At 41.1% G+C, this 121,896-nt stretch overlaps 2 protein-coding genes across 12 annotated transcripts; one reads left to right on the top strand and one right to left on the bottom strand.

Annotated features, from left to right (window-relative positions):
• Nucleotides 1-266: 266 nt before the first annotated feature.
• Nucleotides 267-58,380, top strand: exoc7 (exocyst complex component 7). Of its 11 annotated transcripts, XM_028818379.2 has the most exons (22): nt 267-467; nt 3,240-3,305; nt 3,427-3,611; nt 10,932-11,037; nt 11,986-12,208; nt 14,112-14,279; nt 16,038-16,049; nt 23,545-23,637; nt 24,572-24,640; nt 26,350-26,495; nt 29,236-29,388; nt 31,222-31,320; nt 37,937-37,999; nt 38,105-38,171; nt 39,239-39,277; nt 42,567-42,632; nt 43,318-43,438; nt 47,176-47,271; nt 50,633-50,696; nt 52,069-52,110; nt 52,888-53,021; nt 58,036-58,380. In XM_028818379.2, exons 1-22 carry the CDS (start codon nt 408-410, stop codon nt 58,136-58,138), a joined length of 2,175 nt encoding a protein of 724 aa, XP_028674212.1. In that variant the 5' UTR covers nt 267-407; the 3' UTR covers nt 58,139-58,380. The 11 variants fall into 11 exon arrangements, with proteins under 11 accessions (XP_028674212.1, XP_051774923.1, XP_028674215.1 ...); XM_051918963.1 differs by lacking the exon at nt 16,038-16,049 and having other exon boundaries at nt 268-467; XM_028818382.2 differs by lacking the exon at nt 24,572-24,640 and having other exon boundaries at nt 268-467.
• A 4,671-nt stretch (nt 58,381-63,051) lies between these two features.
• Nucleotides 63,052-89,253, bottom strand: LOC114664424 (zinc-activated ligand-gated ion channel-like). Its single transcript, XM_028818507.2, has 9 exons — nt 89,146-89,253; nt 88,779-88,939; nt 87,561-87,605; nt 83,825-83,928; nt 79,930-80,099; nt 77,670-77,782; nt 71,087-71,300; nt 67,455-67,637; nt 63,052-63,373 (listed from the first exon to the last, which is right to left on the bottom strand). Exons 1-9 carry the CDS (start codon nt 89,201-89,203, stop codon nt 63,135-63,137), a joined length of 1,287 nt encoding a protein of 428 aa, XP_028674340.2. The 5' UTR covers nt 89,204-89,253; the 3' UTR covers nt 63,052-63,134.
• Nucleotides 89,254-121,896: the final 32,643 nt, after the last annotated feature.

Below are 121,896 nucleotides of genomic sequence, written 5' to 3'. Positions count from 1 at the left end.
TAGTAGTGAGAGCACAGAGTGGTCAAATCTCACTTCGAATGATATTCACATCTAAACATAGACTGACTTCTAAAGGAAGGAATCACTCATTCTGCCATCCAATACTGAACGCCTCGTCGCCCTATGGAAAACACACAGGTAGCGGTTTTCAATCTCTTAGAATCGAGTAATATTTAAACAAAGCACACGCGCACACCACAGACCCGTGCGCTTACTCGCCTGTGACCTTCCCAACATGGCGCCTCAGTTCGCCAATTTAAACTTTGAACCGGACGGGAAAGCGAACAGAGTCGGGAAGCTGTTGTGCCAGTCAGAAATCAGGAGATGTGCGAAATGTAGTCCAGGGTCAATAAATATACGGATATACACAACATAATCGTTTAACACTGCTTGGGATTTATAGCAATATGATTCTTAATCAGGATGCGGCCGCCAGGAAGAGTGAAATTGAGGAGAAGCTCAAGCAGGTGGGCGTCAATATCAGGACTGGAAGTTCTGTAATAATAAAACATTGTCAGAACTGGATTGTCCAAGCCGGATCTGTAATGCATGAAGTTAATTAAGCTTTTTAGTTTCGGATATAGCTGTTTTGCGTTTTACGTGTGTTTATTTTTTGCTGCTTTTTGACTTCAAAAAATGCTAAGAGAAAATGTTTTGTAGCAGGAAAGGTTGTTCAGCTATATTCCGAGTCAGGGTGTACACAGCGTTTAAAAGTCGGAATCTCTGGCAATTCGGAAAGTAGTTTGATTTTCTATGTTTCTATTATATAGTGCCTTTCATATCTATCTATCTATCTATCTATCTATCTATCTATCTATCTATCTATCTATCTATCTATCTGTCAGTGCCTTTCATATTTCCCGATCTATCTAGCTAGCCCACTTATCCAGTACAGGGTCATGACGTGTATGTAACAGTAAAATAAGGATAAAGATAACACAAATGTGGAACAAAAGAGTTTTAGTTTACTGGATCACGATCTGTATTACTTACAGTATTCTTTTATTCCAGTTGTCGGGCGTATTCATTCCGTAGCAAATCTAATTTAATAATCGGTTGCTTCTGTTTTCCATACGCGTTACTTTATAAAACGTGTCATTTATCATTTGTCAGACTATGAAGTTGTGAGGATTTGGAATGCAGGAAATGTGTACAGTATCTGCATTCTTGGTCAAATTTAAATTTTATTTATCGTTTGTGTCAAGTACATTTGAGTTCTTATATCAGTCCTTACACATTAAAAAAAAGGCTGAATTAGCATAAGCCGCCCTAATTCGGGATGTTCATAAGAGATGTAATGATTAACATTATGATACAGAAGTGCCTAATAAACAAGAATGGTTGTGTCCAATATTTAAAAAAATAATAATCAAAAATTGAAACAATATGTGTTTTTAATGTTTAAAGTTCAAGTATTCTCAATTGTGACAGAAATTTGTCATTTTTCATCTCATGGCAGAGGTCTATAGAGGGCTTCATCTGTAGTAAAGGATCAAAAATAACATATTTGTAATATGACTGACCTTGAAATAGACTAAATTTGTTTGAAATTTCTCATTTGTAACCTTCTTGGAGTGGCTTTTAGAAGGCTAGGACCACCAGTCAAGAAACAGGTATCAAAAATTAGACATAGGTAAATGAAAGACCTGTGTGTGTATGGAGCTGTCCACTCTGGTCACACTCAGCCACAGCCACTAGATGGCACATGCATGCACTTTTACATTTTTTCAATGCTTGCATGCACCTCACTTCTCACTACGAAAGATGGTTGTGTATGGAGCAGTCCGCTCTGCTCACGCTCAGCCACAGCCTCCGGAGTTGGTGTGAATTCTTTAGAAGATATGGAAGCTAATGCAGGTAGAGGTGAACTGAGGGGAAGCAAGACAAATGTACAATTGAGAGAAAGGATCGGAGTGAAGATGAGCTGGCACGTGAGGAAGAGAGAGAGAGAAGCTGATGTGGCTTGGGAAGGTGGTAAGAAGGGCACAGAATGAGGAGGCGAAGACTACCAATGTTAGGGAGGTGAAGGGTTGGAACTATGAAGACCAAAATAAAACATGAATAGACCGAATGGCGGCTGATCACATTTAAAGGATGTATCTTATCCCCAAAGGGTAACAGCATAGTGTGTAGGAGAGTAATTTAGCCAATATTTGGGCAGTTTGGGTTAACCAAGATCATGTCCTCTTAAGTGGTCTGTTGTTGGTTTTAACCTCTTCAGTTTTATATGTCTATTAAGTTAAATTGTTGAAAAAGTAGTCTACCCAAGTATAGCACTGAGCTGCAAAGCCTAAGTTGTCCTGTTCAGTCTTTAGTGCTAACACGCTGGGCAACCCTCAGTATATCCCTTCAACTGCTATTGTTGTCTAAAGCAGGGGTCGCCAACTCTGGTACCGTGGCTGCAGGTTTTCATTCAAACCCTTTTCTTAATGAGGAACCTGTTTTTGCTGCTAATTAACTTCTTTTGAACTAATTTTAATTGACTTGCTCTTGAAGACTCAGATCCCTTAATTGTTTCTTTTTCCTTAATTAACCAAACAATAATGAGATACAAAATGAGCCAAAACAACTGGTATCCATCATACAATATCTGAAAATAAAGAAAGATGAAGGTTTCAGAAATGTCGATCTGCTCAGGTCCCCAAAATATTTGAACAGAGCTCTTAGAAAAGAGAAAATCTACAATTTTGGAAATGTCTGCTAATGCACCACAAGAGCAGCAACAACCCATGGAATTAAAGAACGAGTTTAATTAATGACGAGAATCGGGTCCTAATTAAGCAGCTGGTTGGAGTGAAATTGGTTGGCGTTTGAAGCCCTGACTTAGTTGGTCTGCTGTTGGCTTCCTCACTTCACATTTAATTTCTGTTTGGATGCCATTTAAGGAAAGAAATGAAGCAATTAGGAGAAACAATGAAGAAATTCAGGGGAATAAATCTGAAAAAAGCATTTCCATTAAAATGAATTCACAAGAAGTTAATTAGCAGCACAAACAGGGCACACATTATAAAAAAGGGTTAGAATAAAAACGTGCAGCCATGGTGGTCCTCCAGGACCTGACTTGGTGACCCCTGGTCTAAAGGACACAAGTATTTATGTAAATGTAGACATTCTGGAATCAGAATATTAACTATGGTTTATGAAATAAAATTTCTGTTTCTTTTTCACATCTATTATCAAAGTTATTCAGTTAAATGTAGACTAATATGAGACTTCTGTTCTTTTTGTTCCCTTTTCAGGAGCAAGAAACTCTTTCCTTTATAAGGGAAAATTTGGAGAAAAGTGACCAGCTGACAAAGGGCATGGTAAAGTGTTAAATATCATTGTAATGTAATGTAATGTTGATGCTAATTTCTTTTTTCTTTCCCCCAAACTCTTTGTTGTTCATGTCCTCTCTGAGTTGATCCTTCTTTGTTTCCGTTAAAGGTTTCCATCCTATCCTCCTTTGAGAGTCGTTTGATGCAACTGGAGAATTCCATCATTCCAGTACACAAGCAAACAGAAAATCTGCAGCGACTCCAGGACAATGTCGAAAAGACCTTGTACTCTCTTGACCATGTTATCAGCTATTACCATGTGGCGAAAGAGACAGACAAAATAATTCGAGAAGGGTAACTATTACATTTAATAGGAATAAGTTGTGCCACTTTAAATGTTAAGGCTATAGTCTCCAAAGTTATGCAAATAGGAAGAAATCAACTTTTCAGATCATGTCAAGTTTTAAAGTGAAGCAATTCAAAAGTTCATTTACCTTCCCATACTCTACATGCGCCATTTTGGATTGAGAGATGTACTTTCAGTTTTGCTATTTTTTTTTTTGACTAACTAGGTACTCATTTAGATATGTGAATGCTTTAAAAGGGAAGGTGTGGATAAAAGAAGCACTGTAAAACCTTTCAAATGTGAAGTATTTGTATTTTGATATAAAATGCAAGTACCTGTATGTTAAAAATACAGTGGAACCTCGGGTCACAACCATAATTCGTTCCAAAACTCTGGTCGCAACCTGATTTGGTCGTGACCCGAAGCAGTTTCCCCCTATAGGACTGTATGTAAATACAATTAATCCGTTCCGGACCGTACAAGCTTTTTAAAGATTTTTAAGCACAAAAATACACTGCCTGGCCAAAAAAAAAGTCGCCACCAAAAAAAAAAAAGGTCACACACTCTAATATTTCGTTGGATCGCCTTTAGCTTTGTTTACGGCACGCATTCGCTGTGGCATTGTTTCGATAAGCTTCTGCAATGTCACAAGATTTAGTTCCATCCAGTGTTGCATTAATTTTTCACCAAGATCTTGCATTGATGATGGTAGAGTCTAACCGGTGCGCAAAGCCTTCTCCAGCACATCCCAAAGATTCTCAATGGGGTTAAGGTCTGGACTCTGTGGTGGCCAATCCATGTGTGAAAATTATGTCTCATGCTCCCTGAACCACTCTTTCACAATTTGAGCCCGATGAATCCTGGCATTGTCATCTTGGAATATGCCCGTGCCTTACGGCTACACAGCTGTTCAGTCCCAATCCCTTGAGTTCCCTTCGCATTGTGCGTGTGGAAATGCTCTTACTTTCACTATTAAACATAGACCTGAGTTCTACTGTTGTTTTTCTTCGATTTGATTTCACCAAACGTTTAAGTGATCACCGATCACAATCATTCAGGATTTTTTTCCGGCTATATTTCTTCCTCGAAGACAATGGGTCCCCACTATCCTTCCAGTTTTTAATAATGCGTTGGACAGTTCTTAACCCAATTTTAGTAGTTTCTGCAATCTCCTTAGATGTTTTCTCTGCTTGATGCATGCCAATGATTTGACCCTTCTCAAACAGACTAACATCTTTTCCACGACCACGAGATGTGTCTTTCAACATGGTTGTTTAAGAAAAGCGAAGCAACTCATTGCACCAGTTGGGGTTAAATAACTTGCTGCTAGCTGAAAGATAATCGCCCATGCAGTAATTATCCAATAGGAGGCTCGTACCTATTTGCTTAGTTAAATCCAGGTGACGACTTTTTTTTTGGCCAGGCAGTGTAGTTAATTATACCATAGAATGCACAGTGTAATAGTAAAGTAAATGTAAAAACATTGAATAACACTGAGAAAACCTTGAACAGAGAAAACTAACATTGCAAGAGTTCACGCTAATAGCCTTAAGAACCGATCGCTGTAAACACTTTTTTTTTTTTAATGAGTTTTAAGCACAGGGAAAAAAAAGGAACATTTGAACAAATCCGAACTTTATTTAAAAACCAACCATAAACAACTAAGAAAGTAACATTGCTGGAGTTCACACTAATAGATAGCCGTAAGAACCGATCGCTGTAAACGCTTTTTTTAATGAGTTTTAAGAACAGGGGAAAAAAAAGGAACATTTGAAAAATCCGTAATTTATACAAAAATTAACCTTGCATGAGTCGAGTTCTGGCATGAAGGAAGTGAGGAGGAACTGGGTGGAGAGGAGATTAGTTTTGAGGTAAAGTCCCTCTGCGAGATGCACGTCTGACCGAGAACAATGTACTGTACAGGGAGAGACTGAACACGTGCGGAAATCATCGGCGCGTATGAACCGGAAGGGAAACTGGCTTGTTCGTCACCAGAGTGTGTGGTTGTGAACAGATGCAAACGTTTGGCAAACTTTTCGGTCGTAACCCGATTTGTACGTGGCCCGAGACGTTCGTGACCCGAGGTTCCACTGTATAAGAGAAAGACTGCTGAATATTTTAGACAAAAGGACGTAAAAGAGCATTAAGAGGCAGAGATGACACCCACAAGTATCTACTTTGAGATTTTATTTTTACATTAAAATATGCGGAGGATTGTTACATATTTTTTTTTAAATGATGTTTATTAAAGAGAATGTGTATACAGTAATCCCTCACTTATCGCGGGAGTTCCAAGGCCGACCGCGATAACTGAATTTCCACGAAGTAGGGACACCATATTTATTTAATTATTTAACGTGTATTTGGACGTTTTTAAACCCTTCCTGTATTGTTTACAACCCACCCTTTACTCTATTAATAACAGGGACAACTGCTAAGCAATATGAAATCGGTAGATAAGTTTACACTTACTGTATAGCGAAGTACACGTAGCTATATATGACGTGATGATGGTGATGAATATGCTGCGCAGTAAAAATGATGACGATGAAGGTGATAATCCCCTGAATGCAGTAGCAAGAGCACGTTAATGCTGAATGAGTGAGATGAGACTTCCTGGTTAATGCAGCACTCCGTTGCTGAGCCAATCAGCAGCACACAGGAACTTAACTGCGTGCTCTGATTGGGTAGCTTCTCAGCCATCCGCCAATAGCATCTCTTGTATGAAATCAACTGGGCAAACCAACTGAGGAAGCAAATACCAGAAGTAAAAAGACCCATTGTCCGCAGAAACCCGCGAAGCAGCGAAAAATCCGCGTTATATATTTAGATATGCTTACATATAAAATCCGCAAAGTCGTGAATCCGCGAAAAGTGAACCGCGAAGTAGCGAGGGATTACTGTATATGTAAAATGAGTTTATTAAAATACTTAACATTGTACGAAGGGGAGTCAAGCTAAAGTTAGAAAATGGAACAAACGTTCACAAAACTGATCGTGTCATTTCTCAGTATACTGAATAATTCCAAGGTTCTATGAATATTAGCATAACCACAGGAGGCGAGTTTTCAGTTCAAGTGCTCATTCACAGCTGAACGCTTTCCCTTTTCATTCATAAGAACTCTTTCGGGAGGTTGTTTATGTGTGGATTATGTAACACTTGTAACGTGAGATTTTTTTCATTGACTTTTTGATATTACTTGCTGTTGTCCAGAGTTTGATCAGCCCCATGCTATCAGAAACATTACTTGCATTCTGCATTAAAACTTGAGAATATTTTTCTCTGGCATCACAACATACTACATGGAGTAAATAACATTTTTAAAAAGTATATAATTATTGGGTGCAGTATTCCTTTAACCATGTTTTTATCTCTGTAACCAAATGATGTATAGTTTGCTATGTTCATCAAATAAAATACGAGGGGGAATCAAGCTAGAATTAGAAAATGGTAACGAATGCTAACAAAACTGATAATGGAGTCTCCACCTTTCTCAATGCACTGGAAGTGCCCAGATTCCAGCAGAATAAAAGGTTTTGTCTTGTCCTCGCCACCACTTGTGTACCCGCATTATTGTCGAACACTACATACCAAGGTGTACTGCAGTCACTAGAGCTGGAGACCAATGTGAAGCCTGCTGTTTGATCTGAGTGGCGGGGACTGCTGTTTCGAGTTCTTTTGCTGCAAGACATTGACACAGTGTTAAGAACACCAAGGCTTGTCTGGAGAAACTGAAGTTTCAGGTAATACCACTTCCTCATTATTCGACAGATTTGGCACCATGTAATTTCCACCTTTTTGGCCGCTACAAAAACATCTGGGTGGTCATCAATTCAAGACAGAGGACGAAGTGAAGAGACCGGGGCACAAATGGTGGCGAGGACAAGACAAAACCTTTTATTCTGCTGGAATCCAGGCAGGTGGCGCAAGTGCATTGAGAAATGACATGATCAGTTTTGTGAAGGTTTGTTACATTTTCTAATAAATCCAATTTTCCAACTTTAGCTTGAATCCCCCTCGTACTTTGTTAAAAATATTCAAATTGCGAATAGTTTATTACAACCTGTAAGGAATCCCAGTGCTGTTGCTTGTACAGTTGTGATCTGGAGATTTATGACAAGTGTTTTAGCTGTGAAAATATTTTTTGAACAATTGTTAGAAACTCTACATTATGCACTCTTAATTCGCATAGTCTAGGTCTGAATAAACCATGTGGTACAAAGAACCGGTGTGCGCAGGGCTGAAAATTTTAATTTGTTAAGTGATCACATTGAGATGCTGTAAAGTAGCATCAAGCTGACATACAGTATTAACTGCACAGCATCTGAATTACTCCAAATATAGGCTGTTTAAAATGGCGACCATATTTTCATTCTTGGCAACAGAAAGTTAATACCAAAAAGTTAATGTTGTTAGTTTTAATTAACTTGACTCGGGCCCCTTAGTTGTCCCTTTTTCCTTAATCAGCAGCCAAACAATAATGAGACACAAAACGAGCCGCCACATGACCAGCTCACCTGTGCCCACCACACAATATCTGAAAATAAAGAAAGGTGATGGTCTTAATGGCCACCTGCTGTGGCCAAATGAGAGCAGCAACAAGCCATGGAATTAAATAACGGAATGAATTAACAGCAAGAGTCAGCTTCTCATTAAAAGGTCATCATCATCATCTGTTGGCTCGTTTCACATCTCATTTCTGTTTGGCTGTAATTTAATGAAGAAAAGAATCAATTCATAGGACGGAATCCTGTAAAACGGGTATTAAAATGAATGTAAAAGGAGTTAACTAGCAGTGAAAACTGGTCACTGATTAGGAAAAGGGTCAGAATGAAAACCTGCAGCCACTGTGGCCCTCCAGGCCCAGAGTTCGACACCCCTGGTTTAGATGATGAAGGTGCTTGGTATTCACTAAGTGGTGATTTTTTCAGTTTTGTTGGATCAGTCTGAGGGTTTGTGGTTGGATTTGCATCTCATAATGTCCCCCAGCTTTTTCTGGTAGACTGTGCTGTCTTATCTCCTCCTATAGAATATGTTTTGGGTTGTACCATCATATCAAATAGGCCATTGAGTACAGTGGAACCTCGGTTCACGAACGCCTCTGAACACATACAAATCGGATTACGACCAAAAAGTTCACCAAACTTTTGCACCTGTTCACAACCACACACTCGGTATACGAACAAGCCAGTTTCCCTTTCGGTTTGTGCGCGCTGATGATTTCCGCACTTGTTCAGTCTCTCCCTGTGCATTCCCTGTGCAGCGAGGGAGGGCGAGAGAGAGAGACACACACACGCACGCACGCACGAGAGAGTGAGTGAGCGAGCGATAAAGAGAGCTGGCCGCGTAAGGCTGAGAAGGCAGTTAAAGAATGCACCGGGCTCGTTTTTAAAGAGACTGATTCAAGCATTGTTTTAACCTCGTTGTATTTAATGAAGACTTTTTTCTATTGGATTTTAACCTCCACTTCACTTCTGTTTACAGCGATCGGTTCGTAGCGTGCATTGTTGCAATGTTACTTTTCTTTGTTGTTTATTAAATTATGGATTTTTCAAATGTTCATGTTTTTCCCTGTGCTTAAAACTCATTTAAAAAAAAAAAAAAAAAGTGTTTTTAGCGAGCGGTTCGTAGCGCTATAGCGCAAACTCTTGCAATGTTACTTTTCTCTGTTGCTCAAGGTTTTCTCAGTGTTTGTTCAATGTTTTTACATTTAGTTTACTATTACAATGTGCATTCTATGGTATGATTAACTATATTTGTGCTTAAAAATCTTTAAAAAAATATATATTTACATACAGTTCGTACGGTCTGGAATGGATTAATTGTATTTGCATACAATCCTGTGGGGGAAGTTACTTCGGGTTACGACCAGAGTTTTGGAATGAATTATGGTCATGACCCGAGGTTCCACTGTATTTGCATTTTTGGTTTATCGTGGGTGTGAATGTATTTTTTTTTTTATTACAGTAATCCCTCGCTATATAGCGCTTTACCTTTCGCGGCTTCACTCCATCGCGGATTTTATATGTAAGCATATTTAAATATATATCGCGGATTTTTTGCTGGTTCGCGGATTTCTGCGGACAATAGGTCTTTTAATTTCTGGTACATGCTTCCTCAGTTGGTTTGCCCAGTTGATTTCATACAAGGGACGCTATTGGCAGATGGCTGAGAAGCTACCCAACTTACTTTTCTCTCTCTCTCTTGCGCTGACTTTTTCTGATCCTGACGTAGGGGGATTGAGCAGGGGGGCTGTTCGCACACCTAGACGATACGGACGCTCGTCTAAAAATGTTGAAAGATTATCTTCACGTTGCTATCTTTTGTGCAGCTGCTTCCTGAAACGACATGCTTAAAAGCTCGAAGGGCACGTATTGATTTTTGCTTGAAAAACAAACTCCGTCTCTCTCTCTCTCTCTGCTCCTGACGGAGGGGGTGTGAGCTGCCGCCTTCAACAGCTTTGTACCACGGTGCTTCGCATACTTAAGCCAAACAGCCCTATTGATTTGTTTGCTTTTCTCTATCTCTGTGACTTTATATGCTCCTGATGGGCACTCCTTTGAAGAGGAAGATATGTTTGCATTCTTTTAATTGTGAGACGGAACTGTCATCTCTGTCTTGTCATGGAGCACAGTTTAAACTTTTGAAAAAGAGACAAATGTTTGTTTGCAGTGTTTGAATAACGTTCCTGTCTCTCTACAACCTCCTGTATTTCTGCGCAAATCTGTGACCCAAGCATGACAATATAAAAATAACCATATAATGGAGGAGGGATTACTGTAGTTTTTTTCTTGCATTTTTTTTATGTTATTGGCAGTTTAAATAGTAATTTTGTTTCTGTAATATCATGTTATTTTCTAACCTGTGGAGGAGGGCGGGGCTAGAGCCTATCCCAGCTAGCATAGGGCACAAGGCAGGAACAAGCCCTAGACAGGGCGCCAGTCTATCACAGGCGAACACAGCTAAAAATACCAAACACACACTAGGGCCAATTTAGCGTAACCAATTCACCTAACCTGCATGTCTGTGGACAGTGGGAAGAAACCCATCAGACAGAAGGAGAACACGTAAACTCCACTCGGGAAGACCAGGAACACGAACTCTGGTCGCCTTGCTAAGAGGGAGCAATGGCTACCACTGTGCCACCATGCCGCCCTCCTCTTTCTGAAATGTCCTTCTTGATTTAATTAACGTTTACAAAGTGGAATGAAGCAGCATTAAAATTTCTGTCTCTTTCAACCCTATGCTGTGGAGTTGAATTAATCTTTCTTACATATGTCATGCTTGTTTTTGGTAGTTAATTTCTTTTGTCTTTATTTTTGGACAGCCCAACAGGAAGGCTGGAGGAGTACCTGTTTTGCATTGCTAGAATTCAAAAAGCAGTGGACTTTTTTCAAGATAACAACCCTGACAGTCCAGATCTCAACACAGTGGTGAGACTACTTATCGAGTGTTTTTTTGTTCCATTTTGCATTTTAAGTTTATTAGCCTTTACTCCTTCAGTATTTGTAAGGAAGATAACATTAGATCTTTACATTTTGTTTAGCATTGTGTTGTATCTTGTTTCTTCCTCTTATAAAGATGGGACGTTGTGATGGTGATGGCTGTTACATTGCTGTAGATTACAGAATTAAATATAATGTTCCTTTTTAAATGTACATGTCAAATTCTTTTACACCTTATCTAGTTAGTTTACGCTGACCTCCTCAGGATGACAAGTATAATTCTATTATAGCACAAGGTAACAAATTCTGCTCCAACTTATTGTTTTCAGGCTAGACATCCAAATGGTAATCCAGCATATTGGAAATTTCTTTTTGTGTATTAACCCCTTGTCGCCTAAATTTATTTCCAATTATATAAAAAAAAAAATTATTTGCATTTTTGCTGTCAAGCAGATGCTAAATTAAATGGAGACTGTTAATTTGGATATAGCACACAAGCAAACAGTAAGCTGGTACATATTTTTATCTTAGCACAATTTACCTCAAAAATAGACAATTTCTCGAAATTAGCAGCCAAAATCCACATGCACCACCACGCCAACACATCCCTTCCATCAGGCTGATGCAGTTTCCACGACGACTGGTAGATGGCATGACCAGTGCTTCCAATATGTTCCTTGGTACGTATTGCGGCTGCATTAGGTTTGAGTCGATTATGTGACAATCGTCTACAAGGGGTTAAGAAGTCAAAACTTGAATAAGTTAGTTTAAAAGTCTATAAACGCACATCATTATACAGGCAATATAAGGGATTTAAGGATACGTGTTTGTGTCTGTTGGTTTAGCTGTCACATCCTATCATTTTCCTATTTTCCTACAGCTATTTTCATGTTCTGTTTTCATACTTCTGACCTACTGTGAACTATTACTTTGTAGAAAGCACGCTTTGAGAAAGGGAAGGAATTGTTGGAGGCAGAGTTTCGCAGTTTGCTTGCTCGATATAGCAAGCCTGTTCCTCCTATCCTAATTTTGGACCTGATTGGAGGAGATGACGACCTAGAGACTCAAGAGGAAGTCACTTTGGAACACTTGCCTGAAGCTGTCCTGCAGGACATCATCTGCATCTCAGGATGGCTCGTAGAATATGGGAGAAACCAGGGTAAACCCGTCGTAGAATTTAAGGCCTATGTGCCTAAATTTAAATTTCTTTTTTTAATTTAACTGGATGCCTTTTCACCACTAATTCTGATGTAAAAGTAATCTTTTAATTTAATCACTATGAACAGGGTTTTCCCATACATATTTAATAGTGGCAGTTCACTTGTAAAAAATCGGGAGTGGTCTCCCCTAGACTTTCTAATATACTCAGATATGGGGATGGATATTTGAGGAGTAAACCACAAGACAATGATTATATTTTTATATTATGTACATTAAAGAACCATCCATAACACATCAAATCAAATTAATAATATATTGAACAATTATTATAAAAGTAAAGTTGAATAAAACGTGGTCTCCCCTAGACTTTCTCATATACTCAGATATGGGGATGGATATTTGAGGAGTAAACCACAAGACAATGATTATATTTTTATATTATGTACATTAAAGAACCATCCATAACAGATCAAATCAAATTAATAATATATTGAACAATTACTATAAAAGTAAAGTTGAATAAAACGGACTGTGCAGCTGCATGAATAGTTAGCTGAAATAGCCCAAAAGTTGATAGAATCTACGTTTTGTACCTAATACTTGTATGCAAAATTTGGTTGACCTAAATGAAAGAGTACTCAAGTTATCATGTTGTCACAAGAACGACAAAGAGTCATTGGAAAGGTTTGGGGCAGCCACCCATATAATATTTCCCGGCTGCAAAATCGATCAAAAAGGACAGACATGTTCACACGACTGAGTCCAAACCAGAACTGACTGCGGCCTTTAAATGCAACTAGAGGAAGTGATGTCATCAGGGCCGGAACCAGAAGTGATGTTGTCAGCTGCACCGGAACTGGAAGTGACGTCATTGGTTGCCCCAGAACCAGGTGGGACTTCCCGAGAATGGTCTGCAAGGAATTGAGTGAGAGAATCAGTGCACTTCGCCACCCCCAGGTCAGACGTGGAATTACGTTTATTCAAGCCCTTTAGTTGTCCCCTAATCACGTGTGTGTGACAGTGTTTATACACACACAGACAGACAGACAGACATAATTCCAAAAATGGTATTTTCAGACTTGGGGAGCTCTAAAACATCGAGATTCATCAAAATCTTGAAATGGAATTTTTTTTTTTTTTGGATTTCAATACTTTCCTATACTTGGTATACGAGAAAGTCAGAGAGGTCTAAAACGTTGAGATACATCAAAATCTGTTCATCGAATTTTTTGGACGATTATAATACGTTCCCTTTGTATACGAGAAACTAAAAAAGTAATACAGCTAATAGTCATGTTTAATAACAGACACATACTTAATTGATACAAATTTTTCAACTGAGACCACCCTGCACTGCCCTTCCCCAGTCTTTTGTAATTGTTTGTATGATGGCCAACAGCCCTTCCTCTTTTTCCATATATGAATTGGGAACCGGGAACCCTAAAGTGACTTTCAAAGCCAAATGGAAAAGCAAAATTCTAACAGAGATGGATTACGCTTCTGCTAAAGGCCAAGTACCTGCTAGTATAAAAAAAAAAAAAAGATTACAAGGTTATGTTTTTAATTTAAGAAATATGAAATAAGTGGTGATGTATGACTTGTTAGTGGTTCACATATGTATGAGAATAACTTTGTTTTACTGGTTTGACTTTTTGTGCAAGTAAATTAAAAAAAAAAAATGTACTGGTTATTGATGCTTCACATACTTGAAGTGTAATCCTTATAGACTAGAAATAAAATCCAAAAATTAGTTCCCTGTAGTATATCCCAATAAAATATGTATTTGCTAACCCAGGGGTTATTTGTTTGTGATATTATTGTGTTCTTTTGAAATTTTTATTTGGTGAGCACAATCGGTCATGTTGCTTAGTAAGCTCCTTACAGACTCTTTTTCCCTGCAGATTTCATGAATGTATACTTCCAGATCCGCTCCAACCAGCTTGATCGCTCGATAAAAGGTCTCAAAGAACATTTTCGGAAGAGCAGCTCATCATCCGGAGCAGTATACTCTCCTGCAGTTCAGAATAAACGTAAAGAGACGCCTACTAAGAAACCACCAAAGAGACCAGGTCAGTTACTGAGTGCGGCACGGTTCAACACATAACCTTCCTTACTTTAGCCATTGGCGCTACAGCTCTTTTAGGGTCTTGGTATTTTACACCACCGAGAATAGGCCTGTGTCTGTTTCTGCTGCCCATTTACACCAATCTCTGCAGGTCAACTTTCATATCATTTACTCATCATTTTATTTTATTTTATTTATTTATTTAGCTTCAGTCTGCCCACCTTCCTCTGTTTGTCCAGCATGCTATGGCATGATGATTGGCCATTTGTTATAGGTGACGTAATCATATCGGCCTTCTCATCTTTCTATGATGAGTTCTGGCTGCTGGAAAACATTATCCAACTCTTAGTTTTTTCGTTATGCTGCTGTTTTATAAGTTTAGAATTTTGACCTCTCTGAAAATGATTGATAACTTCAGCAATTTTTGGAAGGTGACGTACCATCTGTTTGTGGTGGTAATTCTGACCTTAAACTTGGCATGGAAATAATTTGCTCAGTCATGAAAGATTGTATTTATTTAAATCCGATGACATTCTCAAACTCGTTTTTGGCGATTCTTGGAATTTAACTTTGCTAACGGTGACTACAATCTTTGGTAATTCATAAGAAACCGATTGGTGAGACGTCTTGTTGAATAGCTAATAAGGTTCACATCATCCATATAGGCCAGGCACTGCACTGATCTATTGAAACTTGTCCTTTCTCTAATGACTGCGTATTCCTGATGACTTGTTCTAGAGTCATGTTGAATAGGTTTGTGAGTAGTACACTGCATTTTGGATTTCTCCACACATATGTTGCTTCTAATACAGGGCTATTCAAAATGAAAGAACAGATTCAAAAATATGTTTCAAACAAACTGTATAAAACAGAAAGGCATTCCGCATATCATTGGATAGAGGAAAGTTCAAAGTTTAAAAGCCCACCTAAAAGTACCAGTGAATGACACCGAGCGCTGTTTCTTATTTATAGTAAAATGGCGACAACACCACAAGAGAAATCCTATTGCGTGCTGCAGTTTGCAAAGTGTGAGTCCATTGGATGGGAAGAGGTGGACAATAAGATCTTGTTCATCGTCTATGGCCTCCCAGGTCTCCAGACACTATGTCCTGCGATTTCTATCTATGGGGGTACATTAAAGAAAAAGTGTTTGTTCTACCTATGCCCGCTAATCTTCAAGATCTGTGACATCGAATTGAGGAAGCTGTGAATTCTTGACTCGTGTGTGGCAAGAAATGGTCTACCGTTTTTATGTTTGTCACGCTACACATGGTGCTCATGTTGAGTGCATGCAACCACAAGGACCATAGGGCCAAACTTTGTACTTTCCTCTATCCAGTGATGTGCAGAATGTGTTTCTGTCTTATACAGTTTGTTTGAAATAATTTTTTGAAATCTGCTCTTTCATTTTGAATAGCCCTCTATTTCCTTGATCCACCTCACCACTTCATCACATAGTGTGTGTTTAGAAAAAAAATGACTTACGGTCATTTTTAGTTAGAATCTTTCAAAACATTTTGAAGAAATGGATGTTTTTGCTGATTCTAAGTGGATCACAAATTTGGCTTGGCCGAACATAATTCTACTATTAGTTTATATCTAAGTAAATGATAAAGGGTATGCAGTTGTTATATAAGAATAGAATTGTCCCTGATTTATTTATTTTTTCCCAGATTTCGGACTTTAACTAATTACATTTTTTTTTTTCATTTTTCTTTCCTTTCTTTTTTATGTTAATAAATGGGCTGTTTGTCAATGACAGTCTACATTCCAGGTAAAAACACAGTTTCATTTGGCCCCGTGGCTAGCTTTCTTAACTACAAACTGACCCTTGCATTTTCCAACTGCTGTTCGCGTAACAGGGAAAATATTATTATATTAGAAATGCAGCTGTTCATAACTTTAGTTGCAATGCATACTGCGTTGGTGCAAATTTTAAGCAAATATGCTCTGTTTTTTTCCTGAAAGAGAGAATACTTGTGAATGCATGTTAAACTTTAGCCCTCAAGGGGAGTGGTGTCTTCTGGTTTTCTGTTAAAAAAATAAGTTAAAATGTTTTTTTATTTTAATTGTTTTGAAGCATACACATGTCATAGTAATTTTCACTATAATCTGAAGGAACTCTGTGGTCTGTCAATTACATGTGAATAGTTTCTCATGAAGTATCTTCTCACAATACTGTTGAATTGAAATCTTGTTCACAAAAATGTGACCACACCAAGCTGTAAGGAAGTATAGTTGAATACTCTACCCGCAAATGATATGTACTCCCCATTTAGTTATGTACTGATGAGCGAGAAAAAAATTTAATATCATGTTTTTATGCAAAGATAACAGTTTCTGATATAAATGGCATCTATGGTGACCCATGCAAACAATTTCAAAGTCCATGAAAAAAAATCTGACATGACTCATATGCTCTTAATGTCTCAAACACATGTATTTTTACATGTATATCTCTCCATTATATGAAAAAATCTTGGGACGAGACCAGACTTTTTAACCTGGGGCAAGACGTGACTTTTTCAGAGAGATACTTTCATGTCCCGCGAGGTGAGACTTTGTGCCAAGAGATTTAACCACGCCCGGGACCGGAAATAAAAGACAAAGAGTAGATGACAAAGTAGAATGCCGTAAAGAATTCAAAAACGTTGGCACGATACACATGCAGAGCAGGTTACAAATAATAAAAGTACGAAAATTCGAAAGTCTCAAAAAAATGATAGTAAAGATTGCATTAGAGCAAACAAACAGAAATTATTACTCAGTGAAATAACGGAACGGCGAAAACAGATCAAATATATTGTTCAGATTTAAACTTTAAGTCGGAGACTTGTAGATCGTCTAATTTGTGTTGCCATCAGGGAAAAGTAGTGTTTCTTCCCAATGAAGAGGCGTATCCACGAGAATTAGATTTGTTGTTTGGTGAAAGTGAAATCCACATACGTGAGCGGCATAGACGCGAAGTGGCTGGCATGTAACGCAGGCTGGGGGGGTTGGGGAGTGAAGTGAGCAGCGGGCAAAGCCCCCTAGTTGGTAAATTGAACACTTCTCCTCTCCTGTGAGCAAAAATTGAATGTGCTCAGATGCGCCAAGCATTGTAATTGAAGACTTACCTTACCCTTCATTTATTGTCCAGGAGCCCAGCTCAGAACAGCTTATGCAGAGACTAAAATTGTGCTTCATGTAAAATCATCAAAGAAAGCGTACACTGAGAGACACGGTAAACTAAAGATTACAAGTTAAAGAAAAGCGCATGAAAACATTATCCGGAAGAGAATGTCCCTTGTACTACTGTGCATCTGAGATGCTTCAACAGACAGAAAGTCAATTCACGCGTGCAGTTTAACAGACTGCAACTAAATAATCCCAAGGTACTATGAATATTAGCGTAACCACAAGAGGCGAGTTTTCAGTTCAGATGCTCATTCACCGCTGAACGCTTTCCCTTTTCATTCATAAGAACTCTTTCGGGAGGTTGTTTATGTGTGAATTATGTTAACACGAGTAACGCTGAGATTTTTTCATTGACTTTTTTGTGATTATTTGCTGTTGTCCAGAGTTTGATCAGCCCCATGCTATTAGAAACATTATTTACATTCTGCATTAAAACTTGAGATTTATTTTTCTCTGGCATCACTACACAATACATGGAGTAAGTAACATTTTTAAAAAGTATATAATTATTGGGTGCAGTATTCCTTTAAGCACTTCTTTATCTCTGTAACCAAACGATGTATAGTTTGCTGTGTTCATCAAATAAAATATGAGGGTGAGTCAAGCTAAAGTTAGAAAATGGGATTATTACAACATGGAACAAACCTTAACAAAACTGATAATGACTACATTTCTCAATGGTGTCTCCACCCTTCACAATGCACTGGAAGTGCCTGGATTCCAGCAGAATAAAAGGTTTTATCGTGTCTTGCCACCACTCGTGCACCTAAGTTATTATCGAACACTCCATGCCGAGGGGTACTGCAGCCACTAGGTTTTATCGTGTCTTGCCACCACTCGTGCACCTAAGTTATTATCGAACACTCCATGCCGAGGGGTACTGCAGCCACTAGAGCAAGTTACTGTGACTTGCAGGAGACCAATGTGAAGCCTGCTCTTCGATCCAAGCGGCGGGGACTGCTGCCTCAAGGAGTTCTTTTGCTTCAAGACAATAACACACTGCTAAGAACACCAAGGCCTGTCTGGAGAAACTGAAGTTTGAGGTATTGCCACATCCTCCTTATTCGTCAGATTTGGCATTCGTGTGATTTCCACCTTTTTGGACCGCTAAAAAAAAACATCTAGATGGTTGTCAATTCAAGACAGTGGACGACGTGAAGAGAGCGGTGCACGAGTGGTGGTGAGGACAAGACGGAACCTTTCATTCTGCTGGAATCCAGACACTTCCAGTCAATTGAGAAGGGTGGAGACTCCATTGAGAAATGACATGGATCAGTTTTGTCAACGTTCATTCCATTTTCTAATAAATCCCATTTTCTAACTTTAGCTTGACTCCTCCTTGTAAATTAAAAAGCTAATAAAATGAGGTGCAACCAAAATTGGGTGTTGCTTCTAGGATTTTAAATATGTTAATGGAGACTGGGAGAGAGGCCAGAAGACACACCAACCACTGAGGAATTGAGTTTGGCGCCATGCACTCAAGATAACCGAGAGTGATGTGTACATTTATGCTGCTGGAGAAATCATGCAGATTAGCTTCATTACCATTGCTTGCTGCTGCAAAATAAATGGATACACACATTTTTGTATTCAAGTCAGCCAACCTGGATAAACCCCTATAATTGGTATATCTGTAGGTGTTGGCTGTTATGTAATCGCTCGTCTATTGTGCTTTTATTCATTTTTCTCTTCTTTTTAAAACCGCATCCACTAATAATTAAACAATCATTTTTATCGTTGGTAACAAAATTGTTTTCCCCACCATATACCTATAAACCTTTTGATATTAGCCAGTTCAATTTATTTTTTCTCTGGAGAATTATGATTTGAATTTAAAATTTTAAGTAATACTAAAGAAATTGCTTCCAATGTCCTCATGTTCATAAATCTATGCACTTTTTATATAATCCACACACAAATCAATACAAAGTCCAAAGAGTGTAAAGGTCAGTTGGTCTGACTTTATGCGTTTGTTTAATCCATCATGTTATGATAAACTTCCCATAGATGATGTTTCCTTTTTAGCTTTATCTTTTTGTCACCGCTATCTCTCTGTGACAGGCATAGTGGTACTTAGGTTAACACAGCTGCTTCCTGAATCGTAGGTCTCAATCCCACAGACGGTTGCTGTCTCCATAGAACTTGTGTTTTCTCACTATGTCTGTGTAGAAGAAGACAAAGAATTTCCATAGTGCTTTTTGTAGTGAGAAGTTAAGCAAAATGACACCTTTTATTGGCTAACTACAAAGATTACAATATGCAGGCTTTTGAGGCAACTCGGGTCCCTTCTTCAGGCAAGATGTAATACAGAAACTGGAGTTCCCTGTGCTTATATAGACACCAGGACGGATACAGCATTGGAAAACCTTTAGGTGAGACATCTTAGATGTAAATAAATGAATAGACCTCTCCAGGGTAAGAGAGGAGAACAATGTATTGCCTGAAGGGTGTCATTTTGGTTAACTTCTCACTACATCCATAATGGCTAACACAGTACAACAACCTAGGATTACAGACATAGTGCTTATTAAGACCCTAAGAGTGCTTTTACACAGGCTTGGGCAATTCAACCAACACCAATGTGCAGCCTCCACCTAGATGATGCAACGGAAGACATTTTGTACCAGTTTGCTCACCACACATTAGTTAGTAGGTGGCAGTCAATAAGGGACTGGGGATAATTAGGGGGCCAGAATGACCAGGCCGTGATGGACAAGTCAACCACGACATCAGGAAACACCCAGGGATCTTTTATCACTAAGGGGAGTCGGGACCTCAGCGGCTTCTCCAAGGCTCGTTTTTGTCTTACTGCTAGTGCTGCTGCTTTAGGCCCTAGTCTTCTGTGGCCCTGATTGTGAGTTTAAGAATTGTATGGTATGGATTTTCTGTGAAATCCCACCTGTATTATGGTTATTGTTCTACTGTGCATAGAAACATTAATATTTATTAATCGGACTGATTATATTTATTTTTTCCAGCTAATCCCCTTGTTACAATTTTCATTATCATTTTTATCAATAAACCAATTCATATCGGTAGTAGTGATGTAACATCTCCATGCTGCTGCAGAGCTTTAACTTGCTTTCTGTCTACTTTGATTTGTTTGCCGCTACTTCATGTTGCTGCAGCATACCTCACTCATGCCTGTAGTTTTATTGTTCTTCTATAGCAGGGGTGACCGACTCCGGTCCTGGTGGGCCGCAGCGGTTGCAGGTTTTCATTCTAACCCTTTTCCTAATCAGTGACCAGTTTTCACTGCTAATTAACTCCTTTTCCCTTCATTTTAATAGCCCTGTTTGTAAGGATTCAGTGCTCTGAATTGATTTGTTTCTTCATTAAATGGCAGCCAAACAGAAGTGAGATGTGAGACGAGCCAATGGATGACCAGCTAAATTGGAACGCTAAACTCCAGCCAGTTTCTCTGCAACCAGTTTCTTAATGAGAAGCCAATTCTTGCTGTTAATTAATGCCGTTATTGAATATCAGGACTTGCTGCTGCTCTCATTCTGCCACAGCAGACTGTTGATTTTCTGTTTTTTCTAAGACCACCATCAAGATGTTTGGGTGACCTGAGCAGACCAACCTGACCGAGACCTTCACCTTTCTTTATTTTTGAGTGATCTGCTTGTTTTGTGTCTCATTATTGTTTGGCTGCTTATTAAGGAAAAAGAAACAACTAAGGGGTCTGAGTCACGTCAGTTAACACTAGAATTACCAGAGCCTACAAAAAAACTCGTAAATCCGTCCCACCTTAAATCGCGTCTTAAATCCGTTTGCACCTCTCCGCCAGAGTCCTTTGTCATCTAAATGTACTGATAAACACAAGCTACTAGCAGCCAGCTATTCCATCCCCCCACCGACTTAGAACGAATTTCTCCTAGCTCATGCCTTGCCTTGATTTGATTATCTGGGATTGAAGTGGAGTTTTAGAGTGGAAATAATATAGCGTTATTTGGAATACACGCATTTCATGTGTGTTCCGTTTCTATAGTAGTCTGTGCAAACACATTTTTAAAACAGAAACGTTTTTCATATTCTAATAGTAAATGACAAAATGTAGGCATAAACTATATAACGTATGAAGCCTGAAGTCCATATATCAAAGAAACACTTTCACAAAAGGTACAAATAAGAGAACACGTGCACTTTTATTCAAAAATATAATTGCACAAAAAAAAAAAAAGCCGCGTTAGCATGCCACATTGACACTCTTACTACAACCGCCGCGGTGGCGTAATGGTATCAGCTCCTGACTGGGAATCAGAGGGTGGCGAGTTCGATCCCGCACGGCTCCACTTCGAGAAGTGAACTACTCTTATTCTTACAATTTTAGAATAACAACATAAATTTGATTTCAGTCTGTAACAGCCGGTGTAACTTATGATACTGGTAAAGGTTAGCTTTTTTTTTTTTTTTAATTCACTTTTCATTCTTGCAGTCGCATTCAGAATCAATCCATACAACCCCATCTGACATAAAGACGCGCTATAGGTCTGCAGTGTACCACGATGCATACTACCCCCCCCCCCCCCCAAAAGGGTTCTGACACACAAACGCTGGCGAAGCTGCCTTCTTCGTATCTCACCGTCACTTGATATCAGCAGTTCTTAGCATTGCACCACGCAAGCTGTCATATCAACCACCAACTGTAACTTGCTTTCTTTATTCTTCGGTTATACTCTTGAATAAAAATGCACTTTTATTTATGTGAAAACAGCTGTGTCAGATGGGGTTGTATGGATTGATTCTGAATGCGACTGCGAGAATGAAAAGTGAATAAAAAAAAAAAAAAAAAAGCTAACCTTTACCAGTATCATAAGTTACACCGGCTGTTACAGACTGAAATCAAATTTATGTTGTTATTCTAAAATTGTAAGAATAAGAGCAGTTCACTTCTCGAAGTGGAGCCGTGCGGGATCGAACTCGCCACCCTCTGATTCCCAGTCAGGAGCTGATACCATTACGCCACTGCGGCGGTTGTAGTAAGAGTGTCAATGTGGCATGCTAACGCGGCTTTTTTTTTTTTTGTGCAGTTATATTTTTGAATAAAAGCGCACGTGTTCTCTTATTTGTACCTTTTGTGAAAGTGTTTCTTTGATATATGGACTTCAGGCTTCATATGTTATATAGTTTATGCCTACATTTTGTCATTTACTATTAGAATATGAAAAACGTTTCTGTTTTAAAAATGTGTTTGCACAGACTACTATAGAAACGGAACACACATGAAATGCGTGTATTCCAAATAATGCTATATTATTTCCACTCTAAAACTCCACTTCAATCCCAGATAATCAAATCAAGGCAAGGCATGAGCTAGGAGAAATTCGTTCTAAGTCGGTGGGGGGATGGAATAGCTAGCTGCTAGTAGCTTGTGTTTATCAGCACATTTAGATGACAAAGGACTCTGGCGGAGAGGTGCAAACGGATTTAAGACGCGATTTAAGGTGGGACGGATTTACGAGTTTTTTCGTAGGCTCTGGTAATTCTAGTGTTAAAATGAAGGCAAAACAGCAACTTAAATGGCTCACTAAATAAGATGATGGTTAGAATGAAAACCTGCAGCCACTGCGGCCCACCAGGACCGGGGTTGGACACTCCTGTTCTATAGCAACATTGGCATTTCAGCTTTGTTAGGGAAATATTTTTGGAAATGGTCATTTATTCACTCGTTTATATTATTGATCAGCAGATTATTGAAAACGATACCAGTTATAGCCAAAGCTCTTTGTGCATTAGGTTGATTTTTTTTTGCTTCTTTTTTTAAAGCTATTATTAGGAATCCATGTTGTAAAAATAGACTGTTTTATTTTATTTGCAATTGTTTACTTTGTATTAACTTGTTTTTATTTCTGTTTCTAATAGAGTAAAGTGAGCACATTCTATAATCTCCTAGCATTGTGTTCTTTACTGAATGATATTGTTTGTTGGTGCTTCTGGCCTTGTTTCAATGTGGGTGATGGTGGTAGGGTTTGGGTGGTTTTTGCATCATTGACTTCGAAGCTCTCTTCTTTTTTTTCCTGGTGCTCCATCTGTCCACCTTGTGTCTTTTCTCCCTCTCTCTTTCTCTCTCCTTATCTCTTTGGGAGCAGGCACAATCCGTAAGGCTCAGAATCTGCTGAAACAGTACTCACAGCATGGTCTGGATGGGAAAAGGGGGGTGTCTAACTTCACTCCTATAGAAGGTAATGTGTTCTCATTTGGGATAATAATGAAATTATTTTAAAAGCCATCCCTCCAAATCTCTTATGGGTGATTGGTGCCATCAACTAAAAATGGTTTTACAGGAGCAATGCAAAAAGTTTAATGGTTGACGCTTTTAATATGTAATGTACATACATGCTAGGGCAGTCTTACGGTTCCCATCCCTTCCCTTATACACAGAGTCATCATTAATGCCATCACCAGTACCAGCCAACGGTATTGTTGCTTTTAGAAAAACATTCACTGAAATAAAATAATTGTTTGAAATGAAGTCTCCCTTTTTGGAACCACTTGATATCCTGTGGAGCAGTTCACACTGTTCTGGCTAATAACTGAACTGAGTTACGTAAAGTTACAGCTGTCTTTAGTAGTTCACCTTAAGTAGAAGAGCTGTAATTTCAAATGACACTCTCAAGATGATAACATTTGCAAATTATGAATTAAGGGAGAATTAAGTATATTTACTCATACAATACATTTACCACATATTAATTTAAGAGAATAATTAAATATATTGCATTTAAGATGAATGAGCCATTACAATACCATGTGATCTGGAATTAAATATAGCATATGATAGAACGGATGGATAAAAAGCTCCTGATTTTCAACTATTTTGAAGTTGCCCTGTGATGCCTTTATTCATAAGAGATGTTTTAGCTCTCATCCCTTATTTGCACACACTCTTCCTTATAAGTGTTGGCACATAAGATATACACATCCCCTGAACACCAGTGTGCAAATGCTGTCGCTCAAACCTTTTTCCACGCTGAGGTCTTCCTCCACTTGCTTGCTGGGTTTTCTGGGTTAGTGTCTGTCTGTAGAAAGTCTCAGACCAGCCAGTTGGCTTCAGCAGTACTCTTTAGAGATGCCCCTTCCCCTCCACCTAAGTGCACTGCTTTGGCACCCAACTAGGTTACGATTACGACCCAAGAGTCAAACATCTTGCTGATGGCCAGAGCGAGAAACACGGAGCTTTTGCAGGTAAGTAATGTAAGAAATGCGTGTTTTTGCAGACCAAAGAGAGAGTAATTTGTATGCATGGTGGGTGCCATCAATTAAAAAGTTTTCACACTTCTGATTGAAAAGGAACTGTGATTTACTAATAGTGATAGTAAAGTGCTAGACGGTCTTAGTCTCCCCTTGAATCCTGGGTCTTCAAGAAAAGAAAAAGTGGCTTTATTTCCTTTTACTGTACATTTGTTCACATATTTATGCAGCAGATGGTTATCCAAAGTGATTTAATGTACATTTGTTTTCATATTTCTCCAATTGGATCACTAACGGAACTTGTTCACAGTCACATAGTAAGTTAATGATGAAAATTTAACCTGCAGCCTCATTCTTACAGTTTAGTAACCTTTTAGTCCCTAAGATAAAATACCTGTACTTCTGTTTATGTTGATTTAACTGTTTCTGGGATTCTTGGCACACAATAGCAAATGACATGAAGTGAAGACATTTCCAGAAACTTTAATTACCACCCAGCCTCCTCTACTCGCCATTTCTGACAGTTTTAAATATCAGAGTAAGAAAACTCATTTTAGCCTACACATATGAATCTGGTGTTTCTCAAGTAATACTTTTAGAGGGTATGGCATGGCTCATTAACTGGTAAGGCCCAATCAGTAGGTTTAGTAATCGAATTTGGTTGTTGTGTTGCACTGAAAGGCCAAATAGATACTTTTTTGTTTTTTTTTTTTTCCTGTTTTGAAGTTCTGTTTTGGGCAGCATGGTGGCGCAGTGGGTAGCTCTGCTGCCTCGCAGTTAGGAGACTCGGGTTAGCTTCCCGGGTCCTCCCTGCATGGAGTTTGCATGTTCTCCACGTGTCTGCGTGGCTTTCCTCCGGGTACTCCGGTTTCCTCCCACAGTCCAAAGACATGCAGGTTAGGTGGATTGGCGATCCTAAATTGTCCCTAGTGTATGGGTGTGTGTGCCCTGCGGTGGGCTGGCACCCTGCCCGGGGTTTGTTTCCTGCCTTGCGCCCCGTGTTGTCTGGTATTGGCTCCAGCAGACCCCCGTGACCCTGTAGTTAGGATATAGCGGGTTGGATAATGGATGGATGAACTTCTGTTTTTTCGTAGTGTCCCCATACCCCATTGGAATTCACTAATAGCTAAATTAAAACCATTTGGAATACAACAACTAGATCATCATATTCATAATTTAATGTTTTTAAGAAATTTTTGGACCATTTGTTAGAAGACTGTTAATGTGCTTTTATACAGTAACTGTTTTCCTTCGGCATTTATGCTTTGATAAAAGGGCTGCTCTAAAAGAAAAGATAACCAAAAAGTACAGTTGTATCTTTATATTACAGTTGTTTTTTTCTAGTTCTGTGTTCTACATAGCACTCAGGAAATGTTCCAAGAACAAAAGTTGTTTAAAAATTGTAAGACATCATAATGTTGCTGTGTGTTATTCCTGAAAGTCCAGTCATTGTGTTTGCTGCATTAGAGTGATGAGAGTACTGTGTTGCAGTGTTAAATTAACCATTAAAAATGTCCAAACTGTCCTTTGAGAAAAGAGTACTACTACTTGGCAGTAATGGCAATCAATAATATAACACTTGTACTTGAAACTAAGGTGTGAATGAGGTCAAGATACAGTTCAGTTACCTAATGTACCAGAGGCATCGCTGTAGTGTCAAGGAACCTCACTTTGGTGTTTTTTATTGTTTTTCTTACTCACAGGAAAAGATGATGTTTTGGACATTGAGATTGACTCCTACATTCACTGCATTAGTGCTTTTGTGAAGCTGGCACAAAGCGAGTACCAACTGCTGACTGAAATTATTCCTGAGCATCATCAGAAGAAGACATTTGATTCCCTCATTCAGGTGACTAGCAGCCATGAAAGCAACTAAAGACAGTTGCAATGCAGGCAGTGTGGCGTAGTGGTTAACACTACTAGAATTACCAAATCCTACGAAAAAAACTTCACTTTTGTGAAAGTGTTTATTTGATCTTTGGACTTCAGGCTTTACACAGTATATAGTTTATGTCTACATTTTGTCATTTATTACTAATATATTAAAAAACATTTGTTTTAATGATGTGTTTACAGATTATTGTAGAAAACGGAACAAACATGAGATGCATGTGTTCCAAATACAGTGATCCCTCACTATATCGCGCTTCGTCTTTCACAGCTTCACTCCATCGCGGATTTTAAATGTAAGCATATCTAAATATATATCACGGATTTTTTTGCTGGTTCGCGGATTTCTGCGGACAATAGGTCTTTTAATTTATGGTACATGCTTCCTCAGTTGGTTTGCCCAGTTGATTTCATACAAGGGGCGCTATTGGCAGATGGCTGAGAAGCTGCCCAACCAGAGCATGTATTACGTATTAAATAAAACTCCTCAATGATATACGATATGCTTCCCACGCGGTGCTTCGCATACTTGAAAGGCCGAACAGCACGTATTGATTTTTGATTGTTTGCTTTTCTCTGTTTCTCTCACTCTCTCTGAAATTCTCTGCTCCTGACGGAGGGGGTGTGAGCAGAGGGGCTGTTGTCACACAGGCCTAGAGGATACGGACGCTCCTCTAAAAAATGCCGAAAGACTACCTTCACATTACTCCCTTCCTTGCAGCTGCTTTGTCCAGCTGTGCTTCGCATACTTAAAAGCCCGAACAGCGCGTATTGATTTTTGATTGTTTACTTTTTTCTCTCTCTCTCTCTGACATTCTCTGCTCCTGATGCGCACTTCTTTGAAGAGGAAGATATGTTTGCGTTCTTTTAATTGTGAGACGGAACTGTCATCTCTGTCTTGGCATGGAGTACAGTTTAAACTTTTGACTAAAGGGTTTTATTTCATGTCTAGAGGGCTCTAATAATGTTAAAAAATGTATTTAGAAGGCAGTAAACTGCTAACTGCGAAAATATTCGATTTATAAATAAAGAATCCTACTTTGCAGAAATTAATTCATCGCGGTAGAGGCTGGAACGGATTAACCGTGATAAACGAGGGTTTACTGTAACGATGTATTATTTCCATTCTAAAACTCCAGCACTTCACTCCCAGATAATCAAGGCTGGAGCTGGGAGAACTTTGTGCCCGTTCTGCAACGGTGGGGAAATGGAATAGTAGGCTGCTTGCAGCTTGTCTTGATCTTCATATTTACAAGATAAAAGATGCTGAATGAGAGATGCAGAGGGATTTAAGGTGGGCCGGATTTACGAGTTTTTTCGTAGGATTTGGTAATTCTAGTGTTAAAGCTTTGCACTTCAAACCTTGAGGTTGTGGGTTCAAATCCCACCTCCGACATGACAGTGAGCAAGTTACTTTACCTGCCTGTGCTCAAAGTGAAAAACCAAAAGAAATGTAACCAATTGTATCATAAATGTTGTAAGTCGCCTTAGATGAAGAAGAGAGGTTGGGAGTGTGAACTGATTACAGCCCATTGCCTCACCCACCACATGGTGAACCACCTGGATTGAGATCCAAGTGCAGCCATGCAATGGGAAACTCCTCTGTTTTTTTTTTTTTTTTTGTTTTTTTTTACGGTGGCTCGAGTGCCAATCCTGCCATCAACCCCTGAGTTTTCATGCAAGTTGGAGGAGCTGTTTGCAGAACCAGAAACAGATTAACGTCATACCTAGGACGGAGCAATTGCCGGTTTAAGGGCTTTGCTCGGGGGTCCAAAAGAGTATGGTGTTTATGGGATTCGAACCGGCAACCTTTTTGATTGTCGGTACAGATCCTACCCTCAGAGCCACCATCTCTGCCACTTGGATAAAGGCATCAGCCAAATTAAATGTAATTCTACTGTACGACTTCACTGAAATTGTCTGATTTCTGCATTAGGACCAGTCATTTCACACTCTCATAAAAAAAAAAAAAAAAAAAAAATCTTGGAAGGAGACGATACGTGATTTTTCTCGGAGACACTTTAACGTCCCGCGAGACAAGGCAGTGAAACAAAAGGATAGCTGCTGTACAGGCTTTTAAATGATCGACACGCAGCGCGACAAGCAGAACACGCAGCTAGGCAGCAGCAAGGTAGCAGCTGATCCAACCGCATCTCCTTAGTGTGCGTTCAGCTCCCTTCCCCTTTCATGACACAAGTGGCAGAGACGCAAAGTGCCTGGGGGGGGGGGGTGGGGGAGGGATGGGCAAGTGAGGCATACAGGGGCACAGCCCCTTAATTTAAAAAAAAAAAAGGGATATGGGCATGGATCTCAATCTATCTTTTTAAAAATTTTAATGTAAATTATATTCGGCCTTTGCCAGGTCATTCAAAAAATATTCTACTTCAAACCTAGCAATCACTCTTTTTTTATTTTTATTTTTATTTAATAGAAAAGTATAGTCACAAGGTTGACATTTTAGAAGTTTCACACTTTATTTAAGTCTACTATCTGAAAAAACCAAACCTGATTGACTAGTCGATTTGAATTTTGCACATGATTCTGTTTTCGGTTGTTGCCATTGCGTGACCCGTGGTCAGGCTCTTAGTAAAAACCACAGTGTGTGAAGGAGGTTTTGGGGAAGAATGTCTGGTGGTGAGGCAGAAAATGTTGAGTTTGTATGTCATTAAGTCATTTCTGTTTATATTCTTCAAATTTAGGAAGCCCTGGACAGTCTCATGCTGGAAGGAGAAAATATTGTTTCTGCTGCTCGTCGGGCCATTGCTCGTCATGACTACTCAGCTGTTCTTGCTATCTTTCCTATTCTTAAGCATTTAAAGCAGACCAAACCTGAGTTTGACCAGGTCTTACAGGTAAGTGCCAGTGCAGTCTTCAACGCGCAGTAATAGTACAGTATGAGGCAACATGATTTTCTGTGTTGAGTTTTTATTTTTGTGTTTTGTTGTCTGGAGATATTTATAGTACTTCGATGAATAGGTGTTTGCTGGTGTGGCTTATATTTCATTAAACTAAATCATAATTTTGTTGTAGGAGGAGGGTGCAGTGCTGCCTTATTGATACAGCATCTTGGGCTTGAATTCTGAACTGTCTGTGTGTGATTAGCACATTTTCCTTGTACCTCCCTGGGTTTCCTCCCCCATCCTAAATGTGTAATTGTTAGGGAAACCCTGAATTACCTTGTAAGTATGTATGTGAGTGTGACCCATGATGACTAGTGTTTTTTCCTGCCTTACGCCCGCCATCTTTGGTAGGTTGAGCTGTAGCTTCCGGTCACCCAGAACTGGGTAAGTGGGTTAGAGAATGTATTGTATATAATTCCCTTTGCCTGTTCTAACCTGTAAAGTACTGAGACACCCATTTTAAATGGATTGTCTTTGGTGGAGACACGCGTGCCAACTTGGCATTGAGACTGAAAAGCCAATTGAATGCTGAGCTGATTATAAAGTTGTTGTGTTTACCGTATTTTTCGCACCATAAGCAACACTTTTTTTTCCCCAAAAGAAGGGTGGAAATGTCTGTGCGTCTTATGGAGCAAAATATTGCATCACAGACCATGATGTGTATTACCTGACAAAAGTCGACATCCAGGGGTAGAGGGCGACAAAACTCACTGTTACGTTACAGGCATTCCTTCTGTGCTTGGAGGAATGTTAGACTCATTGACTCGGCATCTAATCCTTGCCTGTGCGTGCGTTGCGAAATGTAAACAAAGGCAAGATGGCATCGACATCTCACGAGGGAGCGAAACGAGTGCAGAAAACAAATGTTTTGTGCATTATCACTGAGTCGGACTTTTGTTGAGAGTGATCAGGAGATCGAACAAGAGAGTGAGCAACTGGCATCAGCTGATCGGGACACCAGCCGATGCCGCCCCAGCTGAGCGCATTCGTGCACCTATGGCAAGGTTCGTGTGGCAGGAATACCTAGACATTGATCCGTGGGAGCCAAACTGGCTACTGGACTTCACAAGACAGTATGGCTTGCTGTTGGACTCGACAGATTACCAGCCGCTGGACTACTTCAGGCTGTTCTTTCCTGAAGCTGCCTTTCAGCTACTGTCAGACGAGACAAACAGGTATGCAGAGCAATTTTTTGAACCGAGGGCTGTGCTTGCACCGCATTCTCGTTTTTCAAACTGGAAACCCACAACAAAACACAAGATGAAGGGCTTTGTGGCATTACAAATATAGATGGGACTAGACTGGCAATATAACTTCAGGGAGCATTGGTCCAAACGTGCATGATGATAGGTACGTGCTCCTGCAAAATGATTGTGAGCAACTGAGCTTCATAAATTCTGACACTAGCGATGAGGAGTTCTTGGGGTTTCCATAAAACTAGAAGAGTGCTTGAACCTTAAAGTCTCTCCTTATTTGTTAATGACAGTGATGATGTTTCTTAATACCGCTGTTGAATTTACTTGGTTGAAATATTATTCTGCTATATTTTATTAAACATATTAGTACACCATTTGGTTCAGAATATTTTTTTTCTTGTTTTCCTCCTCTAAACCTAGGTGCGTCTAATGGTCAAGTGCGTCTTATGGAGCAAAAAATACGGTATATTTTAAAACTCCAAAATTATACAGAACTTTGAGGAAAGAAGCTTCAGGCAGCAGTAACACCTTCATTTTAGACCACACAGCTAATAAGATTCACTAACATTTTTATTGTATGTGTGCACAGGGAACAGCTGCCAGTACAAAGAACAAACTGCCTACTCTTATAACTTCAATGGAAACCACGGGAGCCAAGGCGCTGGAGGAGTTTGCAGACAGTATCAAGGTGAGCGTGATCTGAGAAAAGAAACTAACAGATACTTTTTTTCTTTTCTGAATTCTCAATACTCCTGTCTCCTAGGCCTAGATATATTTGTTAGCATATTGCAGAAGGATTCACATTCCATTCCACAGAGTTTTCTTTTTGCTCACCTTTTATACTTAATAAATTTGTTTCGGATTTGTACAACTCTGAGTGGTGACTTTGAGGCTAAGGATCTGCTCCGGTATCTGGGAGGGTTGTCGCTTCAAATCCTCATTACTGCCAAAAGAGATCCTGCTCTGCTGGGCCCTTGAGCAAAGCCCTTAACCTACAATTGCTCCATTGGAGCTGTACAATCTCTGACCCCAAGGGGTACGCAAAAACTTAACAAATTCCTAATATAAGAAATTGTATAAGGTGAAACAAAGAACAAAAAAAAATCCTTGGTACAGCTTCCTTCAGTGTGATTTGAAGGTTCATTAATCATTCATTAGAGTCGAGGTGGAATCAAATTGTTCTATTATGGTGTGGATAGGAGGAGAAATGGAGTAGGGGTTATTCTGAAGGAGCTGTATGTCAAGAGTGTTCTGGAGGTGAAAAGAGTGTCAGACAGAGTAATGATTATGAAGTTGGAAATTGGAGGTGTGATGATAAATGTTGTTATATGCCCCACAAGTTGAGTGTGCAATGGATGAGAAAGAAGATTTTTGGAGTGAGTTGGATGAAGTGATGAACAGTGTACCCAAGGGACAGAGAGTGGTGATTGGAGCGGATTTCAATGGACATATTGGTGAAGGGAACAGAGGAAACGAGGAGGTGATGAGTAGGTATGGTGTCAAGGAGAGGAATGAAGAAGGTCAGAGGATAGTGGATTTTGCCAAAAGGATGGACATGGCTGTGGTGAATATGTATTTTAAGAAGAGGGAGGAACATAGGGTGACGTACAAGAGTGGAGGAAGATGCACACAGGTAGATTACATCCTATGCAGAAGAGTCAATCTGAAGGAGATTGAAGACTGCAAAGTGGTGGCAGGGGAAAGCGTAGTTAAGCAGTGTAGGATGATGTTGGAGATCAAGAAGAGACAGAGGCAAGATCAAGAGACAGAGGCAAGATTGCGTTGGTTTGGACATGTGCAGAGGAGAGATGCTGGGTATATTGGGAGAAGGATATTAAGGATAGAGCTGACAGGCAAGAGGAAAAGAGGAAGGCCTAAGAAGAGGTTTATGGATGTGGTGAGAGAGGACATGCAGGAGATGGGTGTAACAGAACAAGATGCAGAGGACAGAAAGATATGGAAGAAGATGATCCGCTGTGGCAACAACCAAGGTAGCAACCAAAAGAAGTAGTAGTAGTAGTAGCTGGAAAGGTGACCTGAATTAAATATCGACAACTTGCTTCCAGAATTGAGATTTTTAAAAGACAAAGCTATCAAAATACAAAAATATAAACTGGATACAAAATGCATACCTCACAGTGCTCAAGGCACTTTGTGTAGTATGTGACCAGTTGGCTGATTGTTTCTTTTTAATTATATTGTAGTCATATCTTCGGAAAAACATTCTGATGTGTGTACTTTATACAAACAAAATGACTTGTCCATCTTTTACTTTGATCTTTCTTTCATTAGCTGCATAAATTAAATAATGTACAACTTGAAATGGGTAAAATGTTGCTGGCTTTGTGCTAGATAATAACAATTAAAAAATGTGTATTCTGTTATAACAGAATCGCCCAAGTAAAAATTCAACTATTATATGTTCTTAAATAAATTTTACCTGACTTTCCAGTGCAGATATTTGTATTAACCATGTCCTCATCAAGTAACGAATGTGCCAAAACACAATAATTGTAGTTGTATGGTACCTATAGCTGTGGATGATTGATAGTGCAATTGTTTTTAATTTAAGCTCCTGTATTGATTAGATACAAATCCAGAGTTGGATATTATTAATTTATTAGTTAGCAACTTTCAGTTTTTTCTCTTCCAATAAAATTTGTATATAGCCACTTACCGGGATATAGCCATCAGTTTTCAAAACAGACTGACTTACTGGCAGTGTGTTTCTAAAGACACATCTTATAAGCATTATTTATTCAGAAGGGGCAGTTTGAGTTCTCCTCAAATTATTTTATATCAAAAAAGCATCACCAGTGCATGACTTTATCTTAATTAAAAGATAGTTACTACTTAGAGCTCAGTGAGAAGGCTACAGATTATGCAAGCTAACACAGGTAGGCAGTTTTTTTGTCAATGTAGTATTTAGAATTAAAAGCAGTCAACAGTTTTTTAATAAACATTAGTTATTCTGATGTTGTCGTTCTTTTTAGGTTTGCTTATATATTGTTCTGAAGCAGCTATTGTCATTTCTGTCCATTTGTCCTCATAAAGCAATATGACCCCCCCCCCCCCCCCCCCCCCCCCCCCCCATTCCCAGTGGGCTGACTTTGTTTAAATTTGTTGTGAAAATTCAGTCTCCCATGAGATGTCTTGAATAGAGCACACTGTACATATTTTTGTGGAAAAAAACTGATTTTCAACAAGCATTGGAAAATTTTCAAAATCATCTCTCTTAAAACTAAAAAAGCATGTGTGACCTCAATTAAAAAGTAATCTACTCCTTCAAGTTTATCTTATCTGTGGATATTTTCCTCTTTTTTGTGACCAACAGCTGCATCTTACAGCAAGAAAACAACAAGGTACTGAAATGGCAATAGAATTATGTTGGTAAACTTCGATGCAGGCTTTAATTTTCCAGTGAGAAGTACTTTAAAAATATTACGTTTATAAAATAATGAACTGCAGTTAGCCATCGACTCTCCCACCGAACAACATATGATATTATATCAACAAGTGCAATTTTGATATTACTTGAGTTGGAATCTCATGTCTTTGAAAGCTATTTCTGCCACCGTAGGCCAAACTGGTTTAGGATTTAAACTGTTTGTTGGTGTCAAAAAAAAAATATATATATATATAAAGCCAAATACCACTGACTCACTCATCACAAAATCTCCGAACCATGAGGACTTGGGACTTGAAATTTGGAGTGTAGGTTACCCTTGGCCCATAGGTGCTCGCTAAGAAACAGTTTTAAAAATTTCATGGTCCAACCGTGAAATTTCTTAGTATTTTAGACCCATTTGTATGTCTATCTGCTTTTCACGAGAGAACTACTGAACGGATTTAGATTGGGTTTTTTTTCTATAATTTGCTTGAACATTCTGTTGATTTTGTGACTTTCTCATTGCACTAAGTATCACAGTTCTCTTGTGGTGCCGATTTATTAGCGCAAATCAGAGAGAGACTCATCTGGCTTTGGGGAGGGAGGGCAGGTCACTCCTCACTCATGCCTCTGCCTCAGGGCGTAACCTTAACTGTCCTTAGTTAGCGAACGAGAGAACTACTTAACAGATTTAGATCTTTTTTATATATATATATAATATATATATATATATATATATATATAATTTGCTTGAACATTCCGGTTGACTTTGTGACTTCTATCATTGCGCTAATAATCGTAGTTCGCTTGCAGGAGCGATATATTCACGCTAATCCGAGACAGAGGCTGCGGGCCGAGCAGAGGGAGAAGAGTGATGTCGGGAGTAGAGAGCTGGGCGGGGTCCTCCTCACTGTCCTGTTTCACTAATACGCCAGCAAAGCCACGGGGGACGTCTAGTCTTAATACATAATTCGCCTGGCTCCTCTCTTACTCACTCACCTCCGTCCGAAGCCGAATGCGCAGTCGCCTTCTGCGCAGCTGCCCGAAAAACCTTATGAGACCGACATCCAACCCCAACATTGCGGCAGGCGGCGGATTTACGGCAGCTAAAATTCAAAGAGAAAGGCGACTTCGATTAAAGCTCTAGAGGCCTGAAAGGCGATTTCGACTACAGCTCGAGGCCTAATTACGCATACTGATTCAATTACGCATTCATTCAATACACCTATATCAGGTTTGTGGTGCTTATACTTATTACTATTCCGTATTGTACTGGAACATTCGTCATTCAATATTATACTATAGGCCTGGAAAATTCATCAACTAACAGTACAAGCCTGTACAGTAATGAGTGAAGCGGACTACAATCATTACAAAACAACTTCTTCGTTACTTATCATTTACAGTAATGAGTGAAGCGGACTACAATCATTACAAAACAACTTCAGTAATGAGTGAAGCGGACTACAATCCTTACAAAACAACTTCTTCGTTACTTATCATTTGTTCTTCATATACTGCTGACACAAACTCGTGCCCATTTCATCTTACGTTGTCGAAACGGGCTCTTTGTCTAGTATTGATATAAAACATGAATTTATGTACTCTGCTAATATATGTAATTGTATTCTATTTTGATTATTTTATATATATCATTTTTAAAAGGATATTTAATAAACAAATACGTGATATGTCTGTCCTTTGAAGTAAATAAACCATAAAAAATGCTCCAACGTTTTCAAAACAGTTAAGTACCTGAACACACCTGAATTTTACACTTTCTTCTTCTCCCTCTTCACCTTTTCCCACATTTATGTCCTTGCCAGTCAGACCCTTTTCTCAGATCTTCTTTTACTTTATCCATTCACCATCTCTTCAGCCTCCTCACTTTCTCTTCCCCTGTACTTCCATTCCCATCACTCTTTTGCCCAAACATTCCTTGTCTCTTCTCATCTCATCCTTACCACTTCACCCTACTCTCCTGTCCTTTCTTAGATATCTCACCCACTTTTGCTGTACCTGTGATTGTTTTATTTCTTCTTCTGTCCTTTTTTGTAGCTCCACACATCCATCTCAACATTCTCAATTCTGTCACATCCAACTTCTTCTCCTGCTGTGCTCCCTTCTCTGTCCGTGTCTCAGCTCCACACATCATTGCTGGTCTTACCACTGTGATAAAAACCTCACCTTCAACCTTCATCTTAATTCTTTGATCACACAACACTCCTGATACCTTTTTTCAATTGTTCCATCTACATTGCACTCTATGGTTCATCATTTCACCCTTCTGGTCTTCCATCTTGGGCTACCACAGTGTCCTTGATATTTAAACTCTTTTCAGTAGCTGCCCCTGCAGACTAATGTCTGAATCCTGATCATCATGAAAGCCTCACCTCCTATATTCTGTCCTCTTCTTCCTATTTATCTTTAATCCTCCATCTTTCAAAGCCCTTCTCCATTCTTACAACTTCCTCTCCACTTCATCTTTTCTGATGCTACACAACACAATGTCCTCATACCTGCATTTTCTAACTTGATTATAACTTTTCATGTCTTTCTCAATAAATAAAATGCCTTGTCTATCTCTGCTGATCTTAGTTTTTGCCTGCCATTGCCAGAGAATTTATTTCAAGTGAATGTGGTTTTGCAGACATCCCAGAACAATGGCTGGAGCTGTCAGCATGTTCTACATGAATTGAATGAGTAGTTTTGCATCAACACGTTCTCCTCCTACACAACCATTTACAAACCCTTAGATGAACCAAGATGCTCTTTGTTATGGCTGGCAGTGTGATAGAGTAGTTGAGTCACATCAGCTCAATAAAGGAACATTTTTATAGATCAGAGGAAAAATGATAATGTCCTTTAATGCTCAGTTTGTTTTTATGATTTATAAAGCATAAAAGGCGTGCATCTTTCTGAAATATGTTGTCCATGCCGAATTGGGTGTTTTACTTTTTTTTTTTTTTTTTTTTTTACTTACCCCGGCAGTGACATTCATGTCTCTGGTGACTCTTCCTATGAAGTCAGTAGACGGATTGGGAGAGCATTGGGGGCTCATGAGGTCGCTGGAAAGAGTTGTGTGGTGCTCCTGATGTCTCTGCTAAAGGACGAAGGTCCAAGTCTTTAGAGTCCCGGTGCTTTATGTCTTGCTATATGGTTGCGAGACATGGACGCTATTCAGTGACCTGAGATGAAGACTGGACTCCTTTGGTACTGTGTCTCTCCAGAAACTCCTTGGTTACTGCTGGTTTGACTTTGTGTTGCTCTTGGAGTCCCGAATGAGGCACATTACCTGCATTGTGAGGGAGAGTCAGTTACGGCACTACAGCCATGTGGCACGTTTCCCCGAGGGTGATCCAGCTCGTACACTCCTCATTGTTGGGGACCCGAGTGGCCATACCAGGCCAAGGGGTTGCCTACGTAACACCCGGATGGCGGGACTGGACCGCGTGTCTACCTTGGGGGGGTTGCCAACCGGGATTCCGAGTTGTTTCGTCATGTAGTGGGTGTGGCAACGCATTGTACCAGTACATGCTCCCCAACTTGATTTGACTTAACTTATATTGGGAGTCATTATGCCAGAAGGTGACTTGATGGCCAGGTGAGCTTGCACATCTTTGCCATCTCTGGTCATATTAAAGCCATGGATCTAAATTTAAGTTGCTTCAGGGCCTGTGGAAGGTTTCTGACATGCCAGCACCGAGTTGAGCTTAAATGAAGGTGTGAATATGGTCATCAGTTTTGTGTCTTGTTGGGTGTACCAATCTCTTGTTCTGCTTTGTTGTTCTATAATTCATCTTTCCTGCTTATTTAATTGTATTAATGTTTAGAAAACCCTTGGCATTTTCACTATTTTTAAATTGTGCCTTCAAGCTAGAAATATAACAATGCTGTTTATTTACTGTTTAAACAGAATGATCCTGATAAAGAATATAACATGCCTAAAGATGGGACTGTCCACGAACTCACAAGTAATGTAAGCATTTGCTCATTCTTAGAGATAACTGTTTTTCAAAGTACACTTTTTGGACTTTCACATGTTAGTGCGGCTCTTGACCTTTTGTCCCCTGTTCGATTTCAGGCTATACTGTTTCTCCAGCAGCTTTTAGACTTCCAAGAAACAGCAGGTGCGATGTTGGCATCTCAAGGTACGTGTTGTTGTGTATGCAGACATGATTGTACTGCTTGAATTGTCAATTTTGCCTTTGTAATTGACACAAGAGTGTTTTATGTTTATTTCTCCTGCTCAGCAATCGGCCCTCTGTGCTTGTTTTAATGCTGTTACACATAGCTTTAATTGATGCTTTTAATTGATGTTTTAATTTTGCATTTGCTTCTCAAACACCATTTGTCTTCATTAACAACTTAACCTGAAGACAGAAGCTGCCCGCTTGAATTGGATCATTTGCTGGTATTTCCTATACACCAAACCTTTCAACGGCACATCCTGCTTTACTGCATCCTGTTTCCCTTTTTTAAAATTAAATTTAGATTTGAGTAATATTTTTGATTTTTTTTTAAAAAAAGGACTTTTTGTATATAGCATTCCTTCAGTAAAGTTTTTGAAATATAAGTGATAGAGATCATTTCAATTTGAAGTTCAATAAATCGGTTTGTATGGCAATGAAGAAATCCTGCATTCTCTGTGGTTTATTTAGTGTGGATCATTTTGCTTCATCAACAATTTCCTTCATACTCGGCTTTCACTTTTTTCTTTCTCTCTCTTCCATAAATCTTTGCAACTTCCTGCCTCCCGTCATCCTTCTTGCCTGTGTATTTAACCCTTTGAATAATGGATTTGGGAAGAAGAAACAATGCTCATTTTTAGCAGGTGATACTTATACCAGATTCTGGAGTATCTGTTTAGTAATTACAGAAATTTAAAAAAAAAAAGAGAGAAGTGTAGGACTAAATATTTAACATTGTCCAGTTATGTGAATAAAGTGGGTACAGAAAACTGAGGGTTTGAATAGTTCTCTGCATCTTAACTGAGAAGATTGCTTGTTTTTAAAAGATGTCTTTTTGTTTGTTGGTCTTCCCCAGCATTGTCAAAGGGTTAAAGCTGCTATATGTTGCTCTCTGTCTTACCCCGCCAGGTGACTGTACTGGCTCTGCTTAAAATGAACTAATGTAATTTTCTAACTTTTTGCACTTTGCTTCCTTTTCTTCTTCCCTTTTTTTCTGCTTTTCTCTCCCCTATGCCTATGCCTTAAAGTTCTTGGGGACACTTACAATATTCCCTTAGACCCCCGAGGTAAGCACAGAACCTATGCGCCTTCTGCATCATTGTGTGACCAAATATAAGAGTCTTGTCTTTCTACACAGCACCTTAGCACACACACCTCTTATAAGCCTGACATTGTCAGATAATCCTTGGGTGGTTTGGGGGGGGGGGGGGGTTGAGAATTATTGTGTTTTATACATTACATGCACATAAAAGTTAATGTCAAAATGAAGGCATTTGAATTTTCAGTTTCAAAGCAAGTAGTGTCTGTAGAAACCAAATGTTATAAAAAAAAGCCTGTGTAGTTATTAATAACCAGCTGGCCCCCGCAGCTCTGCCCACACAGTAGAGAAACAGGACAAACTGTAAAAATGAATAAAAAAAAATGTAAATGAAAATCAAATTCTGGCCAAGCAGAAGATAGGTACGCTCCAACATCAAACGTTGCCACTGTGTCTGATCGTGTTCCGCTCTGACATGAGAACGTCCCCCACTTGGGGAGAAAAGCACGTGGCCGTGATATCTCTGGCAATCGGCAGCTACCCTCTAATAAAACACACGTAGCTCTGATCTCTCTCTCAAAAATGTCAAACGTTACTCCTTAATAATCTGGAAATGATAATGTTTGTTGAACAGACAGGTATCGCTAGTTTAGCTGAGGCAAGGTACGGTCCAATGTCTGTCTGTCCATCTGTATGGCCGTCTGTTTTTTACGAGAGAACTATTTAACGGATTTAGAGCAGGGTTTTTTTTTCTATAATTTCTTTGAACATTCTGGTTGATTTTGTGACTTTTCTCATCGCGCCAAGTATCATAGTTCGATTGCGGTACTGATTTTTATTTGCGCAAATCTGCGAGAGACGCAGGGGGACGGGGCCCTCCTCACTCACGCACTCTGGCACATCTTTCATCTGTTAAGTAGTTCTCTTGTTTGCTAGCTAAACGGATTTAGATTGGGCTTTTGTCTATAATTTACTTGAACATTCCGGTTGATTTTGTGACTTCTTTCATCGCGCTAAGAATCATAGTTCGCTTGCAGGAGCGATATATTCGCACTAATCCAAGACAATGGCTGCGGGGCAAGGGGAGGAGGAAGCGTGATGTCAAGAGTGGGGAGCCGGGCAGGGCCCTCCTCACTGTCCTGTTTCACTACTACACGGGCAGAGCTACAGGGGACAGCTAGTATATATAGAGATAGATAGACAGAAAGATAGATATAGATGTGTGGTTTCTACTTACACTTAGAATTTGATGTAAAGTTGTGCTATTCTAGCAAGTGAAGGGAACAAACACAACAGATCAGAACTTAGAAAACTGAAGTGGCAGCAGTGTTTTGCTGATATTTCTTCTTAACACGAGTGTCCTCTTTTGTTAGTCAATTTAAAGTATGCAGCCGTGTCTTACAGCTTGATAATCCTAACTTATAATTAATTATAATTAATACTAGAAAATAATTCTAAACGTGCACAAATAGTGTGAGAAACATTTTGTATGCACATTTTCCTGACACTTGCAAATAAAAGTAGGGAAAAAAAACATTTCAAGTTGCAATGTTGTCTTTGTCCAAATGGAAGTACAGGTTGGGTGATGAAACCTCATCCATTCCTCTGGAAGGAAATAAATCATTTTCTGAGTGATAATATCATCGCTGCTTTTGAATACATACCATTTTAAGGCTTTTGTTAAAATTACACTATGTTTGCAAGTTAGGCAATACTTCTGTATGTATACTAATCAGTTTAATATTCCTTAAATCTCATTTTTATAAATTTATGGTGAGTAAATGTGTTTCTTTCAGGCAAAACAAGAAGGTGCTGTTCAGTTCTCTTTTCATAGGCACGGCAAACAAAATAATAAGAAAAATACATTTACACTATTAAGATGACAACAAACAAAATAAGAAAAATACATTTACACAATTAAGATGACAACAAAATAATAAGAAAAATACATTTACACTATTAAGATGACGACAAACAAGATAATAAGAAAAATACATTTACACTATTTTTTTTGTTCTTAATTTCACCTTATACAATTTCTCATATTAGGAATTTGTTAGTTTTCGCATACCCTTTGGGGTCAGACCGCAGGGTCAGCCATTGTACAGCACCCTGGAGCAATTAATTACAGGTTAATGGTCTTGTTCAAGGGCCCAGCAGAGTAGGCTCTCTTTTGGCAGTGACGGGGATTCGAACCAGCAACCTTCGGGATACCAGCGCAGATCCTTAGCCTCAGAGCCACCACTCCGCCCCAATATTCAACTCATATTGCTCTATAACTTCTTTTAAAACATACACATTTTATTTTATATGGCTAGTCTATTTTTACCTGCGGTGGGTTGGCACCCTGCCCAGGATTGTTTCCTGCCTTGTGCCCTGTGTTGGCTGGGATTGGCTCCAGCAGACCCCCGTGACCCTGTGTTCGGATTCAGCGGGTTGGAAAATGGATGGATGGATCTAGGCTGAGTGACTTGTTTTTCTCGTCATACACATTTCATTGTATGTTGACCCTGTGTTAACCTATATATGACAAATAAACCTAAACCAATGATGACAACGAACAAAATAATAATACGAAAAATGCATTTACACAATTAAGATTATTTAGATAATAACCAAGGGTTAAGATTAGACTAAAAGTGGTATTTAGTTGCACTAGAAACGTTAGTAGTTAAGATTAGCTGTTATACATCTCCATTCATTTTAACATTTACAACTGTAAAATACGGCTCGGTGTTTATTTACCGTGCAAGTTTGTGTAGTTTAAGTCTTTTTTGTTTTCTCTAAGGCAACTCATTTTAAATATAACTATTAATAATGCACACAGGTTGCTGTGAGAGGTGTATTATTTGAATAGCTCAGTTTAAAATGAGGGGTTTTTTTTATTCATTGGAGTGAGATATTCTGTGGTGCTGTATTCAGGCAAATTGTAGGAAACAGAGTTGATGTTCTCTGACCTCTCATGGAAGTTGAGTAGTTTCCAAGAATGCACTGCATTTCACTTGCACCTTTTGTTTTCTGTATTTATTATAGGACAGGCATAGTCTAGTGCCAGTGAATCCCATATCATGAAAACATTTCAGGTGCTACTGCATACATTTTCACATAATTAAAAGTGCTACTGTTCAATGTTTGAAAAATATTTCTGGCTACCAAACTTCTAACAGATGTTTTTGATGATTCCTTGAAACCACTCAGTAGCTCATGTAAAATCTTCTTTGTGCCTGTCTGAAACAAAATGTGCTTCTTCGTGTTTGTCCAGTTAAAAAGAGAATGGCTCCCTTGACTTAATGTTTTTTTTTTTATCTCCCTTTCAGAGACAAGTTCTTCTGCAAACAGCTACAGCTCAGAGTTTAGCCGCAAGCTTCTCAGCACTTACATCTGTGAGTTTTACTTTTGTAAAGTAAAGTCAGTTTTGTTTTGTATTGTTTGGCTAGCATTTGCAGGTAATGAAAATGAATTTCAGGACTCTGTGGACTCTATAAAGTACATGGGAAACAAGTGTCCTGAATTTTGTGTGGTGTGCAGGGGAGAATAATGCTTTTCACTTCCTGTCTTCCAAGTGTAAGCAGGCTTTGTTTTCTTTGCTGTAATATTAATCACTTCGTGTACCATTTTCTTCTTGCAAACATGACGTTTATCTATAATCACTTCCTGTCTCCTGTTGACCTGTATCTGGGAAAATCTGAATTTGTTTTTCAGTATTTAGTGCTGATATGTTCAGTAAATGCTAGCTGTGCGAAGCCCCTCTATTTCTAGAAAGCTAATACACTTTAGTCTGTGGCAACTTTATTTCCTACTTTATTATGTAAAACAAGCAGCAGTGCACCCTTTGATCGTTCACAGAAAGAAGCAAGCTGTCTCAGACTACAAGGAGTTAATTAGGATTACTTTTGGATTGTAGTGAAAATAGTCTCCATTTTAAATTGTGCTCAGGACATTCCCAGATACTTGGAAACATGTTACGTTTTACTTGACTCAATATAAAATGCTATGTTGTGTGGCCCAAGTCTAACTGAGGGTTTCACTATCAATAGCTAATCCATGTCTGTTTTTGTCCTTTTTCAGGTAAAGTACTTGGTAACCTGCAGCTTAACCTGCTCAGCAAATCCAAAGTCTACGAGGACACTGCACTAAGTGCAATCTTCCTGCACAATAACTACAATTATATTCTAAAATCCTTGCAGAAGTAAGTTATGTTAATAGAATTGAATGATGGAAAATCATTTCTTAGATTTGGTAGTGTGTTGTAGAGTAATAAAAGTGAGATATTTTAGTTAGCAAAGTCATCTGTACAAATCTCTCTATTATAAAAGAAAATCTTGAGACGAGACGAGACTTTTTCCAAGAGATTTTTTTTTCAAGTCCCGTGAGACAAGACTATTGCCAAAAGACGTTTTCAAGTCCCACCCTCCTCTCAACCATTTACGGTTCACGGCTCACACCCGCGGTCCTCTCACCACTCATTCATATGAATGCTTTTGTCAGACACAGTTCCTGTGCTCTCAGCTCTTATAAAGATAAAAGAAATAAATAAAAGAATATAATAATATTAACGAATATGGGGAAAAATACGTATAGTATTGTGATTGGGGTCGCCAGCGATTTGCCATCTCAAAAGCAGCAGTGCAAGGACGGTCACATCAGTTCCTGTTCGGGCCGCCCTGACTCCACCTCTTCCAATGTTCCACCATATTTTAAGAGCAGTATATAACCTGTTAGTCAGTTCAGTTGTAAACTCTGCATCTGTAAAGATATGTCTCTCTATTCTATAAAAAAATCCTGCAGTGAGACAAGACTTTTTAAAGAGATTTTTTCCAAGTCCCGTCAGACTTTGGCCATGAGATTTTTTTCAAGTCCCGCCCTCCTCTCAACCATTTTCAACCACGCACACGGTCCTCTCACCTCTCATTCGTGCGAATGTTTTTGTCAGACACATTTTCTGCTCTATCAGCTCTTATAAATTTTAACGTTTTCCTCACTGTAAGTTCCCAATTAAAGAAGACTTATTATGTCCAAATCTTAATATAGAAGTTCATCCCGAAGGGTTATCAACAGAAGAAATGAGTACACAGGCAATCCTAGCACCGAGAAACGATGAAGTCAAACGAATTAACTCGATAACTGTCGATCGGTTACACGGCAAATTGGTTATATGCGTATCAGTAGACTACGCTGAAACAGTTGGTGGTGATGGTGCGGAAGATTAAAACATCAACTTAAATATCCCGAAGAATATCTGCAACCGTTAATACTGTCCGGTTTTCCACCAGCCGAATTACTGTTGAAAGAAGGATGTATCATAATGTTATTACATAATTTATGTATGAGTGATGGGCTATGCAATAGGACAAGATTAGTTGTATTCAAAATTGGCCAAACAATTCTAACATGTAAAATTTTAACAGACGACAAGAAAGGTAATGTAGTACATCTTCCGCGGAAAACAGACACCAAAGGAGATCTTGATATGCCATTTACAGTTTCCCGTTAGAATAGCTTTTCCTATGACAATTAACAAATCACAGGGACAAACATTTGAAAAAGTTGGGTTTATTTATCAGAGAGAAAGAAACAATATTCACTCACGGGCAGTTAGTTATACTTTGCGTTGTCACAATGAAAGTCCAAACACGGAATCAAAATACAATGCAATATTGATGAAAATTTAATTCCATGTATTGTTTTTACTGAAGTTTTACAATAAAAGTGTAAGTTTTAAAAAGTATTTGCGTTTTAATTTCAAAGCCAAACAGAACGAAAACGTAAAACGCAATGAATACCTCTAAAGCAACATGAAACATAATTTTCTTTCAATTTATTACGTTTTACTATTTTTTTACTATGGTTAATTACTCGCTATAATGTAAAATAGTTAGGCCTATTATGCATATGTAACAATTCCCATGAAAATAACAGTCTGTTTAAATTGTACATCTTTCCCATACGCGAAGTGGCTAGCGCGTAGTGCCCGTACAGGGGTTGGAGAGCGAAGCGAGCAGGGTTCAGAGCCCCCTAGTGTTTTAAATACTTTTCTTAACGTTGAGTAAAGACAATAATTTGCAAGGAGATTTATTGGGATAAATCTATTATTGCTATGAGCAATATATGCATTATATGCCTTACCTTAACCTGTCTTGTCTCCATTTGTTTTGTTTAATTTCTTTCTGTCTTGTTATTAAATGCAACTGAGAAGGCAAATTTCATGTTTTCTTGTGTAAACATGACCAAATAAAGCAACCTTGAGCATGTGACTGCAATAAATACAGATTGGAACGAGATATCTAAATATCATTTGAAATCTAATTGCATCTGCAAACATGTAATTGATTTGAATGCTAAGAAATCGGCATTCAAAAACCAGAAGAATTAGAAGAACATAAAATGCCAAGTCCTGAGTTTTTAGCACTGTTTGTCTCCTTAAATAGATTTCTAATTGTCAAGGATGTTTTGTCTAATGTCAGTTTTCTTCCAGAAGTGATAGGGAAAACACGAGAAGGAAAACCCCACACCCCCGTAGACGTATTTGTCATGTCAAGCATGTTGACTTTCTTTAAGTATGGGTTGGGTAAGCCAGTTAACCAAGGCCATAATTGCCATAACTATTGGCTTTCATTTTGCGAGAGGATATCAAATATCAGACTTTACCTTTAAGAGGCCTTAATTTTTAGAAACTACTAATAATAGTGATTTACATTATTGTAGTTTAGGTTTTTAATGTGCAAAACTACGCCAGTTTTTAAATGTTCAAGTATTCAAATACATGGTATTGTTTTTCTTTTTAATAATAAATCGCCGAACATGGGATTTGCAGTCTGTCGTAATCCAGATCAAGGTCATGAAATCGGAAGCAAGTCAGCAGCAGCATCGAGTTCACAGTATCAACCAACCAAGAACAGGGCACCAGTCAAAATCTGTAACATAAAATATTTTATTTTGCATGGAGAGCAGGAGGTCTTTGGGAGGATTTGTCAGTCAGGCGCTTGACTGTATAATCCGGATGTCTCATTGGGAAGCCAATAAAAAATTAAAGAAGCATTCGATAAATATAAATAGATTGAAATTGGGGTCAGTAGCTTAGACGAGGATAAGCATTTTGAGTATAAAGTGTCCTGTTTATTTACTGCTTTTGTGTAAAGCCCTGGAACATATGTCATGTTTGGATTTGGAAGGCCCAGAAACACATTGTGGAATTTCCCATCGTGTTTGGCTGTGTCATTAAACGTATTAAAATAGCAAAAGTGTGCAAAACAGGACAGGCTGGGATTTATGGGCAAATTTTTGTGTCACTGAAGTGCATATAAAGGACGAAGAGTGTCAAGAATTATCTAGCAGAGTGAGAGAGTTTGCATGTTGGAACTGGTATTACATTAAACAGAACAGCTACAAAAAAGACTTGTGTTCATGAGCTGCATTTAATGTTGATCTTTTAGTTGAACAAAACGTGTTATCACCATTACCACTTGAAGTCCAGAGACATGTATAAATAGTGTAAACTGCACATCAAATCGTATAGTTTGTGCTATATTTAAACTTTGTGCTTTTTTGTTATGTAAGTTGATAATTGTTTAATGTTAGTTTTGCTCTTTTCCCACATGGTCTTTTTATCGTCACCAATCTATAGCTTGTAATAATAATTTGAATAAATGCATGTAGCAGGCAGACCTGCATATTATAATATCACTAGCTCTGATAGAGGTTCTTGGGTATAAAAAAAAGAAAAGAAAAGCAAATTTACTCAGGTAGCCGCAGTAATATGTATTGAATAGACCAAATGGAATCAGTGTCAGATTTAATCAGAGTCTTTGTTCGCTTACAGTGAGAAATTCTGTTTGTTTCCCGCTGTTTAATTCTTACAGGGCATAAAGGTACATAATGTTGCTTTTGCTCCCATTTCATGTGTGTTGTCTTCTGTCTGCTTTCCAGATCTGAACTTATTCAGCTTGTGTCTGTGACACAGAAGAAAGCAGAGTCTTCCTACAGGGAGTTAATTGAGCAGCAGATTCAAACTTACCAGCGCAGGTGAGCAGATGTATGCTCTTAAATGAATGTACATGTAAACTCTGAGAAATGTGCCATTTTCTTTTACCTAATTTGAATTTTACCTGTTATGCTACAAATCTGTAAACAGACTTGTGCTAAGTGAACATCGATGATATCTGAAACACAGATTTGTTGACTACAGTACTTGAACATTGAGCAGACCCACTAGAAGGGATTTTCCAAATATGGTCTTCAGAAGTGGAGTTAAGAATTAAGTGCACTCACTGAGCCAGCAGTAGGCTTAGACAAGCATGTTCTGACATCAGTGAGGTGCACAAAGTGGCACAACAGGAGAAATAAAAGAAATGTCTATTTTGAAACAGCAGTGTCCTTTTGGAAAGTAACATCCATCCACTATCCAACCCGCTATATCCTAACTACAGGGTCACGGGGGGTCTGCTGGAGCCAATTCCAGCCAACACAGGGAGTAAGGCAAGAAACAAACCCTGGGCAGGGTGCCAGCCCACCGCAGAGCACATGTACACACACACACCAAGAACACACTAGGGACAATTTAGAATCGCCAATGCACCTAACCTGCATGTCTTCAGAATGTGGGAGGAAACTGGAGCACCCGAAGGAAACACATGCAGACACAGGGAGGACCCAGGAAGCGAACCCAGGTCTCCTAACTGCGAGGCAGCAGCACTACCACTGCACCACCGTGCCTCCCTGGAAAGTAACATTTTAATATAAATTAAAAAAAAAAAATCCAAAGACACACCTGAAAGAAAAAAATACATGTAGGATTGGGGTGCAGTCATCAAATCAAAAACAAGTTTTGAAAATTGTGTGTTTGGTTGATTTAAGGTGCTTCTGACTCAGAGCTGTCAGAGATGGGCCTCTGCCTTATGTCAGTTACCTCTAGCATGAGCTGCGGTTTCACCTCTGACTCAACAGGAAAGGCAGTGAAAGGTCAACTGGGTTTTATGTGGTGATTGTTGTTCAGTCAATTATTAGAATAAAATCAAGCAAATCCATCCAGTCCATTCCTTTAAGATATCTCACCCACTTCCATTTGTTTTACAGATATTTCTTATTGTACCTAGCATTCTTCCAGACATATAGACTATTAAAAGTGATGGATAAGGCATAAAGACAGAAGGATCCCAAACTAAACAGACATCATCTTAATTCTTATACTTGTTGTTTTGCCATTTTTGTTAGAAAACCTTTTTTTTTTTTTTTTTTAGACTATTGGTACTGATGAAACTCTTTTTCTATATTTATTCAAATACAGTCATATGAAAAAGTTTGGGAACCCCTCTCAGCCTGCTTAATAATTGACTCTCCTTTCAACAAAAAAGATAACAGTGGTCTGTCTTTCATTTCCTAGGAACATCTGAGCACTGGGGTGTTTTCCAAACAAAGATTTTTAGTGAAGCAGTATTTAGTTGTATGAAATTAAATCAAATGTGAAAAACTGGCTGTGCACAAATGTGGGTCCCCTTGTAATTTTGCTGATTAGAATGCCTGTCACAGCTCAATGCTGATTACTTGCAACACCAAATTGGTTGGATGAGCTCGTTAAGCCTTGAACTTCATAGACAGGAGTGTCCAGTCATGAGATATAAAGGTATTTAAGGTGGTCAATTACAAGTTGTGCTTCTCTTTGACTCTCCTCTGAAGAGTGACAGCATGGGATCCTCAAAGCAACTCTCATGGTTTAGGGGAAGGCTACAAAAAGCTCTCTCAGAGGTTTAAACTGTCAGTTTCAACTGTAAGGAATGGAATCAGGAAATGGAAGGCCACAGGCACAGTTGCTGTTAAACCCAGCAGGTCTGGCAGGCCAAGAAAAATACAGAAGTGGCATATGGGCAGGATTGTGAGAATGGTTACAGACAAACCCACAGTTCACCTCCAAAGACCTGCAAGAACATCTTGCTGCAGATGGTGTATCTGTACATAGTTCTACAATTCAGTGCAATTTGCACAAAGAACATCTGTATGGCAGGGTGATGAGAAAGAAGCCCTTTCTGCACTCACGCCACAAACAGAGTCGCTTGTTGTATGCAAATGCCCATTTAGACAAGCCAGATTCATTCTGGAACAAAGTGCTTTGGACCTATGAAACAAAAATGGAGTTATTTGGTCAGAACAAAAAGCACTTTACATGGCGGAAGAAGAACACAGCATTCCAAGAAAAATGCCTGCTGCCTACTGTCAAATTTGGTGGAGGTTCCATCATGCTGTGTGGCTAGTTCAGGGACTGGGGCCCTTGTTAAAGTTGAGGGTCGGATAATAATAATAATTCATTACCTTTATATAGCGCTTTTCTCAGTACTCAAAGCGCTATCCACACAGGGAGGAACCGCGAAGCGAACCCACAATCTTCCACAGTCTCCTTACTGCAAAGCAGCAGCACTACCACTGCGCCACCTGGGATGAATTCAACCCAATATCAAATTCTTCAGGATAATGTTCAAGCATCAGTCACAAAGCTGAAGTTACGCAAGGGTTGGATATTCCAACAAGACAATGACCCAAAACACAGTTCGAAATCTACAAAGGCATTCATGCAGAAGGAGAAGTACAATGTTCTGGAATGGCCGTCACAGTCCCCTGACTTGAATATCATCGAAAATCTATGGGATGATTTGAAGCAGGCTGTCCATCAAATTGAACTGAACTGGAGAGATTTTGTATGAAGAATGGTCAAAAAGACCTCCATCCAGAATCCAGACACTCATCAAAGGCTATAGGAGGACAGTGTCTAGAGGCTGTTAGATTTACAAAAGGAGGCTCAACTAAGTATTGATGTCCTATCTCTGTTTGGGTGCCAAAATTTATGTACCTGTCTATGATGCATATTTTACATATTTTCTGTTAATCCAATAAATTTAACGTCACTGCTAAAATACTACTTTTTCCATAAGGCATGTCCTATATTAAAAGGAAGTTGCTACTTTGAAAGCTCAGCCAATGAGAAACAAAAATCCAAAGAATTAAGAGGGGTTCCCAAACTTTTTTTCATATGACTGTATACCTGCAAAGAAGACATTCTACACGCCGTAGAGCAATGCACTTCTGTCAATCCCAAGTTTTTTGAGGAGAATGCATTAAGGGTTTGGGTTGAAAATAGCACCAAAGCAAGATATTTTTTTATGTTTTATTTTTTCAAAGTAAATATTTAGTATACAGAACTTTGGAATTTATATTAAGATTCAACTTTGAGGGCCAAAATTGGTGCACCAAGGAGGAGGGAAACAATTGTATTCTTGTAAATGCAGAATGCGTAGCACCAGTTAATCCGTCTCTACCTTACCATACAAGGAGTTGAAGATGGATACTGCTTTGTAAACTGCTGAATACTATTAAACACCAAACTCCTCTTTTCTAGCTGGTTCAAAGTGATCGAGTATCTTACAGACCGGAATATGCCAGTCTTCCAGCCAGGTGTTAAGGCAAGTCTTTCAATAGTTGTGATTTTTTCTTTGTACTTGTAGTGTTTATGTCAGTTGTTGGTGCAGAGTCTTTAGTGTGCTGTGCATTTCCTAAAGTTTAAAGTGTTTGCTTATCTGTCATAAATAGCAAACCAGTTTTATTCTTAAGCATAATTCATTCATTTGAGTGATGGTTCTGAAGCTAAAAACATGAAAGGTTTTTGGTTTGTACCTATGAAACCCTTTGTTTATTCTACATCATACAGCTGCATATTTAAAATGTATAAAATTTAGTCTTTTGACTAGTGTTAAAGTAAAAACCAAATTGGTCCAGAAAACTACAATTACTGTTTTGTTTCTGGTGCTATTTTGTATAGAAATTTCCAGTACTGTGGACCCTCGGTTTTCAAGCATAATTCGTTCCGGAAACATGCTCGCAGTCCAAAGCACTCGTATATCAAAGTGAATTTCCCCATAAGAAATAATGGAAACTCAGATGATTCGTTCCACAACCCAAAACTATTCATATAAAAACGATTAATACAAAATATAAAGTAAAAATACATAAAACAAATTAACCTGCACTTTACCTTTGAAAAGAATCATGGCTGGTGTGAGTGAGTTTCTAAACTCTTGTGGGATTCCACCCAACGGGACGACACGCTGAAGAGCGTCCCAAAGCAATTGCAGTCTCCCAGCGCTGTAGCAGTTCGCCGTAAAAGCGAATCCGAAAAGATCGCGGACATGCTATAAGCGCCTGCCGTCGATGGGTGATACAAGGAACATTATAAATGCGCAGGGCACAGTACTACTTGGCCACGACCCTGCCTGACTGCTGTGTCTGTGTATAGGAGAGCGGCAGATCCCGCTACAATAAATAACCGCACTGTTGCTGTTTCAAGCTGAATAAAGCTGGTGTTGCTAAAGTACTGAGACTCAGCTTCGTGTTTTGGGGTGCAAGACGGGGACTCGCACGTCACCGCGCACATACGTACGCGTACACACAGAGTCACAATACTGTAGTAAACGGTATACGCTCGTACAGATGTTGACTATATGAGTGAGGCACGCCGACTCAGATGGAGAATAGGAGACGATTGCCCACAATCCCGCAGCAAGAGAGAGAGAGCGCGAAGAACCATCAGCTCAGTTGTGATCACATGACGCTCAGCAGACAAAGCGTATACATACTACTCGTATTGCAAGACCTCGCTCGTTTATCAAGTCAAAATTTATTAAAAATTTTAGCTCGTCTTGCAAAACACTCGTAAACCAAATTACTCGCAAACCGAGGTTCCACTATATTTATAAATGCAGAACACAGCACATGTATACTGTGAGTGTATATACTGTATATCAAGAAATGTCTAATTTATACTTTTCTTCCCTTAAGCTAAAAGATAAAGAGCGGCAGATGATTAAAGACAAATTTAAGGTAATGGCTTTTTCAGTTTATTTTCTAATTTGATTGAATGTCAGGGCGGCACGGTGGTGCAGTGGTAGTGCTGCTTCCTCGTAGTTAAGAGACCTGGGTTTGCTTCCCGGGTCCTCCCTGCGTATAGTGTGCATGTTCTCCCTGTGTCTGCGTGGCTTTCCTCCCACAGTCCAAAGACATGCAGGTTAGATGCATTGGCGATCCTAAATTGTACCTAGTGTGTTCTTGGTGTGTGTGGGTGTGTGTGTGTGTGCCCCGCGGCGCTCTGCCCGGGATTTGTTCCTGTGTTGGCTGGGTTTGGCTCCAGCAGACCCCCGTGATCCTGTATTAGGATATAGTGGGTTGGACAATGACTGACTGACTGAATGTCATCTTTGCAAGAAAGGGCAATGGCGACCACATCAACATTGTGAATAAGCATAGTAGAGGTGTTTCGCTAAGTGTTTTGTTTTTAAGTTGTTCTGTGCAGCATATGATTTGCACATAAATATCTTACATCTTGGTAATGACCGTCCTGGGTAGGACGTTAATCTGCATCCAGTCCTGCATGTAGGCCTTCCAAACTGCAGGGAAAAACTCCAGCCACCATAACAAAACCTCACACTGGTTCCACTCCATCTGAAATAGTGTGGTGCTGAGGTGTCACCCATTGCATGGCTGCACTTGGGTCCTAATTTGGGATCCTGAGGTGGTTTGTCATGTGGTGGGTGCGGCAATGCACTGTATCAGTACGTGCTCCTAATCTCTCTCTCTCTCTCTCTGGGTAATGGTTTTCAGGGTTTCAATGATGGTTTGGAGGAGCTCTGCAAAATTCAGAAGGTGTGGGCCATTCCTGATAAAGAACAGCGGGATGCTATTCGGCAAGCGCAGAAGAAGATTGTTACAGAAGCATACAGAGCATTCTTGCAAAGGTAAACCCTCTGTTGCTCGATACTTTTTTTCTTTTTTTATAATGTTTAGAATTGCACCTAAAATAAAAACACTTGAGAATGTGCACCATTCCTCAGATTGCCATAGAGGTTTTATGTGACAGTTTTAGTGAAACACGTTTTCTTTTTCATCCACAAGATGGAGTAAAGAGCTGTGATTCTTTGAGTGCATGTTTGGAAGCAAACAGCTATTGCACAAGTAAAATTCCTCTCCAATTGAAGCTCTGTTTAAGCTAGACTCTTAACCCCCAATTACACCCCCACAAATCGCCCCACCATCCCGTGTCTTTATGGGAGCTTTACTTTATAATGCTCATAAATCACTAATAAGATTGCAACCCCAGTATTCTGTGGAACTTTGAGGAGACACGATTTCTTTCTTGCTCTCGAGTTGTGGCGCACTAAGTCCAAAAATTTTTTTTTGCGGCGTACCTGAGGGACTGCCCATAAATAAAGTTGTGACGACACAATCTATGGACAATCGCCAATAAAAACAGTTAATTTTACAAGTTTGAAAGACATTTTATTAATAAAGTAATCAAAGGATAAATCTTAAATTTAATTAATGTGAACATTGAGATGGTTTTTCAGCACATATGAGATTGATGCGAGGATCAATTTTCGAAAGGCAGACGCGCATTTCCTTATCGATCATTTGAAGTTCTCGCGTTTCTTAGACTTCATTTCCGTAAGTGTTGAAAAACCTTGCTCACAGAGATAATAGCTTCCAAATGGTAAACTGGAAAAGGTCACTAAGTTTCAAAGTTGACTGTGTTGATCAGCGGTGTCAGAGCGAAAATAAGGTTAATTTTTCCATAGTAATACTCAGACGATTAAATGGTGAGAGCTGCAGCTACAGCGATACTCTCTCATCGGCAAGAGCCGAAATGTAGCGTTCGTATTTTCTCATTCTATATTTGCTCCGCCTTCTTCCATCCGTACAGTGAGCGAGATCTTCTAATAACAAGACTTTTTAAGTCTCACGAGATGTGTTTTTGACACCACTGGTGTTGATATTATGATGAATGGTGAACAGCGAAAATTCTAACTTGCATTCAAAATAAATACATTCGTTTATTCAACAATCTGATTAACCGTTATCTGTTTTTCCAACATAAAATATATTTTTTTAAACATTATCTTTTTAATCAACCAAAAGTTCAAAAACACTAGCAATTTTAAATATTTTACAAAAGTTTTCGCGGCACACCGGTTGCCCGACAGTGTCTTATTGGGTCGATTTTTGAGGTTATGTTTGTTTCAAATTTTAGATCCAGACTGAAGTCCAACTTGGTTTCTCTGGATTTTGTTTTTTCCACTTATAAATTTTCATGATCCCTGGTATTTAATAGAAACCAGGTCAAAATTCCTTGTATGTAAGTATGTTTGGCCAATAAATGTGATTCTGATTAATGAGCACTTCCTGTCACTACTACAGTACAGAATGCAGGCCTAGGCAGTTAAGCTGGAAAGCTCTAATTTTAAATTTATCGATTCATTGTGTTTTGCACTTTTTAAAAACACAATCTAAAATAAAATGTTTTTTTGTTTTCCTTTTGTGATAAGTGGTCTGTGGAGCTGTAGAGATTTTAAATAAATAATCGCACCTCATACAGTGCAGACTCCAATCAGGCATGGGTATGTGTGTGTGCTCACTTCACTCCAGGGATGGTTGGAGTGTCTGGCTGATCACGTATGCACATGTGAATGAGAGTGTCAGGCAGGTGCCTCATTCTTGCCTTGGAGGGAGTGGGTCATCACACTTGCACCCAAGTAGGTAGGCCAGATATAACCAGAGCCTGCACATCAGAGGGGTGGGTTCAGACAGAGAGAAAAGAAAGGAAAGAATGAAGACAGGGGTTTAGAGGGAGAGAAACTGAACACAGCAGGATAGGGAGAAGCCAGTGCAGAGAAGAGGAGGCAGCCAACCAGTAGGGGGGGAAGTGTGAGGCTGATGCCCGGGGCCGCAGAGCATTTCTAGGAGTGTGGAGTAACACAATGCTCGCTCCCACATAAGGCCAAGGAGTGGCAGTGGGAGCTGGAGGAGCAAAGGAAGGCTTGGCGCAACATCCTGCCAGGGAGTGATGGACACCAGGGACCTGAGCTTGTAAAAGAAGGTTAGCTGTGCCTGTTGGTTGGGCACCTCCACTACTCTAAGATCCCATGCAGGATAAATGGAGGAGACGTCGGTTTTAGAAAAGAATGCACCACGTCTTGTGAGTTTTAAAGGACTATATCCTGCTATGGAATTTTAATTATTGATTTGGTTTTAACGTCCACTTGTACAAAGATTATTTTGAATTTTTTGGATTATTCATTTATTGAGTGAAGAACGTTTGCACTGCAGTATTTCTTTATTTCTTTGAACACTGTCTAGTTTTTTCTTTTTGATGGAGTTTAATAAAAGCAGTTAGCACCTGTTTCACCTACCCCTTGCTATAAGTGTGTGTTCTCATTTGCCCAGCTTGTCTCGGTTATAACTATCGACAAGTTCAAGAGGCTCCCAAACAGGGGTGGGAGCATGGAGTTAACCCGTACCACCACACCTTTAGACCTCCAGGGCGCTCCTGATGCAGGTCATTGGAGAATTTCCTGTATTATCGGAGTTTGTGTGTGTATTTTTGTTTTGCCATCATTTTAATTATACCATTCCAGATAGACAGAAAAAGAGCGAGTGTTTGTGTCTGATAACTCTGTTATGATCTTGTTAGCCATGTAAAGTGTCTTCTGATGTTGCCAACTCTTAACACATTGATTAGCTGATAAGGAAGCAGTTGGTTTCAGGGAAAAGTGTGCATTTTATACGCGAGTGCCTGGTTAATTCTGAATAATTTATCAAATATTCATGATCTGACACTAATAGTCAGCCACTATATGAAAACTCCACTCTGTGCACATTTCTGGATTTTAAATTATGCGTCACTATGGGTAGACCAGACCAAGGTGGTAGTTGATCAACAACGGACTAATAAAATTTGCATTGTTAATTGAAAGTGTTCTTTGTACTTTAATCAACGGGCAGCAGCTGTTGCCACAAAGCCCAGCATCCTCTCCACACCATTCTGCCCACCGTGCATTTTGTTTTAGTTGAGTTTTTTTAATTTTGTTTTTTGTGCGGTTATGTGTTGCACCTTATGCATAGCCTTAAACATTGGCATTACCCAGAGGAAAGTTTTTACAATGTGAGTGACAGAGTCACAAAGCAAGTGATTCAAGTTTGATGTCACATTTGAACTTGATTTATTATATTACCTTTTATGTGAGAAAAAAAAAGTAAGGTTTTAACAAAAATACTCTTAATCAGAATGACTTCCAACAATTTTGACTATTATGATGGTATCAAGGAAAGGTAGTCTGCTATTCCCAAGTAGAACTCTCTTTCATTTATTTTTACATAGATAGATAGATACTTTATTAATCCCAAGGGGAAATTCACCTACTCCAGCAGCAGCATACTGATGAAAAACAATATTAAATTGAAGAATGATAACAATGCAGGTATACAGACAGATAATAACTTTGTATAATGTTAACATTTACCCCCCCGGTGGAATTGAAGAGTCACATAGTGTGGTGGAGGAACGATCTCCTCAGTCTGTCAGTGGAGCAGGACGGTGACAGCAGTCTGTCGCTGAAGCTGCTCCTCTGTCTGGAGATGATCCTGTTTAGTGGATGCGGTGGATTCTCCATGATTGACAGGAGTCTGCTCAGCGCCCGTCGCTCTGCCACGGATGTCAAACTGTCCAGCTCCGTGCCTACAATAGAGCCTGCCTTGCTCACCAGTTTCTCCAGGCGTGAGGTGTCCCTCTTCTTTATGCTGCCTCCCCAGCACACCACCGCATAGAAGAGGGCACTCGCCACAACCGTCTGATAGAACATCTGCAGCATCTTATTGCAGATGTTGAAGGATGCCAGCCTTTTAAGGAAGTATAACTGGCTCTGTCTTCTCTTGCACAGAGCATCAGTATTGGCAGTCCAGTCCAGTTTATCATCCAGCTGCACTCCCAGGTATTTATAGGTCTGCACCCTCTGCACACAGTCACCTCTGATGATCACGGGGTCCGTGAGGGGCCTGGTCCTCCTAAAATCCACCACCAGCTCCTTGGTTTTGCTGGTCTTCAGTTGTAGGTGGTTTGAGTTGCACTATTTAACAAAGTCCTTGATGAGGTTCCTATACTCCTCCTCCTGCCCACTCCTGATGCAACCCATGATAGCAGTGTCGTCAGCAAACTTTTGCACGTGGCAGGACTCCAAGTTGTGTTGGAAGTCTGATGTATATAGGCTGAACAGGACCAGAGAAAGTACAGTCCCCTCTGGCGCTCCTGTGCTGCTGAGCACAATGTCAGACCTGCAGTTCCCGAGACACACATACTGAGGTCTGTCTGTAAGATAGTCCACGATCCATGCCACCAGGTATGAATCTACTCCCATCTCTGTCAGTTTGTCCCTGAGGAACAGAGGTTGGATGGTGTTGAAGGTGCTAGAGAAGTCCAGAAACATAATTCTTACAGCACCACTGCCTCTGTCCAAGTGGGAGAGGGATCGGTGTAGCATGTAGATGATGGCATCCTCCGCTTCCACCTTCTCCTGGTATGCGAATTGCAGAGGGTCGAGGGTGTGGCGGACCTGTGGCCTCAGGTGGTGAAGCAGCAGCCGCTCCATGGTCTTCATCACATGTGACGTCAGAGCGACAGGCCGGAAGTCATTCAGCTCACCAGTACGTGATGCCTTTGGGACTGGGGTGATGCAAGATGTTTTCCAAAGCCTCAGGACTCTCTCCTGTTCCAGGCTCAGGTTGAAGATGCACTGTAGAGGACCCCCCATCTCCAATGCGCAGGATTTCAGCAGTCGTGGTGATACTCCATCTGGACCCGCTGCTTTGCTGTCACAAAGTCTCCTCAGCTCTCTGCTTACCAGGGCTGCTGTAATTGTGGGTGGGGGAAAACTCTGTCCTATGCTGGTATCATATATATAATTTTTGTTTTAATTCTTTCAGATTTGCTAACATTTCCTTCACAAAGAATCCTGAGAAGTACCATAAATACAAGCCTGAGCAGGTAGAAGACATGATTGAGAAGCTGTTTGACACCTCTGCCTAAACCAAGATTCATCCCATCACAATCTGTCTGGAAACTGTGTGTTTACATGGTCAGGAAATATATTATCCCATTAAAATAGAGAACTGTATTGTATATAAATGTCACATTGAACTCAACAGACTCTGTTTAAAAAAAATAAATAAATAAATAAATAATGTAACATTTTCAAAGTAACTCCAGAATATTCATGGACTTTTACTACATGTTCTGCTAGCTGATTAAATTTTATCATGACATTGTCAGTGAACCTAGTACTGTTATTTTTGGTTTGTTTTGCTGTAATCAGTGTTATTGTGGGTTGGATCAAAAGTAGTAATTCAGACCCTCAAAACTCCCCTCTTAATAGTGTCTTGTTACAGGATTAAATACAGTAGTAAGCCTAAACTTAGAATATTGCAATCAATGATGACCAGAGCAATGCAACAGGAGAATAATAATAATAATAATAAAATTGTTGTCATAAGAGTAGAAGATGTACTATAGAAAACAAGGAATACATTTGTACTCTTGAGCTTTGCACACATGAAAGGGTTCCGCTCTCTCTTGGCTGGGCTTGGGACCACCTAGGAATTCCCCCAGAAGTACCTTGGAACTGTTTGTATTAATAAGGCAGTCTGACCCATCAGACTCTGGGAGGAATACAACATTCTTCTTTCAGTGTGTGGTTTGAACTCCTAAGTTGCTTATGTCTCGGTAATGGTGCTTAAGGTTCAATGATGGAATGGAGAATCGAAAAATACAGTAATTATCAATACAATGCAGTTTATAAGATGTACTTTGTATTTTTGAACTTTGTAATGATGCTCACCTATGTATGATTTGTGACATAAGCATTGCTTCATATGTTGAATTCTGCCAAAGCTTGAGACAGAGTTTGGTTAACAGATGCTTTGGTCAATTTGCTCTCTTTGCAGTAAATGTATTCATTAATAGTAAATTCAGGTGTAATTATTTAGCTATTAACATTAGCAGATTTATATGCAGGTGGTATTGTACTAAAAATTATCCTTAATTACTCCCTATGGTAGAGCAGAGCTGCAGACCAAAATCTCGAAGTCGATGAATCACGATAAAATGTGGTCAGTAAAATAATAAGAAAATCCTACATGCAGTGTAAGGGCGGCACGGTGGCGCAGTGGTAGCGCTGCTGCCTCGCAGTAAGGAGACCCGGGTTCGCTTCCTGGGTCCTCCCTGCGTGGAGTTTGTATGTTTTCCCCGTGTCTGCGTGGGTTTCCTCCGGGCACTCCGGTTTCCTCCCACAGTCCAGACATGCAGGTTAGGTGGATTGGCGATTCTAAATTGGCCCTAGTGTGTGCTTGATGTGTGGGTGTTTGTGTGTGTGTGTCCTGCGGTGGGTTGGCGCCCTGCCCGGGATTGGTTCCCTGCCTTGCGCCCTGTGTTGGCTTGGATTGGCTCCAGCAGACCCCCGTGACCCTGTGTTCGGATTCACCGGTTCGGACAATGGATGGATGGACATGCAGTGTAATGTCCACTTAAAAGTAAAGCAGAAAGGTCCTGAAAGTAGTTTTCAATTACCAGTTTAAAGCAGATTTTTGAAAGAAATAGTCACGTCTGAAGTGGTCTTTTGATTGTTATAAAAATGTAAACACAATTGAAATTAGGTTTTATTTAAATATTGTATAGAATATTATGACTGAAAGACCACTGCTATTGTTGTAGCTCTACTTCATCAGAGAAGCACAGTTGCTAAAAAAAAAGACTACAGAGAGAATTGTACAGTTTTATATTTTCATACTGATGTTGGTTTAACTGATATGTCATGTATTTTAACTGCAGATAGTTATTTTATTTTTTATACGTTATTCATTTTCTTCAATACAAAGAAGTACACATTTCCAGGTTAATTGTTGTTGTTGTTTGATTTACAGTATCTAATATCACCTAAATTAGATAATTTAGCATAGTTTGCAGGATTAGATAGATAGATAATTTAGTGTAGTTGGCAGGATTAGATAGATGGATGAATGGATAGATAGATGTGAAAGACACTATATAATAGACAGAAATAGATAGATAGATAGATAGATAGATAGATAGATAGATAGATAGATAGATAGATAGATAGATAGATAGATAGATAGATAGATAGATAGATAGATAGATAGATAGATAGATAGAAATGTAAGTACCAGTAGCCCAGAATTATACCAAGTTAGATACAAATATTTAAGAACACACAATTCAAATAGCATTAAGCATACAATAATGCCCTTGCAATGGGAATTGTGAAGATAATACTACTACTAAATTGACAGTTGGCACATAATATTAAAGTGATATATTATTAAAGTAAAATAAAATATAGTGACATGGCTTATCTGGATAGGGTAACATGTTTTAAGTGGCACATTATGAAAAAAGATGATACAGTAGTGACCAGGCAGTGAGATATCAGATGTAGTGCATAGCTAATGCAGCTTATGAACAGAGGAGGAGTATCAGGCTCAGAACTCAATCCACTTTGTGGGAAGACTTAGAGTCTAATGGCTCTGGTGACAAAAGATCTTTTGTATTGCAGTTCTGTGATAGCAGTCTACCATTTGACAAACTCCTCTGCTTAATTAAGGTGGTATAGTGGCTGATGTTTGTTGTCCATAATAGATAGCAGCTTGCAAAGTGTCCTCCTCTCTGCCACTGTCACCAGAGAGTCCATTTCCATGCCAACCACAGATTCTGCTCGCCTGATCAGCTTGTCAATACAATCAGCATTTCTCTTCTTCAAGCTACCCCCCTCCCCCCAAAGCATGCCACAGTATAGAAGACAGTACTGGCAGCGACCAACTGATGGAACATCTGCAGGATTTTCTTACTTATGTTAAAGGAGCCCAACCGGCTTTGCTTCTTCCTGAACAGAGCCTTTGTGTTCTCTGGCCAGTCCAGCCTGTCATGTAACTGTACTCCCAGGTATTTATAGGTCTTGACCCACTCTACATCAACCCCCTCAATGGAAACAGGTCTCAGTGGTGGTCTAGAACCATGGTAGTCCACAACCATCTCCTAGGTTTTGAAAGTGTTCTACAGCAGTGGATTTGACCAAGACCATCCCACCAAGTCATTCACCAGACCCCTGTACTACTCCTCCTGTCCACCCCAATACTCCCCACAATGGCAGCGTCATCTGAGAACTTTTGCATGTGGCATGTCTTAGAGTTACAAAAGTCCGATGTGTACAGGGTGAGGAGAATAAGGGAAAGAACAGGCCCCTGTGGAGCTCCTATACCACTGATTAACAATGGTTTCATAAATCAACAGCAGGCACGTATGTTTTTTTACTTTCTCGTATATGAAGTATAGGGAAAGTATTGGAATCATCTAAAAATTCGATGTCGAGATTTTAATGAATCGCGACGTTTTAGACTTCCCTGACTTTCTCGTATACGAAGTATAGGGAAAGTATTGGAATCCTCCAAAAATTCCATTTCGAAATTCTCATGAATCTAGACGTTTTAGACCTCCCTGAAAATACAATTTTTGGAATTATGTGTGTGTGTGTGTGTGTGTGTGTGTGTGTGTGTGTGTGTGTGTGTGTAAGTAAAAACGTTAACTTGAGTACGCTTTCACTTAGGTTAACCAAATTTTGCATGCAAGTATTAGGTACAAAATGTAGATTGCTCAAAAATTGATGGAAACTTCCACTAATCAGAAGTGGTACTTTTTTTATCTATGCTGCTGTAGAGTCCAATTTATTCAACTTTACTTTTATAATATTTCTTCAATATATTGTTAGTTTGATTTGATTTGTTGTTGAGGATTCTTTAACGTACATGTTGCGGTTTACTTCTCAGATATCCATCCCCATATCTGAGTATACAAGAAAGTCTATGGGAGACCACTCTCAATTTTTTAATTCGGCACATGTAAAGTGTTTTCCATATGTGTCTAATCTCTCATAATGTTTTGGCATTCTCAATGTGTGAACTATATTTTCACACCTCAAAATGGACTTCAGTAAAGTGCAGAAATACAAAAGAGAGCACCTTTAGTCACCCACGCATTACAACATGACGTGCTAATAGGTACGACTGGCACTGGTCTCTTCCTACAGCAATCCATAATGCCTCCTTCACCGCGGAGAGTTCTAATGAACATACTGTTCATTTAATGTACACTGGCTATATTATGCATTTGTATTGTACCTTTTTGGACTATTTGTCCATTTTAGATTCCCCTGATGGATTAAGAATGTACTATTCATCCATCCATTCACACATTCACAGCCATTCGTTTTAGTATCCTGATATAAAAAGCTATCAATAGGTCAGAATGTGAGAGTTAAGCCCATTGATCTCGACAAGAAACAATAATGAGAATAGCATGGAACATGAATGATTAATATTGGTGTCACAATTGTAATTGTTGTATCTGTTATAACTCTTTTACTTCTTCCCCTGAGGTTTGGTTAAGGTGGATGAAGAAGGCGGTTTATTGTGAGTTCTGATAAGTGAGTCTGTAGTGACCAAACCAGCTGCAGAAAAGAGGTCAATGATTGTTACACCGTATTAGGCTTAAATTTACATTTATTTGCTTAGCAGATACTTTTATACAGTAACTTACAGGAGGGGCAACAGTCCATTAAATGAACTACACAGAGATTACATTAGACCGAAAACAAATGAACTTTGAGATCAGATCCAAATGAAAGGTGCTGAGAAGTAAGCGTCTAGGGGATTATGTGAGAGCTAGAAATGGACTTGGCCAGCACAGTTAAGCACGTGAAGTCCAGTCCTGTACCTTTGAGATCTTCTTTTTACTCAGCTTGTGAACCTTTGAAATCAGCAAATAAGGGTATAATAATTGAATGGGATAAAAGAATAGAAACAAAACCTAGCAATTATGAAATGGAACGAGGCACTGACAGGCAGAACTCCTAATAGCTGCGTACCTAACTAAGGCAGTCACACGCAGAATCGTTTGAATTAAAAGTTCAGTCCAACGGTTAAAGGCCAGTGATAATTTTGCAGGGTAATTTCAAGTCTCAAAAGTTCATGTGGTTAACATCACATTCGCTTTTTATGCACATGTAAGTCATAACCGCTAGATACATCAGAAATGCAATAAAATACAGGACGAAACAGACCCTGTCCACTTTCACTGCAAATCGCTTATTTCTTTCTGTCTGCTGGTGCTGTAGCTCCTGGAGTTCAACATAACGGCTCAGTCTCTGGTTGCTCAGTGTAAATGAAGGAACGTTGTAGGGCAAATCTTGACCAACACCTTAAAAAGAGAAGAAAAGGGGAAGTTATGACATGGAAACGGCCAAAGGAAATCCGGGTCTAAATCGTTGGGTTCCTCCTTCTTGATCCTATAGTGCCATCTTTCTGCTGAGCTACTGTTTATTGAAAATAATTATAGTTTAGACAAAGCTTCTAAAGCTCTCATCAAGTCAATTAATTACATGACACCATTAGATATCTCATTCCTTGAAGACCTACAAAGAGAACCAGATGTACCGCCAAACAGTTTTGCCAAGTGTGGTCTTATTCAGAGAACAATGTCCTGATGAGACAATACTGCCTCATTCTATAGGGAGCTGTAGAACTGGTGGCACATTAGATGTCTTCTAATCAGACTTGTTAATCTGGGGATGTCTAATTACACAACTAGAAATTCATGGGTTATGACCATTTGAGTGACTCCATGATGACTTTCTACCGCAGTTTCACATTTCCGAAGTATCAATAAATTGACCCTTTCTCTGACAACTTGCAGAGAAAAGCCAAGCAAAATGACACCTTGACACCTCTGACAACTTGCAAAGTGCTGCCTGACAAGGCTGGTGCTGTCTGGGTACAGCAAGTTCAGGCCCATATTTCTTCTTTTTGTCATTCTGTGGTAGCGTGTAAAAACACGAGACATTAGAAGAGCCTCTCTTCTGTTTAGAAGTTCCTAAACACCCGGCTTCCTTATCGTACATCGGGCTGAGCATTCATTGGCTCTCGATTCTCGTACACAAATGTTTGATTTTTGTCATAGTTGGTCACAGGCTGAGTGGCTGTTTTTTCAGTTCTTCATCTTCTTCATCCTCTTCATCTTTTCGTGGGGTTGCTGTGCTTGATCAACTGTCTCCACACAGCTCAGTCCTGCATCCCCTCACCAGTCAGACTCTTTTCCTTAAGATCTTCTTTGACTTTATCCATTGTGGCGAGCTGCTGCGGGTGGTACTCAGCCGGGACGCCTGGAAGGACCGAAGTAGGGATTCCGCCTCCTCCGGACCATGAGGGGGCGACTGCCCTGGTGGCTATGTGGACCACGGGAAAGGAGCATGGAAGCTCAACCCTATAGGGGCCCGTGGTCACCGCCAGGGGCCACCCAAATGCCAGGAGAGCCCTGGTCCTCAGCACTTCCGCCACACCCGGAAGTGCTGGGGGGACGATGACCAGGGACACCCGGAGTGCTTTCGGGTGCACAGCTGGCACTTCCGCCACACCAGGGAATGCTGGCAGAAGTTTATCGGGAGGCACCTGGAGCACATCCGGGTGAATATACAACGGGCCGCCTCCCTCCATTCGATGGCTGGGTGGAAGAGGACGGAGCTCAGAGGAGAGGAGTGGAGGTGATCAGGAGAAAGAGAGGCATTAGAAAGGCCTGGATTTGAAGGGTGATTTGGTACAGAGTACTGGGTTGTGTGCACTTGTAATATAGTAAATTATGAATAAACATGTGTTGGTGGTTGAACCTTTGGTGTCCGCCTGTTTGTGTCCGGGCCAGCTACCACACCATTCACCTCTGCATTGTCCTCCCTCACTTTCTCTTCTCCTTGTACTTCCATTCCCATCACTTTGTTGACCACCTATTCTTTGTCTGTTCTCCTCACATGTCCAGACCACTTCACCCTACTCTCCTGTACTTTTTTAGATTTTGCACCTCTGATGGTCTCATTTCTTATTCTTGCCTTTTTTTTTTGTAACTCCACACATCCATCTCACCATTCTCAATTCTGCCACATCCAACTTCTTCTCCTGTGCTCCATTTACTGCCAGTGTCTCAGCTCCACACATCATTGGTGGTCTTACCACTGTGTTAAAACCTCACCTTTAACCTTCACCTTAATTCTTAGATCAAATATCTCTCCTGATACCTTCTTCCAATTGTTCCATTCTCAGTGCACTTTGCAGTTTATCTCTGCATCAGCTCCATCTTGGACTACCACTGATCAAGGATATTTAAATGGTCTGATCATCATTAACCCTGATATCTTCTGTCTTCTTCCTATTTATCTTCAACTCTCTATCATCCAAGCCCTTCTCCATTCTCCTAACTTCCTCTCTGTTTCATCTTTTCTGGTGATACAGAACACAGTGTCATCAGCAAAAAGCCTGCATCAGGTCTTTATCTCAGGACTCAACAAATTCATAACCAGATCAAAGGGTTAAAGATATCAAGAAGATCCCTGGTGCAGACTCACTCGAACTGGGGTCTTCTCTGTTATCCCAACACTGCTTTTATTTACCCAAGTTGTCACTCCCTCATACATATCCTGGTCTATCCTCACCTCACACACTTCTCTGGTCCTCCTTTTTATCTCAAAGACCTCCAACTCTCTTCAAAATCATCTCCAAATCATTAAACACCAAATGCAAGCCTTTCCATTTTTTCTCAATGCTTCTCTATGATGTACCTCAATGTAAAGACTGCATCAGTTTTTTCTCTTCCTGGCATAAAACCAGTGTAACGAGGATTAACACGAGACCTCCAAAAAGGTTTGGGGCAGCCCTGGCTACAAATGAGTATTATTTGCTGAGTTGTATTCCAGTTCAAGTCCAAAATAGAACTGATTTAGAGGTGTAAAGATGGTGACTTTAAAGCACGAGACCGGAAGTGATGTCACCAGGGCCGGAATCGAAAGTGACATCATCATTGGCACCGGAATTGGAAGTGACATCATCGTTGGCGCCAGAACTGTGTGTGGGATTTCCCGTGAATGGTCTGCAGAGGATCGAGAGAGAAAGTCAGTTCAGCTCACCATCCCCTGGACTGACATGGAACTACCATTATTCAGGCACTTTAGCTGCCTCCCATGTGCATGTGTGTGACACCAGACTGCTCCTCCGCTCTGGTGGTCTTTTCCCTAAGCCTTTCCCAGATTTTCATTGTGTGTCACTTCAGCATTATCCTTCTATAGTTTCCACAATCCTAAATATCGTCCCTCTCCTTACAAATGGTGTCACACACACGCACATTGGAGGCTGTCTAAGGGCTTAACTAAGGATAAGATGCGGAATCGGGGTTGATGAACTCCACTAATGCTTTTTTCTCCCTCTTCCACAGACCACCAGAAGGGATGCCCAACTAGAACTCTATCCACTTCCATTGCCAAATTACGCCCTTTTACAGACCTCACTTCCGGCTAAGAACCTGCAACTTCCTACCCTGCACCTATAAGACCCGAGCACTCTCATTTTTTGGCTCAGTCCGTTGTGGTTACTCGCTATTGCTTTTCTTGATTTTTTTTGCTACTTTACCCACAATATATGGGGTGGACCCCCCCAAACCTTTCTGCTTTGTTTGTTCTCTTTTACAGTGGGTACAATCACACTGTTCCTCCACTCCTCCGGTATTCACTTCTGTTTGCAGATCTTCTTCATTAGATCCCACGACACATCTACTCCCTCTTCTCCTAAACTCTTCCACCCTTCTGCTGGTATTTGATCCGGTCCTTTTGCCTTTCCAGTTTTCATTCTTTTCAGTGCCTTCTTTACTTCCTTCATTCTTACTCTTGGTACCAGCCTTTCATTTGGGACTTCATTCCCAAATAGTACCCTTGAGACTGGCACCAGGTTGGCTTGGCTTACCCCCCTTTGTGGCTCTACAGAAATAGTCATCAATCAGATGGATGTTTCATTACATGTTTTATACTTCACTTTCCTTCTTACGCTTAAAGCAAAAACATTAAAGTCTCCATTTGTTTCCATGGTATTTATCAAAGGATTTGTTCCAACTCTTTCAGAAACATTTCTACTCTCGGTAAGTCTAATTTGAAGAGTTGTACCAATAACACTTTAGATTGTTTTAGGAACTTCCATGATTTTTATTTTTCTCTACCAACATTAAATTTGATATTAGAATTCTGTGAAAAACTTGTCATTCAAATCGTCCTTCATCTTGATCTACGGATATTGTCATCTGAATAGTATTCTCGGAAGAATCGGACCAGTTAGCTGATTTTGTTGTGCATATTAAAAAATTCACCCCATGTATACCCCATAAATGAATAAAGAAACTGGATATGATGTGTAACAAAGTAGTAGCAGTGGTAGCCCTGTCTAACAGGATGGAAAAATCGGATTCTGCTCACCTGGGCACTCCTCGCCATTGTGAAGCGGTTCCTTTCTTTGATCTTGGAGTTCCACTACAGGGTGTGTGCTGCGAGCCCAGGAGCTGCTGAAGCATGGAAGTCCATTTGTGGCCAGGTAAGTAACCAGCAGAGTCTCAATAGTGCTGACCACGAGGAAGATGAGTGAAATGCTGAAGTGATGTTCTTCAAGAGAGAAGGGTAGGTTGAGAAAAGCAGTAGAGCTTTGTGGGCCTTCTAATGCAATGCACTTACAAGTTATACTTCAATGGTGACCCTTATCATGGTTCTTTGTTATTGTAGAAGACACAGAGGGACTCCTAAACTGTTCTCAGTGAAGAGGAAGCAGGCTTGACGGACGTGCAGACAGTGGAGCACTAAGAGGTATTGTGCTGCTAGTTCCTTTCTAATACATTGGCATGCAAATGTTTAGGCCCCCTTCCATAAAAAATGTCTGTTACTGTGAATAGTTAAGTGAGCAGATGCATTGAGCCAACATCCTTCAGTGGGTTTCCCTCCCTCAGCCCATGTTGTTCAACAATGGTGCAAGCCCACAGCGGAGTGTCCATGTTCATTTGACCGTGGCTTCAACTAACTTCGAAGTACCCATAAGCCATTGCAAACATGTATTGTGTCAGCTTTCTATCCATTGTGGTTACCGTGAAATTTTCAAATTGCCTTTACGTTTTGATTTACCCTCATATTTATAAAGTACTGGGTACTGTTAATGTTAGTTCTTTGAGTTAGATGCCTCATCCACTGTTTATTGAGCTCAGGCCCATTGCTACACTGCTGTGAAAAAGTGTTTGCACCCTTCCAGATATCAATAGATAGACAGATACTTTATTGATCCCGAGGTACTAGGGTGTTGTACCGTGTCAGCCATTATGAATATACTGAGAAGTCAAGCAAAATAAACCCTTTAATTGGCTAACTAAAAAGATTACAATATACAGGCTTTCGAGGCAAGGTAGGCCTCTTCCAAAAGCTTGCATATCTTTTTAGTTAGCCAATTAAAGGCATCATTTTGTTTGACGTCTCACTTGATCCCTAGGGACATTTTTTATATGCTTGTTAAATCTTTAGACAAAAAAGGAACCAGAGTAAATCTGTAATACCATTTCTAAACTGTTACTTAATATTCTTACAGGTCCCTATAAAAAGTATCCACCTCCCTCCGATTGTTTTCTTCTTGTTAATTGCTATCGTAATGACTTATTCTATGATCAGAAAGATCAGCATCAGGGCGGTAAATAATTACTGAAATGTTAGAGAATAGTACCAATTATTTGGTTCCTACAGCCTACTGACGCTCACGTCCGAATTTTTTGGAAGTGCTTTAGATCTTATTGGGATGTACAGTATTCACTTTGGGTCTCTTACGTCACAACATAGTTGATAAAGAAGAAGGGGGCTATAATTCCTCCGCCATGATATTGGAGGCTGATAGCAAATTTCTGTTGCGATTTTTGCTGGTAAAGATGCTGCGGCGAAGTATTTATTCTCGAATAAAGAAAGTCTTGATTTAGAAGTGTTATTGTGTGTTTTACCCAGGTGCCCTTTCTCTTGCCTATTGTCTAAAAGTCTGAGACCATTCATTGTGTAAAATATGCAAAGATGGAAGTATGATTTAAGGGACAGATACTTTTTTCACAACATTGTACGTAAGAGCCCAGTAGACCGTAAGATGGCTGCTGTGGCACCAGTTACTATTTTTGATTTCGTCTCCCTGTTTGTTCTGTTTCTCTGTTTTTTAACTTTATGATATTAGGATTTCAGACTTGCTCTATTAATTAAAGGGATACCCGTTTCATTCCTATTTTGATCCTTCCTTTTTGCTGGATTTTTTAAATTAATCTTTAAAGAATGTGGTTTTATTATTTGGGACAGGATTTTGTTAATGTTCCCCTCTCCTTTTTTGCATTTATTGGAATTTGACAAGCATACCCCTTTCTATTGGGCCTGTTCAGGCCGGACAACCTGCTCCTAGAGTTCGGGGTCAGGCCTGTTTTGATAATGGGTCCAGTTGGAGCTTTGACATCTGCCACGAGAGGCCAACAAGATCCAACAAGAATTGCAGTGCTGTAGATAATCAGTGGACTATTCAGTGCAGACATTCAAAATGATTAAAAAAAGTAAATTATTCAAAGTCCAGAGATTTATAATAAATGAAAATAAATCATACAAATACTTTTTTTAGAATGTGTAAACAGATTTAATAAAGTAATTGGGCAAGGGACAAGTGGCCATTCTGTGCCTGTAAATGCAAAGCCGACATCCACTGCTGCACCCTCCAATATGGCCAACGTCCTCAACATAACACTGATTGACAGCTTTTGTACAGGATGGAGCATAAAGATCTCCCACATTTTAAAGGGGTATAAAAAATTAAAGAAGCTATCTAAAAAAATTATATATATTTCTGAAAAGTACATAAAAAAACTGTTTTGTTTTAGTGGGTTTTAACAATCATATCGGACTAAAATGGCGACCGTCATTGGCAATACATTGCTGAAGACGCTCCCGGAAGTTCTCCATCACTCTCCGGGTCATCTCAGGCGGAATGGCAGTGATTTCCTGTCTAATCCTTTCCTTCAAATCCACAAGAGATCGAGGACGATGTTTGAAAACCTTTTCCTTTAGGTATTCTCAAAGGAAAAAGTCACATGGGCTTAAATCTGGTGACCATGCTGGCCACCCCACATCTCCCCCTTAAAGAGATCAAATGTCCTGGGAGCATTTCCCTCAACACTGTGGCCCCGTCCTGTTGAAACCACACATGTTCTGTATGCACATTGTCCAGTTTGGGGGTCTCCAACATTTCAGTTGGAGGTCACAGTTACTGTTGCGCCACCTTCCTCAAAAATGTATGGGCCGATCACACCAAAGTTGGCAAACTGCATACCAAACAGTTACGCGAGAGGAGAGTGGAGCGGTCGTTCTCAGCCCAGTAGCAAAAATTCTGCCTGTTTACGGCTCCATTGATATGGAAGTGAGCCTCATCGCTACTCAGAAGAACACCAGCAGCGGGAACCTGTTCAAGAATTTCCGCACTTAAGGCTCTGTGGTTGGCATGGTCTCCCTCACTTAATTTTTGAGCCAACATCATTTTGTAAGGATGCAGTTTTAAATCGGCATGCAGAATCCTCCTCTAACTCCGACTTGATATCCCCAGTGCCATGGCATGGTTACGAGCGGAACACCTTGGCGATTGCTGAATGGATGCTCTTACTGCTTCCACATTTTCTGGCGTTTTAACAATCCTAGGTCTGCCAGGTGATTTTCTTTTCAGTGTGGACCCAGATGCCCGAAGGTTAGAAATCCATAGGAAAATCATTTTCCGATCTGGTACAGACGCATTTCGACCGAGAGCTCTTTGCGTCGCTATCCCAAAACGGTTGTTCTCATAATACATGTGAACAACAAAGCCCTGATCTTCACCAGTCCATCTCATAATGGGTACTGAAAACGGTAGAGCCTAACCTACCGAGTGAGACCTACCACACCTCTCTATCCTCACCACAGCCTGCACAGTTCTCCCTCTAAATGTGGGAGCTCTTTATGCCCCATCCTGTATTTATCTGTTCCTTCTGCCGTCTCCTTCTTTTTGACAAAAGCATGCAGTTTGTACTTACTGATGAGGGGAATACAGAAAGGCGCCCCAGGCAGCATATCAGACAGGATGAGCAGGAACATAACGAATCCAAGCAGCAGCGTAACCTTGTATGAGACACGCTCTCCATCGCCGGCTACAGGCAAGGCAAAGCCCATGATGTCTGCCGCTAGAATCATGAAGCTGGGGATGATGAGGGAGAAGACGATATTGTAGGCATCTGTCCAGAGGGAAACCTGGGGAGCATACAAGGTGAGCTGTGATTATCAAAAGGTTTGTACATCCATCCATCTATCCATTTTCCAACCCGCTGAATCCGAACACAGGGTCACGGGGGTCTGCTGGAGCCAATCCCAGCCAACACAGGGAACAAGGCAGGAACCAATCCCGGGCAGGGTGGCAACCCACCACAGGGCACACACAAACACACCAAGCACACACTAGGGCCAATTTAGAATCACCAATCCACCTAACCTGCATGTCTTTGGACTGTGGGAGGAAACCCATGCAGACATGGGGAGAACATGCAAACTCCACGCAGGGAGGACCCGGGAAGCGAACCCGGGTCTCCAAACTGTGAGGCAGCAGTGCTACCACTGTGCCACCATGCCACCCAGTTTATACATCTTATTTTATAAAATGATTAATCCAGTCAGTAAATGGGGCAGCAAACTTTTTAATACATTTCCAGAAAATAGAGCTATGTGTCAGTGTGAAAGACAACGTTAATCTGACCCACTTGGGAGTAGTATGAAACCTTCACTCACGTGGAATCATTTGTTGGTGCCCTCACAACTCATTGAAAAAGTGCCGTAAGCCCCCTGAAAAGTGATGAAATGAAAAGCAGTTGTCCCACGTAAACCACCATGCCTTTGATATGTCAGTCGAGTCGAGCAAAGCAAGTGTGACCAGAGATCAAGTGTCGCTCTTTCTACAAAGGTCTTCTAAAATGGCCTGGACATGTTTGTTGATATCCCTAGACAAGTTCATCAATAACTGGATTAGAGGGACTGTTCAGATGAGCTGTTTTCTTGAATTCGTATCACACACGTCTTCAGTCGTGCAATCAGTCATTCGGTCGATTTAAATAGAGACAAGTCATCACTCTGCTGTTTGGTGTCGTTGTGTGGCCAACACTGGACTTGGAATATTGAAAGCAAAGGAGATAGTTGACTGAGGAGATCCGAATGAAAATGATAGACTTGCATGTTAAAGGCAAAGTCTAGAAGACCATCTCTAAGCAGCTTGATGTTCGTATGACAACTGCAAATATTATTAAGGAGTTGGAGATTCCTGGGATTGTAGCCAGCTTCTCAGGAAAGCTGCCGCAAGAGGAACATCGACCCCAGAATGAGCAAAACGATGGTGAGAATGGTAGATAAAATGCCAAGGACAACTTTCAAAAAGATACAAGTTGAACTCCAAGGTGAAAGTCAATCAATGTCTGATCACACCATCTGTCGCTTTTTAAGTGACAGTGGGTTCAATAGAAGAAGACCCAGGAGGACTCCACATACAAAAGCCAGACTGGAATTTGCTAAAATGCATATTGATGACCCACAATGCTTCTGCGAGAATGTCCTCTGGACAGGTGAGACACAACTGGAGCTTTTAGACAAGTCACATCAGCTTAATGTCCTCAGATGAAAAATAATGAAGCTTTCAAAGTAAAGAACACCAGAGCTACTGTGAAACGTGGAGGAGGCTCTGTTATGTTTTGGGGCTGCTTTGGGGTCCCTTGAGTCTGTGCAGGGAACAATGAAATCTCAAGACCATGAAGACATTCTGGAGAAACACATACTGTCCAGTGTCAGAAAGCACTGTCTTAGTCACAGGTTGTGGTTCATCCAACAGGATAAAGACCCAAAACACACAGCTAAGATGTAAGAACAAAACATTGGATAACTCAGAAATGGCCTTCTGTGAACCCTGGTTTGAAAGCTAATGAACAGCTATGGAAAGAACTGAAACATGCAGTGTGGAGTAGGAAGACTCCCCCCGCCCCCCCTTCAACCCTGGAGGACAAGTGGGCCAAACTACCCGTGGATAGCTGCAGATGTTGCCCAATTTGGGGAACTGACTCCACCCCTTCTGGTCTCAGGACTATAAGACGTGGCCCACGCCTCATTTGGGAAAGAGCAAACCTGCCAGACGGCGCTCCCTCCTAAGATCTGACCGCTCTTCAGAACTACCCAACCATTAATTTTACTGAATCAGCCCACAATCTAGGAGTTATCTTTGACTCCAGCATGTCATTTAAAGCGCCTATTACAAACTTGTCCAAATCATGTTTCTTCCATCTTAAAAATGTTAGGAAATTAAGGCGCTTTCTAAATAAACAGGATTCTGAGAAATTAATTCATGCATTTATTTCTAGTAGCATTGACTACTGCAATGCGGTGTTCACTGGATGTTCAAACTGTTCTCTATACAGCCTCCAGTTAATCCAAAATGCGGCTGCAAGAATTATTACAAGAACAAGAAAATACGAACACATAACTCCAGTTCTTAAATCCTTACACTGGCTCCCGGTTAAGTTTAGGGCAGATTTCAAAATCCTCCTTTTAACATATAAAGCATTAAATGGTCGAGGTCCGGCTTACTTGTCTGAATTTATCATGACTTATAAACAAGAGTGCACATTAAGATCTCAAGATGCCGGTCTGCTTATGATTCCAAGGATTAATAAAATAACAGTGGGAGGTCAAGCTTTTAGTTACAGGGCCCCTAAACTGTGGAATGGTATGCCTGCTACTATAAGAGATGTCCCTTCGGTCTCAGCTTTTAAATCCCGGCTGAAGACTCGCTACTTCAGTTTAGCACACCCTGACTAGAGCTGCTGACTAACTGTACAGACTGCGTCTCTGTTGTTAGTCATTAGCACTAAAACATACGTAAGTAACATGATAGTTATACTTGGATACTAACCCTCACCTATTCTGTTTCTCTTCTCAGTACTCAAATGTGGCACTTGGTGCCACGGCCCACCTGCCAAGTTGTTTTGCCTGCCTAAGGTAAAGTCATCCCTGATAGAGGATCGCAGGAATCGTGGGAAAGGGGGTTCCATTCATCGGATTGGCTGGCACAGCGCTGTTTCAGCCGTGGAATGGCCAAATGGGGGAGGCAGCTTGATGGATGAGGTCTCCAGGACTCTAAAAATATCCAAATCTTATGTGATATCATCTACTGTTAAATTCTGCTCCGTACTTGTAATATTTCCCATTGGGATTAATAAAGTATCTATCTATCTATCTATCTATCTATCTATCTATCTATCTATCTATCTATCTATCTATCTATCTATCTATCTATCTATCTATCTATCTATTTTTATTTTTATACTGTATTGAGGATTTCTTGTGCTCTGTTCTGTGTATTGTATTGTATTGACCCCTTTCTTTTGACACCCACTGCACGCCCAACCTACCTGGAAAGGGCTCTCTTTTTGAACTGCCTTTCCCGAGGTTTCTTTCATTTTTTCCCTACAAGGGTTATTTCTTGTCTTCTTAAGAGAGTCAAGGCTGGGGGGCTATCAAGAGGCAGGGCCTGTTAAAGCCCATTGCGGCACTTCTTGTGTGATTTTGGGCTATACATAAATAAATTGTATTGTATTTATTTGCAGGTCCTACCACCGATCAGCTGTTCTTTTTTTGTTCTTGTTTGCACCATTGTGCATTTGTTTGATTTGCCTTGCTGGCACTGTTATTAAAAGGGGCAAACCAGTTGGTACACCAACAGTTATTTGGGATTTGTGTGTTCCCTCACTTGACCACTATATATAATATACACATATATGTGGTGTTGTGTAAAATATATAATATGTTGCATGCTTTGTATTCTTGTTTGTTTATGTATTTATTTATTTTTTGTTAGTTTTTCTGAGGAAACACGCATTTAACCCTAACCCTAATTTCATTGCAATGAACGCACAAACACATGACATTAAAGCTGACTTGTCTTGACTTTGTGCCATACTCTAATCCTGCTTTTAAGTGAAGTAATTGTTATAGAAAGTCATCCTTTATTTATAAGTAGCATAGCAAACAGCCCATTTATTAAAACTGGTTGAATGGTACAATGGTTAAGTCTGTCTTTTTCGATCGCGTCCTGCATTTGTGATCCTTTGTTCACTGAATATTCCAACCTTTACATCCATCTTTTTTTGTGCTTGCTATTGCCTTTTTTCCTCGGACAATCCAGCCCTGTGAGTGCCCTAACCCACTCTCACTCTCACCTCGGAGTATTGCACCCTCCACCCATCCTTCTGCTGATACCAGCATAGGAGAGACATCCCCACCCATAATTACAACAGCGCAAGTGAGCAGAGAGCTGAGGAGACTTCGTGCCAGCAAAGCAGCGGGTCCAGATGGAGTATCGCCACGACTGCTGAAGGTCTGTGCATCGGAGCTGGGGGGCCCTCTACAGCGCATCTTCAACCTGAGCCTGGAACAGGGGAGAGTCCCGAGGCTTTGGAAAACATCTTGTATCACCCCAATCCCAAAGGTATCACGTCCTAGTGAGCTGAATGACTTTCGGCCTGTTGCTCTGACATCACATGTGATGAAGACCATGGAGAGGCTGCTGCTTCACCACCTTAGGCCACAGGTTCAACACGCCCTTGACCCTCTGCAGTTTGCATATCAGGAGAAGGTGGGAGCAGAGGATGCCATCATCTATATGCTACACCGATCCCTCTCTCACTTGGACAGAGGTAGTGGTGCTGTAAGAATTATGTTTCTAGACTTCTCTAGCGCCTTCAACACCATCCAACCTCTGCTCCTTAGGGACAAGCTGACAGAGATGGGAGTAGATTCATACCTAGTGGCATGGATCGTGGACTATCTTAAAGACAGACCTCAGTATGTGCGTCTTGGGAACTGCAGGTCTGACATTGTGGTCAGCAACACAGGAGCGCCACAAGGGACTGTACTTTCTCTGGTCCTGTTCAGCCTATATACATCAGACTTCCAATACAACTCGGAGTCCTGCCATGTGCAAAAGTTCGCTGATGACACTGCTATCGTGGGCTGCATCAGGAATGGGCAGGAGGAGGAGTATAGGGACCTAATCAATGACTTTGTTAAATGGTCCGACTCAAACCACCTACACCTGAACACCAGCAAAACCAAAGAGCTGGTGGTGGATTTTAGGAGGCCCAGACCCCTCATAGACCCAGTGATCATCAAAGGTGACTACCTATAAATATCTGGGAGTGCAGCTGGATGATAAATTAGACTGGACTGCCAATACTGATGCGCTGTGCAAGAAAGGACAGAGCCGGTTATGCTACCTTAGAAGGCTGGCATCCTTCAACATCTGCAATAAGATGCTGCAGATGTTCTATCAGACAGTTGTGGCGAGCGCCCTCTTCTACGCGGTGGTATGCTGGGGAGGCAGCATTAAGAGGAAAGACGCCTCACGCCTGGACAAACTGGTGAGGAAGGCAAGCTCTATTGTTGGCATGGAGCTGGACAGTTTTAACATATGTGGCAGAGCGAAGGGCGCTCAGCAGGCTCCTATCAATTTTGGAGAATCCACTGCATCCACTAAATAGTATCATCTCCAGACAGAAGAGCAGCTTCAGCGACAGACTGCTGTCACCGTCCTGCTCCACTGACAGATTGAGGAGATCGTTTCTCCCCCAAACTATGCGACTCTTTAATTCCACCCGGGGGGGTAAACGTTAACATTCAACATTATACAGTACATAGTTATTGTCTGTTTTTCACCTGCATTATTATCATTCTTTAATTTAATATTATTTATTGTATCAGTATGCTGCTGCTGGAGTATGTGAATTTCCCATTGGGATTAATAAAGTATCTATCTATCTATCTATCTATCTATCTATCTATCTATCTATCTATCTATCTATCTATCTATCTATCTATCTATCTATCTATCTATCTATCTATCTATCTATCTATCTATCTATCTATCTATCTATCTATCTATCTATCTATCTATCTGTTGTGGATGGAGTGATGCCCAGAGGCACAAATGTATGCCTCACGGTTTGCTATCTTACGCCAGCTACTTGCTTTTGTCTATTGGTCATCCCCACCGGTCTTGCGGCACAGACATCCTATCACTTTATATGTTGTCATGGGTGTGTATCAGAGGGTTTCCTTCTTAGCTCCTATAACGATAAGCACTACCACCGTGAGACATCAGGGCACAATTAACTAACAACCTCATCTGCTTTTCTACCCACAGCCCAGAGAAGCCACCTAACCCCAGCCCTTTGAGTCCAAGAGCTATAAAAAGAGGACTCTCTTGCAAGGTTGGCAGCTCACTTGGAAGACATCCCACCACCAGTAAGGAACTCCAGCGACAAGCCTGACAAACCTGATTAAGGTACGCTGTGATAGGTGATGGCTTTCTTGATTTGCTCTTTTTTGTTCTTGTTTCAAGGAAACAAACAGGGTGGTCCAGTTGGCACCCCAACATTTCACCTGAGATCCTGTGGTTACTAGCAGTTGAGGACAATCAATATAGACATCACGACTGCCAGGTTGACTGTGTCAGCTTGTACTTTTGAGAGAACTCTTTTTAGACTTTTCTGCACCCGTCATTTCCGTGGATTGAGCAAACAAACCGATTACCGTCATGATTTTGTGGCCGTCACGTTGACCGATTGTGACTGATTCAGTATTCCAGTCTCCTCTCTCTTTCCCCACCACGTGGACATCCCTTATGTTCAGCATTACCCCGCAGTCTAAAACAAGAACAAGAACACACAGTGAGAGGTGTCACAGTTAGACTCCCAGAATGCAATATTCTTCTTTTTAACCAGATCTTGCTATTTTCAGTCATATATTTAGGCCCAAATAACAGCATCTATTAAACTGTGGTTCCCAACCTTTTCCATGCCCCCAGACCCCTAGAAAATGTTTGATTTAAGTTCACAACCCCCTACTAAAGTAATACCACATTTGAAGATGAAGAAGTCAAATTTCTGGGCGGAGTGGTGGCTCTGAGGCTAGGGATCTGCACTGGCAATCGGAAGGTTGCTGGTTCGAATCCCGTAAAATGCTAATAGGGACTCTGATCTGTTGGGCCCTTGAGCAAGGCCCTTAACCTACAAGTGCTGAGCGCTTTGAGTAGTGAGAAAAGCGCTATATAATTTTGAACTACAAATTGAACTACATAAAGTACTTACTGGTGAACAAATTGAACTCTTTTAAATTGAGCACTTCACCATAATAGATTTCAGTAAACCAGTAAATGTGTCCCCCTGTGAAGCTTAGACACCGGATTGACCATCCAGGCATTAGCGTATCCCAAGAAGCACCAAGCAACACAAGGAAATGACACACGACAACGATCGAGGGTGTGAGGGACGGCCGGCGGTTCAGTCCGGCCGGGATGTCCCTGAAAGAAAAGAATGGAGGAAGGCAGCCTTTTCAGGGCGCTGCGTCCCCCGGGACGCTAGGTGGCAGCTTCCCTGGATGGCAACGGTTCTCCAGATTCCCTCTTAGCATCCTGGGACATGGAGTTTGTTTCCTCAGCCCTGTTGGGTGCCGTGGGTGCCGCCAGGGGGCGCTCACAAAGAACCTGGGAAGTCCTTCTGTTATGACAACCCGGAAGTACTTCGGAGTCACGAGGACGGAAGCCCGCAGTACTTCCGGGCTACTTGAGGAAGGATGATGTGGCGTTTAACCCGGGAGGAACACTTCCGGGTCATGGACTATTTAAAGGACTGGTGAAGACCCAGCAAAAAGAGCCGGAGTTGTGTGGTAGAGTGACGGAGCTGCTGGGAGGAGTGGAGGATTGTGATTATTGATTATTATTATTGTTACTAGAGAATTGTGGTGAGTGTGGTGCTTTGTGCACTTTATTGAAGAAAAATATTAAAATTCTTCTTTGCTTTTTGTAAGTGTGTCCTGGGACGTCTGTCTGGTGGGTTTCACGGGCAGATGCTTTTGCTGTATCTTAGGAAACTGCGTTCCTTTAATGTGGGAAATGACATCCTTCACATCTTCTCTAACTCTGTGATGGCCTGTGTGGTGTGCTGGGCTGGTAGCATCACTTCAAGAGTGGCCCACCACGGTAATTAACATAGCAGGCTCAGTTTTGGGCCATCCTCTGGACCTCTAGTAACCACAAGCAGTTTGAGGGAACTGGAGACCTCCGTGAAGCAACAGGTGCCAGTGAGTTGCAAAGCAATGAAACACTGCCGTCACGCTTTGTCCCCCACTGAAACCTACACTGCAGTTCAAAAACAGATGCGCCTCACAATTAAAATTGCTGCAATACCCCCAGCGACGGCGAGCAGGAGAGATGGGCTGAGTGTCAGTAGCAGGTGTTACATTCAATTCAGTCCCCCTTGTCCAACCTTGGAAAAATGTCGATCAGACCTCGAAATCTGTGATGTTTCACGATCAGGGCTTGCACACTAGGCCTCGCCTTTGATTGCGGACCATCACAAGGTCCAAATACCATTCTCTTAAAAAGCAAATTTACTGAACTTTACAAACGCTCTATCCACAGCACGAAACCAGCAAGAAGGTGTAGATGTGTGGCTCAGTATTGAGCGTGCAATGCTTGCTTGTTTTCATATCATATAACAGGAGCACAAACTGCTAAAAGTGACCTACAAATGACAGCACACTGCAAGACACCGACTGGACCGTGATAAAGTCGGACAACACATCTCACTCTCACTCTACCCCTAAAATGCCCTCTCACGCCCCCTGGGGGTGCTCTTGGAGTACTGACTGTTTGAATCGGATGTCAAGTGTCACCATATTTTTCTATATGTGTGATGTTCTGCTGGTGTCTCGATATTAGCATTTGAATAAATTCGTACGGCAGACGCAAAAAATCGACCAAAACAAAACGCCGTTAAATTGTGTTACTTACCCTCTTCGTTCCATCCGCTTATGGCAATGAGGCAGGAGTCTCTAGCAAAAGGGTATTTGTAGAGGTTTATGTCGCAGCCCACCGTGATCCACATCACGTAATTATACAGCACTGTGCCGTTACGGAAAACCAGCACGTGAGAAGACTCCGATTGTTTCTCCAGCTTGAGGCTAACAGGGTGGGAAATGGGAAAGATGAGGCATTGTCAGGTGTGAAATAAAATGTTTTTTTGTATTGTTGAAAAATAATTTATCGATACATTCATTTTGCTTTCATGTTTTTAATCAAATTTTAAAAAATAAATATGCAAATAGAAATGAGAACATATCGAACTTGACCATGAAAACATCAAACACGCAACCTACAGCGGCAAATAGCTGATGTGAATCGCCAAGAACAGAATCACAAGGGGAAAAAGAAAAAAGTTACCATGTAGACATTAAGTCCGATAAACCCATCCAAGCGAGTACCAGCAACAAGTACACGGGACTGACACTCCTAAATCCACATCCTGACAAGGTCATCGCAATGGCGGGCCACTTCATTTGTTTTTGCTTTGCATTTAAGACAATTGAGTTTGAGAACAAAAGTTCAGAATTGAAGTTTTTGTTTCCTGGTACTGACATCTAGATCAGGTGAACAATATTGAAGATGGCACCTTTTAAGGTGAGCAAAAGTGTAGAAACAGTGTGTACAATACAATAGTCGCAGTATGTGAGGCCTGAGGACCATGTCTCCAATGTGGATGTGAGCAACACTGGAGCACCTCAAGTCACAGGCCCCTCTCGTTTACTCTTCACTTTGTTCACCTCTGACTATAAATATGACAGCAGGTCATGTCACCTGCTGAAATTCTGAGTCGATTCTGCACTTATGGGGGTCTATCGATAGGGGGGATGAGACAAGGTATGAGAGTCGGGTGGAGAATTGTCTGCACCTTAACATCAGCAAAACCAACAAACTACTTATTGACTTTCACTGCACCAAAGAGCCTCTGTGTCCGGTCACTATTCAGGGAGTAGGTATGGAGGTGGTGTACCCCCCTGTAAGTACTGGGGGAGGTCCACATCAATAACAGGCTCGAATAGTCTTATAACACAGATGAAGTATAGAAGAAATGCCAGAGCAGACGCCTTTGCTGTATCTTAGGAGTCTGCGTTCCTTTTAATGTGGGAAATGACATCCTTCACATCTTCTCTAACTCTGTGATGACCAGTGTGGTGTGCTGGGCTGGTAGCATCACTTCAAGAGCGGCCCACCAAGGTAATTAACAGGGCAGGCTCAGTTTTGGGCCATCCTCTGGACCCCCTGGAGGTATTAGAAGAGGAGAGAATTAAAACAAAACTGAGTGTCGTTATGAACAACATTGTACATCCTCTCTGTTACACACTAATACATACACACACATAGATAGATTCTATCTATCTATCTATCTATCTATCTATCTATCTATCTATCTATCTATCTATCTATCTATCTATCTATCTATCTATCTATCTATCTATCTATCTATCTATCTATCTATCTATCTATGTTGCATAGTTTACTGACAAATAATGCAAAGAGAACGCGACACGTGTTTCGCCCTCATTTGGGCTCATCAGGTGGACACACTCTACTGCTCCCCTCTTGGGGATCGAACCTCGGACGTCAGCGTTAGAGACGAAGCCCCTTTACGCTGCGTCATGGTGTGTGGTTCATTTATTTAACAGCCTGTAGTTCCGGAGTAATTACATTCATTGCATTCGTAGTCTAAGTCCCGACTCGAATGGCAGACCAACTACAAGCGTTACCTGGTAGGTAACCACCCACACAATTCAGGTTGGGACTCAGACTATGAATTCAATGAATATATATGTGTATATACAGTGTGTGTATGTATGTATGTATATATATATATATATATATATATATGTATATATATATATGTATATATATGTATATATGTATATATATATATGTATATATATATATGTATATATGCAAGGGAAATAACTGAACACTCAGCCATTAATGTCTAAACCGCTGGCAACAAAAGTGAGTACACCCCTAAGTGAAAAATTTTGAGGGGACAGCAAATTTACACCATTATACAAGCTGTACACTGACTACATTGTATCTAAGTGTCATATCTTCAGTGTTGTCCCATGAATAGATATGATAAAATATTTACAAAAATGTGAGGGGTGTACTCACTTTTGCGAGATACTGTATATCCATCCATCCATTATCCAACCCGCTATTTCCTAACTACAGGGTCACAGGGGTTTGCTGAAGCCAATTCCAGCCAACACAGGGCGCAAGGCAGGAAATAAACCCCGGGCAGGCCATCAGCCCACCACAGTACTGTATATATATATATATATATATATATATATATATATATATATATATATAATATAATTTTTTTTTTATATATAAATGTCTCTGCATGGAAGTGTGTGTGTATGTCCAGCCCGGAAGTGAGATGTGGAGTCTCCACCTCCGAGGAAACAGAAAACTCACTTAGCCACTAATAACCCAAGCGAGGCAAGCACGTCAGTAAAACGAAACCTCTGAAGAAAGACAAAGTCACTCAACCGCTAACATCGGCAAAATGGTATCCCTTTTACTTTTCCTCTGACCTCTAATACACAAGCAATGTAATCATATCGGCAAAATTAATCCTCCTAGGACAGAGACACCCGGAGTAGTTCCTTTCAGTTACCGGACATCTCTACATTTCAATTTTTTTTCTGATGATTTCAATAGTTTCTAGGACCCCAGGCTTTTTATAGCACGGGCTTACACAGCTAATATGTATGTATGTGTGTATGTATGTGGGGGATTCCAACGAGATCCTCAAAGCCGCGATCCCCTTCAAGACCAACTGCTACCCACTACCAATACAAACAACAGCGCCGTGAACCCAGTGTTTCAGAGACACTGCACCAAAGGACTAACAAGGAATCTTTATAAATTGAGAGACATATTAACAATGATAGCAAAATAAGGCAAAAATGCTCAGCACCAAATTATTCCCGTCACACAAACTTTAGTCAAAAAAAAAAAAGCCCCAAAAAACAACAGTAACTTACAACTCCAACACAGGCTCAGTGTTCCATTGCTGGGTTTCTCTTTCCTGACAGAATATAAAGCCAGGAGGAGGAGCCAGCAGCAGAGACATCAGGGTGGCCCCGCCTCTTGAGACTCCACCCACAGATTACGGAAAATGGCAGCACATTTAAAGTTACAGAATACAATTACTAAATCATAGACAAATATAGCTGAAATTGCATAAAAAAACATGTAAGATAATAATTTAATAATCTTAACCATAGCGTAACCAGATGTTATCACTGACATATATTATAAGGCAACAATGGAGTGGAGCTCTGGAGTTCTGCAGCTAGAGTCTATTGCAGTGACAGATCACGTCCCACATTGACTCAATGGGCAAGACTTGGTGTAAAAAGACTTTGTGTAAAAAGGCGTGACTAGCGGAGACGGGTTTCAATGTTCAAAGAGACGGAAGAGGAGAAGACTAAGAAATACAAGATCTGATCATAGATTAGAGTAAGGAATGAAAAAAGAGGAGGATGGACTTCAATGATTGAAACATTCTGAGCCCCAAGACGTCAGAAATAACATAAAGGGAATGATGTTACCTCCTATATGGAGACTTGGGGTTATTAAAATCTTCATTTACTTATCCGAACCATTGTTGCAGGCAAACATAGCCAAATTTAGCTGTGCCACCATGATGCCCTGTCACAGGGTGCACAATGACAGCAGTAGCAGGCAATTCAGAGGTGAGAATCACCCGGATAGAATCATGAAGAATTAGGGGATACCAGCATTTAGAGAGCAAGCCCAGCACTTCAAACTCAAGCGTGCCGAGGATTCGAGAACTTACGCATTTCTCACTGTGAGGTTAGGCGTCCAGACGGAATCCACAGGTAACGCCATAGTGTTAAAAGGATAAGATGAATTCCAAGACAGAGACGGATCGACCCACATCTGAAAAATCATCAGAACCAAAAAACAACAGGCAGGTTTACGTAACACAGAATATCACACGTGTGTCGACCTCTTTTTATTCACTTTTATGTCTGAACGGGGGGGTCGTTTAACCAGAGTAAGCCAGTGCTGTCAGGAAATTGTCACCGCTTGTTGGATTTATGAGACTTTGGCTATGTCCACATTAATATGTTTTTGATATAAAAATGTATTCAGAATTCATCCACTCCATTTCAACTCCTGAAAATGGAGACTTCAAACTCGGTGTTGCAATGTGGACGAGTGAAAACAGAGACTTTTGTAAACTCTGACCCTAAGCTGTCTGGTTTGTTCACGCTTATTACGTATCTCTTCCCTGATTGGATCCTGCTCAATACAACAACTCATATTCTGATTGGTCAGCCTTCACAGAAGAAAACTATAATCTGACATACTGCGGAGCAGTTGCTTTCTATGGAGCTGCTTGTGTGGCTTACCTGTATGCTTTTAATGGATAGGTTTGGTATTTTTCAAGTCAAAGTTAATTCTTTACAAACAAACATGGTATATATTGTATATATTTGCCACACGAAATTGTATTGTAAAGTTAGGTGCTTTCTAAATATTAAAAAAAATATATATCTTTCCCGATCTGGTGCTTTACAGTCGACGGCATGGGGCATGGAGGAAAATCTTAAAAACGTAACTAAATACGTCCATTTGTCAAGCCGAGACAGTTGTTGAGTACTGATCTGTGTCTTCCGTGTTTCTGACAACAATAAATTCAGACATGAGCATCAGTAGGTTTTGCGCCTCAGGAAACAAGTTACCCAAACTATTCTCTAACATTTCAGTAATTATTTACCGTTCTGATGCTGATCTTTCTGATCATAAAATAGGTTATTACGATAGCAATTGACGAGAAGAATTCCTAATTAATTAATTAGTGATGGTATTTGAGGGTTCCTCTAGAGCAGGGGTATTCAACTAAAATCTAAAGAGATCCAATTAGAGAAATTGTCTTGAAGCTATGGTCCAGAAGATCATGTCTTCTAACTATTTTTGCTGTCCACTTTCCTTTTTTTTGGAAAGCGCCATTTGTCCCTTATTTTTCTGTCCCTTTCTCCGTCTCACCCATCCTTCCAGCACAGTCGCCTGTATCTCTCACTTTCTTCCACCTAGAATCCACAGACTTGATTGGCTGAGTGGTATCATGTGAAATGGCTTAACGCGCATACAATTGGTCTGCATTTCCTCATCCGTTAAAACATTACCATAAAGACTACAAAAGCTGCGCCGGCTAAAATAGAAACGCCCCGTCAGGGTTTAAATCATAACCTTCTGTTTTGGCTGTAAGTCTGGGTCCGAATGAGACATCTTCTGGGTCCGGACCCAGACCGCAGTCCGCCTGTTAGTGACCTCTGCTTTAGAGGACCTCTTTCTCTCACACGATTTGGCTCAAAAACTAATCAGCACATCGTCATCTCATAACCGGCTTAAATTTCGAGTTTGGAATTTTTCCATCCAGCCGTTTTCGCTCGAGACCATCCTCAAGAACCTGTGACACACACACACAGATTCACACCCATCATGGAGATATCAATGTATTCAGACTCTAAAACGTCAAGATCCTTCAAAAACTGGAAATCGAAAGTTTTGACGAATCTAAAGCTTTCGCTCCTCTCCCATAGACGATAAGTTATGATGGGTTAGGGCGCAAAGCGAAAAAATAATTGTATCTCATATTCTTGGTGCTCTTTTTCTACTCACATTTGTGAGTTCTCACGTAAATGTGGAAGTAAATGAAAACAAAACATGTGGCACGAGAAGTTTACTGTCGGGAGTAAATAACCTCAGAAAGGTTATTATTGTGTGAAGAAGTCTAAGTGCTGCGCTATCGCTCATGGCTGTTCTTCTCTTCAAATGGTGGAATCTCATGATATTTATTGGTGTTTTCTTGTTCAAAAACAACTTGTATGAACTATTTTACAATGTGATGTCGATCAATACTCAACAACTGTGTTGGCCTGAAAAATGAACGTATTCAGTACGCTGAGTCTCCCGTGTCTTATATGGTTCCACCATAAAATGGCAGGACTGCCTTTTTTTTTTTTTTTAATTTATCAAAAATTAGAACATAATTTTGCATAGCAAAGGCATATACAATATACCATGTTTGTGAAGAAATAGGTTCTTGGCTTGAAAAATGGATGTGTTTACTAAGTTTTTAAGCTTTTCCTCCGTGCCCCATAACCTCCCATAACCTCCATAACCTCCAGTGTGGTCAAGATCATTTTTTTATTTATACATAGAAAGCGATTAACTTTAGAACACAACTGTACGAGACAAATGCATAAATACCATGATTGTGAAGAAATAATGTTGACTTGAAAATACCAACCTTATCCTTTAAGTGGTGTTTTGTACACATTGAATGCTGCATACTGTGGCACCCGGCTGGGTTTGTCGCCCAGCTGGGATGCCCAGGAGGAGCGGAGGAGGGCTTGTGCCTCCTCCAGGACACGAGGGGGCGTCCTCCCTGGTTGCCTTGGGAACCACGGGTACAGAGCTTTGAAGCTCTACCCTGTAGGGGCCCGTGGTCACCGCCAAGGTTAGTGCCCCGATGCCTTGTGAGCCCTGGACCTCAGTACTTCCGGCACACACCCGGAAGTGCTGGGGGGAAGAGGATTGGGGACACCCGGAGGACTTCCGGATGTACCGTCAGAGCTTCCGCCACACAGGGGTGTGGCTACGGAGCCCCTCAGGATGCACCTGGAGTCCTTCCGGGGTGAATAAATGGGGCCGCCTCCCTCCAGTCGTGGGTGGAAGTGGACGAAGCTTGGTGGAGAGGAGTGGAGGTGGACCAGAGACTGAGAGAAGGCATTGTGCGTGTGGCCAAGGACTTGAGGGGTGATTGGTGCTGCGGCACTGGGTTTGTGCTCACGATAAGTGTAAATAGTAGTTGTGAATAAACGTGTGTGGTTTAAACATCATGTCTACCTGTCTGTGTCCGGGCTGTTCCCCACAATACATGCAAAATAACTTACTGGACGCCACCATTTTGTGGCAAATCCCATGGCCGACGGCTTTACCATCCCTTTTCTGCCGATGAGCGTATGCCCAGTGTAGGTGAATGTCTACTTCATAATTGTTTTAGTGCGACTAGAGAAACTTTGGTAAATGATGTGACCATGCTAGTGTGGACAGTGATTGTTTTTGTTTAAAGATGAAAATGTAGCACTGTGGAAGTAGCCCTGTCTTGCACTTGTCTGGTGTTTATGCGTACGTCGTACCGCAGCCCTGGGGAGCGTTCTGTTGTGCCACTGTATGCTGCAATATGGTTGAAACGTAAATGACTTGACTTTATCACACCCCCCAGTATTTTAGTTACCCCTCCCTAATTATGGGGTGGATTACGATGGTCAGATGCCGAGTGGCGTTTGTTTTGGATGACCAATTCCCATACACTCCTGTTCCTTCTGATAATACTCTGCTACGTATATGTGTGTTCTCTAACAGCTTTCCTCACATTTTGACATACTGTACATTACGGAATTAAATAACAGTTAACAGTTTTGTGTTCCTTTTTAAAACGTACACATTACAGAATTCAATAACAAGTTAACGGTTTTTTGTTCATTGTTAAAACTTACCAGCTTCATTCTTAGGATAGCATCAAAGAAGAGATCCCGTGTGTCCTAAAAGGTACGAATATTACATTAGAACAATCTAGACGAGAACAGGCCATTCAGCCCAACAAAGCTTGCCAGTGCTATCCACTTATTTAAGTTTATTGCAGTGAGTGAAAGCCAAACTCACAAGCTGGCGCTGCCACCTGGTGGATCAGGAGTGCATGACAAATATCAGTTGACTTCATGCAAACCAGGCCCTGCCATACATACAGGGCATGTTCATAAATATTTGGACAGAGACAACTCTTTTCTAATTTTGGTTCTGTACATTACCACAATAAATTTTAAATGAAACAACTCAGATGCAGTTGAAGTGCAGACTTTCAGCTTTAATTCAGTGGGGTGAACAAAACGATTGCATAAAAATGTGAGGTAACTAAAGCATTTTTTGAACACAATCCCTTCATTTCAGGGGCTCAAAAGAACTGAAAAGAGTCCAACTCAGGGTCCTCTCCTGTATGGAGTCGCAAATGTGGCTAGCGTGGGAAACAAGCCTATATGGCCAGTGGAGGAACTTCCAAACTCCAAACAAGTAACAAGGGGGTCATGAGACTCAAGTGTGGCTTGATGGGCCTGCGAGGCAGCGGCACTAACTGCTGTGCTACCAGGGCTGCTCCCATCCGCCCTAATATTTTCTAAAACTTTTCAATACCTTGTTGGCTTTGCTTTTATGCTTATTTTTCGTGCTTTATGTTAAACGTTAAAATTTTTTGTATTATAAATGTTTTCATTGAAAAGACTTGGAACTCCTTGACGTCAAAAAAACATCGATTCAGAAAAACTCCCAGGCAGCAGTTGCATTCCTCTGTTCCGTTTGTGATATGGAGTATTCCGTTTACTTCTTGTATTTCTGACTTTTTTGCTGTTTTATAAGTTTCTACCTTTTGTTACTTGTTGTGTTGTTGGTTTTGTTTTGAGCTTGTGGTGATGATGCCATGTGCAGACAGTGGGGGCCGACACAGGGAGAGATCAGCTGGCATCACCCAGAAAGCTGACACAACATCTGTGAACGTATGAACCATTCATGCTCAGCCCACTGTAATCCCAGCAAGCCCCTCAATTTCACGCTTCTCAAACAGTAATTCTGTCATGCCTAATCATCTCAACGTCAATCCCAGATTTGAAATCCCTAAGTGAAATAGTTGTCACTGGTTCAACCACAGAGTCACCGAAACTTACCACTTTGAGAGTTTCAAATACCGCCATCATGGTGTGAACCTGCACGGAGCAGCCGCTGTCATCAGCAGATGGAATGAAATACGCGCTGGTGTTGGAAAGCAGGAGGGACGCTAGACAGCGTCGGCTGAAGCACGTGGTGGCGGAGGCCATTGGATGAAGAGCTGTGAGTTATGGAAAGAGAAGGTCTGAAGAATAAACAAGCCACCAATCAAAATACCTCGAAAAGAACTCGAAAGGAGGGCGACACCAGCATACGGGAGGTTTCTTCAACAAGATGTCACTCCTTTCTTTGGCCCCAGGGGTTTTAGAAACCTGCAAGGCAGTGCCCATCCCATTTCAATGAATTATGTTAGATTCCACATCTCACCTGGGAGAACAATTCCAGCAATGAGAGCCATCCACAAAGGTTGCTGTTTTCCAAGCATTGCCGTTCTGAAAAATACTAAAAAAGATTCAAATATTTAGCGCCACACGGCACATTGTACATATAGTATGCTGTTTGATGGTCATGTTCAAAATGTGAAAAGACAGAAACTCTCCTTGTCGTTCATTTTCGAGAGTTTAAAAGATCAGCAGCGGATAATCTGTTTGTGATCATAATTGAGATCGAAGAAGACCCGCCGTGGATTCATTGGGTATGTAAAAAATGGGAAAGGACCAACCCAGTGGTGTCTCTGCACTCTGCAAATAAGAAATATGCATCCCTCAGTAATGTGACTCATTAAAATGTTTATAGTAGCCCCCAGCTTTGTCTTCTTAGTTGAAGTAATTCCTTTAGAAGTATTGCCTTAGCCATGAGAAATTGTGTTCTAAAGTTAAGCGTTTTCTGTCAATTTTTTAAAAATTATAATAAAATTATAATACATGAGGTGCCACTGGAAAATAAAAGCCTACAAACCCACCGACAAAGTTTGAAAGTTTTGATATAAGTAAAGCCGCCTTCCACGTTTTCTGTGGTAACAAAAGTGAATTGGAAATAATCTTTTTTACTGCGTATTCCTAGTGCTATTTTTCTCGTGGTAACTTTAGAGCACAATTTCGCATGACAGATGCATGTTTACCTAAGTTCTGAAGAAATAGATTTGGCTTGAAATGGCAGAACTGGCTGTGTATTTTTAAAAAATGGTCAAAAATGCTTAACTTTAGAACATGATTTTGCTTGGCAAATGCATATATACCGTGTTTGTGAAGAAATAAGACTGAAAAATGAAACATGCCTTCCGCATCTGTGATAATGAAAGGAAATTGGAAATAATCATTTTATCGTGTATTCCTGGTGCTATTTTTCTCGTCGTAAAGATTCATTTTCTATTCGTTTGTATAAGTTCTAACATAAATACGGAAGTAAATCGAAATAAAACTAACCAACTGGCAAAAAAAAAAAGTTTGTGATTTGGAGGAAGCCACACCCACTGGGGGTGAAAGGTTATTGTAGAAGAAGACAGGAACTGAGGAAACCCGCACAGCTGCTCGTCTTTTAAAAATGGTTCAATCTCATATTAATGGTGTTTTTTTGTTCAAAAAATAGTAAGTATATTGTACAATGTGTGTGTAATCGCATGACGCGGAGCAATACTCGAGAACTGTCTTGGCTTGAAATATGGACGTGTACGGTAAGTTTTTAGGCTTTAGTCTCCCATGCCCCGTAAGGCTCCACTCTAAAACGTCAGGACATTCTACCTGTTTACTAAAATCTTTGGAAAACGTTAGGACACAGTTTCGCTTTGGAAATGCATATATGCCATGTTTGTGAAGAAATACCGTTGACTTTGTAACGGTCGACCCCTTACCCAGCTGGCAGCCACACTACCAGGACCTGTGGCCTGGATGAATTACTGGGAAAACCTATCAATACCAAGCCGTACCTCTAACAAATAATAATTTTCCCTCCTCCCCAATCGACGATTAAAGACTAGCAAACGAAAGCAAATATGTAAAATAAGTGTGGGAATACAGTATATTAAATACAATACAATGACATATACAAGAATATAAGTCCGCAACGTAAAATATATCTACATATATATATATATATATATATATATATATATATATATATATATATATATATATATATATATATATATATATATATATATACACAGTGGTGTGAAAAACTATTTGCCCCCTTCCTGATTTCTTATTCTCTTGCATGTTTGTCACACAAAATGTTTCTGATCATCAAACACATTTAACCATTAGTCAAATATAACACAAGTAAACACAAAATGCAGTTTGTAAATGGTGGTTTTTATTATTTAGGGAGAAAAAAAAATCCAAACCTACATGGCCCTGTGTGAAAAAGTAATTGCCCCCTGAACCTAATAACTGGTTGGGCAACCCTTAGCAGCAATAACTGCAATCAAGCGTTTGCGATAACTTGCAATGAGTCTTTTACAGCGCTCTGAAGGAATTTTGGCCCACTCATCTTTGCAAAATTGTTGTAATTCAGCTTTATTTGAGGGTTTTCTAGCATGAACCGCCTTTTTAAGGTCATGCCATAGCATCTCAATTGGATTCAGGTCAGGACTTTGACTAGGCCACTCCAAAGTCTTCATTTTGTTTTTCTTCAGCCATTCAGAGGTGGATTTGCTGGTGTGTTTTGGGTCATTGTCCTGTTGCAGCACCCAAGATCGCTTCAGCTTGAGTTGACGAACAGATGGCCGGACATTCTCCTTCAGGATTTTTTGGTAGACAGTAGAATTCATGGTTCCATCTATCACAGCAAGCCTTCCAGGTCCTGAAGCAGCAAAACAACCCCAGACCATCACACTACCACCACCATATTTTACTGTTGGTATGATGTTCTTTTTCTGAAATGCTGTGTTCCTTTTACGCCAGATGTAACAGGACATTTGCCTTCCAAAAAGTTCAACTTTTGTCTCATCAGTCCACAAGGTATTTTCCCAAAAGTCTTGGCAATCATTGAGATGTTTCTTAGCAAAATTGAGATGAGCCCTAATGTTCTTTTTGCTTAACAGTGGTTTGCGTCTTGGACATCTGCCATGCAGGCCGTTTTTGCCCAGTCTCTTTCTTATGGTGGAGTCGTGAACACTGACCTTAATTGAGGCAAGTGAGGCCTGCAGTTCTTTAGACGTTGTCCTGGGGTCTTTTGTGACCTCTCGGATGAGTCGTCTCTGCGCTCTTGGGGTAATTTTGGTCGGCCGGCCACTCCTGGGAAGGTTCACCACTGTTCCATGTTTTTGCCATTTGTGGATAATGGCTCTCACTGTGGTTCGCTGGAGTCCCAAAGCTTTAGAAATGGCTTTATAACCTTTACCAGACTGATAGATCTCAATTACTTCTGTTCTCATTTGTTCCTGAATTTCTTTGGATCTTGGCATGATGTCTAGCTTTTGAGGTGCTTTTGGTCTACTTCTTTGTGTCAGGCAGCTCCTATTTAAGTGATTTCTTGATTGAAACAGGTGTGGCAGTAATCAGGCCTGGGGGTGGCTACGGAAATTGAACTCATGTGTGATACACCACAGTTAGGTTATTTTTTAACAAGGGGGCAATTACTTTTTCACACAGGGCCATGTAGGTTTGGATTTTTTTTCTCCCTAAATAATAAAAACCATCATTTAAAAACTGCATTTTGTGTTTACTTGTGTTATATTTGACTAATGGTTAAATGTGTTTGATGATCAGAAACATTTTGTGTGACAAACATGCAAAAGAATAAGAAATCAGGAAGGGGGCAAATAGTTTTTCACACCACTGTATATATATATATATATATATATATATATATATATATATATATATCCCTCCACCAAAGCAGCTAAGTGAAAACAACACCTGTACAATAACAAAACCTCTCTCGCCCCTGCACACGTATAACAAACACAAATAATAGCAATGTATGAGTACTGAATGACAATGAACATGAAATTGAGTCCTGGTAAATCACTGTCCAGAATACGGATGACTGATCAAAATGGATGTGTTTGAATCTCCCGAATAAAACAGAACGACCTCACCGTGCTTCCTCCGCGAATGGTGGATTATAATGTCCAACCCCGGGGTTTCCGTCGATGATGGTGTTGTTGTAATTTCGGCGGAATGAGAATCAAACTGGAACCAGGCGCGATGTAAATAATAGCAGAATAATGTTGATCGGTTGTCAGTACTTGAAATCTCCGTCTCTCTCCCTCTCCTTTCTTCTTTCCCTCTTGATGGTTTAAATCAGTGGTTCTCAAACTGTGGGGCGGGCCCCCCTAGGGGGGCGCGAAATAACAAAAAGGGGGGGGGGGGCGCGAAGATGTGAAAAAAAGAAAACAAGAATCGAAAATATGAAAAATACATCTATTGAAACCAAAACAAATTAACTTAAACTACATTCTGATACTACCCTTGGGATTAATAAAGTATCTATCTATGTATCTATCTAGAAAAATTAATATAGTGTTAGATAAATGTCGATAAAAGTTAAGTAGGTATAATAAAATATGCATCTATGATATATCATTAATTTAAAAAGAACAAAGTGGTATTAGTGGGCTCCTTTCAAAAAAACGATACGGGAAGGCGCGATTAAAACTGTTATGAAAACTCGGGTCGCAAATACTTAAAGCTTGACAAACGCTGGTTTAAATAATAATGAGCCGGATGTAACTGTTAAAATCCCGGTCCTGATGTGTCCAGGGGGTCGCTGCCTCCCTGCAACACCCTTCCCCGTTTCTTATTATGGGGACGACATTTAAACAGACACACATTAGTTTAAACGGGGTGCTGAGACGAGATGCGACTGGGTGCAACACAATAAACAACAATACCTGTGTGGCCCCGCTACAACTTGAATCACGACTAGCTATGCATTTTTTTAAATGTATTGAAAACTCTTAACTTTGCACGTCAATTTTGCATGACAAATGCATATATAGCCTGTTTGTCAAGAAATAATTTGGACTTGGAAAAATACCAAACACTTATGTTTCCATTTCTCCATCATATGCTCAATGACGTGGCTTACCTTATGGCATGTGAAATTGTCTTTGAGCTGAGGTGCCAGACCAATTGGCCCTGCAGTGTTCTCTACACCCTTGGGTATGTCTACATGTGCAACTGAACTTTTCTGGCATAGCAATGGGGCTTGAAGACTTTGGCCCATTCTTAATCACACATTTACATTTCTGGTTTGTGCTTTCCCTGGTCAAGGCTGTGCAGCACAAACCAGCAAAGAATATAAAGTCCAGTATGATCTGCTCCCTTAAAAGTAACCACAGTAATTGTCCAGTCATTTTCTAACCCATTTATACTGTATACCTGGGAGTGTAGCTGGATGATAAATTGGACTGGACTGCCAATACTGATACTCTGTGCAAGAGAGGACAGAGCTGACTATATTTCCTTAGAAGGCTGGCGCCCTTCAACATCTGCAATAAGATGCTGCAGATGTTCTATCAGCTGGTTGTGCCGAGGGCCCTCTTCTACATGGTGGTGTGCTGGGGAAGCAGTCTGGACAAACTGGTGAGGAAGGCAGGCTCTATTGTAGGCACAGAGCTGGACAGTTGATGTCCGTGGCAGAGCGACAGGCGCTGAGCAGACTCCTGTCAATCATGGAGAATCCACTGCATCCACTGAACAGGATCATCTCCAGACAGAGGAGCAGCTTCAGCGACAGACTGCTGTCACCGTCCTGCTCCACTGACACACTGAGGAGATCGTTTGTCCCCCACACTATGCAACTCTTCAATTCCACCTGGGGGGGTAAACGTTAAAATTATACAAAGTTATTGTCTGTATACCTGCATTGTTATCACTCTTTAATTTAATATTGTTCTTTATCAGTATGCTGCTGTTGGAGTATGTGAATTTCCCCTTAGATAGATAGATAGATAGATAGATAGATAGATAGATAGATAGATTATCTATCTATCTATCTATCTATCTATCTATCTATCTATCTATCTATCTATCTATCTATCTATCTATCTATCTATCTATCATTTAATCCGGACCACAGTCCAAAAGCCTATCCCAGCTAGCACAGGGTACAAGACCAGAACAAACCCTGGACAGGGCACAGGGCAAACACACACACACACACTCATACACCAGACACACAATAGGGCCAATTGAACCGTGGGAGAAAATGGTAGGAGCCAAAAGAAACCCATGCACAACCCGGGAGAACATGCAAACTCAATGCAGAGAGGACCCAAGATGTGAACCCTGGTCTCTTTATTGCGAGCAACAATGCTACCACTGTGCCACCCACTAGAGCACAAACAGTCATTCTGACCAGAAGGGGGGCAGAGTGGCATCTTGATCTTCACCCACCACTGAGGAGGACTGCTTGATTGTGAAAAAGAACACAAAGAGGTGCAGAGTCCTGGTTCAGAAATAACAGATTTAGAAAACTATTATTTTTTCCATTGTTTGCCAGTCTCACATTTTCCAGCAAACACCAATAGTTAATGTTGCTACCAGACAGCCTCAGAGTCCTGTGTTTGAGTGATGCAATGTGAGGTTTTTCCTTCTTATCGTAGATTGTTCTTCTCCACCATGAATCTAAACTTTCAGTGTTGCTGTTTCATAAACAATTGATAATCCTGGCAGCAGATGTTTGTGATTGCTCTCCATTTACGTAAAATTCAAATCTATATTGCTGCATTTTGTCAAATGATGATAATGTGTGAGATGGTATCACAACGGTCTGATGTCAATCGAGACCAACCAGGCACCAGGAGCTGCTTCTAATAGTCCAGAGACCCCTGAGTAGTATGTCACTCTCAGAGGCAGGTAAACTCTCAAATGTTTCTCTGTGGATACCCCCGATCCATTGTCATAGGCCTTAACATCCACATCCCCACGCCTGTCAGTGCTGGCAATGTCTCTGCTCTTTATGGCCTACAGAACAGTGCAGAGACCTGAGGAGTTTGTGTTTCTCACACTGTCTGCGTCTGCTTGCTTTGCTGTGGCCAGCAGCGCAGGTCAGGCAGGCGGTCCACCTGGCATTGTTAGATCAAATGAATGGCAACTAAATGCCCATTGTCATTGGAGTGTTTGGCTCTAAAGCTGAAAATAAGCAAAGTTCTCTAATGTCCTCCAAAGTACAATGGCACCTATTTTTTCTTTTTTTCTTTTTCATTGATCTGACTGAACTCCTCACCCAGGTAAGCTCCTTTCCTAGACAACCATTCTTCTGGGGGATTTTAACATCTCCATTTACATTGCTACACCCAACAGCATATGTTATTTGTTCAGGGTTTTCTCCTAACATTTTTTTGTGTTTATTCCCTGTTTATTGTTTCTGTCTTTCAGTTATGTCTATCATTTGTTTGTATCCAGTGGTATTTATGTGATTTCTATTGTAGATTTCTGCATATATCTGAAGCGATTTCAGCACAGAAAAGTGAGATATACTGTACATTAAATGTGTTATTATTACTAGCTGAAGTAGGTGTATGTGGCATAAACTCTGAAGTTATGGTTTCAAATCCCACTACTGACACCATGAGCAGGTCACTGCAACTGGAAAAACAAAAAGAAATGGAACCAATTGTATCTCAAATGTTGTAAGTTGCCTTAGATGAAGACATCAGCCGCACCATAAAAATATTTGTATAATGGCTTAACCTCCTTAGCGTTAGTCCCGAGCATCATTCGGGCTGTAAAAAAAAGCACTAAAAGCGTTAGCCGCGAGTGTCACTGAGGCAACGGTATAGACGCATCTCACGTGGGATGCAAAGATTACTCGGGCTGTAAAAGTGCCAACAGTCTTGTGTAAATGTCAGGCCCGAGTGTTACCCGGGCAGCGGTGTACATGCGTCTTCTCCTAACCTCATAATGGTGTCTCATAAGAAACGCCTCTCATCAACAGTAATATAGCAAGGTGAGTCTGTCTTCAGGCAGTGACATTGAAACGGATAGTGAAACCGAAAGGGATTCTGGTAAATCTGAAAGTGACACTCGCGTCACTCGCACATGTGCAGTGTGCTGCTCAGCTCATATTATTATTATTATTATTATTATTACTAGGGGGTTCCCCCCAACTCGCTTTGTGTCTCTGCTGCTCGCATTGTGAAGAGGGGGGCTGATCGCACCCTAAGGACATGCAGTCGCTCCTCCTGAACCCCCTCTTAAACGGTGACACAATGGGAAACAAATAGTTTTTTTTTACCTCCTGTTTGCTCGATCAGCTGCTGGTTTGTGTGATCTCCATGTCGCGTGGCACTTTGAACATTTAAAAATCTGTACAGCAGCTGTCCTACTCTTTGTCTTTTATTTCCGGTTGTTGAATCTCTTGGCACAAAGCCTCGTCTCGCGGGACATGAGTTCTTGATATTTTTTAGTTAAACGGAATACGAATCTGAAAATATAATAACATCACATTAAAGTTCTCTAAACTCTGAAAAGAATGATACCAAACATATATATGTAGGTTTTAAAATAAGCCAGATTTAAAGCATGACATTAAACACGTCACCGTTGCACTTTTAGGGTTAGGATTTTATGAATATAGAGTAGATTATTATTATTATTACTATTCCTCGCTTCGCTCGCCCACCCCCATAACTCCCCCCCCCCCCCAGGGTGCGCTACATGCATCTCTGCCGCTCGCGTTGTGAAAGGGGCTGAACGCACGCTAAGGAGATGCGGTCTGATCAGCTGCTGGCTTGCTGCTCCTGCTGCCGAGCTGCGTGTTTTGCTTGTCGCGCTGCGTGTCGATCATTTAAAAGCTTGTGCAGCAGCTGTCCTTCTGTCTCAATGCCTTGTCTTGCGGGACGTTAAAGTGTCCCTGAGAAAATCACGTCTCGTCTCCTTCCAAGCCTTCCAAGATTTTCTTTTTATAATAGAAGGATTATTAATCATTATTATTATTTGTATCATTATTATACAGTAAAACTTTGGAATGTGAGTAACTTGGTCTGCAAGTATTTTGCAAGACAAGCAAAAATGTTTTATAAATTTTAAATTGATAAACGAGTGAGGTTTTACAATACGAGTAGTAGGTATATGCTTTGTCTACCGAGCGTCACGTGATCACAGCTGAGCTGGCGGTTCTTCTCTCTCTCCTGCTGCGGGATTGTGGGTAATCGTCTCCCGTGCTCGGTCTCAGTCGATGTGCCTCACTCGTATAGTCAACATCCGCACGAGCGTCTGTGTGTGTGTGTGCGTAAAGCATTTTTTTATTTGGTGTCCAAGTGCTGTGACTGTTCTGTTTAGTAACTGTACTGCAACAAAAAAAAATTTTGTAGAAAAGCACCTGCCGAATAAGGCTGATAATGACATAACAACGGACTTGCCCACACCTGCCCATGAAATAGCCAAAGAGTCAATTGTCCAATTACTTTTGAGCCTCTGAAATGTAGGGATTGTGTTCAAAAAATGCTTTAGTTGCCTCACATTTTTATGTAATCGTTTTGTTCACCCCACTGAATTAAAGCTGAAAGTCTGCACTTCAACTGCATCGGAGTTGTTTCATTTAAAATTCATTGTGGTAATGTACAGAACCAAAATGAGAAAAAAGTTGTCTCTGTCCAAATATGTATGGACCTAACTGTATGTGTTTTTAAAGGTCAATGCTGGCTGTAATGCAACGCCAGATCCGTCATCCTACAGCCTGTCTGGTAGCTAAGCTATCTGAGAGCCCGTTCTTTTGTGTCTGATTGGATTTCTTAATTGCTGGGTTAGAGCCGTGATCTTTACTTCTGTGTATTTCCTCATGTACTGTTTAAATCTCAACTGGATGGCTGGTTGAACGACCCTGGAAAGCGTCTGCAGTAGGGGCGGCTGGGGGGGGATTGAGGTTCAGACGCATCACCGGAGGTCTCTGTCATATTACAAGAGGCAGCACCAGTGGCGGTTTTCGATAACGTTAGAAAGACGATTTACAGTTATTCGTTCCATGATGATATACAATCACAATGCAGTATTGTCACCAAAGTCTAAAATTATGAGGGCTTCGTGATAAAATGGACTTGAATTAACGTCTACCATCAAGAAACAGCAAAGGTTTTTAACGTTACTATGATGTATGTTTGTCTGTCTAGAGTGTCTGTGTCCAGTCTTATATGTCAATATATATATATATATATATATATATATATATATATATATATATATATATATATATATATATATATACTGTATATATATGCAGCTATCATACTTCTAGAATCCTTGTGTTCATCAATACATTGTATTAATTTGTTTCTTAAAAGGAGAGGACTTCAGTTACCTTGATATAAGCCTTAATAGCCGGAGACCCCCCTCCTACAACAGAGGAAGGTAAGGTAAATAAAGTAGGAGCCTTACCGAATGATTGGATTAATTAAGCAAGTGAAACTTTTCTTTATCAGAATTTATATTTATTATGACACCCTCCTGGGTGGGCAGCTTACTGATTATGAATCATCAAAATCTCTATTTTGGCATCCCTGGGTGGGCATCTTATTGATTATGAATCATCAAATTCCAAAATTATTTTGGCGTCCCTGGGTGGGCTACTAAGTGATTATGAATTATCAAAATCTTTATCTGGAAGTGCCTGGGTGGGCATCTTATTAATTATGAATCATCAAAATCTTACATTATTTTGGCATCCCTTGATGGGCATCTTATTGTTTATGAATCATCAAAATCTTTATTTTGGCATCCCTGGGTGGTCATCTTATTAATTAAGAATAATCAGATTCCGACATTATTTTGACATCCCTGGGTGGGCTACTAAGTGATTATGAATCATCAAAATCTTTATCTAGAAGTGCCTGGGTGGGCATCTTATTAATTATGAATCATCAAAATCTTACATTATTTTGGCATCCCTTGATGGGCATCTTATTGTTTATGAATCATCAAAATCTTTATTTTGGCATCCCTGGGTGGTCATCTTATTAATTAAGAATAATCAAATTCCGACATTATTTTGACATCCCTGGGTGGGCTACTAAGTGATTATGAATCATCAAAATCTTTATTTTGTTGTCCCTGGGAGGGCATCTTGTTAATTAAGAATAATCAAAATCCTACATTATTTTGGCATCCTGGGTGGGCATCTTATTAATTAAAAATTATCAAATTCAAAAATTATTTTGGCGTCCCTGGGTGAGCTACTAAGTGATTATGAATTATCAAAATTTTTATCTGGAAGTGCCTGGGTGGGCATGTTATTGTTTATGAATCATCAAAATTTTTATTTTGGCGTCCCTGGATGGGCATCTTATTAATTAAGAATAATCAAATTCCGACATTATTTTGGCATCCTGGGTGGGTATCTTATTAATTAAAAATGACCAAATTCCAAAATTATTTTGGCGTCCCTGGGTGAACATCTTTATTGGTTATCAATAGTTAAAATCTTACATTATTTTGGTATCCCTGCGTGGGCTACTAAGTGATTATGAATGATCAAAATCTTTATCTACATGTGCCTGGGTAGGCATCTTATTAATTATGAATTATCACATTCTTACTCTATTTTGGCATCCCTCTGTGGGCATTTTATTGATTATGAATCATCTAAATCTTTATTTTGGCATCCCTGGGTGGGCATCTTATTAATTATTCCTGAAAAACCTACAAGGGTGTAGGGGACACTGCAGGGCCAATTGTTCCAGCCTCTCAGCCACAAACAGGTTGGCAGCACCCAATTTTACAGACTCCATGTTGAGGGTTGCTACAAACAATTTACTAATAAGTTCAGTTGCTGAGGGATGTCCATTACTTATTTTACATAACATCTCCTGGTGCTGCGCTTGTAATGCACAATTGATATCTGCGCACACTCATTTAGGGTTTCAAGTTCTTGTAAAATTAATTGAAACAGTTAATCAAAAAAATGGTGAATAAGCAAACCATTGGAGTTGGGTCATTTCTAGCCTCAGCGGAGTGAGTGTGGATATGTGCAGTCTGAGCGCCCCCTGCTGTGGACTGGCACCCTGCCTCGTCCGCATTGCTCCTTTAGACCCCAAACTGGGTAGGCCTATTAGGAAAAGAACGGAGGGATGGATTGAGCTTTTATTGTGTGCATTCCCTCAAAGCACTTTAACAAAGGGAAAAGCAGTGCATTCAGATTTAAATGAAATCAAACAATACGCTGAAATCCTGCGTTCAGGTGGAGGAATTTCAAAAGAGCAGGATATGGCATAACAATGGGCAGAACCTAAAGGTAGATCTTGTGTACAATGAAGATGCACTTTTGAAAGCTTCCATTGGGCTTTGAATCATCCAGCAGGCCAAACAGTTTATAGGTGACACTATACACTTAATGGGGTGACACCCCATACACTTAATTTACAGGGAAGTTAAACTGCTTACTCAGGGTCACACAGTAAGCTGAAGGCCAAAAACATGAACCAGCATGCAGAAAGTCCAATGTCCAACATCTCAGCTGCCACACTAAACAAGTGACTTCATCAAAAGTAGGTGAACAATCACAGTAGTGAAACAATCCCACACAAAAATAACAATGTCGACATAAATATTATATAGTAAGGCGTCACACAATCCCACTTCCACCTCCTCCGTTCTGTAAAGAGCCATCAACTCTCACAGCACTCAATTCACGGCCACTCGACAGCTGCTCACACTGGCACATGCATGAGCAGACCTGATGCCATGTCTAAAATGCCACACAGAGAATGTGCCATTGTCTGCTCTTTGTCATACTTGTGTCACTTGTCTGTAGGAGACAAGCAAGTAAGAGCAGACATGATGATAAGCTTGAACCTGAAAATATGCACATCTGTCCACTATGAAAGAAGCTTAATGTACATGTGGATCAGAATGACCTGCAGAGGCCCAAAACAGAGTTAGGGGTCACCCTGTTTGATTGTAAATAACAGAAAGTATTGAAGATCAAGGAAATAAACTGACATACCAAAACATAAAGTACCGCCTGTTACGAAAAGAAGGGATCTAACTTGGAGCTTCGTTCTGCAGGGAGTCCAAGTCACAAATGAGACACCAACTTCCAGGGACGACTGGATTTATATGCTCCTGACTGGAAGGGGTGCTGCTTATGGAGACGATGGGGCGTGGTCACTCAGTTTCTTCAGGCTTCTTCTTGGATCTTCAGAGGAAGGAGATAAGACGGTTAGTGACAGCACCCCCTCTCGTCCCAGGGTGGTACTGCATACTTGTACGGACCCTGAACTGCATGACAAATGTAAGGTTACAGGAAACACTATATGATAGATAGATAGATAGATAGATAGATAGATAGATAGATAGATAGATAGATAGATAGATAGATAGATAGATATTCATTTTAATGTAGTAGGCATGATAAGATAAATAGACAGGAATTTAGCATAGTTGGCAGGATTACTTAGGTAGATAAGAATTTAGTGTAGTTGGCAGGATTACATAAATAGATAAGAATGTACCGTAGTTGGTAAGATTACATAGATAATAAGAATTTACAGTGCATCCAGAAAGTATTCACAGCACATCACTTTTTCCACATTTTGTTATGTTACAGCCTTATTCCAAAATGGATTAAATTCATTTTTTTCCTCAGAATTCTACACACAACACCCCATAATGACAACGTGAAGAAAGTTTACTTGAGGTTTTTGCAAATTTATTAAAAATAAAAAAATTGAGAAATCCCATGTCCATAAGTATTCACAGCCTTTGCCATGAAGCTCAAAATTGAGCGCAGGTGCATCCTGTTTCCCCTGATCATCCCTGAGATGTTTCTGCAGCTTCATTGGAGTCCACCTGTAGTAAATTCAGTTGACTGGACATGATTTGGAAAGGCACACACCTGTCTCTATAAGGTCCCACAGTTGACAGTTCATGTCAGAGCACAAACCAAGCATGAAGTCAAAGGAATTGTCTGTAGACCTCCAGGACAGGATTGTCCCGAGGCACAAATCTGGGGAAGGTTACAGAAAAATTTCTGCTGCTTTGAAGGTCCCAATGAGCACAGTGGCCTCCATCATCCGTAAGTGGAAGAAGTTTGAAACCACCAGGACTCTTCCTAGAGCTGGCCGACCATCTAAACTGAGCGATCAGGGGAGAAGGGCCTTAGTCAGGGAGGTGACCAAGAACCCGATGGTCACTCTGTCAGAGCTCCAGAGGTCCTCTGTGGAGAGAGGAGAACCTTCCAGAAGGACAACCATCTCTGCAGCAATCCACCAATCAGGCCTGTATGGTAGAGTGGCCAGATGGAAGCCACTCCTTAGTAAAAGGCACATGGCAGCCCGCCTGGAGTTTGCCAAAAGGCACCTGAAGGACTCTCAGATCATGAGAAAGAAAATTCTCTGGTCTGATGAGACAAAGATTGAACTCTTTGGTGTGAATGCCAGGCGTCACGTTTGGAGGAAACCAGGCACCGCTCATCACCAGGCCAATACCATCCCTACAGTGAAGCATGGTGGTGGCAGCATCATGCTGTGGTGATGTTTTTCAGCGGCAGGGACTGGGAGACTAGTCAGGATTAAGGGAAAGATGACTGCAGCAATGTACAGAGACATCCTGGATGAAAACCTGCTCCAGAGCACTCCTGACCTCAGACTGGGGCGACGGTTCATCTTTCAGCAGGACAACGACCCTAAGCACACAGCCAAGATATCCAAGGAGTGGCTTCAGGACAACTCTGTGAATGTCCTTGAGTGGCCCAGCCAGAGCCCAGACTTGAATCTGATTGCACATCTCTGGAGAGATCTTAAAATGGCTGTGCACCGACGCTTCCCATCCAACCTGATGGAGCTTGAGAGGTGCTGCAAAGAGGAATGGGCGAAACTGGCCAAGGATAGGTGTGCCAAGCTTGTGGCATCATATTCAACAAGACTTGAGGCTGGAATTGCTGCCAAAGGTGCAAAGGCTGTGAATACTTATGTACATGGGATTTCTCAGTTTTTTTATTTTTAATAAATTTGCAAAAACCTCAAGTAAACTTTTTTCCCGTTGTCATTATGGGGTGTCGTGTGTAGAATTCTGAGGAAAAAAATGAATTGAATCCATTTTGGAAAAAGGCTGTAACATAAGAAAATGTGGAAAAAGTGATGCGCTGTCAATACTTTCCGGATGCACTGTAGTGTAGTTGGCAGGACTACATAGATAGTAAGAATTTAGCGTAGTTGGCAGGATTACCTTTACTTTTACTGATAGATAATTAAGAAAGACACTATAAAATAAAGATAGATAGACTGTATTTTCTTTGTCCCCAAGAGGATTTTAGCTTTTTACAGGACCTCACAAAACCTTTTAACAAACAACCTGAGCAGTAAGTCTGCTCTACCTTTCCTTCTTTTTGTCACTAGGCCAGTGCAGCCCATCACTGAAGTGGTCCCACCTCCTCACCATCCCTATATAGTGACCAGATGTACTGTAGATGCACTTTGGCGTGACAACATTTAATTACCAGTTCATAACAGAACATCATATTTTCCACAATTGCTTCATCAATGGAGGGTCATAGACGCCGGGCACACAATTTACTGTCACTGTGTAAATTTTCCTAAACTGGAGTTCCCTGAACGAAGCTCCTTCCACACACAGCATGCAAAGTCTTTGATGTGGCACAAGATTTGAACCCAGGATGCAGCAGCATTGACCCCTGAACACCCATTACATACCCGGCAGAGTTCAGAACTCAAACAGACACAAATGACATTGTAAAATGAGGACTATAGCAGGTACATGCAAGTGCAGTCCAGAGCCCCCCAAGACACATCATCACCGCCCCCACAGGTTGCCGAAGCTTGACCACCCTCACTGGATTTATGCTGCACTTACTTACCCCAGGTGTTGGTCCTCTGACTGGCACACTGTGACAGGGCTGGGCAGCACTGGGCTTTAAATGGGCAGCCTGTAATATCCAAGACAATGGCTGGAATGAGGTGGTGTCCACTTACACAGGAAAAACCCGTCCTATTGGATTATAAAAGTACAAATAAGCACAAACACAGCGGGTGCCAGGTGCGTTCTGAAGTGGGTGATTTGGAGGCCCCCCTTTTTATTCAGGAGGATGGCACTGCTTCATTTACAACACACAACGTTTTAAATCGGAAGAAACAGGACCTCCCTGGAGCATTCTGATTCTAGGAAGTCTTCATCATTAGAGAAATTTAAAACAGTACTTATCTTCAATTCACTTTTTTTTTTTAAAGTGTCTAATTAATAAATGCATAAAGAAGTAAAACAAAGTTTTTGTATTTTTGGGGTAAGCACAATTGGTCTTTTGACATATCCTTGAAATGCTGGGCTGCTGTGGTGGTCTGTAAGAGGTGCCCCCTGCACCTCTCCATGGACTTGTATTTTAATTAAGAGGATCTCATTAGCTACTGTGGACAGGAAGAAGCTGGTGCCAGTGGTCAGGATTAAGTGTCAAGGACAGAGAGCGAGCGAGAGTGATGGCCTCTGTGGTGCTCTTGGACTGACCTCCCCATGTTTGCACACAGTGATGACCAAACTGGTAAATGGACAAGCAAGGTCAGAAAAACAGGTCCACTAGTCACCTCGTGTCAGACATTACTACAATGTTAACAGCAGTTCATAATGCCAGGCATCTGTTAATATCGAGGTGTTGTGTCCGCTGCGTGTCTCACTTGTTTGTGTGTAACTGAGGTGTCATTTCCTAATTTTACTGCCACAGTTTGATCCTACAGTTCTAAACACGGATTAGCCCTCTGAGCCTCGAATCGAGTTTGTGTGGCTGCCTGCCTCGCTGCTTCAAGACACTGCTGTCAAGTTACGGCCCACTTCCTGTCTGTGTGACGCCGCCATGTTCTCCCAGCGTCCCTGTGACTTTTTTCTCCAGGTCTTCTATTTTTTTTACCACATCCCGTGGAAAGGCAGGTGAGTTAAACTGACTGTCATGTTTCTCATGGCACCACAGAGTGTGGACGTGCTGCATGGGGGTAGACGTTTCATTGTACTCTGTACATGTGAAGATTGCGGAACCCCACACCTTAAGGCACGGCGCTGCCTCTCCTCACTTCATTCACTGGTCCTGTTCGGCTGTGGAATGATTTCTACACTACTTTTGGGTTCACTGTAACCAGCTACTTGACATTACTAAATCAACCGCTACTACCACCACTGTTACTACTGTTATTACTGTGATTACAACCACTGCTATCACTACTTCTACTACTACTACTAGTACTACAACTATTACTACTACCACCACCACTGCTATCACTACTGCAGCTACTACTACTATTACTACTACTACTATTCTTAATACCACTACTACCACCACTACTACAACCACTGCTATCACTACTGCTGCTACTACTACTACTACTACTACTAGTACTACAACTATTACTACTACCACCACTACTGCTGCTACTACTACTACTACTAGTACTACAACTATTACTACTACTACCACCACCACTGCTGTCACTACTTCTACTACAACTACTACTAGTACTACAACTATTACTACTACCACCACCACTGCTGTCACTACTTCTACTACAACTACTACTAGTACTACAACTATTACTACTACCACCACCACTGCTGTCACTACTTCTACTACAACTACTACTAGTACTACAACTATTACTACTACCACCACCACTGCTATCACTACTTCTACTATAACTACTACTAGTACTACAACTATTACTACTACCACCACCACTGCTATCACTACTGCTGCTACTACTACTACTACTATTCTTAATACCACTACTACCACCACTACTACAACCACTGCTATCACTACTGCTGCTACTACTACTACTACTAGTACTACAACTATTACTACTACCACCACTACTGCTGCTACTACTACTACTACTAGTACTACAACTATTACTACTACTACCACCACCAATGCTGTCACTACTTCTACTACAACTACTACTAGTACTACAACTATTACTACTACCACCACCACTGCTATCACTACTTCTACTATAACTACTACTAGTACTACAACTATTACTACTACCACCACCACTGCTATCACTACTGCTGCTACTACTACTACTACTATTCTTAATACCACTACTACCACCACTACTACAACCACGGCTATCACTACTTCTACTACTACCACCACTGCTACTTTAACTACTTCTGTTACTTCTGTTACTACTACTCCTACCACTACTACTATTACTGACACTATTAACTACTACTCTTAATACCACTACTCCTACTACTATCACCACTATTACTAATGGATAGATAGATAGATACTTTATTAATCCCAAGGGATAATTCCCATACTCCAGCAGCAGCATACTGATAAAGAAAATATTAAATTAAAGAGTGATAACAATGCAGGTATACAGACAGACAATAACTTTGTATAATGTTAATGTTTACCCCCCCGGGTGGAATTGAAGAGTCGCATAGTGTGGGGGAGGAACGATCTCCTCAGTCTGTCAGTGGAGCAGGACGGTGACAGCAGTCTGTCGCTGAAGCTGCTCCTCTGTCTGGAGATGATCCTGTTTAGTGGATGCAGTGGATTCTCCATAATTGATAGGAGTCTGCTCAGCACCCTTCGCTCTGCCACAGATGTCAGACTGTCCAGCTCCATACCTACAATAGAGCCTGCCTTCTTCACCAGTTTGTCCAGGCGTGAGGCGTCCCTCTTCTTAATGCTGCCTCCCCAGCACACCACCTTGTAGAAGAGGGCACTCACCACAACCATCTGATAGAACATCTGCAGCATCTTATGGCAGATGTTGAAGGACACCAGCCTTCTAAGGAAGTATAGTCGGCTCTGTCTTTTCTTGCACAGAGCATCAGTATTGGCAGTCCAGTCTAATTTATCATCCAGCTGCACTCCCAGATATTTATAGGTCTGTACCCTCCGCACACAGTCACCTCTGATGATCACGGGGTCCATGAGGGGCCTAGGTCTCCTAAAATCCACCACCAGCTCCTTGGTTTTGCTGGTGTTCAGGTGTAGATGGTTTGAGTCGCACCATTTAACAAAGTCCTTGATTAGGTTCCTGTACTCCTCTTCCTGCCCACTCCTGATGTAGCCCATGATAGCAGTGTCATCAGTGAACTTTTGCACGTGGCAGGACTCCGAGTTGTATTGGAAGTCCGATGTATATAGGCTGAACAGGACCGGAGAAAGTACAGTCCCCTGTGGCGCTCCTGTGCTGCTGACCACAATGTCAGACCTGCAGTTCCCGAGACACACACACTGAGGTCTGTCTGTAAGATAGTCCACGATCCATGCCACTGATGCGCTATGCAAGAAAGGACAGAGCCGGTTATACTACCTTAGAAGGCTGGCGTCCTTCAACATCTGCAATAAGATGCTGCAGATGTTCTATCAGACAGTTGTGGCGAGCGCCCTCTTCTACGCAGTGGTGTGCTGGGGAGGCAGCATTAAGAGGAAAGACGCCTCACGTCTGGACAAACTGGTGAGGAAGGCAAGCTCTATTGTTGGCATGGAGCTGGACAGTTTAACATCTGTGGCAGAGCGAAGGGCGCTCAGCAGGCTCCTATCAATTATGGAGAATCCACTGCATCCACTTAATAGTATCATCTCCAGACAGAAGAGCAGCTTCAGCGACAGACTGCTGTCACTGTCCTGCTCCACTGACAGACTGAGGAGATCGTTTCTCCCCCAAACTATGCGACTCTTTAATTCCACCCAGAGGGGTAAACGTTAACATTCAACATTATACATAGTTATTGTCTGTTTTTCTGTTTTTCACCTGCATTGTTATCATTCTTTAACTTAATATTATTTATTGTATCAGTATGCTGCTGCTGAAGAATGTGAATTTCCCATTGGGATTAATAAAGTATCTATCTATCTATCTATCTATCTATCTATCTATCTATCTATCTATCTATCTATCTATCTATCTATCTATCTATCTATCTATCTATCTATCTATCTATCTATCTATCTATCTATCTATCTACTCCCATCTCTGTTAGCTTGTCCCTAAGGAGCAGAGGTTGGATGGTGTTGAAGGCGCTAGAGAAGTCCAGAAACATAATTCTTACAGCACCACTGCCTCTATCCAAGTGGGAGAGTGATCGGTGTAGCATGTAGACGATGGCATCCTCCTCCTTCCTGGTATGCGAACTGCAGAGGGTCGAGGGTGTGGTGGACCTGTGGCCTCAGGTGGTGAAGCAACAGCCACTCATTGGTCTTCATCACATGTGACGTCAGAGCGACAGGCCTGAAGTCATTCAGCTCACCAGGATGTAATACCTTTGGGACTGAGGTGATACAAGATGTCTTCCAAAGCCTCTGGACTCTCCCCTGTACCAGGCTCAGTTTGAAGATGTGCTGTAGAGGACTCCCCAGCTCCAACGCACAAGCCTTCAGCAGTCGTGGCGATATTCCATCTGGACCCACTGCTTTGCTGGCACAAAGTCTAATACTACTACAAGAACCACTACTATCACTACTGCTACTACTACTACTACTACTATTGCTACCACTATTACTACTACTCTTAATGCCACTACTACTACTACCTCCACCACCACTATTATCACCACTTCTACTGCTACTGTTACTATTATTGTTAATTCCACTACTCTTACTACTACTGCTACCACTACCACTACTATCACTAACTCTACTACTACCACCACCACTATTACTACTACTACAACCACTGCTACTTTAACTACTTCTGTTACTACTACTTCAACCACCACTACTATTACTACTACTACTATTACCACTATTACTAATACTACTACAAGAACCATTACTATCAGTACCACTACTACTTCTATAACTACCACTACTTCCACTACCACTATTAATACGACTACTACTACAATTACTACCACTAGTAATACTGCTAACAGTAGTATTACTACCCCCACTACTACTACAACCATTGTTACTGTAATTACTTTTACTACTATTAGTACCACTACCACTACTCCTACTACTATCACCAATATTACTAATACTACTACAAGAACAACTACTATCACTACTACTACTATTACTACCACTACAACTTCTACAACTACCTCTACTGCTGTTACTATCACTATTACTACTACTACTATTATTATTACTATCACTAATACTGCTGCTAACAGTATTACTACTACTTCCACCACTACTACTACAACCATTGCTACTTTAATTACTTCTACTAATATTTCTACTGCTATCACTATTACTACTACCCTTAATAGCACTACTCTTACTACTATTATTACTACTACTACTACTACTACCACCACTGTTACTAAGGCTACTATTGCCACTACTACTACAACCACTACTATCACTATCACTTCTTCTTCCACCGCTACTACAACCACTGCTACTTTAACTACTTCTACTACTGTTACTACAACTACTACCACCAAAACTACTAGCACTACTAGTATTACTACCACTATTATTATTAATGCTTGTGCTATCATTGCTACTATTACTAGTAATGTTTCCTCTATTTCTTTTCTTCTCTCCATCAGAAGTTGCTCTCCATAAGTAGCTGCCATGCCTACTAAAGGTCCCTTAATCCTTACTTAAATGCCCCCTTATTTAGCTCCCCTCTCTGTCTCTCCTCGGGGGCCCACTGTGTCTGTCTGGCGTCTCTCATCGGTCTACATGGGTGTCAGTCCATTGTAATCCTGTATGGACCCCTTTACAGTAAGAGGGTATTTTTGGGATGGTGGTGGGTGGGTGTTGCTGTTACTTTCTCTTGTTACAATTTGTTTTTCCAGGATTCCTGGTTGTTTTTCTGGTTATTGAACCCAAATGAGAAGATTTTTGATCACAAACAATTAGATGAATGTGTTTCACCCCAAAGAATTCTCATCACTGCTAAAAGGGGAGGAGATGGTGGCCATCCTGTCCAAAGGGCTGTTAAACTGGTGCTGATGATGTTCTGCCGTCCGCTGTCCAACTCGCATTCCTGAAGGCCATCGTCTCACAGAAGGCAGCCCTCCATTGTAAGTGCCAGCGGACGGCCTGTTGGTGACACTTGTCGCGCTCCGTTTCTTTAACAGCGCCCGGTGACAGCCCAGCAAGTGTCTCAGTCTGGCAAAGGTTACGCTTGACGGGGCAGACGTGTCATTTCTTCTTCTGATTCTCCTAAAAGATGACAACGACAACAGCATGTTTTCTAGACCCTAATTAGCATTACAGTGCTGGCAGTTTGACAAGCGCCCCCCCGCCCCACCTCCCCTTATTCATTTGGCATGGAGTGGGGGGGGGGGGGGGGGGGGGGGAGGACTGCAGTATGCAGTTTAGGATCTTTCATCTCTCCTCGTTATAACAAAGTGTGCTTCTCGTTACAAGAAGAATGACGAAAACACAGAAATTTAAAAGCATTCCCAGGCCCCCGGGTGGGCTCCATCTCATAATCTGCCAGTTAATGAACATGGGCAGCTTGGCAACATGGGCACTTCGAGTCATTTCAAGTACTTTCTTGTTCATCCTGATCTGGATGTTGTCTTCTCTGGGGTGGGCACCTACATGCCTGGTAGACACTTTTTCAGGGGTTTGAGGGTCTGCCTGAATTTTCAGTTGACATTTTCTGTGCCTGGTTGAACCTACAGATTGGGCTGTCATAAGATCGGAAGAATTCCTGTCATGGCTGACGAGACGATTTCTTGATTTCCTTAAATTCATTGTGAGTGTGGAGGGGGCAACGATAATAAATTAGACCCTGGTGCAGAGGACAGCATGGTGGCCAGGCTTATTGAGCTATGTGACGTGTCCTCTTCATCATTCTATGAAAGGCTGGCTGGAGGAAGACCAAAGGCAAATATATCTGAGGATACGTTTACCAGTTACGGTAAATGACATGGATTGCGCCCCTCCGATTATTTCTGTTAAACAGACTGACCGTGTTGTCCGCACCTTCACAACACGTCCAGTTACGCCTTTTTCTTTTCTTTGTATTTCCGGGGCTCAGTACAGCAAGAGACCGTTGACATTTTGAGAAGGCTGTGACCATGTTGCTTTTGTGAATGGGTAAAACTTTATTACAAAAGGGTTAAACTGTCCATCGGGGGCCACATACTGTGCAGGGTATAGTCTGAGCAGCCCCCACATCGTCACCCGACATCAAACAGAAACAATGTGCGCGTGCAGTTTATGACCAGCGAGTCTATACTTTCAGACGGCTTCGAGGAGATTCTGGTCCACTGTCCGGCGTCTCAGGAAGGGGAAGCAGTGCAGTGTCAACACTGTGTATGGTGGGGATGGTGCGCTGCTGACCTCGACTCGGGACGTTGTGGGTCGGTGGGGGGAGTACTTCGAAGACCTCCTCAATCCCTCTAACATGCCTTCCAATGAGGAAGCAGAGCCTGGGGACTCAGAGGTGGGCTCCCCCATCTCTGGGACTGAGGTCACCAAGGTGGTCAAAAAACTCCTTGGTGGCAGGGCCCCGGGGGTGGATGAGATACGCCCGGAGTTCCTCAAGGCTCTGGATGTTGTAGGACTGTCTTGGCTGACACGCCTCTGCAACATCGCATGGACATCAGGGACAGTGCCTCTGGATTGGCAGACCGGGGTGGTGGTCCCCCTCTTTAAGAAGGGGGATCGGAGGGTGTGTTCCAACTACAGAGGGATCACACTCCTCAGCCTCCCTGGAAAAGTCTATTTGGGGGTTCTGGAGAGGAGGGTCCGTCAGATAGTCGAACCTCGGATTCAGGAGGAACAGTGTGGTTTTCGTCCTGGTCGCGGAACAGTGGACCAGCTCTACACCCTTAGCAGGGTCCTGGAGGGTGCATGGGAGTTTGCCCAACCAGTCTACATGTGTTTTGTGGACTTGGAAAAGGCATTCGACCGTGTCCCTCGGGGAATCCTGTGGGGGGTACTCCGAGAGTATGGGGTACCGGCCCCCCTGATAAGGGCTGTTCAGTCCCTGTACGATCGGTGCCAGAGCTTGGTCCGCATTGCCGGCAGTAAGTCGAACCCGTTTCCAGTGAGAGTTGGACTCCGCCAGGGCTGCCCTATGTCACCGATTCTGTTCATAACTTTTATGGACAGAATTTCTAGGCACAGCCAGGGCGTTGAGGGGGTCCGGTTTGGTGGGCTCAGGATTGGGTCACTGCTTTTTGCAGATGATGTTGTCCTGTTTGCTTCATCAGGCCGTGATCTTCAGCTCTCTCTGGATCGGTTCGCAGCTGAGTGTGAAGCTGCTGGGATGGGAATCAGCACCTCCAAATCCGAGACCATGGTCCTCAGCCGGAAAAGGATGGAGTGCCCTCTCAGGGTTGGTGGCAAGATCCTGCCTCAAATGGAGGAGTTCAAGTATCTCAGGGTCTTGTTCACGAGTGAGGGAAGAATGGAGCGTGAGATCGACAGGCGGATCGGTGCGGCATCCGCAGTAGTGCGGGCTCTGCATCGGTCTGTCGTGGTGAAAAAGGAGCTGAGCCGCAAGGCGAAGCTCTCAGTTTACCAGTCGATCTATGTTCCTACCCTCACCTATGGTCATGAGCTATGGGTAGTGACCGAAAGAACGAGATGGCGAATACAAGCGGCTGAAATGAGCTTCCTCAGCAGGGTGTCTGGGCTCTCCCTTAAAGATAGGGTGAGAAGCTCAGTCATCCGGGAGGGGCTCAGAGTAGAGCCGCTGCTCCTCCGCATCGAGAAGAGTCAGATGAGGTGGCTCGGGCATCTGATCAGGATGCCTCCTGGACGCCTCCCTGGTGAGGTGTTCCGGGCACGTCTAACTGGGAGGAGGCCCCGGGGAAGACCCAGGACACGTTGGAGGGACTATGTCTCCCGGATGGCCTGGGAACGCCTCGGGATTCTCCTGGAAGAGCTAGAAGAAGTGGCCGGGGAGAGGGAAGTCTGGGCATCTCTGCTCAAGCTGCTGCCCCCGTGACCCGACCTCGGATAAGCGGAAGAGGATGGATGGATGGATGGATGGAGTCTATCATGAGGTGTGAGTAGTCGCCTAAAAATCACACAGTGTACACTCGGTCTAACAGTTTTGCAACAGTGAACAACCCTTTTAGACTTGTAAATTTAAGGGGTCCGGATAAAAGGGAACCAGCATTTTGGAAATGCAGCGTGGCTAAGCATATCCCACGATGAGACAAAATTAAAACAAAAACCTGCAGCTGCAGTCTTAAGCTGACATCACAGTCTGTGACTTCTTGATGATTGCAGTTGCTGATCTCATCGCCTGAGCATCTCAGAATTCATAAGTAGAAATCGCAGGGGATGACAAAGTAAGGCCATATCACAATAAATTTCTCAGTCATAGTCTTCATTTCACTTGTCATTCCAACAGATGGCTCATCACAAATGTTAGCACTGCTTTTACCAATCCCAAAGCAAATGGCACATAAGAGAGACATATGCGTCGCATTTGTTATTCCAACACATGGCACATCACAAACATCCATCCATTATCCAACCCGCTGAATCCGAACACAGGGTCACGGGGGTCTGCTGGAGCCAATCCTAGCCAACACAGGGCATAAGGCAGGAACCAATCCCGGGCAGGGTGCCATCCCACCGCAGGACACACACAAACACACCCACACACCAAGCACACACTGGGGCCAATTTAGAATTGCCAGTCCACCTAACCTGCATGTCTTTGGACTGTGGGAGGAAACCCACGCAGACACGGGGAGAACATGCCAACTCCACGCAGGGAGATCACAAACATCTTTAGTAATAAAATGCGTTACATTTGTCATTCCAACAGATGGTGCATTGCAAACATTAACACTGCTTTAATAAATCCTATGCCAAAGGGCATATAATAGAGACATATGCATCAGAGTTGTCATTCCAAGAGATGGCACATCACAAACATTTCTAGCAATAAAGTGCTTTTGTTCCTGCTGTTTGCCCTGTTCTGTGATAATAATAATACATTTTATTGATCTAACATCTCTCCCATGATAGGCTCCAGCCCCTCTCCCTGTGTAAGAAAGGACAGAGCCGACTATACTTCCTTAGAAGGCTGGCGTCCTTCAACATATTGTAGGCACGGAGCTGGACAGTTTGACATCTGTGGCAGAGCGATGGGCGCTGAGCAGACTCCTGTCAATCATGGAGAATCCACCGCATCCACTGAACAGGATCATCTCCAGACAGAGGAGCAGCTTCAGCGACAGACTGCTGTCACCGTCCTGCTGCATTGACAGACTGAGGAGATCATTCTTAATCTATCTATCTATCTATCTATCTATCTATCTATCTATCTATCTATCTATCTATCTATCTATCTATCTATCTATCTATCTATCTATCTATCTATCTATCTATCTATCTAATCCTGCCAACTACACTAAATTCTTTATCTATCTATCTATCTATCTATCTATCTATCTATCTATCTATCTATCTAATCCTGCCAACTACACTAAATTCTTTATCTATCTATCTATCTATCTATCTATCTATCTATCTATCTATCTATCTATCTATCTATCTAATCCTGCCAACTACGCTAAATTATCTATGTAATATAATGCCTTTAATATCTATCTATCTATCTATCTATCTATCTATCTATCTATCTATCTATCTATCTATCTATCTATCTATCTATCTATCTATCTATCTATCTATCTATCTATCTATCTATCTATCTATCTATCTAATCCTGCCAACTACACTAAATTCTTTATCTATCTATCTATCTATCTATCTATCTATCTATCTATCTATCTATCTATCTATCTATCTATCTATCTATCTATCTATCTATCTATCTATCTATCTATCTATCTATCTATCTATCTTCTTCTCTCTCTGTATCTCCTCACTAAGCCTTATCATCCTACCTCCTGGTTTATCTTCTCAGAGCCATTACAAATGATCAATACACCCTTTGTCAGCTGCCGGAATCTGAATTTGTCACCATGTCGTATTGTGTGACCCCCAAGCTGTGACACCAATACAATGGTTTTGTAAACCTGTCCCCAAATTGAGACCATTTAAGAACATGCTCCCAAGATGTTTTTCAAGTGGGGTCTCCTAATTGACATCGTGGTCTCCAGCTCCGTCTCCTCAATCAGGCAAACCCACCCAATGTCGCCTTCCTGGCAGTCTGCTCTCCTGCTGAATCCATTTCAATTCATCAAGTTAACAGCAGGTGACTTACAGCGGACCTCCTCGCTGTGCTCCGCGCTGGGAACTGCTTCTCTCCATGTAATCCCCTCTCCAGATCCCCGAGAGAAACAGCATTCGGATTTCTGCTTTTCATTAAAATATTGTTACTTTGTTTTTCTCCAGTGACACACTTAATACTTTCTCTCAGGAAAGGAGCTGTGAAATGGAATCGTGTCCTGCTCCTCTATTCAAAGCTTGCTGGGGAGGGAGCTTTATTTTTTTACATGCTTGTGGTTATGGCGAAATCGGCCAAAAGCCAAGTGTGCCCATGGCATTAAGCAGGGGACGTCACTCGTCACAAGCGCAGAATTCAGCCTTCTGTCACCACTTTAAGGATTGCAGGGGCGCAGCAATTACGTTGGCTCATTGTTCTGATTCCAGTGCTTAGTATAGAGTGGCACGTGAAGGATTAACACGTGTGACACTGCTGTCCCCTAAATGGTACGCTTACTAGCTTGGTGCTTTATATTTATTCACTTAGCAGATGTCTGTGTGGACTTTGCTTGTTCTCCCCGTGTCCAGCTCAGGTTTCCTCCCACTGTCCAATGACATGCAGGCTTTGTGAATTGGTGACGCTAAACTGACCGCAGTGTGTGTCTGGTGAGTCAGTGTGTTTGATGGTCCAGGGTTTTTTTCCTGCCTTGCATCCTATGCTAGCTAGGATAGGGTCCAGCATCCCCCAAACCCCCATGGTGACCCTCGTCTGGAATAGAAAATGACATTTCTCAAAAGGTTTAATCCAAAGCAATTTACAAGAGAGCTCAACATAATCGAGTAAACATCAGTCTGGGGGACTGTTTGGGGACAAGGTGACGAAATTGACCTGTCACAACTGATGAGCTTGAAACCCAACAGAACAACACGGAGAACCTGGCTTCAAAGCCATTATGAGTCAGAGAGACGTTCACAGAACAAGAGGGTCTTCAAACGCTCCTTAACCACTCCGAGGGTGTCACAACAGTTCTGATGGCGGTGGGCAGCTCGTTAGTCTGGATTGAGATCAGACGCCATTCACTAGCAAACCTGAGTGGGTGGGGGGGGTATGACCATAGGACCTCATGAGTGCCGCCAAAAAAAATTCTTTATTTGTCACATACATAGTCATACAGGACAACACGCAGTGAAATGCATCTTTTCGCATACCCCTTGGGGTCAGAGTGCCAAGTGCAGGGTCAGCCATTGTACAGCACGCCTGGAGCAATTGAAGGTTAAGGGTCTTGCTCAAGGGCCCAGCAGAGTCTCATCTCTTTTGGCAGTGGCGGGTATTCGAACTGGCAAACTTCGGAATGCCAGTGCAGATCCTTAGCCTCAGAGCCACCATGGATCTGAACGCAGCATGTGCTCCACAGATCATTGGTGGTCTTCCTATCTCACCTTCATCCTTCGCCTTAATCACGCAATACTCCTGGGACCTTCGTCAAATTGTTTCTGAAACCAGGATTTGGAAGATCCATTTTCTGGGGGTCCCAGAAACACTGCATGTAAATCGGGTAACAATCCTGGAGAGGATACGCACACAATTTCAAGCGGCCAGTTAACCCAAATGGGTTTAGGATGTGGGTGGTGATGTGAGTCTTTCACCTTCCTGGCTCTGCTGAGAGGTAAGCGATGCCACTCTTAGTCGAGAGGGGGCGTGGTCTTTACAGTTTCTTCTCTTTTGTCCACAGGAGAGGAGGATCCTGAGCCCCGCCCACAACACCACCCCTTTTCATTCATAGGCCATAAAAGCAGGCCCGCCTAAGGAGGTGGAGTCTTCATTTTTTGCCCCTTCCCTCAATGATTACTGAACTCCTACTGGTGACTGATAAGAGCCATCTTTATTTTTCTGTTACTTTTTGTTGTGCCAGTTACAAGGGGTAGCCCGGCTGGTGCCCCAATGGTTCTCCTGGGTTTGTACTGTGTGTCCACCCAGATCAAAAAGAAAACCCCAGACAGACATGGTGAGAACGTCAGCTCCATCCAGAGAGGGTGCACTTAAACCAGCGTGGTGGACTCGTGTGCCACCGAAGCTAAACGCTGCACCAGGGTGCCATCCTACACCTTCCTCTTATGCTCAGCCGCAAACACGGCTACAAAAAGATGGCCAGCAATGAATCGGCTTGTAAACTTTGTGACCTCGTGATCTCCATCTGCTCAATCAGACAAACACATTCAACATGCAAGGAACGAGTGGAAAATGCTGACCCTGCGACCCAAAACCTGCGATCGTGTCACAGAGCTCTTGGCAGTCCAAGGTGTTTGGGAAGTGGAAATCAAGTCGGCTTCTCCTGCTGTATCCTCTGTGGAGACTCCGGGACCCCCTCAGTGGGGCTGTAAATGAACACGGAGAAAGAATCCCACATCTAACGGCACTCTGGAGAATGAAAAAGTATTTCTAGGTCATTCTTTCTTCTTTTTTTTCTTGACCAAGTGGTTGATTTTATAATTTGATTTCAGAGTTTTATCAGTCGACATGATGTGAATATCATTGCTGCTCCGGGTTTCATGGCTAACTTGGTTACCTTCACCTGGGACTTTAATTGGTCCCCTTATGTTGCTGTGGCTTTCTGCCCAAAATGGTCCATTCACCAGTCGCTTAGTGTGCCCAGCAACGGACTGGCAGCATTCTCAGATTTGGCTTCTACCGTTCATCCTCTGCTACCTAGTGGGGTTTGTTTCTAAACAAACCATACTGGAAAAGTGGCTTCAAAAAAAAAAAAAAAAACGATAAAGGATGGATTTTCAGAAGGCTTTGGAGCAACATCTCGACCTGACATTCATTTGGTGGCTTGTGGTCAAGTTGGAATCTCAAAGGACAGAATGCAGCAAATTGAGAAAGTTCACATAGACCTTCATCTACTTAGCAGAATGTCTGATCCAAAGTGACTTCCATAAGAGGTCAAAATAACCGAGTAAACGTCAGTCTGGGGGACTGTCTGGGAAGTGTGACAGGGCAAGGTGACCAAATTGATCACCAGCAGGGAAGAAACCACAACGAAATACAAGTGAGTTACAATTCCAGGGGGCTCATGTATAAACGGTGCGTACGCACAGAAATGTTGCGTACTAACATTTCCACGCTCAGATCGCGATGTATAAAACCTAAACTTGGCGTAAAGCCACGCACATTTCCACGGTACCTCATACCCTGGCATATGCAGGTTCTCCGCTCAGTTTTGCAGACTGGCGGCACCCAGCGTAAAAGCAGTGCTACTGTTCCTGTGTGGTTACCCTTTCTTTCTTAGATCCACATTCCTGACGCAGCTTTATAGATACACTGAAACTAACTGCATATTGTTTATTAATGTAATGCATCTGATTGTAATTAACCAGTAACAATATAATGGTCCACAGAATGACCAAACTATTCCAAATACCATAACTACTTTAGCGTTGTTACTCTCACTGCACCTTCTTTTTCTTCTCTCAGCTGCTCCCATTAGGGGTTGCCACAGCAGATTATCTTTTTCCATATTACTCTCACTGCCACTCCTACTCGGAGTATTTATATTACTGTACCTGAGTTTGAATCACAGCTGTACAGCAGCTGATCAGAAAGAGAATTATCGGTATACAGCATCAAGCATACGCTGCCTCAGCCATGCGCACAGTCTATTTGAACTTCTCTCATACGACAAACCCTTCAGAGCCTTTCCTGTATGGACCTCGCGGTTCAGAAACAGTTTCATCCCAAGAACTATAAACGCACTCAATCAGTCCATCAAGTGCTCCTTGTAGAACTGTTTGTACTTATAAGTGCAATCACCTCACTGTAAACTTGTACTACAGTTATAATATTGCACAACCTGAGCCAGTTTATAAAGCGCATATTTACATATGATGACGATATCATTTTTAAGATGAAATGCAGCAAAATATGTTGGTTATATTATACAGATAAAACTTTAACTTCATTTAAATAATCTATATTGTTAATAATTAAACATGTGAGGACACGGTGCCGCAGAGCTAGCTAGTTCACTGATTGTTCCTGCCTTGCGCTGTATTCTTGCTGGTGCTGACGCGACACTGGAAGGATAGATGGATAGAATAATTAAACACGTACTACAAAGATATTTCAATGTTCCTTAAACGTTTTGAAGAATCGGCGTTCTAAGCTTACAGATGGCTTAACGCCTCTTACAGAGCTGATTGTGTGGCGATTGGGTATTTGGAGAAAGAAAAGGAAGGACAGGAATTTGTTAGTACGTTTGAAAGAGACAGTACTGCTGCAATAAATTATTTCATCGAAGGTCGCACATGGCGCAGCAAGCATCTTGCGTGAGACATGAGCAATCACTGCGCCACCGTGTTCCCATGTTTAATAACATGCTTTCATTCCTATCATCATGAAAAAGATATCACGTATACATCTCAGTATTTTAATTATTCAGAGAGCTGTAATATCACGAATGTAATGGATTCTGTGTCCTGTCGGAGGAAGAGAAAGCCCGGAAGCACGTAGTGATTCACACACATAGAGCACATAGAAGATCAAATACAAAACAAAGTATTTAACGTGCTACTTTAGTTACGATGGGATTTGAGAAACTAGTAAATTAAACGATTTTTAGACGAAGTTTATGATGTTCTACTTTAATGACAAAATAAACATGATTAAAGTGGAAATTCCGAGATTAAAGTTGACATTTTGTGCTTTTTTCCCACTGTGTGCCTTTTTTTTTTCTCTGTACCATAATAAGCTTTCATGTGACTCTCAGACGGTGGGCTACGACTCGCCTTTTCACAACGACTTTGATATCTGACAACATCTTTTTTATTTCGGGCACTGTGCGACTTTGTGAACTTGAGCTTTCGAGTTTCTCCGACACTATGTCACTCAATCAACTTCCTTTTGTTGATTATATCACTGTTTAAACCAACAAATAGTACTTTTTTTCCTTGCCTCCACTTGGTATTCTCTGAAATTCTTATATTTCCCCCCATGCTTTTGCCATTGTCTTTTCACAGAACGCTGAGCTTAAGGGCTATTTATATTGATTTGCATATTCAAAGAGGTGTAATTCTGGGAGGAGTTGGGGTGGGACAGCAGGCGCGTGCACGTGCGTTACTTTTCACGCTGATCGGGATTTATGTAGCGGAAGAACGTGGAAGTTGGCGAACGTACAGATTCATGCATCTGGATTTTTTTGTGCGTACGCAAATTCCTGCTTTTGTGCTTACGCCATTTTTATAGTGTGAATTCTACGCACGGCGTTATACATGAGGCCCCTGGTCATTTCGACAGAAATTCACAGATTGTGCAGCAAATTAACAACATTCTGGAGCAAAATCTTTAAATGTCTCGAGGTCACAAGCACTCCAAACCCAGTAAGAGCTGAGTTAGGTGGGCTCACCGAGGGGCTTAATGTGGAGAAGGACAAACAAACTGGAACTGCCTTAACTTCACTATTAGCACGTAGACTTGTCTTACTCAACTGGAAGAATCCTAACTCTCCTCTGTCAAGTCAGTGGATAACTGATGTTATCTATCTATCTATCTATCTATCTATCTATCTATCTATCTATCTATCTATCTATCTATCTATCTATCTATCTATCTATCTATCTATCTATCTATCTATCTATCTATCTATCTATCTATCTATCTATCTATCTATCTATCTATCTATCTATCTATCTGTCTTCACATGTATTTGCTTAGCAGACAGTTTAATCAAATGGACTTACTAAAGAGGTCAGCCTAATCAAGTAACATCAGTCTAGGGAACTGTCTGGGAACAAGTGTGACAGGACAAGGTGACAAAACTGATCATCACAAATGAAGAGCTCAGAACAAAACACACGTGAGTTTCAGTTCCAAGACTATCAAGCCCAAGTTACACAGAAATTCACCGAGCAACAGAGGCTTCTTAAACTCATTGAGGGGCTCACAGCATTAAATAGAGGTGGGCAGCTCGTTCCACCAGCTAGGAGCTAGATGTGGAGAGAGTCTGAACTGAGGTTGGATGCCATGAGGTGGTATCACCAGATGCCCTCCATCAGCCGACCTGAGTGGTTGAGAAGGAGCACAGGACCTCACAAGTTCCTCCATCTATGGTAGGTGCTAACCTGTTGACCACTCTCTAGGCAAGCATCAAGGACTCCTTCACTTATTCTGGACACTTTCTTGTAGTGTAGATTTAATTTTAAAGAGATCATTTTGGCATTTCTGTC

The sequence above is a fragment of the Erpetoichthys calabaricus genome, chromosome 14, assembly GCF_900747795.2.
Source record: "Erpetoichthys calabaricus chromosome 14, fErpCal1.3, whole genome shotgun sequence".
Classification (NCBI taxonomy): Eukaryota; Metazoa; Chordata; class Cladistia; order Polypteriformes; family Polypteridae; genus Erpetoichthys; species Erpetoichthys calabaricus.
Note: the sequence above shows the minus strand (reverse complement) of the source record. Positions and strands in the feature narration are given on the sequence as shown.

Excerpts from the sequence above, each read along its gene's own strand:
- exoc7 (XM_028818379.2), top strand. The coding sequence starts at position 408 with ATGATTCTTAATCAGGATGCGGCCGCCAGGAAGAGTGAAATTGAGGAG. Across the intron at positions 39,278-42,566 it reads TATTCCCTTAGACCCCCGAG|AGACAAGTTCTTCTGCAAAC; the intron begins GTAAGCACAGAA and ends TCTCCCTTTCAG. Across the intron at positions 47,272-50,632 it reads ATTCAAACTTACCAGCGCAG|CTGGTTCAAAGTGATCGAGT; the intron begins GTGAGCAGATGT and ends CCTCTTTTCTAG.
- LOC114664424 (XM_028818507.2), bottom strand. The coding sequence starts at position 89,203 with ATGCTTGGAAAACAGCAACCTTTGTGGATGGCTCTCATTGCTGGAATT. Across the intron at positions 83,929-87,560 it reads CTATCCTAAGAATGAAGCTG|ATGTGGGTCGATCCGTCTCT; the intron begins GTAAGTTTTAAC and ends ATGATTTTTCAG. Across the intron at positions 71,301-77,669 it reads ACGGCCACAAAATCATGACG|GTTTCCCTCTGGACAGATGC; the intron begins GTAATCGGTTTG and ends TATGCTCCCCAG.